Genomic DNA, 144,179 nt, shown 5'->3' on the forward strand with positions numbered 1-144,179 from the left:
TGGGATGGGCATCGGAGGGAGACAATCCCTCCAATAACCCAGTACCTTGCCATGAAGGGCTTGCACACATTGTACATATATCATGTGCCAGCTTGTGCACCTATCTATACGATGACTCAGTCGTATTACACATGTAATCCATACTTCCTCTGTCCAACAAACCAGTTTTTTTTTAAAAAAAGAAATATTCAGGATTCAGTGTCTCTGTACCGCTTCTGACATCTCAGCGCCAGAGATGCTGTCTCAGCAAGTAAGATAAGCAAGGAGAACTATCCTCTTTAAACCCTGCCTTTCAGGCAGATATCAAAGCAGAAACACAAGTCCAGATAATGCCACTGTAAAATTTCTAGGAAAGACACACCTTACTTTGGTTTTACCGATAACAGCTTTTGCCTCCAGCTCCCTTCCTCTACATGAGTGGCTTCATCAACCGCGTCTTTCTCCTAGCAGTGTCCGTAGGTAACCCATGAGATTTTGATGGCTAGGTATGGAAAGCTGATGGGCATTTTTTTTTTAAAAAAATCAGTTTAGCTTGATTTAAGTGGATGTCCAAGTTCATAAAAACTTAGTGGTGACCCTTCGGGGACAGTAATGTCCTAGCATCCATTCGACATGACCTGATAATTCCTTAGTGAGTCTGCACTGCATGGCATGGGTTATTACCTTTGAAGACACTTTAAAAGCTACAGTTAATATAATAGGGAGAAGCAGGAACTGGGACTGGCTGATACACTCCTTGGATGCCTTTGCTTTTTCACCTACACTTGACATCTCTTACACTATTTCATGCTATTAAATGCAGGGAGGGATATTAAGATAGTGGCCTGTTTATATTTCAATTACAGCCTTCCAATGTTGCTTATTATTTTATTGCTTATTTATTTCTTTAATTAAATTTATCAGAGCCACCGATTCCAGCCGCTGAAAAAACAAACACACCCTAAATTAAAAACACTGATACCATTAATGTACTTTTATAGGGCATTTTTTAAATAAATGATTTAAGATATCGTATAATTTTTCCCCCCCACGACTTAAGTTATTGATCATGGAGACTCTTTTTTCCTTCCCTATCAGGATCTTCAACCAAACTAAGCACAGCTATTATGGAAGGCACCAGAACCCTGTGTAACAATTGCGTTGATTGATTAAATCAAAATTAAATGCAGTTGTCCCTTTAGAACATTTCTCAGTTCCAGCACAACTAATTACAGGTTCACTTTGCTGATCAACACAGTTTTCCGAACTAATATAAGCAGAGATATTATCTGAATTTGTAATCAGATAACTACCTGAAAGTTACTTTATAGCTCCTTGATTTCAGAAAGACTTCCCAGGGCAAAAAAAAAAAAAAAGATAGAGGCGTAATAGTATGTGGGAAAGACTTTAAAGAGATGAGGAAAATTAATATATATATATATTTATATTTATTACATTTTTATACCGCCCTTCTCCCGAAGGACTCAGGGCGGTGTACAGGGCAATAAATATTAAAAACGAAGTACAAAAGTTAAAAAACAATTAAATATTATGCCCGATATAAACAGTAATTAAAACCATGTTAAAAACCCAACCCTTAACCCATCAAACCAGGCCGGATTGCTCAAATAAATAAGTTTTTAGATCCCGCCGGAAGGAGCAAAGGTCGGGGGGCCATCCGGAGCTCGACTGGCAAGCGGTTCCACAGGTCTGGCATGCCCACAGAGAACGCCCTCCCCCTAGGGGCCACCAATCAACATTCTTTGATTGGAGGCACCCTGAGGAGGCCCTCTCTGTGGCAGCGCACTGGACGGAGGGAAGTTGACGCCGGCCGCAGGTATTGCCGTAGGTAATCCGGACCCATGCCATGTAGGGCTTTGTAAGTCATTACCAACACCTTGAATCTCACCCGGAGGACAACCGGCAGCCAATGCAGCTCGCGGAGCAAAGGTGTAACATGGGAGTATCGGGAGACTCCCAACACAACTCGCGCGGCTGCATTCTGCACCAGTTGGAGCCTCCGAGTGGTCTTCAAGGGCAGCCCCATGTAGAGAGCATTACAGTAGTCCAGACGAGAGGTCACGAGCACATGAGTGACTGTACGCAAGGCATCCTGGTCCAGATAGGGCCGCAACTGACGCACCAGGCGAACCTGGGCAAAGGCCCCCCTAGTCACAGCTCCAATATGCTCTTCTAAAGAGAGCTGTGAGTCTAGGAGGACCCCCAAGTTGCGCGCCCTATCTACGGGGGGTAATAGCTTAATATTGTAAGCCACTCAGAGTTACACCATGGTAAGATAAGTGGCCAATCAATTTGATGAACAAATAAATAAAATAAAGAGATGCTGCCTAGGGAATGGTCAGATAAGAGAAAACACAGCCCAGAGCTGGATACTGGACAGAAGAGACCAGTGGTGGGATTCAGCTGGTTCGCACCACTTCGGCAGAACCGGTAGCTAATTTTTGTGTTGCCCAGGTCCAGAATGGACTTCCGGAAGTGGCATCCACACAGAGAACTGGTTGTTCACATATTTGAAACCCACCACTGAAAGAGACCCTACCTAGTTTTTTGGGGTGTAAAGGACGTACCATGGTAATTGCACTCTTAGATTTGCAAGATTCAAATCAAACAGAATAGAGCTGGAAGGGACCTTGGAGGTCCTAGTCCAATCCCTCCTGAAGCAAGAGACCCTAAGCAACTGTCTTGCTTTTAGAAACAGACCAATTGTGGTCACATGTTGAGAACTACCTAGCTGTATCTTTTTTGATTTATATGCTATTCCGGGTATGTATGGGAGTACATATATGTATATCTCTCAAGATTATCTTTCTTGTTGTTAATTTCAAAGTCATGTCCGACCCATCGTGACCCCATGGACAATGTTCCTCCAGGCCTTCCTGTCCTCTACCATCTTCTGGAGTCCATTTAAGCTCACGCCTACTGCTTCAGTGACTCCATCCAGCCACCTCATTCTCTGTCGTCCCCTTCTTCTCTTGCCCTCAACCTTTCCCAGCATTAAGCTCTTCTCCAATGAGTCCTTCCTTCTCATCAGGTGACCAAAGTATTTGAGTTTCAGCTTCAGGACCTGGCCTTCTAAAGAGCAGTCAGGGTTGATCTCCTCTAGGACTGACCGGTTTGATCGCCTTGCAGTCCAAGGGACTCGCAGGAGTCTTCTCCAGCACCATAGTTCAAAGGCCTCAATTCTTTGGCGCTCGGCCTTTCTCGTGATCCAATTTTCACAGCCATACATTGCAACTGGGAAGACCATTGCCTTGACTATACGCACTTTTGTTGGCAGGGTGATGTCTCTCAAGATTATCTTAAGCACATATATATCTGCCTATATGCGTGACTCTGCTTAATCCAACGAGATATGGGTTATGTTGTGGGCTATATTTGCTTGCCATGACTCGCGCTTAAAGAATCATTTCTGCTCTCTGAATGTCTGGCAGAGAGAGCTATACCAGAGACTAGGTGCTTGCAACTATACTGTCGAAACTGCGACAATTCTTCATACGCCTCATTGCGCCACTGCAAACCATTGCTTTCTTGGAGTGATTGCTGAATTCTTGCAAAACATCACAGAATAAATATTGGCTGTCTTGCCATTCATCGCTCCAATTATTTATCCAATACCACATACACAGTAGGAGCTTCGTATCTGAACTGCAAAAACTGGAAAATTACTAAACAGTCATTTCTGTTTGATCCTCTGGATTTTACAGTGCAGTTATGGTCACAGGTGCCAATTGAGAAAAAGAGGGAAGTGCAGGATGTAGGAATTATGGAACAGAGTTTGAGATCCAATGTGTCCAGCTATAATGGTATGTGGGAATGACCTTGGCAAACAGGTGGAAGGACCCCAGCCTAGACAACCATCCTGGCTGCCCACAGATGGAAAAGGGGTGTGGGAAGGGACCCTCCTTAGTTCACTGAAAAAGGACAAGTGCTATCACACTTGCAGGACTGTGTTCCTGCAACCTTACAATGGAAATACCATTAGAACTCATGGCTTGTGTGTTTTTTTTTCTGGACTGCCTTGTAGAAATAGCACAGGGCTAGTGGATTGAAAAACCAGCATTCTACTTCTAGACTTCCTTCAAAGTAATCCAGACTAGAAAACCCAAATCAAGAATACCAAATACTACCTTTATTGTAATCTAACTATTTATTTGTATCCCACCTTTATTATTTTTTATAAATAATTCAAGGCAGCAAACATACCTCCTTCTTCTTCTGATTTTTCCCACAACAAACTTGACAGGTGAGTTGGGCTCAGAGAGAGGGCCCAGGTTAATCCAGTTGGCTTTCATGCTTAAGGCAGGATTAGAATTCACAGTCTCCTGGTGATTGGGCCAAAATCACCCAGCTGGCTTTCATGCTTAAGGCGGGACTAGAATTCACAGTCTCCTGCTGATTGGTCCAAAATCACCCAGCTGGCTTTCATGCTTAAGGCGGGACTAGAATTCACACTCTCCTGCTGATTGGTCCAAAGTCACCCAGCCAGCTTTCATGCCTAAGGTGGGACTGGAACTGACAGTCTCCTGGTTTCTAGTCTGCATCTTAACGACTAGACCAAATTGGTTCTTAAAGATGCAATAAAGAATCTTCCAAATTTGAAAGTGTTTCTCCCACTCCCATCTTTACATTCCAAAGAACTAGGGAGGGTCAGTTCCGAGATACTTTTTCCACCACCATTCCTGCTCTAGGTTCAGATTTCTCTTATCACTCTTTTGTTAAGGCTGTAGCTCTTCCTCCTTCTTCCAAGGTTAGTCTCATTGTCCTTTACACTTCTCCTGTAACTTCATGTAAGGAAGTCTTGAGGTTTATCTTATGAGCTAAGCATTGCAGGAAGGGAGTGGTTAGCCTTATAACCAGTGGTGGGATTCAGCCAGTTTGCACCACTTCGGCAGAACCGGTAGCTATTTTTTTTGTTACCCAGGCCCAGAATGGACTTCTGGAAGCGGCATACACACAGAGAACCGGTTGTTCACATATCTGAATCCCACCACTGACGAAAACTACTTCCTACCAGCGTTAATCCTGAAAATGGTTGAAGGGTAAATATTACTCAGGTACAAAGGAAAAAAGTTAAAATGAGTAATACTAATGCTGGGCTGATACTTTACTGAAAAAAGGACAAGAGAAGGAACAGGCATTGGAAGTTTTATTGGCCTAAAAGCTAGAATAATTTGGGGAAATTGTGGTCCTTTACTTCCTATGTAGTATGATTATCAGCAATTTCTCCAAAAAATTGGTCTACCTGCATAGAGGCACAAAAAGATCTAATTTGGATAGGCAGGCTTTGAGGATGGATGAGAAAATTTGAGGACAAAAGTTCCTTGTTGTGGGTTTGAATATTCCCTTATTTTTCTAGTGCAAACACTGCTACCAATCTCTACCACCTTGCAGTGTTCAATCAAGTTCGCAGTATGAATTTGATATCACAATATGAATGTCTATGAAGATTCTCAGCTATCCAGGTCAGAGTTCTATCAATTGTCAATAACTATCCTTCCATCTCCCACAGCATCCAATACAACTGATGAAGCTTCCAGGATAGGAAGCGGAATGTCTTCTTTTTCCTCAAAAAAAGCAGTCCAGTTGCTTTTTCAAAATAAAAAAACTACTTTCGATATCACAGTATGAATTATGATAACTCGTAGGAGAAAAGTAAGTAGATCTGGTGGGGTGGTGTTGTGATTCAGGGTCAGCCTGTGGGTTCGACAGTTGGGTCGGACGACTCAGAGGAGGAGGAGAGGGGTGTTGAAGAGCTTGCTGATGATGGCTTTGGTGGAGACCCAGCTGTGTGAGCCTGACAGCGTGGATGAAGATGACCCACAGCTGGCCCTGTTCAAGGACGCCCGACGCAGGAGGCAGTCAATCAGGAGTAAACAGAGGAAGGCAATGGGGCACCTCAGAAGGAGGCAGAGAGAGGCCACGCCCTGAGCTGTATTTAAGGGGAATGTGTGGGAGGGCTGGTTTGCTGAAGGCAACCGCTTGGATAGTTCCTGTTTCATAGCTCCTGTTTCATGGTTGGTGTCTGTTTTATGTTAATAAATTTGGCAGGCTTTATTCCAGCCTCTTGCCGTTTGTAAAGGGGTTGTCCCTGCCTTTTCTGCAGGGCCGGTAGCAGGCTGGTACAGAACAGGTGGGGAGAGTTAAGCATGTCATCAGCTTAGTGTCATTATGTTGCCACAAATGGTCCAACCCCTTTTGAATTCCATTGACCCTTATCTGGCACCAACTTAATATTGAACATTAGTTGCCTAGATTCTGAGCAGTAAAACTTTGAACTGCAACTTAATGTTTGGCTCTGATCCTTTGTGCCTGGAAATTTTGTTGTTATTTGGTGAAGTTTTCTTCTCTATAGTGTGCAACTAAAGTGAGTGCAAATTCATCTGAAAATGCTTGAAAGTATCTTGACAGTTGATGGTGACAGTCTTTGTTTTTGGTAAAGCTACATTCCACATGGGGAATTTTTTTGGGGGGGCACATTTTTTTTGTTGCAATGATTTATGTAGCCATAAAAGTTGGGCCACTTAATGGGACCATTCCTTACTGTTCTCTGAAAGTGATAGATCAGGGATTCAGTACCAACCTGTTTTGATCTTAAGCATCTGCCCATTCATTGGTGGAGACAAAAATCCCGTTGGTCCAAAAGAAAAGGTTTGTCTGAACAAGAAAACAATTAATTCAACATCTATAGACCCAATATAGTTGCACCCTAACTCACAAGCTTGTTTGGTCTTCAATTTAATGCTAAACATTTATTCAGCATTTATTGCCACCCCAACTCATTCTCATTTGATTTGATGGAAACTAACTTATATACATTCTTCCCCCCCCCCCCAAAGGAACAGAAAGTTTCAGTGAAAGTCCCATGGTTGGAATGCATATTTCTTGGGCTTATCTTGGTAATGAGGTTGCAAGGGATACATGTGAATGTTCTGCCTTTCATTGTATATCTATAGGGGTCTGAATACTTTGGGGCTTTACTAAATTCCCAAAGACATAAATAAGGGAATGTCTCCCACTGGTCTTTTTTCAGATCAGCATGAAGAGAGAGCTAGAGTAGCATATGGAGGGAACTAGGAAGTGATAGAAAAAGATATTGATAAAGGAGAATATTTTAGCTCTGGACTGAAATGAGGGGTCCTTGGTTCTCTCTGAACTTAGTTGTTTTCTTGCAGGCATTTCTTTACCCAAACTGGGTAACATTATCAGTGGTAATAGGGAGTAAGGTTTAGTGATGTTACCTAATTTGGGTGATGAAACATCTGCAAGAAAACAATCAAGCTCAGAGAACACCAAGGATCTTTCCCAAGAAGATATTGCAGAAGACAACAATGCAGAAGATCAAAAAAGCATTTGCGATCAACTTGTCACCATAAAATAAGCTATAAATAAAGAAATCCAATCCAGTCCAAGGAAACTGTGAAGGAATTCATAAGCACTCTGAGACTGACGTAGCAGATCAGATTTAAACACTGGTGATTCATATTACTTCCAAGGGTTTTATGTTTGTATATAACAACAAACAATGAATCTGTGAATAAAGATCCTTGAGTCTATGGGAGTTTGAGGGTTAAATTCCAGAAATTATGATTGTCCTTTGCCTCCCCCGAGCAGTTTTACCCTCTTTGTCTTTCATAGGTCATCTACACAATTTATCTATATTTGTTCCTCCTTGCTGATCTGCAGAAGATTGTGCTGGATCGGTCTATTTATTTATTTATTTGTTTGTTTTTATATACCGCCCTTCTCCCGAGGGACTCGGGGCGGTGTACAGAGCAAGGTAAGTATACAGTTAACAATAGTAAAAAACAAATGAAACCCCAAGATCTATCAGGCCAGGCTGGCCTGCTGGAACAGGTAGGTTTTTAAGTCACGCCGGAAGGTGCGAAGGTCGGGGGCCATCCGGATTTCAGTAGGCAAGCAGTTCCAGAGGGTTGGCGCACCCACTGAGAATGCCCTCCCCCTGGGGGCCACCAGCCGGCATTCTCTGACCGGTGGCACCCTGAGGAGGCCTTCTCTGTGGGAGCGCACAGGACGGAGGGGTGTTGACGCTGGCAGTAGGTGCTCCCGTAGGTAATCCGGACCCATGCCATGTAGGGCTTTGTATGTCATCACTAGCACCTTGAATTTCACTCGGAAGGCAACTGGAAGCCAATGCAGCTCACGGAGGAGAGGTGTGATATGGGAGTATCGGGAAGCCCCCAAAAGTGTTCGTGCAGCTGCACTCTGCACCAGCTGAAGCTTCCGAGTGGCTCTCAAGGGCAGCCCCATGTAGAGAGCGTTGCAGTAGTCAAGGAGAGAGGTCACAAGTGCATGGGTGACTGTACGTAAGGCATCCAGGTCCAGATAGGGTCGTAGTTGGCGCACCAGGCGAACCCGAGTGAAGGCCCCCCTGGTCACAGCTCCTATGTGATCTTCCAAGGATAGCTGTGAATCTAGGAGGACACCAAGGTTGCGGGCCCTATCAACAGGGGATAATAACTCACCCCCGATGTTGAGGGATGGAATGCTCTGAGTATCCTGGCATGCCGGTATGTACAGCCATTCAGTCTTGTCCGGGTTGAGTTGAAGCCTGTTCCTCCCCATCCTAATGGGGACAAGGTCTAGTTGTGAGGATGCACATTGTTTTTTTCCAGAAGCTGTTCTTCATGTTTAGAACAGCACAGTCAACTGGTGAAAGAAGGAATCATATAATATCATGCCCACTTGCTGATCCATGTGGTTCTTTTATGATCTAGAACCTCCTAATCATGCTATTTGATGCTCATTCTGCCCATCTATCTTGATCTTCTATAATGGCTGGGGTATTCCTATGAAGCTTCCCAATCACAGCATTGATGATTATTCTCCTCTTCCTGCTTGGAGAAGCAGCACCATCCACCTCTGTGCTCCAGTGTGAAGTAACAAAAACAAGGGCAAAACCATGAATATGCAAAAACTTCCACATGTATGCAGAAGGACATGATGGCTCAGCAATTAAAGGCTCTGAGCTTGTCAGCTGGAAGGCTGGCAGCCCCAGTTCAAGACCTGACTGCAGTGCGATGGGGTGAGCTTCCATTACTTGCTCCAGCTCCTGAGAACCTAGCAGTTCAAAAACATGCAAATGTGAGTAGATAAATAGGTACCGCTTCAGTGGGAAGGTAATAGTGTTCTGTGAGCCTCGGCATATAGTCATGCTTGTCACATGACCACGGAAGGTTCTTTGGAGAATACTGGCTTCCTTGGCTAGGAAATGGGAGATCAGCATCATCCCATAGACTTGGATATGACTGGACAAAGGAAACCTTTACTTTTATCTATCATCTATCTATCTATCTATCTATCTATCTATCTATCTATCTATCTATCTATCTATCTATCTATCTATCTATCTATCATCTATCATCTATCTATCTATCTATCTATCTATCTATCTATCTATCTATCTCTATCTATCTATCTCTATCTCTCTCTGTTGTTGTTAGTTGCGAAGTCGTGTCCGACCCATCGCGACCCTATGGACAATGTTCCTCCAGGCTTTCCTGTCCTCTACCATCTTCTGGAGTCCATTTAAGCTCATGCCTACTGCTTCAGTGACTCCATCCAGCCACCTCATTCTCTGTCGTCCCCTTCTTCTCTTGCCCTCAATCTTTCCCAGCATTAGGCTCTTCTCCAGTGAGTCCTTCCTTCTCATTAGGTGGCCAAAGTATTTGAGTTTTAGCTTCAGGATCTGGCCTTCTAAAGAGCAGTCAGGGTTGATCTCCTCTAGGACTGACCGGTTTGATCGCCTTGGAGTCCAAGGGACTCGTAGGAGTCTTCTCCAGCACCATAGTTCAAAGGCCTCAATTCTTTGGCGCTCAGCCTTTTTTATGGTCCAACTTTCACTGCCATACATTGCAACTGGGAAGATCATAGCCTTGACTATACACACTTTTGTTGACAGGGTGATGTCTCTGCTTTTTAGTGTGCTGTCTAGATTTGCCATGGCTTTCCTCCCGAGGAGCAAGCGTCTTTTAATTTCTTGGCTACAGTCCCCGTCGGCGGTGATCTTGGAGCCCAGGAAAATAAAATCTGTCACTACCTCCATTTCTTCCCCATCTATTTGCCAGGAATTGAGAGGGCCGGATGCCATGATCTTGGTTTTCTTAATGTTTAGTTTCAACCCAACTTTTGCACTCTCCTTCTTCACTCGCAACAAGAGACTCTTCAGTTCTTCTTCACTTTCTGCCATTAGAGTAGTATCAGCTGCATATCTTAGGTTGTTGATATTTCTTCCATCAATCTTTATTCCAACTTTTGATTCATCTAGCCCTGCCTTTCTCATGATGTGCTCTGCATATAAGTTAAATAGGCAAGGTGACAGTATACATCCTTGCCGGACTCCTTTCCCAATTTTGAACCAATCAGTGGTTCCGTGTCCAGTTCCCACTGTTGCTTCTTGGCCCGCATATAGGTTTCTCAAGAGACAAATAAGATGGTCTGGTACACCCATATCTTTAAGGACTTGCCACAGTTTGTTATGATCCACACAATCAAAGGCTTTAGCATAGTCAATGAAGCAGAAGTAGATATTTTTCTGGAACTCTCTAGCTTTCTCCATGATCCATGATCCAGCGTATGTTGGCAATTTGATCTCTAGTTCCTCTGCCTCTTCGAAATCCTGCCTGTACTTCTGGTAGTTCTCTTTTTTTATTGAAAAGTTTTACAATACATTTTATTTTTAACAAAACACAACCCCTCCTGACCCCCTCCCCATTCCCCAACCCTCCCCAACCCCTCCCTCTCCTCCCCCTCCCCCCTCCCCGACTTCCCAGAACTAGATACAGGGTATAAAAATACAAACAATCATAATCTACCTTATGCAAACAACAATAAACTATTAAACCTATCGCACTTTAACTCTTATAACATAACTACAAGCAGTATAAATATCACATCAATACTATTTCAAATGCTAGATGAAACTTTTTAGTCCCATATTTATTCTGAATATAATCAATCCATTTTTTCCACTCCACAATATATCTCTGTTGCGAATGGTCTTTCAAGTACGCTGAGATCTTTGACATTTCCGCCAGGTTGGAAACTTTTAAAGTCCATTCTTCTATAGTCGGCAGTTTTTCCTTCTTCCAATATTGCCCTACTAAAAGTCTTGCTGCCTTAATTAAATTCAACATCAACTTAGTGTCCACAACAGTAATGTCAGTAATAATACCCAATAAAAACAATTGCGGACAAAACGATCTCTAATTTACTTTACCAAATTTTCATCAGTCATTGAAAAACCAATTTTCTGGTCTTCTTTCCACCTGGCCTGTAATTGTCCATACTGAAACCAAGTTTGTACAATCTTTTCTTCTCTTAAGATATTATACGGCTTCAAATGCCATACATTCCTTTCCGAACTTAAAATTTCCTTATATGTAGTCACATCATGTTTAAACCCAACACTTATATTTTCTATTGCGTGTTTCGATATTGCCCATATAGGTATCTTACAATTTAACTTATGTCTATACTTTTTCCAAACTCGCAACAGAGCATGTCTTAAAATATATACCTTGAACACATTATCCACCTTCTTATCATACAATAAATATGCATACCAACCAAATAACAAATCATAGCCTTCAAAATTTAATAATCTCACTTGCGTAAAATTAATCCAATCACTTATCGCTGACAAGGCAACAGCTCATAATATAGTTTAAGATTAGGCATTTTAAGACCACCTCTCTCACACATATCCTGCATAATCTTAAATTTAGCTCGTGGCCTCTTCCCTGCCCAAACAAATTTGTTAATACCCTTTTGCCATTCCTCCAAGTTTGAATCCTTTTTAAGAATAGGTATCATTTGACATAAAAATAAAAATTTCAGCAAGACATTCATTTTCACTACTGCAATTCTTCCCAATAAAGATAATTGTAGTTTTTTCCAGCTATCCAATTCTTTTTAAACTTTCCCCCATAACTTTTCATAATTATTTTTATATAACTTTACATTTGAGGGTGACAAATATATCCCCAAATATTTAACCCTTTTAACAATTTCAAATCCCGTTAGCTCTTCTAAAACAGCCTTTTATGATACTGTCATATTCTTAGACAACATTTTAGTTTTTTGTATGTTAACCTTAAATCCAGAAACTTTCCCATATTGCATTATTATCTCCTTCAGTTCTACAACTGAATCTTCAGGCTCGTCTCATTTGTCTCGAGACAGCACGCGTCATCCTCTGGTCTCTGGCCTCCTCCGATGATACTGAAATTTGATCCACTCCTGTAACTTTCTCCTCTATCTGTGTTGTTCCTTCAGCACCTTGTAAATTCTCACTGCGTCGTTGAGGCTCTCCCTCACCATTCTTCTTTGTAGATTCCAAAAGTGGTATGGGGACTGCTTTTAAAACATTACTATAAAAATCACGTGCCTGCAACACTGTAGTAAGACGATATCTCATACCTTCATGCATTACCACCATACCCACTGGTATCTCCCATCTGAACTTAATATCACGTCGTCTTAATTCTTGTGCCAAAAAGGCAAATTCCTTCCTTCTCCTTAGGATTCTTGGAGGGATCTCTTTTAAAATCAAAACTTCTTGCTCAGCAATTGCAAATTTAGTATTGTAAGAGACTTGAATAACCTCATTTCTAATTGCTCTCTTTGTAAAGTAAACCACCACATCTCTGGGTAATTTCCTTTGTCTTGCAATCCATGAATTAACACGGAAAATTTGTCTATATCTTCCATAATTGTATCTGCTGGTCGCCCCAGCACCCCTTCCAAAGCCTCAGAAACTATTTTCTTCAAATTTTCTTTAGGATCCTCTTTTAAGCCTCTAATTCTTACAGCGAACTCCATCTCATGATACTGTACCAAGGTCAAATCACTATCAATTTTCTCCACCACATATTCAGTCTCTGTCATTTTTGCATCTAATCTAATATTATTTTGGCTGAGATCTTCCACTCTCTCGTCCAAGCGCTCAATACATATAGCCATGCTTTGTCTGCCCTTATTTCTGTTAACTTCTCATCCAGGAGCTCTGTGAGCTTTTCATCCATAAGCTCAGCTAATTGTTGCGATTGCTTTTCCATAGCCTCTTGCAACACATTCTGCAAGTCTTTAACTGTAAAAGTTGGTGCAGGTGCAGGTGCAGGTGCAGGTGCAGAGGGAGGGGGCATTAAAGCTTGTAACGAAGACTGCTGCACTGGAGAAGCCCCCGCGCTTCTAGGAACTTTAGAGGATTTGGCAGCCATTTTCACCCACTATTGCATGCTATGCACTTTCACTTTCAAACTCCGCAAAGTCCATTGAGTTAAAGATCATAAATACACTTTCACCTGAATCTCCTGTGTTGCTCTGTCTGCATCCCGGTTCTCAAAGGTTCTCTCTTGCTGGCAGGGATGGTTGCTGACGCCCTGCTCTGCTCCAAAAAGCCCGGAGCAGAGGCGCCCCACAGTCCGGAGCAAGCCCAGGCTTTGGGGGGGCTCAATCCTTCAGCCGCCAAAACTTTTAGCTCTGGCGGCCCCGGAGAGCTCTACCCCTACCTGGGCGCTCACCCCCTCCTCTTCTCCCGAGGAGGGGGCTTCCGAGCCGCCAAAACAGCTGATCGGCGCTGTTTTCGGTGGCTCTACGGAGCCGGCGGGGCTGACAGCCAGAATGGCTGCCTGCGGCGACGCCTTACCACCCGGAACACTTCTGGTAGTTCTCGATCCACATATTGTTGAAGTCTAGCTTGTAGGATTTTAAGCATAACTTTACTAGCATGAGAAATGAGTGCAATGGTGCGATAGTTTGAACATTCTTTGGCACTGCCTTTCTTTGGAATTGGAATGTAAACTGATCTTTTCCAATCCTGTGGCCACTGTTGAGTTTTCCAAATTTGCTGGCAAATTGAGTGTAGCACTTTTACAGCATCGTCTTTTAAGATTTTGAATAGCTCAGCTGGAATACTGTCACCTCCACTAGCTTTGTTGTTGCTCAGCTTTTCTAAGGCCCACTTCACTTCACATTCTAGGATGTCTGGCTCGAGGTCAGTGACCACCACCTCATTGTAATTATCAGGGACATTAAGCTCATTCTTGTATAGTTCTTCTGTGTAATTTTGCCATCTCTTCTTAATCTCTTCTGCCTCTGTTAGGACCCTGCCATTTTGGTCCTTTATCATGCCCATTTTTGCATTGAACTTTCCTTTCATCTCTCCAATTTTCTTGAAAAGATCTCTGGTCCTCCCTATTCTATTGTTTTCTTCTATTTCTTTGCACTGTTCATTTAAGAAGGCATTCTTATCTCTTCTAGCTATTCTCTGGAATTCTGCATTCAATTGGGCGTATCTTTCTTTTTCTCCCTTGCCTTTCACTTCCCTCCTTGCCTTAGCTATTTGCAAAGCTTCCTCAGACAGCCATTTTGCTTTCTTGCATTTCTTTTTCTTTGGGAAAAATATCTATATCTATATCTATCTATATCTATATCTATATCTATCTATATCTATATCTATATCTATATCTATATCTATATCTATATCTATATCTATATCTATATCTATATCTATATCTAATCTATATCTATATCTATATCTATATCTATATCTATATCTATATCTATATCTATATCTATATCTATATCTATATCTATATCTATATCATCTATCTATCTATATCTATCTATCTCTCTATCTCTCTATCTCTCTATCTCTCTATCTCTAACTCTATCTCTATCTCTATCTCTATTTTATCTATCTCTATCTCTAAATCTCTATATCTCTCTATATCTCTATATCTATTTCTATATCTCTATATCTCTATCTATCTATCTTTTATATATCTTATATCTATCTATCTATCTATCTATCTATCTATCTATCTATCTATCTATCTATCATCTATCTATCTATCTATAAATCTGGTTTCTACTTATCACAAAACTGTAGACAACAAGGGGCACCAATTATTCTGAATCATGTTGTGATCTTCTAATAAGCATCTTCTCTGGTTCCACTTTAAACACCTTTACAATTAAAGTCTATATAGATACCTGGTGTTCTAAAGATCCTGCACTCTTTAAACATTGCTGGAGGAACTTTCTGATATCTCTCTGGGTTTGTCAGATGAAAGCATATGTTTCTGTTCCCCAACTCATTCTCACAGTATGACGTCTACTTACAACATCTGAGCGATGGAAATTGGCTGAATATCAACCATTGTTCCCTTGCTTTCATATCACTTTGTCTTTTCCCCCCCAGCCTAAATGATTTTACATAGCGGGTTCCCTGAAAGGGCAGAACACATAAAACAATAATTTTTGTGTGTATGGAACAGTAGATTAAAAAACATAAGATAAAAGCCTCCAAACCTTACTATATGAGTTGTGCTTTTCCTTTTCTTTTTGACTTCCTTTTGCAAACCATGATTGACAGTTATCTGATTGGAGTTCATCAGCTTAATATCAAAAGCCAATGGCTCATAAAATCAGAATGAAATTAAACACCCTTAGGTTTGGGTAAACACGCTGGGAAATTATTGCTATATATCAGAGGCTGATTATTATTCAAAGCCTAAAATGCGCTGCGTACACCTTCTTCAGATACACTCTCTTGGGCATTTTTTCTTCCTCTTTTGAGTCTTGTATTTTTTAGAGTTGGACAAAACAATTTAAAAGTTAAAGCGAGAGGAGCTTACGCAGAGGAAGATATCAAGGGAATTTATATTACAATGGGTTCTGAAGCACTCTCTGCATAAATGAACAAGGGGATCTTTCTAGTGCAGGAAAGGATTATGGAGGTTGTCTGGAACAGCTCAGTTAACAATATTCCTGCAAAAGCACACACTTGGTGTGTTGTGTACTGGGTTCGTTGCGCAGGAATGAAGACGAGGCGAGTGAGTTCAGCAAAGATCATGGTTTATTGCTTGCAGGATCTGAACTAAGGAACAGGGCTGCAGATGCAGCAATTTATACCCTGGCCTCTAGGCGGCAGCCAATAGGTTTGAAGCAACCCATTGCTGCTCTAGAGACAACCAATAGCGGCGCTGGAGACGAATTGTCTGAGGAGCTGGGAGCTGTTAGCCAGCTTCCCTGCTCAAACAGCCTTCCAGCATTTACCACGTGGTGTTCCCTTAACAAAGCAAGCCCAATACATTACATAGGCTGCTAAAATTATTGAGGCTGCAAATACTTGTGTTTAAGCAAGAAGGAACATACACAGACGCACAAATGCACACACACACAAACACAGAAGGGGGGGAGCAGGAACATACCCCTTTAGTGTCTCACTTCTTTCAGGACCTCTAAGATCCACAGAGTGATTGGTTGGTGACATGATGTCATTTTGGAATAGGTGAGATTTTCAGACCCATTTGAAGAGTATGGTGTGAAATAAAAGCTTTTAAGAGATAAAATGTTTTTTCCCATCCACCCAAATGGAAACGTGTGCTGCAGAAACCTGTGATTTGACATCAAATTCTAGCAATGTAATCTGGAGGTGTTCTTGTGTTGTTCAGTTGCTATGTTGTGAAGACTTTTAACAAGAAGCAATGGATTGAAACTAGTCAAGGAGAGAAGCAACCTAGAACTAAGGAGAAACTTCCTGACAGTTAGAACAATTAACCAGTGGAACAACCTGCCTCCAGAAGTGGTGAATGCTCCAACACTGGAAGTTTTTAAGAGGAGACTGGACAGCCATTTGCCTGAAATGGTATAGGGTTTCCTGCCTGAGCAGGGGGTTGGACTAGGTGACCTCCAAGGTCCCTTCCAACTTACTTACTATCATTATCATTATCATTATTATTATTATTATTATTATTATTATTATTATTATTATTATTATTATTATTATTATTCCCACGGATCCTAGCACGCCAGATCCCCCTGTCCTCCACTGTCCTTCACTATCTCCTGGAGTTTGCCCAAATTGATGCTCATTGTGTTGATGACACTACCTAACCATATGATCCTCTGCTCTCCCCTTCTCCTTTGGCCTTCCATCTTTCCCAACATCAGGACTTCTCCAAGGAGTCCTGTCTTCTCACTTGGCAGCCAAAGTATTTGAGCTTGAGCCTCAATATCTGTCCTTCCAAAGAGCGGTCAGGGTTGACCTCCTTTAGGATGGACTGATTGGATCTCCTTGCAGTCCAAGGAACTCTTCAAGGGTCTTCTCCAACACCACAATTCAAAAGCATCAATTCTTTGGTGCTTAGTCTTCCTTATGGTCCAACTTTCACAGCCATACATTACTACTGGGAAAACCATAGCTATGTCAGCAAAGTGATGTCTCTGCTTTTTTAGTAAGCTACTTTGTCATAGCTTTCCTCCAAAAGAACAAATGTCTTTTAATTTCATGGCTGCTGTCACCATCTGCAGTGATGTCTTGGAGCTCAAGAAAATAAAATCTATCTTCTTCCCCTTCTTATTCTATTTCTATTAGAGGTGCTCTTGAGATACACCCTCCCCCATAGATCTGGGATCTTGAATATGATCTAAAGCAGAGTTACCCAACCTTTCTGGGTTGGTGGCTCGGAGTGTGTGTGTGTGTGTGCGTGTGCGTGTGTGTGAAAGAGGAGATGGTTTCGTGGGAGGGGCATGTGCATGTGCACATGTATGTGCCCATGCATGAGTGCCTGCAAAGTTCGCAGTGACACTTATGCGAGTGGGGCTCTGAGTGCCCGCAACGAGGCTCGCATGAGAGGGGTCGTGCATGCGAGTGGGGATGTGCATGCACACCATCCAGCCACTCATGTGGCCCAGTGACGATTAGGCCATAATCCAGTAGTGGGCCACATCCCACAGGTTGGGGACCCCTGATCTAAAAAATGCACATTGCCAACTTGTTTGAAAGGAGGGAGGGCTAAAAAAACAACCTTCTTTCAGAACCTATAAAGTAACTCAAGTATCTACAAGTGTATGAGAATGAGAATGAGAACCCATGCTATACCGTATTATCAAGTATATAATGTCCTGTAATATCAAGTTTTGATTAAACCGAATTTTCCATGTAAAACCAATTTTGGCTGTTTCCAGCTGGTGGAGTTTAGTTACTGGAGCAGAGTGAACCTGATTGTGCCCCCAGGCTTGTACTAATTAGTGCTAGGCATCTAAACCCTCTGAGAAGCGTCACTTTTTCCATTTAATCATGTGTAATCCAAAACAAGCCCTATGACTCTCTGGAGAAAGTTTTATTTATCTCCTAGTTCAATGAACTGCTTCATAGCACATAGAAACAAGGAACATTCTGCACAGTTTAGACATAGTTTAATTTAGTTTAATTTTCAATATCTATATTTGTACATTCTATTATTTATGTCACTGTTCACCGCCCTGAGTCCTTAGGGAGAAGGGCGGTATACAAATCAAATAAATAAATAAATAAATAAATAATAATAATAGTTTGATCTGGGTCTGAAGTTTGATACTGATTTTTTCCCCACCCTGAATGTGTAGTGTTTGCATATCTGGACAATCCAAGAAGAGGAGGAAGAGAGAATAAAGAATAACAGAATAGCAATTTTATTTCTTTGTTTATTTATTTACTTTCTTACTGTATGGCATCTGCAAAGATCATGCAATCACTGATATACAAATTTAGTTTAAATAAAGTGTCAACATATGTATATGTATATGTATATGTATATGTATATGTATATGTATATGTATATGTATATGTATATGTATATGTATATGTATATGTATATGTATATGTATATGTATATGTATATGTATATGTATATGTATATATAGATGTGTGTATATATGTATATGTGTGTGTGTGTACATGTGTACAATACAATATAGGAGACAATATATTAATATATTAAATTAAGACAAAGCTATAAGAAAATTGCTCCTCGGGAGGAAAGCCATGAAAAATCTAGACAGCACACTAAAAAGCAGAGACATCACCCTGCCCACAAAAGTGCATATAGTCAAGGCTATGGTCTTCCTAGTTGCAATGTATGGCAGTGAAAGTTGGACCATAAGAAAGGCTGAGCGCCAAAGTATTGAGGCCTTTGAACTATGGTTCTGGAGAAGACTCCTGCGAGTCTCTTGGACTGCAAGGCGATCAAACCGGTCAGTCCTAGAGGAGATCAACCCTGACTGCTCTTTAGAAGGCCAGATCCTGAAGTTGAAACTCAAATACTTTGGCCACCTAATGAGAAGGAAGGACTCACTGGAGAAGAGCCTAATGCTGGGAAAGGTTGAGGGCAAGAGAAGAAGGGGACGACAGAGAATGAGGTGGCTGGATGGAGTCACTGAAGCAGTAGGTGTGAGCCTAAATGGACTCCAGAAGATGGTAGAGGACAGGAAGGCCTGGAGTAACATTGTCCATGGGGTCTCGATGGGTCAGACACGACTTTGCAACTAACAACAACAACATAATAAAATCACCATAACATGAAGTCATAAAACTGCAATGTTATAATTTGAGGTTTAAAGAAGCTAACTATCTAACTGTTTCTGGACTGGCTGAGGTGTGATCATCCCAGGTGCACATTCTTGAACCATGTATTCTGGTGCATTACAGTCTCATTGGGGTTCTCGGCCATTCCCCAATTAAAGGCTTTGCCTTAGTTCTGGCATGGCCCGTCCTGATTGTATTTAACAAATAACAGAATAGTAAATAACAGAGTTGGAAGAGATCTTTTCAAGTCCAATCTCCTGCTCAAGTAGGAGACCCTATATTACATTCCTGACAAATGGCTGTCCTGGGAAGCGGAAGAGGATGGGTGGGAATTAGGCATATGTTTACCAGAGCTGCAGATTTATAGCTTGAGGAAAAAGTAGGAAGACTGGAGCTGCAAGGAGTCCCACTTCAGCTGATACAAGAGGACACAAATCAAGAAAGTGGTAGAACAGGAGATGGCAACTTTTCTTAGGAGAATCAAACAAAGGAAGAAGTCCAATAGGCAAAAGTCACACCCAGAAGCATGAAACATAGAAGATGTTCTATGCTGGCTCTCAAGAGTAACTTTAAAATACTCTGCATGGCAATTGGACACCAGAAGCAGAGCCTTTGAGGTTTTGATGTCCACAATTTGGAATACACCTAGCAATCTACAGCTGGTTCTGTAACTATCACTGCTCACATTCACTTGAACCTGAAATATTTGTTAATGTTATCACTGTGGTCCAATGATTAAGATATTGGTCATGGACCAGGGTGATCCAGGCTCAAGTTCTCCTTGGTGTCTTTAGCCAATCTTTCTGTCAATTCTCAAGGCTCTTGTGTGATTAAAAATAAGAAAGACTTAATAAGTGATGCCATAAGTGTGTGTGTGTGTGTGTGTGTGTGTGTTTTTTGGGGGGGGGAAGGCTGTAAGGAAGAAAAAATAGACCTGCTTTTCTTCTGTGAATTAATGTTACCCCTCTCTTCTGATCCGCCCATCACAATAAGTATTCTGGGAGATCATGTGAAGTATTAATACCACTTTACAATGGCTTGGTAAGGCCACACTTGGTATACTGCTTCCAGTTTTGGTCACCATGATGTAAAAAAGATGTTGAGACTCTAGAAAGAGTGCAGAGAAGAACAACAAAGACGATTAGGGGACGGAGGCTAAAACATATAAGGAACGGTTGCTGGAATTGGGTATTGTCTAGTTTAATGAAGAGAAGGACGAGGGGTGACAGGATAGCGGTGTTCCAGTATCTCAGGGGCTGCCACAAAGAAGAGGGAGTCAAGCTATTCTCCAAAGCACCTGAAAGCAGGACAAGAAGCAACGGATGGAAACTAATCAAGGAGAGAAGCAACCTAGAACTAAGGAGAAACTTCCTGACAGTTAGAACAACTAACCAGTGGAACAACCTGCCTCCAGAAGTGGTGAATGCACTTTGATCACAATGTTGTTCTGAAAAGAGAAGCATTTTGGTGTAACAGTTAAGGTGCTGGCCTAGAAGCCAGGAAACTATGAGTTCTAATCCCACTTTATCCATAAAAGCTGACTGGGTGACTTTGGGCCAAACACACTCTCTCAGCCCAAGCCACCTCACAGGGTTGATGTTGTGGGAAAACAGGAGAAGGAAGAAGCGTTTATAAGGTAGTGAAGGCAGGATAAAAATCTAATAAAACAAATAAAATAAAAAAATGAGTTTTTATATCCAACGGTTTCTTAAATAGGTCCCTTTTAAGTATTGAAACAACTGTGCCTGGATTTGCTTTTGCTCTGGGTTTTTGTTTTTAGATTTTCAAAATCATGTCCAGTGTTTGTGTGCTTATAAGCTTCTTTGATTATAGTTCAGCAAAGCCAGACCCACTAAATAATCTAATAAATATAATGTTTGATCAATGTTTATTTTTTTTTTAAAAAAAGAAGGATGTTTAGAGTCAGATGGAATTAGTTTTCACTAAAGGTTAATAATATTTATAGAATTTTTCTTACATTGAGTGCTAAAAACCTCTGTGATTATTTAAGGAATTTGGCATGCAAAGCCCCATGCATATCTAGAATATTCCTTGAAAGCAAAAATGCTTCAACTGAGAAAACATATTCTGAGATACTTGGGCTCCATTCTCTGTCTTTAAAACGTCTTTCTTTTCCTTCCCATTTATGGTTGCAATTATTATTCACATTTTAGTTAGCATCTTTTAATCACCTTCTGTAGCTCCTATGCTTGTGCCAAAGTGGTATTTCTGGGTTCTTCTAAACTGCAAATTAACCTGAGAACGCATTTCAAACAGAAATGATGGCATAGAAATTAAGTAAATAAAAATAAGCTCTCTTTCTGATCAGAAATGATTAATTAACAGACCAAATCAAAGCAGCTTCTATGTCTGCTTCCTGTAAGAGAAGTGGGTGGGTGGAAAACTATATTTTATTCAAGTGTGAAGAAATCTTGGCTCACAGCTTCACTGAAAAGAGACAATAAAAGTCCAGATTTATTTTTTTTTCTTTTATTTTTTTTTCCATAGCAGGAGATGATCATTTTGGAAAGTTCATTCTTTACTTTTAGTCAAGCAAAGGTCTTAACCAACTTCTTCAAATGATGAATTAACTAGAAAAGTCGATCCATTTATTTTCCTAGAAATTTATTTATTTATTATTGGGACTTATATGCCGCCCTATCTCCCGAAGGACTCAGGCCGGCTAACAACAATAACATACAATAAATACAGAAGTTAAGATAAAATTAAAATTAAAGGCCTCTGTACAATAAATTAAAATTAAAATTAAAATAAATTAAAAAATAGAGTTAAAAATTAAAAACATAATTAAAATCCCTGTCAGTCCAGGTCAGCCAGGTGGAAAAGGAGTGTTTTGAGGCCGTGGCGAAAGCACTGGAGATCTGGGGCCATCCGAAGCTCATGGGGGAGCTGTTTCCACAGGGCTGGCGCTCCCACAGAGAAGGCCCTCCCCCTGGGGGTCACCAGCTGACATTGTCTAGCCGACGGTACCCTGAGGAGGCCTTCTCTGTGTGAGCGTACTGGGCGATGGGAATTCATTCCCAGCAGCAGATGGTCCTGCAAGTATCCCGGGCCTAAGCCATGTAGGGCTTTAAAGGTAAGTACCAGCACGTTAAATCTCACCCGGAGGGCAACCGGTAACCAATGCAGCTCACGCAGGAGGGGTGTAATATGGGAGTATCGGGGTGATCCCATCACTACCCGTGCAGCCGCACTCTGCACCAGCTGAAGCCTCCGGGTGGTCTTTAAGGGCAGCCCCATGTAGAGAGCATTGCAGTAATCTATACGGGAGGTAACGAGTGCATGGGTGACTGTGCATAGAGCATCTTGGTCCAGAAAGGGGCGCAACTGGCGTACCAGGCGAATCTGGGCAAATGCCCCCCTAGCCACGACTCCAATATGATCTTCAAAACTGAGTCGTGAATCCAGGAGGACGCCTAGATTGATTTTAGAACAGAATAGAATGATAGAACTGGAAGGGATCTCAGTGGTCTTCTAGTCCAATCCCCTGCTCAAGCAGGAGACCTTAAATTTGTCAGACAAATTGTAGAGATGGAGGTCAAGGATATGAAGGGACCGTGTGCAGAAAACTGAGGACAGCGAGGTCTAACTACTTTGCTACACTCATTGCGTCCGCAGATAACCGCCCAGCCGCCCTGTTTAGGGTAACTCGCTCCCTCCTTAATCAAGAGGTGAGGGAGGATCCCTTACAGGATCATGCCAAAGAGTTTTGCCAACATCTGTCGGACAAAATCACTCAGATTCGGACCGGTTTGGACTCCAACTGGGCAGAGTCTGACGATCAGGACATGGGTGGTCTTGTCGATGTTATCTGGGAGGAGTTCGACCCTGTGACCCCAAAGGAATTGGACAGAATTATGAGGAAGCTGAGCTCCACCACTTGTTTATTAGACCCGTGCCCTTCTTGGCTGGTTTACTCGGCTTGAGAGGGAACACGAAGCTGGCTCCAGGCGGTGATATCTGCCTCCTTAAGTGAAGGTTGTTTCCCCTCCGCATTGAAAGAAGCGGTGGTGAGACCCCTCCTTAAGAAACCTACCTTGGACCCAGCTATATTAAACAACTTTCGTCCGGTCTCCAACCTTCGCTTCCTTGCCAAGGTTGTTGAGAGTGTGGTGGCGCATCAGCTCCCTTCGGTTCTGGAAGAAACTGACTATCTGGACCCGTACCAATCGGGTTTCAGGCCCGGACACAGCACAAAGACGGCATTGGTCGCTCTGGTAAATGATCTCTGGAGAGCTCAGGACAGAGGTTGTTCCTCTGTCCTAGTCCTACTAGATCTCTCAGCGGCTTTCGATACCATCGACCATGGTATCTTGCTGCAGCGTCTCAGAGGATTGGGAGTGGGAGGCATGGTTCTTCAGTGGTTCTCCTCCTATCTCATGGGACGTTCTCAGTCGGTATTAACAGGGGGGCAAAGGTCGAGCTCGAGACCTCTGACTTGTGGAGTTCCTCAGGGGTCGGTCCTCTCGCCTCTCCTGTTCAACATCTACATGAAACCGCTGGGAGAGATCATTCGTGGTTTTGGAGTTGGGTATCATCAATACGCTGATGATACCCAGCTTTTTATTTCGACCCCAAACCACCCCAGTGATGCCCTCGATGTGATGTCCCATTGCCTGGAAGCAGTTCGGGTCTGGATGGGGAAGAACAGGCTTCAACTCAACCCTGACAAGACTGAGTGGCTTTACGTACCGGCATCTCGGCATATTCAGAACATCCCATCTCTTTCTATAGGGGGTAAGTTATTACCCCCCGTAGATAGGGCCCGTAACTTGGGAGTCCTCCTAGACTCACAGCTTTCTTTGGAAGACCACATAATAGCTGTGACTAGGGGAGCCTTTGCCCAGGTTCACCTGGTGCGCCAATTACGGCCCTATCTGGACCGGGATGCCCTGCGTACAGTCACTCATGCGCTCGTGACCTCTCGTTTAGATTACTGCAATGCTCTATACATGGGGCTGCCCTTGAGGACCACTCGGAGGCTCCAACTGGTGCAGAATGCAGCTGCGAGAGTTGTATTGGGAGCTTCCCGATACTCCCATGTTACACCTCTACTCCGTGAGCTGCATTGGCTCCCAGTTATCCTCCGTGTGAGATTCAAGGTGCTTGTAATGGTTTTCAAAGCCCTACATGGCATGGGTCCGGAGTACCTTGGGAATCACCTGCTGCCGGCATCAACTCCCCTCCGCCTGGTACGGTCCCACAGAGAGGGCCTCCTAAAGGTGCCACCGTTCGGAGAATGCCGCTTGGTGGCTCCCAGGGGGAGAGCGTTCTCTGTAGGCGTCCCTGACCTATGGAACCATTTACCGGTTGAGCTCCGGATGGCTCCCGACCTTCGCTCCTTCCGACGCGATCTAAAAACATTTCTATGTAAGCAATCCAGTCTGGTCTGACGGGTTTAATTTTAATTGTGGTTTTAAATTATCTTCTACATTTGGGCAGTAGGGCTTAATTTATTTTCAATTTTCTGTATTTGTACATTTTGACATTTATGTCACTGTTCACCGCCCTGAGTCCTTAGGGAGAAGGGCGGTATACAAATCAAATAAATAAATAAATAAATAAATAAAACTGCCTGCCTTAGTATCTTGTTTACCGCATGTCTATGAGCTCACTCCAATTAGCACCGCCAAGGACTGCCAGGAACCATCAAGATATGTGAGACTCTACCCTGGCTGGGATGTTCTTAAAGACTGGCAAGGGAGTACACCAATAAACAATGCTTTTGCTGTGTGCTCTTTCCTGCTTGTTAAAACTGTATAAATACAATAAACTCTGCATAGGCAGACAGACATTTTGGGACACCTTGCGATGACTGGTCTCTGAATCACACAACAAATGACTGTCCAGTCTCTTCTTAAAAACCTCCAGTGATGGAGTATCCCCAACTTCTGAAAGGCAAGCCATTCTACTGATTAATTGTTTTCCCTCTAAGGAAATTTCTCCTTATTTCTAGATTGGGTCTCTCCTTGGTTAGAATAAGTTGACCCGCTCTTCTTTGTAGTAGACTCTCAAATATTGGAAAACTGCTATCGTGTCACCACAGTCCTTCTTTTCATTAAATTAGACTACTAGGGGTAGGCAACCTTGGCTCTTTTGCGACTCGTGGACTTCAACTCCCAGAATTCCTGAGCCAGCATGGCTCGGCTTGGAAACCTCTCCCTTTCCCCTCAGCATGGCTGCCTCAGGAATTCTGGGAGTTGAAGTCCACGAGTCATAAAAGAGCCAAGGTTGCCTACCCCTGGACTAGACATACCAGATTCCTGCAACCATTCTTCATATGTTTTAGCTTACAGACCCCTAATCATCTATGTTGCTCTTCTCTACACTCTTTCTAAGGTCTTGTTTCACCCATGCCCTCCAGGTTTATTATTATTAATTTGTTTAAAATGTGAGTATATTTTCAAAAAAGTTATGAATGAACAGATTACTAAACTTGTATAGTTTTAACACTCAGTGTAACATTAGCGAAGAAGAAGAAGAAGAAGAAGAAGAAGAAGAAGAAGAAGAAGAAGAAGAAGAAGAAGAAGAAGAAGAAGAAGAAGAAGAAGAAGAAGAAGAAGAAGAAGAAGAAGCAGTTTTCATGATCCCAAAAGTATAAATTTTTAGTGGAATGTCAAAATTTCCACTGTATTATTACAGTATTTATACAACTTAAAAAAGAAGAAAAATATTTTTTTTGAAGTAATATAATAAATATTTAATTTCTGACCTCTCCCTTCATTGTGGTCCAACTGATTTGCAATACCTCTTGTCATAAGATTTAAAAATCATATTCTAAATGTTTGTGTGACATATAATATATACAGAAACCATTCTTGCTTAACTTTAGTTAAACTTCGGCTATGTACATACACTGTTAGTTTTGCCATTGCTGCATATTTTTCAAATTTAAGTTCCCAATCAGATATTGTCAGTATTATGTCTTTATTCCAATGAAGTGCATCCTCCAGAATTATTCAGACCAATTGATTTCAGCTAGTTTTCAATTGCAGGGACAAATAAAAATCACATTATTTTATTTATTGCTGTTGCCTTATGAATGTGCAATGTTAAGAAATCCCTCATTAAGACTGGCACACACTGAGATGGAAACCAAGGATGTGCAACTTTAATTGGCTGGGTTTCCCCTGAAACAAATGAATAAAATCTTCCTTAACTGACAATTCTGTATTATTGTGAGCCAAAGCCATCAACTTAATGTTTTTGCCATTCTCAGTCGACAGGGCCCTGTACGTGTCTTGTTCAATGCTGCCGTTTAAATCTGCATTTCTGAAAATTATAAATTGAAATGTAAATCAGCTCTGATTTTTCTTAGCAAGGTTCGTAGAAGCTCTTAAAAATTCCTTCAAGCAGTTTTAGGTTGCCTGAAAAATACGTTGAGGGAAAGTTTGAAGAAATATCTGCTGGTGGCCAAAGAGAGTTAATTAGATATAGCTAGTCCTCAACTTACAACTGTAATTGAGCCTGGCAATTATGGTCATGAGTCATGATGATCGTAAAGTGGGTTATCACCTGAGCATCCTCATTTTACAAACTTTTTTTTGCAGTGGTTGTTAAGTGAACACCAGAGTTATTAAGTGAACCCATTGTTTGCTATAGGTGGTTTTGCCAGAAACTGGAGATAAACGCTGGTTTGGGGGGAAAATGTTGTAAACTGGGACACTACAAATGGCTGCAAATGCAGTCACAGTTGCAGTCACGTGACTGGGGGAGACTGTGATAACATGGGCTCCAGATCATTTCATCAGGTGATAATAATAAATGATGATGATAGTAATAGTAATAATAGTAATAGTAATAGTAATAGCAATAGCAATAGCAATAGCAATAACAACAACAACAACAACAACAACAACAACAATAATAATAATAATAATAATAAGATGATGATGATGATGATATGATGCAGAAGAAGAAGAAGATGAAGAAGAAGAAGAAGAAGAAGAAGAAGAAGAAGAAGAAGAAGAAGAAGAAGAAGAAGAAGAAGAAGAAGAAGAAGAAGAAGAAGAAGAAGAAGAAGAAGAAGAAGAAGAAGAAGTTGGAAGGGATCTTGGAGGTCATCTAGTCCAACCCCCTGCTCAGGCAGGAAGCCCTATAGCATTTCAGACAAATGGCTGCCTAGTCTCTTCTTAAAAACTTCCAGTGTTGGAGCATTCACAAGCATTGGAGGCAAGTTGTTCCACTTGTTAATTGTTCTAAATGTCAGGAAGTTTCTCCTTACTTCTAGGTTGCTTCTCTCCTTGATTAGTTTCCATCTGTTGCTTCTTGTCCTGCCTTCGGCAGATTTGGAGAATAGCTTGACTCCCTCTTCTTTGTGGCAGCCCCTGAGATATTGGAACACTGCTATCCTGTCACCCCTCGCCCTTCTCTTCATTAAACTAAAGGTAAAAGGTAAAGGTTCCCCCGCACTTGCGTGCTAGTCGTTTCCAACTCTAGGGGCCGGTGCTCATCTCCGTTTCAAAGCCGAAGAGCCAGCGCTTGTCCGAGGAAGTCTCTGTGGTCATGTGGCCGGCATGACTAGACGCCAAAGGCGCACGGAACGCTGTTACCTTCCCACCGTAGTAGTCCCTATTTTTCTACTTGCATTTTTATGTGCTTTTGAACTGCTAGGTTGGCAGAAGCTGGGACGAGTAACAGGTGCTCACTCTGTTACGTGGCACTTGGGATTCAACCCACCAAACTGCCGACCATCTGATCGACAAGCTCAGTGTCCTAACCCACTACACATACCCAATTCCAGCAACTGTTCCTTATATGTTTTAGCCAATGTTGAGCAGATACATCCATACATATAGCCCTTCTGCACATGTGGTGAAGTGAACTGATGTTCCCTAAAGCTTAGGCCTTTTAATAAAATTGGTTATTTGGTGCCTTCAGGGCTCTTTTGGCTGCACAGGGAATACTGGTCTCATGCATGGGTTGAGCAGAGTCAGGGGTCACCATCCCATAACTTTAATTTCAAGAGATGCTGTCAGACCTGCCACTACTTAAACCACTAAACAGAAATGATCCTTGGCTCCATTTGTTGAGAAAGATGTAGTTTGTTAGATTCTCAGTTCTGCAAAGCCAGAACTGAGAATCACACACCAAAATCCCTGAGTTTTACTTTTCCCTCCCTTAACTATCTCCCATTGCCCACTCCAGTATCACCAATCAGGTCCAGGCAAGATGGAAGAAAGAAGATTTACCTACAGTAGAACAATGGATACTTAAAATAATGGGAGTAGCTGAAATGGCAAAAGTTTCAGCATATTTGAAAGACCAGTCACAAGAAAAATATATTTTGGAATGGAAAAGATGGATTGATTATATTCAAAACAAATATGGGACTAGAAAGTTTCAAACAGCATATGAATAATTTTTAATAATTATAGAAGTGTTATTATAATTATTTTAGTTTTGTTATAAGGGAGTTAAAGGGTGGAAGGTTTGTTAACGTTGTAATAGATATTTAGCATATGTTTGCTTAAGATTGCTATATGTAATACCCTGTATTCTGCTTTGGGAAGTCCGGGGGGTGGGGAGGGAAGGGGGGGTTGGTGGGGAGGGGGGGCGGTTTCATTAAAACTTTGTAAAACTTTTCAATTTAAAAAAAAAGATGTTTTTCATAACCATCAGTCCAAGTGCAGTTTGGTATGTGGCTCCTTCCGTCTTCCAGCTGGGTGTCCTTGAGGCAGTGTCCCGAGTGTCCCAGATGCAGCACTTACTTTAATTTCCCCAAGCATTCCCCCCTTCCCCCCTTCATCCCCCCTCCCCGCAGTTCATGCCAATCTGTCACTGCATCGCAGTGAAGCACAAGCAAAAATAAGGTGGCCGCTGACAGATGTTGGAGAAAGAGGAGTAAATGTTGATGGCTTATTGCAGTTCTTAAAGGGAAAAGAGAGATAGAGCACTAGTCTCGATGTACATTTCAATCCTTGCATTTCCAAAAAAAAAAAGATTACAGAGTAGAGGGCGTGGGTCAGCTCCTTAGAAAACTAAATCAAGGAAAGATCCAATCTAGAAATAAGGAGAAATTTCCTGATTGTTAGAGCAATCAATCAGTGGAACAGCTTGGCTTCAGAAGTCGTGGGTGCTCCACCGCTGAAGGTTTTGAAGAAGAGATTGGACAACCATTTGTCTGAGAGGGTATCCTGCAGCAGGAGGTTGGACTAGATGGCCTCCAAAATCCCTTCCAGCTCTCTTAGTCCGTTATTATTACTAGCCAATAGAATTTTATCTAGATATTCTAGGACAGTATTATTACTGTTATTACTTTTCTCTAAACAAATACTAAAGATTCTAAAGATTTTTTTTATTTTATTTTCAGGAGTGTACCATAGAGGTCAGTGGTTAAATTTACTCTCCACACCTACTGCAACCTGTTGATATAATTTTCATTTTTTTAAAACTTATTTTAAAATTAGCTCCATAGGAGGAGAAAACAAGAAAAAAAAACAGACCGTAAAAAAGAAACTTTAAAGAGACCTCAGTTCTCCCAGACCAATCACTTTCCAAATGACTTGAAAGGTTTCCAAAGTGAACTTCATGCTGTTTCTTCTCAAGGTTAAGACCTACAACAGATGATTGATTTTATGAACTTCCAGAAGTGTCCTTCTGATTCCATTATTTATCAAGCCTTAGTCTCCTGTTCATTAATGAGTAGCACAGAAAGAGGAGATCTGATGGTTTTAAATGAGGTTGTAGTTGCACGGCCTGATTTTAGCTGATTTATCGGTTCACATCTAGTTTATTAGTTTATTAATATTTAGTTTATTAATATTTCTATACCGCCCTTCTCCCGAAGGACTCAGGGCGGTGCACAGGGCAAGAATAAAATACAAAATTACAAATATTAAAAGAAGATTAAATAAATGCCCATTAAAACAATTAATTAGTTTAGTTTAGTTTAATTAATTAATTAATCTAGTCACTGCTAAATTATTTCTGTAAGAATGGGGAAGGATCTGTTGTCCAGAATGGCTATTGTTGTTGTTTTTTTAACCTCTTTTCCCATCTGCATTCTCCAGATGTGAAGAGATTGCAGTTCTCAGAATATTGAGCCAACAGCATGAAACATCCTGATTTTCCTTTGGGGGAAAGTGTACTGCAATCCCCCACTTACAGTACCAGTAGTCCTCAGTTTACAACAGTTCATTTAGTGACCATTTGAAGTTACAATGGCACTGAAAAAAGTAACTTATGACCAGTTTTCACACTTACGACCATTGCAGCATCCCCAAAATCATGTCATTAAAATTCAGATGCAACTAACTCATATTTATGACGGTTGCAGTGTCCCAGTGATCACCTTTTGTGACCTTCCGATAAGCAAAGTCAGTGGGGAAACCAGCTTCACTTAACACTTAACTAACTTAACAACTGCAGTGATGTGTTTAACAACTGTGGCAAGAAAGGTTGTAAAGTAGAGCAGAGCTCATTTAACAATTGTCTCGCTTTGCAACATCAATTCTGGGCTTAATTGTGGGTCGTAAATTGAGGACTACCCAAAAAGTGTGGTTCAGTTCTGTGATGTGAAAGAGTTAACAGTGGAATCAGAGATATAAGCCACCAGCCATTGGTGTATTATTCTTCAAGTTGTGGAAAGTAAAATCTTCATCAGGGTCCAGTCCAAGCCAGGAATAAACAAAATGAAGACTGCTTTAGAAAGAAGGTTGTAGTTTATTGAAGAGGAGAGCCAGACAGAAAGATGGCTCTGGCAAAGCTGACCACATGTAGTAGGGAGTGGTGGGCTTTTATACCTTCTTGAGCTTTGTTTGGAGTTGTTCCTGTGGCATGAATTTTGACCTGAGTCTGAATGTGCCTTTCTGGTATTCTGATGGTGGTGGGGTAATCCTATTATGTACCAAAGGTCATATCCTGCTTCCCTGGGGCTGTGGTTGATGACTGTTGGATTTTTGGTGTGAGTGATTGTTAATTCTAGGGATCTTTGTCTTTCTAATCCAAGCTTGCTGACTCTAATCCTTCTGACAAGATTATCACATCTGCATTTCTGCAGACCTGGTTTCTGTTTGGGGCAGAAAGACTGGGGGGTGGGGGGTGGGGTTGGTTGGTTTCTGTCTTTAAGATCCTTTGCAGAAATATATCCTGCCTTTTTAATATTTCCCAAAATATTTATTTCTCTGGATTCTTCCCACAAAGTTATATCAGCTTAGATTTGCTCAGGAAACTCTGGTGGCATAAAGGTTTACCATTGATACAGTCATGTTTGGGATACCTTACAAAGCCCTTTCTTTCTTTCTTTCTTTCTTTCTTTCTTTCTTTCTTTCTTTCTTTCTTTCTTTCTTTCTTTCTTTCTTTCTTTCTTTCTTTCTTTCTTTCTCTCCCTTCCTTCCTTCCTTTCTTTCTTTCTTTCTTTCTTTCTTTCTTTCTTTCTTTCTTTCTTTCTTTCTTTCTTTCTTTCTTTCTTTCTTTCTTTCTTAGATCAGCGTGTTTCAATTTGGTGTGTTTGTATGTTCACCTAATAGCCAGAGGTCACCTTTGATCCTGAGCAGATTTCTTATTAGACACTACTTCTCCATTCCCAGAATTCTGTGCAGCACAGCAAACCAAGATGGATGGAAAATAAAGAGGCTTTGTGGCAGTTGTGTTTCTTTCTTTAATTGATTGATGATGCCAACTATTTCTGGTAAATCAGTTGGCTTACCTGGATCAAAATAAGCATCCCAGGCTGTTTTTCCCCAAAGGCCTTACCTGTCTCTCTAAGGGTTGCTGCTGAACTGAACATATCATTCAACAAAAGCAAAAAGTGTTATGTAATGGGAAAACAAGTCTACTAAGCATGTTAATTCAATCAAAATTTGTTCTCATCCTGGCTTCCTTTTTGTCTTAGCCCTCTCCGTTTTGGGGAAGTGCATTTTTTACAACAGGGAGGTGAGCAAAGGTGACTAAAAAAAAACAAAAAACAAAACTAAGGTACTATAAACCAAGATGGCAGGAATATCCAGCACTCCAGAAGGCAGGCTTAAGATACAGAAGGATCTTGACAGACTTGAACATTGGGTGCTATCTAACAACATGAAATTCAGTGGTGAAAAAAGTAAGGTTCTACATTTAGGCAAAAGCCCCCAAATGCACAGGTATAATATAGGTTGCACCTTGCTCAATAGTAGTAATGTGAGAGGAATCTCGGAGTCCTAGTGGACAATCACTTAAATATGAGCCAGCCGTGTGCTGCAGCTGCCAAAAAAGCCAACACAGTCCTAGGCTGCATTAACAGAGGGACAGAATCAAGATCACATGAAATATTAATGCCACTTTACAATGGCTTGGTAAGGCCACACCTGGAATACTGCATCCAGTTTTGGTCACCACCAGGGCTTTTTTCCTCATAGAATGCTCAGAACGGAGTTCCGGCACCTTTTTTGGATGGAACCTTGTAGGGTAGGCAAGGTGGGTTGTATGACATGTGTGAGTTCCGGCACCTTTTTCTTTTACAAAAAAAGCACTGGTGACCACGATGTAATAAAGATGTCGAGACTCTAGAAAGAGTACAGAGAAGAGCAACAAAGATGATTAGGGGACTGGAGGCTAAAACATAAAAGGAACGGTTGCTGGAATTGGGTATGTGTAGTTTAATGAAGAGAAGGATGAGGGGGGACATGATAGCAGTGTTCCAATATCTCAGGGGCTGCCACTAAGAAGAGGGAGTCAAGCTATTCTCCAAAGCGCCTGAAGGCAGGACAAGAAGCAACGGATGGAAACTAGTCAAGGAGAGAAGCAACCTAGAACTAAGGAGAAACTTCCTGACAGTTAGAACAATTAACCAGTGGAACGACTTGGTTTGTTTTTGTTTGTTTGCTTGTTTTATTATTAAACACATTTATATGGCTGCTCAACTCCCACACAGCAGCTTTAATGTTAAAAATCCACAACATAAAAACTCATATCCCACCCCAATGGAAGCAACAATGCAATCAAATCAACCACTTCATCATCTCTGTCTCCATTCGTGGTGTCCAGACCTGCTGACAAAACCCATTTCTTCAGGGTCTTTCATTAAAAATAACAGACTTACTATGTTGAAAGAAAAAGAAGAAACAGCCTACTCTCAGGCTTGGGACTTGTTTTTTCAATGGCTGGAGAAAAGAATAAAGGATTAGGAATTAAGTTTGTATTAGTGAACGATAAACTCAGACAACACGTGGTTGAATAAGTAGTATTGAATTGTATGGAAAATAATTAATTAAAAATTTACATATATAAAAAAATAAAAATAGCAAGGTGGGCACCAACTCTACCTCAGGGCAGAATGATGTAAGAGAAGGGGCTATCACCAAGAAGTCCCTTTCTCATGGTCCTTACTAGATGGAACGCACAGCACACTCCACCTTCCCATCCTGCTGGGTCAAATAGATGTAATGGAGGGAGCGAAAGTCCTTCAAACAGCCTGGTCCCAAACCAAGTAGGTCAAGATGGCAGCTGCAACAGTATCATCGAAACTCTGCCCACATTAATTCAAGGTGCTGGTGATGACCTATAAAGCCCTAAATGGCTTGGGTCCGGGATATTTGAGGGAACACCTGCTGCCGGCATCAAGCTCCCTTCGTCCAGTGCGCTCCCACAGGGAGAGCCTTCTCAGGGTACCGCCAGCAAAAGATTGCCAGCAGGTAACACCCAGGGGGAGGGCCTTCTCTGTGGGTGTGCCTGCCCTTTGGAACCAGCTGCCCGTAGAGCTCAGGACTGCCCCTGACCTTCGTTCATTCTGCCGGGACCTGAAGACCTGGCTCTTTGAGCTTTCCGGCCAGGACTGAGAATTTTAATTGTAATTTTATTTTAATTGGGTTTTAATTGGAGTTTAACAGGGGTTTTATTTTATTCAAGGACTAAATTTAATTATTTTAATTGTTCTTAACTTTTGTAATTTGTATTGTTATTTTAAGTTCCTTGTGAGTTCTACGGGAGAAGGGCGGTATATAAGTCCAATAAACATAAACATAAACACACATAAACATCTCGCCTGTGTGGAAAATGGACTTTTGCAACCACGCTCTCTGGACGTCCCTCACCACCCTCCGAACAACTCCTCAAAATTGAGTCCCTTAACAGAACATTAGTCAATAATTCTGCGTTGGAAAACTATTCTGGGTAATTTCCAGTTTAATCTGCACCCAGCACATTCTCCAGTCCTAGCCTCCATCTCTATGGGCCATCAGTCCCACATATTATTATTATGGACTTTTTCCTAACATCCTGCAGGATTGTTATTTCATATCTTGGTCGCTAAGAACAAGTTCGAGCTTTCATGGGCAAATAACAGGGGCCCTGGTGTTATGTATTGGGCTCAATGGTAATACCACATGGGTTGCTGGAGCAGCTAACAGCTCTCCAGCAACCCAGACTACAAGTCTCCAATGCTGCTAATGGCTGTCCCTAGGTGGCAATGGTTGCTTCAAACCTATTGGCTGCCGCCTAGGGGCTAGACTATACATTGTGGCTGGTTACAGCTCAATTCTCTGTTAAGATCTTGCAAGCAATAAACCATGAGTTTTCCTATACTCACTTGCCTCATATTCATTCCTGCGCCAAAGAACCCGCTACACAACACCTGGGATATTTAAAAAGTGTCTATTAAGGTTTATTTTTTTATAATAATAATAATAATAATAATAATAATAATAATAATAATAATAATAATAATAATAATAATAATAATAATAATAATAATAATAATAATACATTGAAGGAAATTGGATGAAATAACAGCAGGTGGCAGCAGCCGGCTAATCTAGTCTAGGCCTGAAAATAAAAGGAACTCTCCTGGTTCTCTCCCGGAACTCTCTCTGGGCAGGAGAATTTCTGGACTGCGAAGTCGGAATAAGATTACCCAGAAAAAAAGAAATGGGTTGAGCTCAACTCAATGGAGCCTTTATTGTACTTAATTATAACTTTCTGAGAAGCATCCATTCAATAAACATTCAGAAACATCCTATGCACAATTACAGTATGTTTTTGAGGAAAAAATATCTCCCCACTAATCTTAAGGATTATCCTGTTTTATTTTTCTTTTTAAGAAATGCAAAATTGATAGAGCAACATGTAAAAACCTGCAAAAATGGATTGGCCAGAAACGTATTTGCAAAATCCCTTTTCAAATTCTTATCACTGCAATCCGAGGGAATGCAGAAACACATTCAAGCTCATAATGGTTCCAGTGCTTTGCGGGTATTGAAAAAAAAAATCTATTCACAATTTTTCTCCAGAGATTAGTTTGGATAGATTACTGGTATGATGGATGGTCAGAAGAGCATCATCGTTGACTTCTTGAGCTTTAGCCATGCAATTAATTGGTGTAGGAAGCTGATGTAGGAGAGGGAGAGACAAGAGTCTGGAGGAGGAGTCAAGAGAGGAATCAGCCTAGAGCACAGGTCCCCATCCTTTTGAGCATCAGGGACCAGTTCCGTGGAGAGAGGTTTTTCTGTGGACTGGAGGGGGCATGGTTTCATGTACTGCCTGCATCCTGCAGATGGGGCTTTCCTTGTTTGTGCGTGTTGTGGCTTGTCGGCCACCGGAGGACTCCGCAACTAACTCAGAGGAGGAAGCACAGGAGTGGGTGTCGGGCCCAGTGTCAGGACCAGCTGAAAGCTCCGATGGGGACAAAGGAATGGAGCTGCCGCAGCCAGGGACAGAGGTGGCACCTGGGCCCTCCGCCAGCCCCAGATAGAAAAGCTGAGACCTCCATGCCTTGAGGCAAGTGATTCAGGAGAGGAGGATCACATGGGGCCAGTGATCGATGCGCAGGCACGGCAGAGATTGAGAAGAGAACAGTGAGAGGCTATGGGCCAGTCTTCAGGGCGAGTTACCGCTACTAACAGAGCCCCACCCTCAGCTGTGGATAAAAGGCAGGGGCGGAGACGAATAGGTGTGGCACACAACTATTTGTCTCCCTGCCGCTCAGCCACTTCTATTTGGAAGTCCTGACTCTTGTTTGGAAACTTGCCGGAGTTTTCCTCGGATCCTGTGGCGCCGGGAGTCAGAGCACCTTTTGAGTGCGTGTGTGTGTCTTATGCTGCAAGCGTGGTGAGAGACTGAGATTAACTCTGGATTTTGGGAGAGCCCTGCAGGGGAAAAGGGAGCGAGCTCCATTGTTTGGAGGCAACTAAAGACTTGAACTGTCGACTGTGTGAAAGGAATATTGGAGATTTATTAGTGCGTCTGTTGTGTTCAGGGACTCAAGTCAGAACAGCAAGGCCTGGTTTCTGGCATGCTGTGGTTGGGTGTTGGTCCACGGACCGGGGGTTAGGGACCCCTGGCCTAGAGTCATTATGTTACCACAACTGGTCCCAGCCCAACCCCTCTTGAATTACTCTTATATAACACCAATTTAGGTTAGTTGATTAGGTTCTTGTGTACAGGTAGTCCTCAACTTACAACAGTTCATTTAGTGACCATTTGAAGTTACAACAACACTGAAAAACTGGCTTATCACTGTTTTTTACACTTACAACCGTTGCAACATCCCCAAAATTCAGACGCTTGGCAACTGGTTCATATTTATGACGGTTGCAGAGTCCTAGGGTCATGTGATCCTCTTTTGTGACCTTCTGACCAGCAAAGTCAATGGGGAAGCCAGATTCACTTAACAACCATATTATTAACTTAACAACTTCAGTGATTCACTTAGCAACTGTGGCAAGAAAGGTTGTAAAATGGGTGAAAACTCACTCTCATTTAGCAATAGAATTTTTAGGCTCAATTTAGGACTATCTGTATAGACATGAGCAGTAAATTAGCTTAACTGGAACCTAATATGTAATCCTGATTCTTTGTGCCAGACAAATACACTTGCTGAGTAGAAAAAGATTCTAAAACATTGACAATGGAGCATGCCATTCATATGTGCCATAAACTACTGTAGTGTTTTTTTTTAAGTGTAGACTGCAATAAACATAATAAAGTTATTGGACCCAATATGATTGCAGCATGGCCTTAATTTTATTATGCTTCTAATAGGAATAATAAGGACAGCAACAAAAATAACTTTTGGTTTATTTGTATGCAGATGACCCTGGACTTCCTTTTGCAAATGATAATAGCTTCATAATTAATAGCCCTTAAAAGAAACATATTTTAAAATGAAGTTTGGAAAAAAGACGGTGTTGGTGGTGATGGTTAATCCTATCCCTGGTAAAAAGATGTTTGGGGGAGTTTGCAATGTGAAATGTTGCTATTTAAAATCAAATGTTCTAACTTTATTTCATTCCTTACCTACACCTTCGTCCATACTGAACTATTTTGTCGGTCCAAATTCTTTTTTGAGACCTTATTTTTCCAGATCCCGTTTTTGGGGGCTTCCTTGAGCGCGCAGAGTTCTCCCTGTTGTGTCTGACTAGGACCGTTTTGTTAGCAAAGTCAATTTGAGCTTAGGCAAGCAGATTGGAAAATCCATAAAGGCGTTTTATTCTGCATCCAGAGAGGAAGGGGCTGGAGTGGAATACTTCTGCTATTTTGCATGTTTAAATTTCATTCAATTAATACCACTTGGATGTCACGCTTATGAACCTGGCAGCTGTCAAAATACATCTCAGGAACATGTTAAACCTATTCTAAAATATCTTTAGAATCTGTTTCCCTCCCTTATGAAACACTCCAACGTGCTAAAAAGAAAAGAGAATATACATCTTAGTAGCTGAACCAATCACAATAGCTGAAAATCGCCTATCAATTTTTCATTTCTTTTTTTTTTTAAAAAAATGGGGGGAAGGTATTATATGGTTTTAAATATATAAGTAACCTCATTAACAGAAACCTCAGATGGGCTTTCACCACTAGAGGGGGCTGATAGGGTAAGGAGACCTCACCCCTGTCCTGCCTATTAGCAGTTCCAAGTCGGCTCCACACCTTTTTGCGCCACTCAAGTGACCTTGAGGACACAGATAAACCTCCAAGTGGCCTCAACAATTCTCTAAGGCAGACATGTCAAACACAAGGCCCGGGGGCCAGATCCGGCCAGCGAAGTGGTTTCATGCGGCCCGCGAAGCCATCCTGGCAACAGGGAGGGAACGGCTCCCACTGCCTTGGCCCTGGCCCAGAGACCCTCCTCCTGCCAGAGACCCTCAGATCTGTCCCACTCCTGCCCAGGCCCCCATAGGCACCCTCAATGCAAACGATGTAGAGCTGGCCACGCCCACCCAGTAGGCCATATGTACTCTAGCCACGCCCACCCAGTAGGCCACGCCCACCCAGGCCACACCCACCCGGCCCCCTGAGGGCAACCGCAATGCTGATGCGGCCCTCAATGAAATTGAGTTTGACACCCCTGCTCTAAGGTAAAGGTAAAGGTTCCCCCGCACAAGCGTGCTAGTCGTTTCCAACTCTAGGGGCCGGTGCTCATCTCCGTTTCAAAGCCAGCACTTGTCCAAGGACGTCTCTGTGGTCATGTGGCGGGCATGACTAGATGCTAAAGGCGCACGGAATGCTGTTACCTTCCCACCGTAGTGGTCCCTATTTTTCTACTTGCATTTTTACGTGCTTTCGAACTGCTAGGTTGGCAGAAGCTGGGACGAGTAACAGGCGCTCACTCTGTTACGCGGCACTCGGGATTCGACCCACCAAACTGCCGACCTTCTGATTGACAAGCTCAGCATCCTAACCCACTGAGCCACCGCGTCCCTTCAACAATTCTCTAAAAGAATGCAAATGACCAGCTGTCTGCAAGGAGTATAAATCCTTCCATTCCCCTCCATCCAGTCAGAGCGGAAGAAGCTTCTTGGATGAGAAGTGAAATATCTTCAAAGAAAAAACAAGAAAGTCCAATTGCCTCTTGAAAAAGCACCTTTGGGACAACCATGACCTGGGTGACTGAGAATCTCCACAGACATTTGGACAGGGAGTTAAACCCGCCAGTCTAGCCATCTCTCAAAACTCATCCATCACACACTGGTAGACAATTTTGCCCCATGTAGTTACATTTGGAGGGAAAGGGGGGGAAAAGTTGAGGAAATGCACTAATAACGCTTCTTAATGGGCCTTGCACATGGTGTTGAGGACTACAGCATTTACTAGCATTGTACCAGAGGCAGGATAGGGATTACAGAATAACAGAGTTGGAAGGGACCTTGGAGGTCATCTAGTCCAACCCCCTGCTCAAGAAGGAGACCCTATACCATTTCAGAAAAGTGGCTGTCCAGTCTTTTTTTTAAAAAAACCTCCAGGGACGGAGCACCCACAATTTCCGAAGGCAAGCTGCTCCACTGGTTTATTGTGTTCATTATCAGGAAATTTCTCCCGAGTTCTAGGTTGCTTCTCTCCCAGGTTAATTTCCATCCATTACTTCTTGTCCTGCCTTCAGGTGCTTTGGAGAGTAGTTTGATCCCAGTGGTGGGATTCAAATATACGAACAACTGGTTCTCTGTGTGGATGCTGCTTATGGAAATCCGTTCTGGGCCTGGGCAACAAAAAAATAGCTACCGGTTCTGCCGAACTGCTGCGAACTGGCTGAATCCCACCACTGGTTGACCCCCCTCTTTTTTGTGGCAGACCCTCAAATATTGGAAGACTGCTATCATCTCTCCCCTAGTCCTTCTTTTCACTAGACTAGACATACCCAATTCCTGCAGTTCATCAGTGCAATTCACCAATGGGAGCAGCATATTATATGCTTTTGTAGGTTTCTGCCAGAAGACAGTAGTTCAGCTTGGCTATGAGGCATGTGTGAAAGAAAAGTGCAAGTAGTTCTTGCTTAACAACCGATCACTTATAAACTGTTGAAAGTTATGCAGTTTCCCCTCCAAGGTACTTACAACCTGATTTCAAAATTTCAGTGGCTGCACAAGCTGCCCATAGCCATATAATTGCATTCGGGATGCTTGGCAACCAGCATGCACTTATGACCATTTGAAGCATCCTGCAATCACGTGACCGTGATTTTTGACATTTTTTGCCAATTTCCAGGGTTTTCTTCCCATTTCCAACAAAAATAGCCATTAAGTATAATGGATTCGTTTATTGACCACCACATTTGCATAATGATGACAGTGTTCAATTAATGACCACCACAAAATGGTTGTAAAACTAGGTGGGATCATTCAGTGCCATCTTAATGACCGCCGTGACTTATGATTGCAGTTCTGGGCTCAGCTATGGCCCTAAATAGAGGACTACCTGTAAGTTACAGAAGTTGAGAAGTCCAATGCGAGATTATCACCTTAAATCAGCCTTCAGACCTGATGGTCTACTTTGCTTTGAAGATATTATCTCTCAGAAATGGCTATATGACTGATGAATTTTCCCGTGGCAATTAATCAATGATGGCATTGTGAGTTTTAGGGAAAGGGTTAAAAAAATGGTTAAAACACTAGATAATTATTTTAGAAGTCCAGCAGCATAAAAAGATGGCCATCTGAAGCTTTTAAATATATTTGTAATATATAAAGTTGGCTGGCTAGTAAGTTGGTGGAAATATATATTTTAAATATATATATTTATTTTGAAGGGGCAGCTCAAGGAAGCCGCAGTGTCTGAGTCACCAATTCCAGCAAGAGTGTTAAAACTTTAAAGTCTTGCTTAGCATTCACTGTGTAGCTAACTGGAAGGTCAGCGCATACTTTACAAAGGTTACACCACAAATATGCCACCTTAGTCTCATAGTCTGAACTGGGGTGTTCAATAATGCAATAGGATTGCAGTAATAATTCAGTTTTATGTCTTTTCAAATCCCAGCAGAACCCAAATATTCCTCCCTCCCCAAACAAGGTGGTTTTTTTTTCTTCATTCTTTTCAACTCAGTAGAAGGTTGAAAAGAAATTATGCAAACGGCATTGTCATTCTGTCCATCAGCACACAAACTTTATGAAAAGTGAATAGAATGGGACCAAATTTGGTGTGCATTGAGAAACCAACAGTGTATTCCCCCCCACGCCCCCCCAAAATGGGTTAGACCTAGCTAAGACCCGGGAGAAAACATGCCATATGTGGCTCTGGAGAGTTCTGACATAACTTCAAATGGTTGCTAACTGACCAGTCATTAAGCGAGGACACCCTGTAAGGGAGATTTCTCTTCCCCCCCCCCGATTGTGAGGACTATTAAGCAGTGGAAGTGCCTGTTTCCTGGAATTGTGAGTGTTCCAACGTGGAGATTGGGCAGCCATTTGTCTGGGACGGTTCCTGAGAATTTCTGCCCTGGACACAGGATGGGATCAGACGATCTCCAATGTTCTTTCCAATCTTATGATTCTATAATACCACGCTTGGAATGCGCATATGTTTCCTGCATAGTTTGTTCATTTTATCAACTGTATGTACCCATGGGGCTGCCCTTGAGGACCACTTGGAGGCTTCAACTGGTGTAGAATGCAGCCGCGCGAGTTGTTATGGGAGTTTCCCGATACTCCCGTGTAACACCTCTTCTCCGTGAGCTGCATTGGCTTCCGGTTGCCCTCCGGGTGAGATTCAAGGTGCTGGTAATGACCTATAAAGCCCTAAATGGCTTGGGTCCGGATTATCTAAAGGAACACCTGCTGCCGGCATCAATTTCCCATCATCCTGTGCGCTCCCACAGGGAGGGCCTTTTCAGGGTACCGCCAGTTAAGGAATGCCGGCGGGTTATTCCCAGGGGAAGGGCGTTCTCTGTGGGCGCGCTGGCCCTATGGAACCAACTTCCCACGGAACTCAGGACTGCCCCCGACCTTCGCTCATTTCGCCGGGACTTGAAAACTTGGCTCTTCGAGCTGTTTGGCCCAGACTGAGGGGTTTTAATTTAATTTAATTTAATTGGGTTTTAGTTTTAATTTCAGGGACTGGAATTTAATTAATAGTTTTTAACTGATTTTAATTTTTGTATGCTATGTTTTCTAATTTTCCCTGTAAACCGCCCTGAGTCCTACGGGAATAGGGCGGTATATAAATTTAAATAATAAATAATAAATAAAATAAATAAATTTAGTATTCCAAAGTTCTTACAGATTTGGGCAATTAACCAGTAATGATGATCTAAGCCAGGGTTTCTAAGCTATCTTAGAAGTATTTTACGTAAAAAGGTTGCTTCGTTCCTTCAATCAATTATTTTTTTAAAAAACCTACAGTTTTATTAATAATACAACAGCCAGAGTTTGACGTATCTTTTTCATTTTGCCTATTTATGAAACTTCTCTAACAGTTCCTGTTGCTCCAGGAAGCCATCAAATTTTCTGTGATATTAGGAGCCATGACATCCAGTTTAATTAATTCAAACTTGAATATCAAAGAAAAGTCAAGGGTTGCTCAGAATTATTAAGACAAAGGGTGAAGAATAACTCTGGGTCTCCACAAGGAAACACCAAGAATTGTAATGCATGATCTGTTAGACTGAGAAAGGGATCTGAAGAAGATCTGTGATTCAGTACAGCTACTGAACCTAAATCTATCAAGTCCTACCTAGGAGATAGGTAATGGGGAATTTCTTGGAATATTTATGTGTAAACTGTTCTGCCTTCTAGAAACAGGATAAAATAGGATTAATTAATCCTTAAGTAATGAAGTTACTTAACGTTTCTGATATTCATGTATGCATACAAAACTGTTACAAATCTAAGAGTTTACATAAGATCTTTTTTTTCATTTTAATCCATATGAGGTTAAAGGTGATTTAACTATAGAAGCTGTGCTTTAACAAGAGAGAGGAAAACATTAATTAAACTGAAGCTAATCCTGCCTGCTGTTAAATGTTCTTATGAAGACTTAATCACCCTCAAATATTGTGTAAGTGTGCCCTCAAACAGTGTGTGAACATCAATCTGTTATAAGAGATATTAGAGCCGTGTTAAAGAAAATCGGATGGCTAAAGACAAAATGCTTACATCTTCATTACCAAAACAACAATAAAAGTGAACTTTGAGTAAAAAAAATGTTCCAAGACTCCTAAATCTGCAACACTTTGATAAAGTCCATCAGAAATTTCAAATACCCTTTCTTATAGAATTTGGGGGGGGGGGGTGCATCAGAGACTAGAATTCAGATTTGTTTTATGGACCAGTCATTATATGGGTTCTGTGTAACAAATTCTGTAAATATTAGTTCAATGAGACTGAAAAACAGTGTCATTATATGGTTTGTCCTCAGACTGAAAAGGATCCAGTTAGGTCTGTGGTGGCGAACCTATGGCACGGGTGCCATAGGTGGCACTCAGAGCCCTCTCTGTGGGCACGTGTGCCATCGCCCCAGTCCTAGGCCATCAGCTGGGTTTTATAAAACCTTTTTGCTTTAGGCCTCTGCCTCCGTGTGCAAAAAAAAGGTTCAATCAATCAATCAATTTCAACTTCTCGTGGGGAAAAAAAAGTTCTCGCAAAGTTGGAATTGATTGCTTGAACTTTTTAGTCCCACCCGGTCTGCCATTACCACTGTAGCCACGCCCACCCAATGGGCCGTGCCCACAAAATTGGCCACACCCACCCAAAGGGCCACGCCCACCCGGCACCCGATGATACATGTGGGTTTTGGGTTGCAGTTTGGGCACTTGGTCTCTAAAAGGTTCGCCATCACTGAGTTAGGTAAACAATCCACTGTTTTTCTTAACAGTAAAGAGAGGATCTTTCCCACCAAATCTGGTAATTACAGTAGAGAATGGTAAAAAAAAAAAAAGCCTAGAAGATCTCATTTGGAATGCATACCAAAGACAAAGGCCCTTCTGGCAATTGTGGCCAGGAGGAGGGCTTTTACCCAACTGCAGGTTGTGCACCAGTTACACCCTTTCCTGGACCAACAATCCCTACTCATGGGTACTCATCCCTTAGTCACTTCCCATCTTGATTATTGCCATGCAATCTGGAAGCTCCAGTTGCTTCAAAATGCAGCAGTCTGCATGGTTTTGTGCAGACCTCGGTGTGCATATGTAACACCTCTCCTGGGGGAGCTGTATTGGTTGCCAATTTGCTTCCGGGTGCAATTCAAAGTGCTGGTTGTCACCTTTAAAGCCCTTGATGGCTTGGGACCAGGTTATCTGAGGGATTGTCTCTTGCTGGTCACATCCAGAGCAGGGAGGCAAGGAATGTTGTGGATCCCATCACCTAAGGAGGTATATCACGGAGAAGGGCCTTCTCTGTGGTGGCTCCCTCCCTTTGGAATATCATCTCTTCAGAAATTAGATTGGCCCCTACTTTGACACTCTTTTGTTAAGACCCTGAAGACTTGGTTTTGCCAGCAGGCCTGAGGAACACAGAGTGGGATGGATCCCATCAAATGGCTCATTTGACTTTGTGTTGGAGCCTTAGCTGGATGGGTGGGAGGTATTGGTTTTTTTTATTTATTTTTTTATTATTTTCTATACTGTGTTTTTATTGCTTGTAAGCTGCCTAGAGTTGCTGTAAGTAGGCAGCTATATAAATTTTCTAAATAAGATGAGATATAGAATAAGATGCGGTGGCTCAGTGGGTTAGGACGCTGAGCTTGTCGATCAGAAGGTCGGCAGTTTGGTGGGTCGAATCCCGAGTGCTGCGTAACAGAGTGAGCACCTGTTACTCGTCCCAGCTTCTGCCAACCTAGCAGTTCGAAAGCACGTAAAAATGCAAGTAGAAAAATAGGGACCTCTACAGTGGGAAGGTAACAGCATTCCGTGCCCCTTTGGTGTCTAGTCATGCTGGCCACATGACCACGGAAACGTCCTCGGACAAGCACTGGTTCTTCGGCTTTGAAACAGAGATGAGCACCGGCCCCTAGAGTTGGAAACGACTAGCACACACTAGGTAAGGTAGGGTAGGGTAGGGTAGGATAAGATAGGAAAGATGAGATGAGGCGAGGCGAGGTGAGGCAAGGCCAGATAAGATAAGATAAGACAGGACAGGACAGGACAGGACAGGACAAGACAAGAGAAGACAAGACAAGATTTATTGTCATTTTTTTACTGTAGGCACAATGGCACACATCAAAAATGAAATTTAGTTGCCTGCTCTCAAAGTGAAGATGGATGGATGCATGGATGGAGGAAAGAAGGGAGGTAAGGTAAGGTAAGGTAAGGTAAGGTAAGGTAAGGTAAGGTAAGATAAGATAAGATAAGATAAGATAAGATAAGATAAGATAAGATAAGATAAGATAAGATAAGATAAGATAAGATAAGATAAGATAAGATAAGATAAGATAAGATAAGATAAGATAAGATAAAACATCTGGACATTCGTAGGATGAGTCAAAATGTTAAAATGAAGGGAATAAGCAAATAATTGAAGGCCTTTTTTATATACTACAATACATGGATTCAGCTATCGTCTGGCCTTTTATGCCCCACTCTGTAGATTCTTCTGACTAAGTATATTAGATATCAATTGAAAAATTAACTTCATTTCCTGAACTTTTTTTTCCAATCCTCCTTTTCATCTTCACAATACTTTGAAAGAGAAGGCTATGAGATTTGTGGTTGGGGGAAAAAAAATCATTTTCACTTCAGGAAGTTGCCCGAAGGCCCGACAACTGTCAAACCACCTTCTGAGGTCCAAGGAAACATTAAGATTTAAATTAAAATTAAGAAGACCCCTGGAGTTTTTCTTGGTTGAGAAGTCAGTCAGTGAGTCAAATACTAATTCAGAATAAGAGCATTGCAGTGGATGGATTTCAGGAGCTACTGCAGAGCTGAGTGGCAGGCTTTCTTTAATTTAATGTTAAAAGTGTAATTAAAAGTAATGATGTTCCCCTAGTTTCTTTTGTGCTTATAACTAGACCAGCGTTTCTCAACCTTGGCAACTTCAAGTTGTGTGGACCTCATTAGCTGGCTGGGGAATTCTGGGAGCTGAGTTCCAGATGTCTTACAGTTGCCATCGTCCAAAAATATTGGTCTAAAGCAAGACACAAAATTATGTTTTTGATGGAATTTGCTGCCAGTCTTAAAGAGCTGTTCAACTAAGATTTGGCTTATCTTGTCAAAAAGACTGAAATTCTTTGGTTGCTGTTAATCTGAAAGCTTTCTTTAGAATGGCTTGAATTCATTCCCGCAGTAATTCCAAGTAGAAAAGATGGCATTCAGATAAATGGCAAATTACATGAATGACTCTTTTAAGATGAAAAGCAGAGAGGGGAACACAGATTGCTACTTTGCAGAAGTGAGTGAAATCCTCTTCCTCTAGAAGCGAATATTTGTAGCTCAGGGTTGAACTGTCCTCTTCCTGTTATCTCAACTAATCCAATACCTGCAATTTAGCTTTACTTCCTGAGTAAATTTCATGAACCAGTAGGATGTGATTTGATGTCTTGGTTATGTCAGAAATGTCTCAAGTTCTTTGAACTTAAGTTTTGCAAACCCTGATAGCTAAAAAGTTCAAGAGAAATGGGTGATTGCTGTTGCAAACAAAGACTTAATCACTTGTTTACCTGAAACCAAGAAAGCCAGACTTATAAGCAGCTTTGATCTTCTTCATTCTTCCAGGATTGACAGAGAAAGATAAGGTTGCCTGGTCAGCATTAGCATGCTTTCCATACAAAACCACCTACCGGATTTTGACTTATCTGTCTCTACAGCCTTTCACAGCATAATGGAGTCCATCCAGATACGATTCATATCTGGAATTTTGAATACAATCCTGGGGAAATGGCTGAGGACATGACAAAATAATCCAACATTTCATGGAAGAACTGGGTCTTCAGACTCCAATTGCTTCTATAGAAGAAAGGAGTTGATTGATACAAAAGGAAAACTTGATTTGGACATTTCAGATTCTAGATTAGGAAATGTTAACTTCTGGAACCTGTACATATTTTCTGCAATTTACTTACATCGTTATTATTGCGGTTGTTGCTCCTGCTGTTGTTGCCATCATTCAGAAGAATACACTATTTAGTTAAGTTGTGCTGTCATTTTAAAGCCACTACCTGCATACCGCTTCTGAGAAGCTTGAGAGCTAAAAGCTCAATCAAAACAATAGTGGTTGTGGTTAAGGTATCAGGCTAGAAACCAGGAGCCTGGAAGTTCTAGTGCTGCCTTAGGCATGAAAGCTGCCTGGGTGACTATAGCTCAGGGGTCCCCAATCCCCAGTTTGTGGACCGGTACTGGGCCGCAGCATGGCAGCAACCAGTCTGCACAAATGAGCAAAGCCCATCCGTGGGATACAGGCAGAACACAAAACCACGCCCTCTCTGGTCCGTGGAAAAACCTTTCTCCACAGAACCGGTCCCTGGTGCCCAAAAGGTTGGGGACCTCTGCTATAGCTCAGTGACCAGGAGAGTGTGAGTACTAGTCTAACCTTAGGCATGAAAGCGGGCTGGGTGACTATGGCCCAATCACCAGGAGACTGTGAGTTCTAGTGCTGCCTTAGGCAGGAAAGCCAGCTGGTAACTTTTGGTCCAATCACCAGCATACTGAGAGACAGAGTTCTTGCCCCACCTTAGGTGATTTGGGACTAGTTCAGGGGTGGGCAACCTTGGCTCTTTTATGACTTGTGGACTTCAACTCCCAGAATTCCTGAGCCAGCCGCGCTGAGGGAAAAGGGAGAGGTTTCCAAGCTGAGCCATGCTGGCTCAGGAATTCTGGGAGTTGAAGTCCACGAGTCATAAAAGAGCCAAGGTTGCCTACCCCTGGCCTAGGCCTAGGCCGCTTTATGACTCGTGGACTTCAACTCCCAGAATTCCTAAGCCAGCCACGCTGAGGGAAAAGGGAGAGTTTTCCAAGCTGAGCCATGCTGGCTCAGGAATTCTGGGAGTTGAAGTCCACGAGTCATACAAGAGCCAAGGTTGCCTATTCCTGAACTAGTTATTCTCTCTCGGCCCAGCCCACCTTATAGGGTTGTTATTGTGAGAAAAAGAGAAGAAGAAAAGAGCACCAGGTACGTTCACTGCTTTGAGTTATTTATAAAAAAACAATAAAGGTGTAAAAATAAATAAGTAAAAGCTGCTAGTTTAAGGGATAAGAAAACCAGATCCAATACTTCATCTCTTTTCAACTTTTCTCAAGAGTGTTGTAATCTTTTTCCTAGCCCTCTCTCATAAAAACAAATTAGAGTTTTGAAAAAAAAACAACTGAGCAGAGTAAGTTTCCATTAATTTCAAGGGGACTGGGCAGGACATATACAGATATTGTCTTTTCCTGTTCTACACTCTATCCAGAAGACAGTGAGGAATGAGGCTCAGTTACAAGAGATGCTAAAAGTACTTGGTTCACCGGTCTTCATACTATTCCCTTTTTAATTAGTACCAGACAGTAAGTTTAATACGGATGGTGGGGGAAGGGAGGCAGACTAGAAACATTTATCTACTTGCATTTTTTAAAAAAAAAATCATGATCACTGGAAGGAAAAGGAAGCAAGGTTAATTCTTTTTTTTCCCTTTCCCACGAAAGCAATCTGATTTTTCAAAAACTATACATTTCTCTCGACAAGATCATCAGTTTAAAGCTACCGTGTAAGGCTTGCCTTTAATAACATCCTTTATTTGGTTAGGAGCCCAGCCCATCCTTCTCAATGATAACGCTCTCTACATGGGGCTGCCCTTGGGGACCACTCGGAGGCTTCAGCTGGTGCAGAATGCAGCCGCGTGGGTTGTGATGGGGGTTTCCCGATACTCCCATGTAACACCTCTGCTCCGTGAGCTGCATTGGCTTCCGGTTGCCCTCCGGGTGAGATTCAAGGTGCTGGTGATGACCTATAAAGCCCTAAATGGCTTGTGTCCGGGATATCTGAGGGAACACCTGCTGCCGGCATCAAGCTCCCTTCGTCCTGTGCGCTCCCACAGGGAGGGTCTTCTCAGGGTACCGCCGGTAAAAGATTGCCGGCAGACAATACCCAGGGGGAGGGCCTTCTCTGTGGGTGCGCCTGCCTTTTGGAACCAGCTGTCTGTAGAGCTTAGGACTGCCCCTGACCTTCGATCATTCCACCGGGACCTGAAGACCTGGCTCTTCGAGCTTTCTGGCCTGGACTGAGAATATTAATTGGGATTTTAATTGTATTTTAATTGGGGTTTTATTTCAAGGTCAATATAATCTTTTTAATTGATTTTAAGTTTTGTAATTTGTTGTATTGTTTTTAAAAACCTTGTGAACCGCCCTGAGTCCTACGGGAGAAGGGCGGTATATAAATCTAATAAATAAATAAATAAATAATGGTGAGCTTAAAGGCTTGATCTTGAAGGAAGCCAGTTTGATCAGGCTAGAAAACAGGAGACGGTGAGTTCTAGTCCTGCCTTAGGCACAAAAGCTAGCTGGGTGATTTGGGACCAATTGCTCTTCATCAGTCCAACCCACCTCACAGGGTTGTTGCTGGAAGGGAAGGGGAAATATGAGGAGAAAGGAGTATTATGTATGCTTGTTGCCTTGGATTACTTATTAGATTGTTATTCTTTCTTGTTTTATAAGTCAATAATAATTTTTACTTATAATAATAATGGCATCTGTTAGTGGCAATTTCCTATGACAAGAAAGAAACTGGCAAAGCAGGAGGTTTATTGCAGAGAGCAACTATCTTGCCAGCAAAATCAGTTCAAGATATTCTTCCGCTTAGGTCAAAAGCTGAGATGGGGTTTCCCCTTTCCAAGAAGAGAAAACAATTGTAAATTGGCAATTGGTAACAAGACAGTAACACCCAAATTTTTAGCAGAGATGGTGTGGGGCCCACAGCTATATCCTCCATCACCCTGTCCCCATTTCCCCTGTTCTAGCATTTTCCATTGGTGATCAAGTAACTCTGCCTAACAGTAGACTTTGCCTTGCTCCCCAGCTGCCATCATTAAAAACCATCTTTAGGGTAATGGTTAAGAGACTGGATTAGAAATCAGAAGATAAGTTCTAATCCTGCCTTAGGCAGGAAAATCAGCTGGGAGACTTACGCCCAATCCTTCTTTCTTGTTAGATAGGATAGCATTGCATATCCTACCAAATAAGATAGCATAGCATTTAGCATTTGAGGCTTATTTATTGCCCCATTATGGTTCACAACCCTCTCTTAAGAGGTTTAGAAAGTCAGCATCTTGCCCCCAACAATCTGGGTCCTCATTTTACCAACCTCGGAAAAATGGAAGGCTGGGTCAACCTTGAGTCCCCTCAGGATTGAACTCCAGGCTGTGGGCAGAGTTTGCCTGCAATACTGCAGTTCAACTACTACACCATCAGGGCTTTTTGCATGCAATACTACCGCACTTTAACCACTGCGCCACCAGGAGGATGGTTACGGAGAAAGTAAGAGGCAAGAGCTTCAGGTATGCTATTTTGAGATATAGAAAATAAAGGTGGGCTGTAAATCAAATAATTATACTAGGAATCCACATGCAGCTGCCCATCTATCAAGTAGATGCTTTGGTATGTCATAATGGGTAAATGACATACTTGACCCAGTTTTCACACTGAATGAAGAATGGAGGAGAAAGAAGGCATAGAGATGCATGTACACCACTCAACCAAAAGAGGATTACTGGAAATTTTATGATTTAAAGAGAAAAAAGCACTCTTTCTCATATATATTTTTTTAAAAAAAATACATTACTTTTGTTTTGTAGTCATCATCACTACAAAGCAGTTGCCATGGGGATAACACTGGGTTGGGAAGAATGGAATGCTAAAGTTCTGACGTGCAGGTAAAGAAAACATTTTTTTTAAGGAAAAAGGGGTAGCGTTGATTGTATTCCTTCCCCCCCCCCTCCATCTGTTGAGAGCTTGGACGTTGGCTTTTAAAAACTACTGCAAGTTTCTTTTGCTTCCTATATTTTAAGTGTGTGTGTTTGTGTGTGTGTGTGTTTGCTGCAGAGTTACGAAATGTGATTGTCCCAAGAGCACCCTCTGCACTATTCCAGCAAAAGAGGGCTACTGGAGATTTTATGATTTAAAGAGGGGAAAAACACACATTCTTTTCAATGTTTTGTTTTGTTTAAAACAATTGTTTTGTACTTTTATAGGAGGCCCTAATATGAACATGTCTATGGACATGATAGAAATATTCCAGTATTTGAGATGCTGCCACAAAGAGGAGGGGGTCAATTTATTTTCCAAAGGACCAAAAGTCAAGACAAGAAACAGTGGGTGGAAACTAATCAAGGAGAGAAGCCACCTGGAATTAAGGAGAAACTTCCTAACAGTGAGGACAATTAACCAGTGGAATGGCTTGCCTTCAGACATTGTGGGTTCTTCATCACTGGAGGCTTTTAAGAAGAGACTGGACAACCACCTGTCTGAGGCGGTATAGGTTCTCCTGCTTGAGCAGAGGGTTGGACTAGAAGACCTCCAAGGTCCCTTCCAGCTTTATTCTGACTCTCAATCATCCAGGTCATGGTTGTCCCAAAGGTGTTTTTTTTCCCCAAAAGGCAACTGGACTTTCTTGGTTTTTGTCCTTAAAAACTTTTCGCTTCTCATCCAAGAACTGAAGAAGCTTCTTGGATAAGAAATGAAATGTTTTTAAGAAAAAACAACAACCAAGAAAGTCCAATTTGGACTTTTGGAAAAGCACTTTTGGGATTTAATACGAATAAATTCTTGATAATATGCTTTGTGAAATAAAATGCCCAGTAATTTTCTTTCATAGTAAAAGGTTCCCCCGCACATGCGTGCTAGTCGTTTCCGACTCTAGGGGCCGGTGCTCATCTCCGTTTCAAAGCCGAAGAGCCAGCGCTTGTCCGAGGACGTCTCCGTGGTCATGTGGCCGGCATGACTAGACGCCAAAGGCGCACGGAACGCTGTTACCTTCCCGCCGGAGCGGTCCCTATTTTTCTACTTGCATTTTTACGTGCTTTCGAACTGCTAGGTTGGCAGAAGCTGGGACGAGTAACAGGCGCTCACTCTGTTACGCGGCACTCGGGATTCGACCCGCCAAACTGCCGACCTTCTGATCGACAAGCTCAGCGTCTTAACCCACTGAGCCACCGCGTCCCTTCCTTTCTTTCATAGGTGTTGTTTTAATTTGAAATAACATAGAGACTTATTTTGTATTGAGCACTTCTCCTTTACTTTTATTGTGGGTTCCTTTTATTATATGAAATAAAGTTATTTATCTATAAACTTTGAACTGGGATTGGTTGAACTGTGCCATAAAATATGTCTGGTATTTTAAAACGTAAGTTGGCCCTCCCAGCTTTCCATATTGCAGACTGCAGCTGTTGAGCTGTCGTGATAACACACCCTCCTTGACACAGACGTACGTACTGCTGCTTCCATAAGAGAAGAAAGCCTCAGAGAGCAGACACATAGAAGACACCATAAATCTTTTATTTTTTAATAACTAAGACATACCCTTCAGTTTGAAGGAAGTGATACGGTCAGGAAACGTAAAATTTCCCCCCTTGGAAAGAACTGATGGTTCATAACCTACGGTGGAAAGATGACTTGTTGATGATTTGAAACTGTATGGAATAGGATACAATTTGTTCCATAAGTGCCAAAGATGGATTCTTCACTCAGTACACTTAGACGTACAGACCCCTCTACAACTCCTAAATTCAGAATTATCTCTATTTAGTCATCACTAATCCTGGATCAATATTTAGGCAGCAAGTCATGTCCAGAAAGAATGGATAAACAGCCAGGATTTTCCAATGACATCCACATTATACAGGTAGTCCTCAACTTTACGACCACAATTGAGCCCAAAATTTTCTTTTGCAAAGCGAATCATTTGTGGAGTGAGTTTTCCCTCATGTTACAACCTTTCTTGCCACAGTTGTTAAGTGAATCACTGCAGCTGGTAAGTTAGTAACACGGTTGTTAGGTGAATCTAGCTTCTCCATGGATTTTGCTTGTCAGGAGGTCATAAAATATGATCACAGGACCCTGGGAAGATGCAACCTTCATAAACATGAGTCAGTTGCCAAGGGGCTAAATTTTGATCACGTGACCATGGAGACGCTGGAACAGTTCTAAGCATGATAAATAGTCATGTCACTTTTTTTCCAGTGCCATTAAGTTCAAATGGTTACTAAATGAGCTATTTTAAGTTGAGGGTTACCTATAATCCAGAAGAAAGGGAAGTCTTACTCAGAATTTACACATCAGGTCCCTGAGACATCTGAAGCAATGGAAGAAGCCAAAATGCCCTTGAGAACTCTGGTAGTGGTTTCAACTAGGACCGATAAACTTCTCTGGGCATCACAAGAAGCAACAGATGGAAACTAATCAAGGAGAGAAGCAACCTAGAACTAAGGAGGAATTTCTTGAGAGTTAGAATAATTAATCAGTGGAATGGGTTGCCTCCAAAAGTTGTGGTTGCTCCAACCCTGGAGGCTTTTAAGAAGAGAGTGGACAGCCATTTGGCTGGAATAGTATGGGGTTTCCTGCCTGAACAGGGGGTTGGACTAGAAGACCTCCAAGGTCCCTTCCAACTCTATTATTCTGTCAAACACTTAATTTACAGAGGGGCTCTTGACTAATGGAGTGAAGAGAACCATCACCATCACAAAAAGTTCATAGCTACTGCTAATACAGACTGTAAGCAACATCATAGGAACTTCTCAAATAATATTATAAAGTTTTGCAGGTGTTACCTTGCAGTGTTCATTTGCAAGATGATGGCTATGGATTAAAACACATTAAAACAACACATTTCCATGGTGGAAATTGGCAGACCTTGCACTAAAACAATGAATTGTAAGCAGAATGGGAGAGCAGGACAGCAGACTGCACTGCACCCATTAATTTGCTCTGTTTGAATTTGTTACAAGGCTCTTGCTGTTAGAAATCGTTAATTGTCTGAGAACACAGGTGACAAAGCAGCAGACAAACAATTTTCTATCACTCTCGGGAAAACTCTTGTGCAAAAGAGACCAGGATGTGCTGGTTTGAACATTCAAAAAGACAAAGCACAACAATTTATTTATTGTGTGCATGATCATAATTATTTTACTGCGAAAGGTAAAATCTTGAATTAGGCTCCTGGCGACAACATGCATACATCCATGGTTGTCTGGGGTGAAGCAAAAATCTTTGTCCTCTTCCAAGGTGCTTTTTTGCCTGAAGGACTTCTGATGGTCTTCTGATGGTCTTCTGTCTAGATCAGGGGTCTCCAGCCTTGGCAACTTTAGGATTTGTGGACTTCAACTCCCAGAATTCCCCAGCCAGCCATGAAGTTGCCAAGGTTGGAGACCCATAATCTAGGTCACTGACTCTACTTCACTTTGCCAGAGGTAAGCTAAGTTTGGTAGACAGCACCACCTCTCTTTGATCATGTTTAGAGTTACAAGATTTCTGATGTACATCTTTTTTATACATGAACGCTGACACATGCACTTTACCAGGTCACCCTGGCCATGTTGCTTCTGGGTTGAGTGACCATCTCAGTGATGTGCGTGCAAGTAGTCCTTGACTTACGATGAGTCACTTAATGATTATTTGAAGTTACAACAGATCTCTCCAGAGCTATTTTGAAACTGCACCCTGCTTCAAAATGCATGTGACTACATTTTGGGTGCTTGGCACTTGGGCTCAGCTATGTGCTGTTTGCAGTGCCCCACAATCACAGGACTGTGCTTTGCAGCTTTTTTGCCAGTTTCCAGTGTTTACATCCAATTTCCAGCAAAAATGTCCATTGGATAAAATGGATTCGCTTAATAATCGCAGTGTTTGCTTAAGGATTGGAGTGTTCCTTTAACAACTGCTGCAAAAAATGCCAAAAAAATCAGGTCCAGTCAAGCGATGCCTTGACATAACACCATAATGACTTACAACCATAATTCCAGGTTCAATTATGATTGCATGTAGAAGACTACCTATAAATATGTATTTATAACGCCCTGCAAAGATGATCCAATTTGCTCCTACAGTTGATATGAGAACAGCAAAGATCTCACCTGTGCTTTTTTCCTCTGTTCACATAGGTTGGAAAAAATAAAAGAAAAACCACAATAAAACAGAATAATTTATATAATCGAAAGACTGTTTACCTGGTCAAGGTCAGGTTACCAGTGTAAATCCTTCTGGATTCAGAAAACTAGTATTTTGAAGGGTTTCTTTGGAGTACATATGTTGTCTTGGGGATAATCTATATTCAAAGCAAATCAAGGGGTAAATTTATTCCTGCAAAGAATTAAACTGGCTAGTGAACAAAAATCAGGATTTATACATCATGGTAAATCCTGGCTTGTTGACTTAAGATAATTAGCAAGGCTGCATCATACAATGTGGTTTATTGACCACAATGGCTGGGTTTAGACCAGACATGTCAAACTTGAAACGTCATGTGATGTCACACAACATATCAGAGCTTTTTCCCCATTGCCGGCAATGGGGTGGGGGCGGTTTCCTCATGACGCATCCGGCCTGTGGGCCGGCAGTTTGACACCCCTGGTTTAGACAATACACTAGATATCAAACCCATAATTTGGCTTAATTTGATGTCTGGACCTAGCCTTATATATATACAGTAAGTAGAGTATAAGGAAGAGTTTGTATGATTAAGTACGAAGCGCATGAAAATATACCAATATTGAAAAATTCAAAACTCATCTGCCTACCCCCTCACTCTTCCAGTCTTGCTTTCTCCTGAAGATATTCCTTACACCTAAGGACCTTCATCTGGCTACCTTTTGAACTTTTCTATCTACTGTCTAGCTGCCCATCTACTCAAAAAATACAACCACTCTTTGCAACATAATAATGTACAATATCTTGGGAGTCAAATGGAAAGCACGACCAGTTTAAGAGCAGTGCTTTTTTGTAAAAAAAAAAAAAAGGTACCGGAACTCACATGTCATACAACCCATCTTGCCTACCCTACAAGGTTCCATCCAAAAAAGGTGTCGGAACTCCATTCTGGGCATTCTATGACAAAAAAAAGCCCTGCTTAAGAGTATAATTAGGACAGTGGAGACTAAGACATATGAAGGAACTGGGAATGTCTAGTCTAAGAAAGAGAAGGACTAGGGGTGACATGATAGCAGTCTTGTAATATCTCAGGGGCTGCCACAAAGAAGAGTGAGTCAAGCTATTCCCCAAAGCACCTGAAGGCAGGACAAGAAATAATGGATGGAAATTTATCCAGGAGAAATCCAACCTAGGAGAAACTGCCAGACAGTGAGAACAATTAATCAATGGAACAGCTTGCCTCCAAAAGTTGTGAGTACTCCATCACTTACAAAGCCATTTGTAAGCAATCAACCAATTGAATAGCTTGCCTTAAGAAGTTGTGGGTGCTCCATCACTGGAGGCTTTCAAAGAGACTGGACAACCATTTGTCTGAAATGGTATAGGATCTGCTGGAGCAGGGGGTTGGACTAGAAGACCTTTGAGGTCCCTTCCAACTGTGTTATTCTATGTTCTATGTTCCATTTATCTGAAGTGGTATAGGTTCTCCATGCTTGAGCAGAGAATTGGACTAGAAGATCTCAAAGGTCCCTTCCAACCGTGTCATTCTGTTATTATTAAATGGCACAAAGACATTGTCTTCACCAACAGCTTTACCACTTATTCCTTTAAGCCAGCTATTTTTTTTAAGAAAAGAAAATCAATTGCTGAAACACAACCCTTTTATAAACTATTCTGAAAAAGTTGAGTTTACCTTTGGCCTACATGAAAATGTAAATTTTCAAACCATCAATGAGTCATTTTTTTAAATGCTACGTAAAGCCATGTGAAAAGGAGAGAAAAGTGAGGTCAATCTCAACTTGATAATTTAAAGTCAAAAGCCCAAACAGACCCATATATCGCAATCTTTTCCAACAAAACGTGTACCAGTTTTGTTAGACTTTAGTCTCTGTGAACCTCGGTCACACTGCTTTTTTGAGATGATGAGAAATAAGTCCTTTTTTAAAAATTAAAACTGCAAAAATAATTGCATTTTTTTTAAAAAAACCAAATAAATCCCACAGCTCACTTGAGCAACACCTCGATATGGATGATTTTGTGGCTTTCCAACTGTTGCTGAAGAATTTTCAGCATTAGCTGTGCAGACTAGGACTTCAAGGAACTGCAGATCAGCAATAGCTGACAAGCTTATTTCTTGATTCTTATTCTAGGTTTAGAAAATTAGAAATAGGTTAATGCTGCAGCCTTGCTCCACCCCTTAGGAACAATAGGGCTGACAAACCTAGAAAGGCTCATGTAAAATTGGGGTATAATAAATGTAGTAATTATGCTGGTGGGCGACTGTAATAAAGATTTGATTGATAGTATCAAACATTTATCATATCGATTTGTATCTCTCAATTAGTAGAATGCTAATATACAAGATTCCATTTTTTGTAACAGAATGTATAATATGTCGAGTGTGCATTTACATTATAGTTTTTGCAATCGTGTAAGGAAGGCCATTATAGTAATTCCTGTGTTCCAGATCAAGGTGAAGGCTGAATGGAAAGTGGCTTGCTTAAACTCAGCTTGCAAGTTATTAGACCATCATTTAACCTCACATCTATTCTCACATAACCACAAGCAAGACATCCGCAAATGGGGATTTAAACCTTTAGTTTCAAATCCACTACACCTAGCTTAACTGAGATACACATATATGTTCTCTACTTACAACCACAATTGGGGCTAAAATTTCCATTGTTAAGCAAGGCAATTGTTAAATGTGTTGCACCTGATTTAACAACCTTTTTTTTTTACCGGAAGTTGTTCAGTGAATCATTAAACAAATCCAGCTTTACCCCTTGACTTTGTCAGAAGCCCCCTGGGAACGTTTATTTATTTATTCTATCCCACCTTTATTTATTTGGCATACAGCTCCACCTTTATTTTCAGAACAATAATCAAGGCAGCAAACACACCTTCTTCCTATTTTCTCCACAACAACCCTGTAATGCAAATTGTGCTGAGAGAGGGTGACTGGCCCAAAGTCACCAAGCTGGTATTCACGGCTAAGGTGCGACTTGAACTCGTGTCTCCCGCTTTCCAGCCTGGTACCTTAACCGTTGTTCCAAACCGACAGTCACAGGATCCTGGAATTTTGCAACCATCAAAAATGCATGCCGATTGCCAAGCACTCAAATTCTGATCACATGACTAGGACTCTACGACCATCACAAGTGCAAGGATTGGTTGCAAGTCTTCAGTGCCACTGTCACTTTGAATAGCCAATAAATGAATGGTTACGAGAACTATCTGTAAACTACTTAGGCCAGGGGTGTCAAACTCAATTTCATTGAGGGCCACATCAGCAGTGGTTGCCCTCGGGGAGGGGGAGGTGGATATGGCCAGGGTGGGCGCGGCCTACTGGGTGGGCACAGCTGGAGTGTGTATGGCCTACTGGGGGGGCATGGCCAGCTCTACATCATTGGCATCAAGGGTGCCTACGGGGGCCTGGACAGGAGTGGGACAGATCTGGGGGCCCTGGCAGAAGGAGGGTCTCTGGGCCAGGGCCAAGGCAGCGGGGACCGTTCCCTCACTGTTTCCTGTATGGCTTCGGGGGCCACATGAAACCACTTCGCGGGCCGGATCTGGCCCCCGGGCCTTGTGTTTGACATGTCTGACTTAGGCTCTTCAATCATTCCTCTTCAACCTATGTAAGGTTTAGGGTTACTGCTCCATCATCTCAATCCTTGGTGATGCTAAGACTGGTGGAGATTTGTAGCCCGAAGTGTCTGAAAAGGGGCAAGTTAGGGAAGATATTTGCCCTGACTTACATATGTTCAAGTGACCCATGACGGTGACATGATTGCAGTGTTTATTATTCCCAAGTTAAAGCACAGAAATATTAACTGCCCTTCTGGGAAATTAACAGAATTTTCCCATGAATGTCTGGATACTCTTGATTCTGTGAAAGCAGCAATGTCTTCCTGGCATTTGTCTTTGCCAAATGATTGTCGCCTTTTGGGATTCTTTGCAAGAATCCATGAGAATTATCCAAGTATAAGAAGTTTTCATAATCAAAAGTATGTAATTATCAGCTCTACTATTCCAATTTGGGGACGAAGAGCTCAAATGAGAGCTCAAAGATGAATTGTAAATGGCACGTCCAAGCATTGCAATCAAACTATCTCAAGATGGTCAACTCCCATGGGATTTAGGCAGTAGATACCCATTCTTTTATGAGAGCAGCAGTCTTAAGGTCTACCCCATGCTATGAAATCATGAGATACTATTTGTCTTTCTACTGCACTTAAAACTTAGCTCAGCAGAAGGAAAACCAAAGTTTGTGTATGTGTACATAAACTATTCCCTCCATCCAATTAGCAGAATATCCAGGCTAAAAACATAAACCTCCATCAAGGAGTTCCAAGAACTGAGAGAGCTCTTGTTGCATACAGCACATATCTCTAGAGTAAGGGTCTTCAAACTTGGCCCTTTTATGACTTGTGGACTTCAACTCCCAGAATTCCTCAGCCAGAATTCTGGAAGTCCACAAGTCTTAAAGTTGCCAAGTTTGGAGAGCCCTGGCACACAGTGATGCTGTATGGCAAGCTTCTCTATCAACCCAACATCAAGGAAAGGAGGAATAAGAAGAGGTAACGCATGCCTGTGATGCTTGTTGAGCTCTTGATCTGTGTCCAACCTGGAGGAGGAGGTCACAATTTGCGAACTTTTATTTTTAAATAAGGTTTTTCCCATAGAAACACTAATCACAGTTTGATGGTAGGAAAAATGCTGTAGTAGTCACCTGCATAGTGTTTTTAAAAAGTGCTCCTTTGTTCAACAAGTTGAGGGTGGAATTACATCTTTTGACCTTCACATAATTTTGCAAGCAAGAATGTAAACAGAAAGCTTTTACAAAGATAAGATAATGTCTGATGTCTGACAACATCAACATATCCATGGGAACTACTTAAAAATAAAAAAAACCTCAGAATGTTTGAATTATCTGTGTAACTATACTTCAAGAAATAAATTTGATTTGAATTTGACCAGCTGTCCAGCAGTGAACAAATATTCAGATAAAGTAGATCTTGCCTTTACGAAGAAAAATGGTAAACTGGTTCTTTCCCCTTTAACTATCACTAATATTCTAGACAGAGAAAAATATTTTCAGTTACTTTACAATTTAGTACCAAGCAGATACATAGATTTGCAACATTTGACATCTATCATTTCTTGTACACTTTATTTATGATCTAGAAAATACTTTTAGATTACCAATGACAAAAATAAAAAAAATTGATTTGGAGGATATATTTCTCTGTGAAAATAATACAACTTTCAAAAAAATGTAAATATTTTCATGATGGAATTCCTTTCAAAAATACTTGTAAGAAAATATCATTTTACAACCACTATTACATAGCGAAATAAGTTCTGTTCTCTACAAAATTCAGAATCATTAATAACTAAATATCAACTCTGAAGCTAGGATACAGTTGCTGGATTTAACAGGAAGAACATCATCTTGGCTTCTTTAATAGCAGTAAACATTTACTATTTTTAATGAGTTCTCCATGCTGATCAGTCCTAATGTGGAAGTAAAGTCCTGCTTACTGTGTATATTCTGTGAAATATGTGCAGAATTTTTCCATTGCAAATTTTCCGCTTACAGTGACAGCTGTAGGTTTGATGAGCATCCATCAGAAGTAACACCAGATGCCCTCACCAGCACTGCTTAAGGACCTGTTCTGCTTGTCAATAGCCAAGTTAGGTATGCTGAGATTTTGTGCTTAAAAACATACAATATTGCATATGAGCTTGACAATCATGGTATGCAGAGCGCATACCTCAGAATACATCACGTTCCTAAAAAGACACCGTTTCCAACACGACAGGTAGCTCCTGAAGACCTTTATCAACTTTGCTTATCGCAACTTCTGAACTCTCAGAAGCAAATGGGGGAAGCAAATTAGGGCTGGATTATCTCACTTTCTGCTTGACTAGCTTCCTTCTTCCTTAATGCAAATAATCACAGAGTGCATTAGCAGAATAAACCAAAGTTCTTGAAGTTAAGCTGGTCCTTGTTCGGTATGCGAGAAATTTATGGGCTGACAATGGCGGGCTATACCTTCAGCAGAATGAAGTACTGTAGCAAATTCCCTGGATTGCACCACTTTAACCTAGAGATGAGGAATTGGGGAAATAAACCTGGTTTGGGTGTCCCAATATATAGGAAACCAAAAAGATAAACTAAGCAGCACAGGCAGAAGGAATCACATTACTGCATCCCCCCCCCCCTTGCTGGGCATTTTTCAAAACATAGGATTTTTTTTTTGAATGGTGGGACATTTTGATACCAAAACAAGCCTTTAGTGTTGGTGATTACTAACTTCTGGCGGAATGTTACAAAAAAGGACACCGGAGAATGCTTCTTTACAAGATCAAGGACCACGGTCTAAGCTCATTTCAGATGATCAGTGATTTGTCTCAACTGATTTGTGGCTCTGTCTAGCCACCACTGGGACAAACAAAGCACAAAGTGAAAAGGAGCAAGGCTTTATCGCTGTCTTTCCCTCACTTATCAACCCATGATCCATAGGTTGCTTACTCTAGAGGAATAACCAACCACCAGAACATCAACTCACTCCTTGCCACCCCTCAGGTGGTAATAGATGAGTTGATTTTGGATGCCTGCGATTGAAAAGCATCCCTTATGGTTTTGCAATCAAGAGGTAGCAGAGAATATTGTCTCTTTAAGTGGTGGTTAATAATTGCTAAGCGTCTTTTAAAATGCTGCTTAGTTACACCAAACACCTTTGCTGCCCAATATGCAACTTTACTACTTAAAACAAATCAGAGGCTTTTATGAAAAATCAGCCATTAGCAAGGAAGTTAACAGTCTGTTGACCATAACACACAATTCTTTCTTCTTCTATTTGCTGATAGGAATGAAGATAATAAATTCCTAGCTATCCTGAAGCACAGCTCCTAGTTAATACGTGCTGAAGAGTTTTTTTATTTATAGAATTGGGAACTACACAGCTGCAGTTTCATGTTAGTAGGAATAATGCCCAAGCAGAATTTTTTACCAGTTTTCGCTTTATAACTGTGTCTTGCCAACAAGGTAAATTTTTGAATCTCCTCCATTTCTACAAGGGGAACACCTACTTTTTCTTCTTTCCTTGCGTTAATAATATCCCTAGAGAAGCAAAAGTCCACCAAGAAAAAAAAATGCATCAACAGAAATCAGCTTGAGGAGCTGAAGACAGAAATTTCCTAACCTGAAAATGAACAACGCATATCATCTCTTTCCTCTTTTCCTATGATTAATTGACTTACTGACAGAATGAAACCAAAAAAATATACTGAAAAAACGCACAGACGATGCCGGGCTTCTGAAATAAATGATCTTATACATAAATAAAAAAAAACAGGCTGAAAGAAAAAAATATATCTTCCAAATGCAATATGAGCCTAGTCCTCAGGCTTTTAACAGTAAAACTAAGGCAACCCAGGAATAAAATGCCTAGGAATAAAATGCCTTTTCAAGACAGTAGCCTGTCTCTTGTGTCACCTTTTCCAACAATACACAATGTGCTCAAACAGTACTTGGATTTGTAGCAAATTAATCCTACTGTAACCACTGGTGCTAAGAAGGTTTAGCTGCCTTCCCACTAAACTTCAATAACTTATAAAAAGACTGTCTGGTCATGGCTTAACCCAACTTCACTGTAATTAAAGGAAAGAGTTTCTTGGTAGTGTTCCTAAATGAAAAACTGCAGTCCTTATTCCAGGGTAATTCTACTTCTTTGTAATCCCATTTCTGTGCAGTTTACGTCCCTCCACACCACACAGAAAAGGCCCTTCAGCCGCAGCCAAGAAACGCCACTACAGCTTTACAACTTTGCCAGATCTTTCAGCGCAAGCAAGCCAAAAACCCTGTGGCCCCCAAATGCACAATAATTTAGCCACTAAATTCTCATGAGAGAGATCTGGGGAACAGGAAGAATGGAACGCCATAACCAGCGGAACGAAAGGGAGAGATTCTGGAAATGCCAAAACAGAGGAGGTGGTTAAAAAAAAAAGGGGGGGGGGAGAAATGACCTTGCTATAACATTGAATTCTGTAGTTCACTGAGGCTGGACCTCGTCCAGTTTAAAACAAGCAGGAGCGAAGCAGGAGGAACAGGGGTGCCATTTGGGAAGAGAGACTTATGCATAAACAGCGAACGAGGAAGATCTTTCCTGAGATTTAACCCTCAACATATAAACTTGCTGGCTTCAAGCAAGCACCAAAGGAGTTAAGTGCTGAAGGACTGATGCTTAATCAGCTTTGCCCCTTTCCTTCACATGGGATTGGAGTGGACCTGCACTGGAAGAGCCCAAAGGGCTTACAACAGCTCAATTTCGCAGGATTCAGTTTTAATCCATCACCAAGGTTAAGCAGCCTGACTGTGCTACTCAGCAGCAGTCCGGGCACCTGGCGTGCCATTAGCACCTTCTTCGTTGTCAGCCTCGGCTGATTGCAGATGGCTGGACAATTCTTGGATGACAGCCACCTTTCCGATTTGATCGTTCCTTCTTTTCTCCATAATGAGATCTTCCAGGCTCTGAAACTCCAGCGTGTGGCTGCGTTTATCTCCCAGTTGGATCTGCAACCGGTAAGGCTGCTTCCCTATGCGCAGTTCACCCCCAATTTTGAACTCGCGCTTGCCGTAGCGGCACCAGGCGGCAAAACATTCAGAGTTCCTCCAGCTGAGATCCTGGTCTTTGCGACCCACTTGGTCCAGGGCGTTTCGCACCACGCTACCAGGGTTTAACGGTTTATAGCGGTACAACTGGTTGGCAATGCGCCCCCGTCGGCCCTGGCTGGCATCCGTGAGAAAACCGTTCACCACTTCGAGTCTGTGCAGATGGACCACTTGGAAGTCTCCCACATACACGACCCAGTGAGGATACTGGGCCTGGCCCACAAATTCTATCAGATCACCAGGTTTGCACTTGTTCAATAGGTTTTCTGGGGTGTAAGTGGTCAAATGGCTCCCACCACCATCACCCCCATCGCCCCCACCCCCCACCTCACCAGACGGTGTGTGGTCACCAGAAAAGCTTTTCTGATAAATGCACTCGTCACGGTAATAAATGGAGCATTCCACTTCGTGAAGCTTTGGGTCATAGGGCTGTGACGTAGGGTGCTCTCCGCCAAGCTCTGCTGGGTCCTGCTGAGGCTCTACATCGTCGTCGTCATTGGAAAAGATGTAAGAAACTCCAATTCTGGGACCCTCATCTCTGTCCATGCCGGCTGGGTCAGTCGTGGGAACCTCTTTGTAGCTTAAGTGGGTCAGTTTCTCTACTTGATTCCCCATGCCTGCTGAAAGAGAACCAAAGAGGCATTAGTACAGGTATAAACTAATGAGGAATAAATCAAGAAGATCTCCCTAAGCCCATCTGCTGGCAATCTTCTTGGCAGGCTTCCATCCATGGCTTACGGTTACCTTCCTACAGTTTTCCGAACCTAGCTTTTGGATATGGCTTGTAGTCTGGGTGGTCTCTCGGCACTTAAATTTGGAGGTGGGTAATTCTACAGTCAGCAAGATTCTTCCCGTTTCTGTCTGCTGAAGGTGCAGTGCAGAGTAAGCAATGCCAAAGAGTGTTTTGCAGCTCACTTGGGACTAGCCTTCCTTCGTGTTTTTCTTAAAGGCAAATTCATATCGTTGAACCACTTCTCAGTGACAGAGCTGAACCAATGTTCTTCCACCTCTCTCCTCAAAGCCTCTGTCCGCTTGCTTCAGCCCCACCGCACATGTGTGTCCCAGGGATGCAACCCTGAAGTACCTCGAAAAAGGATCAGTAAGGATCATGCTAGAATAATATATCACTTTTTTATTTTTTTTATTTTAATCCCATTTATATCCTGCCCTTCTCCGAAGACTCAGGGCGGCTTACAATCTAAGCACAAATTAAATGTGCTTAGCAGTAGCCTTCATTCTATGTATATGCCTGCTTATTAGGGCTTTCACACACACACACACCCCAAGCGGCATTAGTACAAAGTCAGCTTATTGCCCCCCACAATCTGGGTCCTCATTTTACCTACCTCGGAAGGATGGAAGGCTGAGTCAACCTTGAGCCTGGTGGGACTCGAACCTGCACTAATTGCAGGCAGCTGGTGTTACTTAAGGAGGCATTAGCCCACTGCGCCACCGAGGCTCTTTTTCTTAATAAAAAGAAGCTGGAGGGGGCAGTATTGAATAGATGAAGAATCTTAATTTTCTTTAACAGGTCCTTTTTTTTCAAAGTTGCTGGGCGTGGGGGGAGAAACTTTAAAATGGGGAAACACCTACAAGCCAAAAAGTCCCACAACCCCTTCCTACATCCTCACAACCCTCTTTATACTGAAGGGCAAGGCAGTATTGTTCGGGCAACACAGACCACATCTGAGCCCACAATTTCTGTTGCTAAGCCAGACAGTTGTTAAGTGGGTTTTTGCCCCATTTTATGAACTTTCTTGCTGCAGTTGTTAAGGGAATCACTGCAGTTGCTAAGTGAGGAACACGGTTGTTAAGTGACTCTGCCTTCCCCGTTAAACCTTTCTTGTCAGAAGGTCGCAAAAAGGGGATCACACGACACAGGGACACTGCAACCGTCATACATGTGAGTCAGTTGCCGAGCGACTGAAGTTTGACCACGTGACTGTGGGAATGCTGCAATTGGTCATTAAGTACGAAAAAAAAACAACAGTCACGGGTCACTTTTTCAGTGCCACTGTAATTTCAAATGGTCGCTCAGTGAATTCTTGTAAGTTTAGGACTACCTCTACTGCAGAATAAAAAGTTATGAGGGCCCCTGCCACCACTGCTGTTAATCTAAATTACTAGGCTGTCCAAATCACTTGAAAGAGATGATTTAGAATATGCAGAAGCTGTACAAAACATCTCCCACCCCCCAATAATTATAGCATCTGGGGTTTTGGCCCCTTCCCCCTTCAAACTTCCATAGCTGCTTTAGAATTTGTTCCTGGCTGTCTTTACAAGTGAAGTCAAATGTGTGGACAGACAGACAGGCACCCACAGCTAAGAGCAGCTTCTGAAGCAACTGCAAAAACCTGGAAAAAAGACAACACACACACACACACAGATTCACAAAACCCCCAGCATTTCTCAACACACAAAAGCACATTCTGATGAGAATGGGGATGGGAGAGCTGCTTCTACCATCCCGCATAGGGAAATTGGAATTCATCTCACTGCAATCCAAACCTTAGGAAGTGTGTTTGGGTTGGGAATGCTTGCCTGGATTTTTATAATGCTGGCCTGGGGCTCTGGAGTTGTTTGTCCACATTGTAGACTTCATTGTTGGAAGAAGGAAAAAAAAAGATATGATGAAATTCGATACTTGTTTAGGAACGTGTCCTCTTGAATGCGAAGCACATCTCCTTTCATATCAGCTTTATAATACAACCACAGGGGTCTTCATTAGCTTCCTCAAGACTCCTATGCCCCATCTGATTTTTTTCTAACTGGTTGTGTGACTATAACATGGATAAAGTGAATGGGGAGTCCCATGCCCTACATGGTACCTATGCAGCCCATAAAATGCTCTCAAAATTCCAGATGTGCTTGTAAATCCACAAGGATAGATGACTCTCTTCTCTGTAATTTTTATCACCTCTCTATAAGTGAGACCAATACAGAACAGAACAGAATAAAAATAGAACAGAATATAGAATAGAATGCAGAATAGAATAGAAAATAGAATATAATGCAGAATAGAATATAGAGAATAGAATATGCAAAAGAGAATAGAAAACAGAATAGAATAGAATGCAGAATAGAATAGAAAACAGAATAGAATGAAGAATAGAATAGAATGCAGAATAGAATGAAGAATAGAATAGAATGCAGAATAGAATAGAATAGGAATAGAATAGTTGGAAGGGACCTTGAAGGTCTTCTAGTCCAACCTCTTGCTCAAACAGGAAATCCTATAAAAGTAGTCCTTGACTTACAACAGTTTTAGTGACTGTTCAAAGTTACAACAGCACTGGAAAAAAGTGATTTATGACTGTTTTTCGCACTTATGACCGTTGCAGCATCCCCATAGTCACATAATCAAAATTTCAACAGTTTCGTGCTCGCTTTGGCAGCACATATACTAAAATTGGAACGATACAGAGAAGATTAGCATGGCCCCTGCGCAAGGATGACACGCAAATTCGTGAAGTGTTCCATATTTTTAAATGGCAAAGATTTCAGCGTATTTGAAAGACCAATCGCAACAGAGATACATTGTGGAATGGAGGAGATGGATTGAATATATTCAGAATAAATATGGGACTAAAAAGTTTCATTTAGCATTTGAATAAGTACTGGATCTATATGATGTATAACTAGGTAGTAGGTATTTTATTAATATTTTGATGATGGAGAGTTAAAGTGCGACAGAATTTAATGTTTTATTGTTGTTAGCATATTTTAGATTATGCTTGTTTGTATTTTTATACCCTGTATTCAGCTCTGGGAAGTCGGGGAGGGGGGAGGGGAGGGGAAAGAGGGGTTGGGGAGAGGGGAGGAGGGTTTTTTTTGTATTTAAAAATGTATTGTAAAACTTTTCAATAAAAAAATAAAAAAATAAAATTTCAACGCTTGGCAACTGGCTTGTATTTATGACGGTCGCAGTGTCCCCGGGGTCATGTGATCCCTTTTTGCGACCTTCACACAAGCAAAGTCAATGGGGAGGCCAGATTCACTTAAGAACAGTGTTACTAACTTAATAAGTGCAGTGATTCACTTAACAAAGGTGGCAAGAAAGGTCGTAAAACGGGGCAAAACTCACTTAACCAATGTCTTGCCTATAAACAGAAACATTGGGCTCAGTTGTGGTCATAAGTCGAAGACGACCTGTAATATATTCATGCCTGAAATGAGGCCAATAAACAGTGGTTTAAAGCCACCTAGAGGATTCTCAGCCAAGGTAAAGACTTGGGCCAAGGGTATTTTTGGATCATAGTTCTGTCTCCTTCGTGCTGCATAAGGAATGAGGAGAGAAGTATTCCCCGAGAACTCTCCTTAGCTACAAATTCATTAGGTGGCAGATATTTTCATGTGCAACCTTAGGATGCAAGGAGCTGCCTTAGTTTAAATCAGAACATCTTGGGCCATCTTAAAGAGGGATACTTCCTTCTGAATAGGAACAAGTTCAAGCCTTTTCTAGTTTTGCTACTTAAAGGTAAAGGTAAAGGTTCCCCCACGCGTGCGTGCTAGTCGTTTCCAACTTTAGGGGCTGGTGTTCATCTCCGTTTCAAAGCCGAAGAGCCAGCGCTTGTCCGAGGACGTCTCTGTGGTCATGTGGCCGGCATGACTAGACGCCAAAGGCGCACGGAACACTGTTACCTTCCCACCGTAGTGGTCCCTATTTTTCTACTTGCATTTTGACGTGCTTTCGAACTGCTAGGTTGGCAGAAGCTGGGACGGGTAACAGGCGCTCACTCTGTTACGTGGCATTTGGGATTCGACCCGCCAAACTGCCGACCTTCTGATCGACAAGCTCAGCGTCCTAACCCACTGAGCCACCGCGTCCCTACTTAGGATTCAGTAATCCCTGACAATTAAAAACAGGAACCCATCTGATAAAGGAGAATATTTGTAGCTCCAGGACGAAAGCGGGTGGTGGTCCTTGGTGCTCTCTGAGCTTGGCTGTTTGTTTGTTTTTTGCAGATGTTTCATTCAGACGAAAGAGATGGTGTTAGACTTCCGGAGAAAAAAAGGAGGAACCTGCCCCACTTTACATCGGGGAGGACTGTGTAGAGAGTTTCCTCCTTTAAATTTCTGGGAGTCTACCTCTGTGAAGATCTGACCTGGAAAGTTAACACAACCCAGGCGGCTAGAAAGGCCCAACAGTGGCTTCACTTTCTTAGGATCTTGCAGAAGAACAGGGTAGAACAACAGCTAATGACCCTCGTTTACCGGTCTACCATAGAGAGCGTCCTCTCGTATGGTATCGTGGTTTGGTATGCTGGTCTGACAGCCGCGGACAGGAAAGTATTACAGAGGGTAGTGAGCACAGCACAAGACATTGTGGGCTGTTCCCTGACACCACTGGATGACATCGCCAGGGCTCGTTGCCTTGGAAGAGTGAGGAAGATTCTCAGGGATGACTCACACCCTGGACGGTATCTCTTTACTCTACTACCATCCGGTAGGAGATACAGGAGTATAGCCAGCCATGCCAACAGGCTGAAAAATAGCTTCTATCCGTGGGCTGTTAGGCTTTTAAATGGGACATAATCTTATGCAGAATTGACTTGGGAGGCCGGTGTGTGGTGTAGTTGGTTCACATGGTGTGGTGGGATGGAGGGTTTGTTGTCACTGTGTGTTGGGGGGAGAGAGCACCGGGGGGGGGGGGGGAGGCTCAGCTAATCTCAATGTACACATGTTGTACTTTGACAATAAAGGTTTATATTATTACCCAAAATAGGTAACACCATCAGTGTAGCCATCAGTGTAGCCATCTATCCAAAGCTAGAAAGCTGTACGTGGTTAAGATGCCAGCTTTCCTACTTATATTAGTTCTGAACATTAACCAGAAGTCAGCGAGGAAAGCGTTTCATCCTGCTGATGTCTCAATCAAGAACCTCCTTGTAAAATTGATATTTGCAGGCAGCCAGTGGGGAATGTCTTCTGAACAGGAGTGCTATCTTTATCAGATGCACTTTTCTCAGCACCTCAAGCAAGGAAAAACAAAAACAAAAACTAGGCTCAACCTTTTACTTGCAAACAGCTGCCATCCTCCCATTGATCACCTCCAGCAGGAGAGATTCTCTGCTTTCCTTTTAGAAAACAGGAAAGGAAAAAAAAAAGCTAAATGTCATGAAGTCTCTGTCTGTTCCCTGGCCATTCTCTGGACATGGTATAAAGGTACCCAGGAGCTCTGCCAGTGTAGATTGCCACAGGGACGAGCAAAGGGAGGGAGAATGTACACACATCACCTTGGGAGACACAGACAGCGGCGGTGGGGGTGGATGGGGCGGGGGAGGAGTATTTGTCAGGCAAATAGCAGGAAAGTCTTTGGGGTAAGATGCACGTGGCACACTGGGAGAGGGAGGGACAGAGGCGGAAACAGCAACAGACTTTCCCACCTGTTGATGACAATGAAGCTGCAACAGGCACAACAAGGAAGCTGCAGTAGCTAGAACTAGGCAATATAGGACAAAGCCAGAGAGAGAGAGAGAGTCATTTTCCATGCAGGAGATGAATGCAAGTAAAAAGTTTGCTGACACCTAGAAGGAAGCCTCTCCTCCGCCTTTCTCAATAGTTTCACTTTGCCCAAGGGTGGAGGCGTATTTTAAAGACTTTGCAGTGATTGGCGAAGGCAGCCTAAACTTTATGGGAGATGAGAGAGGAAGGAATAGAGGTGTGATATGTCCCCACTTCCTGAGACTAGCAGGTGCAAAAGCCAGCCCCCCCCCCTCGCCCGCACATGTTTAAACAAGTCTTTTGAGTGGCTGAGCAAGTCACAACAGAAGGCCGGCTCTACATAAATGTAGAAATATATTCTACAAAGGGAAACAGTGGTACTTAGCGTAACATATCCTTCAGCTGAGTAGAAAAGTTATAGTAAGTCCTACAGGACTTGGATGGTTTAGGAAGTGGGGGAATAGTGTGAAGCTTTCAATCACCGTCTGGCTGAAAGACAAGAGGTGACCAGCTGTCTGCAACGAAGAGGATCAAGGCAGAGGAAGTTTATAGTTGCTCGCCTTTTGGGGAGTAAATCCTACAGGGCAGCAGAGATCATACTTTTGAGGAAACAGGGTTAGAAGATTGTTAACCAGTTTCCCACCTAGTACAAATATGTACCATTAAAATGGAAGGCCAGAACCATTTTCTTCTTTAGCAAGAGCATTAAAAGAAGCCATTCTAGCATCCTGTTTCTCCCAACTGCCAGCCACTCCTTTCTGCAAGATGCAGAAACAGGTCAAGACAGTTAAAATAATATGAAGGTGAGAAAACCCGTAATAAAAAATGACATTTCTATTTAGCCTTATCAGAGCACTTCCTGCTAATCACCTGTGCTTCCAGCGTGCCAGGTTACTACAACCCTGTGCAGTAGGCCCTTATTAAAGGTTAGGTAAAGGTAAAGGTTCCCCCGCACATGCGTGCTAGTCGTTTCCGATTCTAGGGGCCGGTGCTCATCTCTGTTTCAAAGCCGAAGAGCCAGCGTTTGTCCAAGGACGTCTCCGTGGTCATGTGGCCGGCATGACTAGACGCCAAAGGCGCACGGAAGGCTGTTACCTTCCCACCGTAGTGGTTCCTATTTTTCTACTTGCATTTTTACGTGCTTTCAAACTGCTAGGTTGGCAGAAGCTGGGACGAGTAACAGGCGCTCACTCTGTTACGCAGCACTCGGGATTCGACCCGCCAAACTGCCGACCTTCTGATCGACAAGCTCAGCGTCCTAACCCACTGAGCCACCGCGTCCCTTAAAGGTTCGTCAACGTTAATCTAGGACAGAGGCCAGGAATAAAGTCAAAGGTCCCAGGATCTTCGGAACTCTTGCTAAAGGCCAAAGAAACATTGCAGAATAAAACCTGCCAAGTTTGACTGGAAAGACTCACGGTAAGCTTTATAAGAGCCGGTTTAGTGGTTTATAGGAGCTAGTTTAGTGGCACCAGGCTAGAAATCAGGAGGTCCTGAGTTCCAGTCCTACCTTACCTGTCTGCCTTTGGACCAATCCCTGTCTCTCAGCCCAGCCCAGCCCATCTCACAGGGTGGTTATGGTGAAAAGAGGAGGAGAAGGAATGCTGGAAACGTTCACCACCTTACACCGTTTATAGCCCAATAAACAGGATATAAATAAACTAACACATCAATAAGCCCAACACCTGCTCTGAGCCAAAAGGGAAAATTAAGCGGCACATCTGAAGGGGCTTTTTAACAACTGTTGGAAAGAATGGAAGCTCTGCTCCAAAGCTAAACCAGCTTTGCCTAACCTCCCTTCTTTTGAAAAGGGGGGGAGGGAGGACGCTTTATTTACACACACACACACACACACACACACACACACACACACACACACACGCAAACACACGATTCCTCGGCCTTTCAATGACTCCTTGCCGCTGGAAACTTTCTATAACGGCCCCCCTCCCCCCCCCCGGTTTTCTCCATCAGCTTCTTCCCTCCGCACCTGGGATCAAAGTATGCGCGGAGGGGGGGGGAGAAGGAAGGGCTCCTGGCAAGAACCAGGTGAGCCCCACTCACCTGGCCGGCCGCCACCTCAGAACAAACAAACCGTCGACCAGCCCAGGTGCGCCGGGTTGCTGCCGTCACCTGATCCACTCTCCCCATACCTGCCCCCGCCTCTCCTCCTCCTCCTCCTCCTCCGTCCTGAGCGGCTGCTTGATGATGGAGGCGACGGCGCTGGAAACTTACCAGGCGGCGTCGGGGGGGGGGGGTTGCTGCTGGGGTTGCGGCCGGGAGGAGAGACCCGGACTCCGGGCAGCGGCGTAGACGTAAGAGCCGAAGGGAGCCGGTTGCTCCTCTTCCCGTTTCCACCCCCCGTCGGGTGCTTCTTTTAGCGGCCGATCGCCGGCAGCCTCGAGGTGCCGCTCGCCTCCTTCATGGTCCTTGCGGCTGGGGGCTCCTGGGAACCGCTCGTCCCGACCCCGCCGCCGGCCTGAGCAACAAGCCGGGGAAACCCGGGCTGGGGTGAAGGAGGCGCGCCGGCGAGAGGCACCCACCCACCCCGGGCCGGTTTGCCAGCCGTCCCGCTCGCCCCTTGGCCAGAGGCGCCGGGCGCCGCTCTGCTCTCGCCTTCTTCCCGGGCGGCGGCGGCGGCGGCGGCGGCGTGCCACGCGCTCCAGCGGCAGAGCCCGGCGGCGCCAGCCGCTTCCTCCGCCGCCTGCCCCGCGCTCGACGCAGCACCGCTCGCCGCCAGCGGAGGGAGCTTTCCTTCGGGGGCGGCAGGGGAGGAGTTAAATTCCTCCTTTCCCCCCCCCCCGCGCGCTCTTTTTAGGGGCGGGGCGTTCGAGCCGAGCCGGTTGGCTGTCCAACCGGCGGGGGGCGGGAGCGGCCAACTTTTCTTTCTTTCTTTCTTTTTTTTTAATGCCTTTTTTTTAAAATGGGGAGGGGGGGAAGAGGCAGCTCGCTTTTAAATGGGGAGGGGGGGGGAAAGAGGCAGCTCGTTTCTCGCCAGGCCTTTAAAAGCAGAGCTCTTCTGGCTAAGGATCGGCTCCCTTCCTTTCCCCCCCCCCCACTTCCTCCCTCGGTTGGAAACCGTAACTGTGTGAACGACGGAAGCTGGGTTTTTTGGGTTTGTTTTGCTTGCTTTCGGTGTTGGGGAGCCAAGGTAGCAGGTTTTTTTTTATTTATTTATTTTAATCTCATTTATATCCCACCCTAACCCTAACCCTAACCCTTCTCCGAAGACTCAGGGCGGCTTACAACTTAAGCACAAACCAATGTGCTTAGCAATAGCCTTCATTCTATGTATGTGCCTGCTTATTTTAACTTTTGTATTTTTGTATTTTTTATATATTTGCCCTGTTCACCACCCTGAGTCCTCCGGAAGAAGGGCGGTATACAAATAAAATACTACTACTACTACTACTACTACTACTACTACTAATAATAATAATAATAATATAGTAATTATTATTATTATTATTATTATTATTATTATTATTATTATTATTATTGTTGTTGTTGTTGTTATTGTTGTTATTATTAGGGCTTCCCCCCCCCCCCCTAAGCAGCATTATTACAAAGTCAGCTTATTGCCCCCAACAATCTGGGTCCTCATGGACGTGGGCGGCGGCGGGGGAGTTCTGCCGATGTCGAGTTGGATAGATGCGAGCCGGGCAGTTTGCCTCTTTCCTCAGCTGGTTGCCAAGCCTGGTTTTCGGGGGCTAAGCTGGAATTCGGAGCTGGGGCTCAAGGCTGGTCCGCAGAAGGCCATTCTGCTGGCTGGCTTTGTAGGAACGGCTTCCACTAACTAGGGGTGGGTGGGAAACGGATCCTGTCTCTGTTTGGGCTGGAGCTGTACGATCAACAGACTAAACTTGGTCTAGCGTTTAAAGCAGGAGGAGACGGAGCAGGGGGTGGGGAGTTCTAGTTCTCTCTCCCCACCCACCCCCCTTTAGGCATGAAAACTGGCTTGGGTGACTTTGGAGCAATCACCGGGAGGCTGTGAGTTCTAGTCCTGCTTCAGGCGTGAAAACTGGATGGGTGACTTTGGAGCAATCACTGGGAGGCTGTGAGTTCTAGTCTTTGCCTGAGGCATGGAAATTGACTGGGTGACTTTAGAGCAATCACCAGGAGGCTGTGAGTTCTAGTCCTGCCTGAGGCATGCAAATGAACTGGATGACTTTGTGTCAAAGTTCTGGTCCCACCTTAGGCATAAAAAACGGGCTAAGTGGCTTTGGGCCAGTCATTTGCTGTTTTGTTTTTTTTATTATTATTTTTTTATTCCATTTATATCCCGCCCTTCTCCAAAGACTCAGGGCGGCTTACAAGCTTAGCAGTAGCCTTCATTCTATGTATATGCCTGCTTATTAGGGCTTTCACACACACCCCAAGTGGCATTATTACAAAGTCAGCTTATTGCCCCCAACAATCTGGGTCCTCATTTTACCTACGTCGGAAGGATGGAAGGCTCACGGTTGTTTGTGGGGACACGGGAGGAGGAAGGAGTATTAGCTATGTTCACCATCTTGAGTTATTTATACAAAATAATATAGGTGCATTACAAATAAACCTGGGATAAGCAACTTTTGGTGCTGGAGAAGACCCTTGAGAATCCCTTGGACTGAAAGAAGATCCAATCAGTCAATCCTAAAGGAAGTCAACCCTGACTGCTTTTTGGAAGGACACAGACTGGAATTGAAGCTCAAATACTTTGGCTACCTAATGACAACAGAGGACTCATTGGAGAAGACCCTGATTGTTGGGAAAGATTGAAGGCAAAAGGGAGAAGGGGATGGCAGAGGAGAAGATGGTTATAGTGTCATACATAAATTCAAACTCCAGGAGACAGCAGGGCTGGGGGGGGGCTGGTGTGCTATGGTCCATGGTGTCACAAAGAGTTGGCCATGACCTAGCACAGGGGTAGGCAACCTTGGCTCTCTTATGACTCGTGGACGTCAACTCCCAGAATTCCTGAGCCAGCACAGTTGGCTCAGGAATTCTGGGAGTTGAAGTCCAGGAGTCATAAAAGAGCCAAGGTTGCCTACCCGTGACCTAGCAACTGAACATCAACAAGAAGACAACTTTGTCTCCCTGGCTGACTTACTAAGTGTTTTGGGATTCATTTCTTTTTTTAAGTTAAGACTTGTCTCAAATGCCATTGATTGGTTTGCTGGTTGCTCTTTTAAGTTTTTTTTTTTTAAAAAAAAGATATGCCAGTGCTGTAGGCCCATATAGGGGCAACCATGCCATCTGTTTTAGAAGAATTAACTTTGTGGTTCTAAATGTGTGGAATACGGAAACGTGACTGGTGATGTTTACACACCTGGGGGGGATCCTTAAGCATCTACAGATTTGTTTGGTTCTTAAAGATGCAAGAGTTTGCTATCTAGGAGATTCAAAAAAAAGGAGAAGATGATGGGAAAACTATGTCAGTCTTTGAACTCGACTCCACATCATTCAATCCACGTTTCTAGAGACAGGTGTTGAAAAGTGAGGATCCTCCAAAACTACTGCTTCTGGTATCTTCTTTGCTGCCTGCCAGAATTCTGTCCCTTTAGATTTTCTTTAAAAAGATCTTTTAAAAATAATACTTTTCCAGGGAAGGAATTGAAAGGCTGTCATGCTGCAAATCTTGACATCTTTATATCTCTCCCAGGGGCATTCTTAGGAAGTAAAAAAAAGTGTGCCATTTGTCATTTATTTATTTATGTGTGTCAGCTTGATAACATGTCTTTTGCACAGGAGATCATGGAGCTTTTACATAGCACTGCATCCCCTGGTTTCCAATCCCATAGCAACAACCTTGTGGAAGTTGGGGATGAATGAGACACACACACACACACACACACACAGACTGGACCAGTGTCACCCACGCAGCTTCCATGACTGAAGATGGACTTGAACCCAGGTCTCCCTAATGCCTACAGTTCAATGTCTTCAGCACTATGCTCTATTGAATTTCTGAAGTTTGGAGCAGTAGAAACCATCCCCTGCCAGCATGTCTTCTAAGTAGCCAGTGTACAGGTAGTCCTTGACTTACAACCATTCGTTTAGCAACCATTCAAAATTACATCAGCCCTGAAAAAAGTGACTTACAACTGCTTACACTTGCCACCATTGCAGCCTCCCCATGGTTATGTGATCAAAATTTGGCCACTCAGCAACCGGCATGTATTTTATGATGGTTGCCTGTGATTGTCACTTGTGATCTTCCCAGCTGTCTTCCAACAAGCAGTGTCAATGGGGGGAGCCAGATTCGCATGAAGACACGATTCATTTCAGAACTGCAGCGATTCGCTGGACAAATGTGGCAAAAGTCATAAAGTTGGGCACAACCCACTCGGTAAGCGTCTTGCTTAGCAACAGATATTCTGGTTCCAATTGTGGTCATAAGTGGAGAACTACCTGAAGTACAGTCGACCTGTAGTAAGAATATGGGTGACGTTCGTGGTATCCTAAGCAGAACATAAGTCTCTGCCGGGCTCGGGACAGGGGTTGTTCCTCTGTCCTAGTCCTATTAGACCTCTCAGCAGCTTTTGATACCATCGACCATGGTATCCTACTGCGGTGTCTCAGGGGGTTGGGACTGGGGGGCACTGTTTTACAGTGGTTCTCCTACCTCCTGGGCCGTTCGCAGTCGGTGTTGATGGGAGTGCAGAGGTCCGCCCCGAGGCCTCTCTGTGGAGTTCCTCAGGGGTCGGTCCTCTCTCCCCTCTTGTTCAACATCTATATGAAGCTGCTGGGTGAGCTCATTCGTGGTTTCGGGGTGGGGTATCATCAGCATACTGATGATACCCAGCTTTTTCTTTCCACCCCGAACCAACCCAGTGATGCCCTCGATGTGATGTCCCGTTGCCTGGAAGCGGTCTGGGTTTGGATGGGGAGAAACAGGCTTCATCTCAATCCTGCCAAGACTGAGTGGCTGTGCATACCGGCATCTCTGACTAACCAATCTTTTCCATCGTTAACTATGGGGGGTGAGGTGTTACCCCGTTGATAGGGCCCGCAACTTGGGCGTCCTCCTGGATTCACGGCTCAGTTTGGAAGATCATATAGGAGCCGTGGCCAGGGGGGCTTTTTCCCAGGTTTGCCTGGTGCACCAGTTGCGGCCCTATCTGGACCGAGATGCCCTACGCACAGTCACTCATGCGCTCGTGACCTCCCGGCTAGACTACTGCAATGCTCTCTACATGGGGCTGCCCCTGAGGACCACTCGGAGGCTTCAGCTGGTGCAGAATGGAGCCGCGCAAGTTGTGATGGGAGTCTCCCGATACTCCCATGTAACACCTCTTCTCCACGAGCTGCATTGGCTTCCAGTTGCCCTCTGGGTGAAATTCAAGGTGCTGGTGATGACCTATAAAGCCCTAAATGGCATGGGCCCGGATTATCTGAGGGAGCACCTGCTGCCAGCGTCAATTTCCCATCGTCCTGTGCGCTCCCACAGGGAGGGCCTCCTCAGGGTACCCCCAGTCAAGGATTGCTGGCGGGCGATCCCCAGGGGGAGGACGTTCTCTGTGGGCGTGCCTGCCCTATGGAATCAATTGCCAATGGAACTCCAGACTGCCCCTGACCTTCGTTCATTTCGCCGGGACCTAAAAACCTGGCTCTTTGAGCTATCTGGCCTGGATTTTAATTTTGGGGGCTAGACTTAATTTAATGTTATTTTAATTTTGTATCGTATTGTTTTTAAATTTTGCCTTGTAAACCGCCCTGAGTCCTTCGGGAGTAGGGCGGTATATAAACTGAATTAATAATAATAAATAAACATCCAGATTCGGTCACAGTTTTGTTCCATACAGTATTAACTTTGTGAACTCTCAAGCTGCCTCTTTCCGGCTATGTATTCAAGGTGGGCAGTGATTAATATTTATATGTATTTATATGTTGGGATAAGGGACGCGGTGGCTCAGTGGGTTAGGACGCTGAGCTTGTCGATCAGAAGATCAGCAGTTTGGCGGGTCGAATCCCGAGTGCCGTGTAACAGAGTGAGCGCCTGTTACTCGTCCCAGCTTCTGCCAACCTAGCAGTTCGAAAGCACGTAAAAATGCAAGTAGAAAAATAGGGACCACTCCGGTGGGAAGGTAACAGCGTTCCGTGCGCCTTTGGCGTCTAGTCATGCCGGCCACATGACCACGGAGACGTCCTCGGACAAGCGCTGGCTCTTCGGCTTTGAAACGGAGATGAGCACCGGCCCCTAGAGTCGGAAACGACTAGCACGCAAGTGCGGGGGAACCTTTACCTTTATATGTTGGGATGTAGATACATGCATATGTTGTATATAGCATGTTTATATGTATGTTATGTAATGTTTACACTTTTGAGAGCAGGCAACAATTTCATTTTTAATGTGTGCCCGTGTGCCCAAAGTAAAACATGACAATAAAGGTTATCTTGTCCTGTCCTGTCCTATCCTATCCTATCAAATGTGTCCATGACTTCAAAGTGTTTGCAAGACAGCCTGGCTTTAGGATCTCAGCCTTAGTGATAATACCTTCCCCATGTCTTACCTTATGAAAACAGTCATAAGAATGTTAGATCACACCCGCCTTGCCTTGAATCCAGGAGGATCACTAGGTCACTTAATGAAGCCTGGTATTCCACCAAAGGAGCAATTAACAAGCATATTGATCTAGATCCAGCATATGAATATGTAAGAAACCAGACTGTTCAAACTACCAATCAACAAGAGAACCAATCAGCTGCTCAGAATTCAAATATAGCTCCAAACGAACAGCCAATCACATGACCAACTGACCATACTGGCACACAAGACATTTATAAGCTAAGGAGAATAGGACAAGAAAATCCGGATGGCGATGTTACCTAATCGGGTAGTGAAAGGTTCAGAAACTAAATTGAAACAAGCTTGGAGAGCAAAGGACTGCCAAAAAAAGTGGTCCCTAGGTCCTCCAGAAATTGTGGCTCTCCTACAAGCACCAAAAAGAACTATACCAGTCAAACTGTGTTCACAATAACAAACCACAATGGTCTTCCCCACATCTTTAGCAATGTGCTTTTTCCCTCTCCTGGAGATAGGTGGTGAATATGTGTCATAGAAAAGATTCCTCCATGGCCGTTTTCTTTCTACACTGCCAAAATGAGTCAAGATAAGTCCTCGACTTACAACCATTTGTTTAGTAACCGGTCAAAGTTAAAAACGGGATTGAAGAAAGGGACTTACAACTGGCCTTTGCACTTAACAACCAGCATCCCCATGGTCGTGATGAAAATTGGAATGAATTGTGGTAAGTTGAGGACTTACACCTGCACTTGTGGCAGAATAGCAGGAGGCCAAGTCAGATCAAACAGATCAACAGTTCTTTCAATGAGGCTTCTCAAAAGAAAGAAGCACACTCAGATTTCCATTGACAAACAACTTAGCAGCCTTGGATTTAAAAATAAGGTGTATTAAGTATCTATGGAGATTCTCAGTCAACCAGGTCATGGTTGTTCCAAAAGTTGTGTTTTTTTTTAAAAAAAGGCAACTGGACTTTCTTTATTTTCTTTGAAGTTGTTACAGTTTTCATCCAAGAAGCTGCTTCAGTTCTTCAGAACTGAAGAAGCTTCTTGGATAACAAGCAAAACGTCTTCAAGGAAAACAAAGTCCAGTTGCCTTTTTTAAAAAAAATAATAATTAAGAAAGCACCTTTGGGATAAGGTCTATAAGGCCTGTTTGAAGGGGTGTGTGTGTTGGAACTCCGAGATCCCTTCCAACTCTTATTATTCTGTTTTGCTCTATGTGATACTCCTGATTACAGAACCAGGCCCTTGAAGTGGAAGAGGCTGCATTCAGCTCAGAGCTACACTCAGCACAGATTCTGGGATCTTAATAATAAAATTGGAAGGGACCTTGGAGGTCATCTAGTCCAACTCCCTACTCAGGCAGGAAACCCTATACCATTTCAGACAAATGGCTGTCCAGTCTCTTCTTAAAAACTTCCAGTGTTGGAGCATTCACAACTTCTGGAGGCAGGTTGTTCCACTGATTAATTGTTCTAACTGTCAGGAAGTTTCTCCTTAGTTCTAGGTTGCTTCTCTCCTTGATTAGTTTCCATCCGTTGCTTCTTGTCCTGCCTTCAGGTGCTCTGGAGAATACCGGTAGCTTGACTCCCTCTCACAGTTGCTACTATTGAGCAAGGTACCACCTATATTACATCTGTGCATTTGGTTTTTCTTGCCTAAATGTAGAACCTTACATTTTTCACCATTGAATTTCATTTTGTTAGATAGCGCCCAGTGTTCTATCTGCAATAGAAATGCAGCTTCTGAAGTAAGCTTGGTAATTTTCCTGTACTCTCACATTCCTGTGTAGGGGTGAGATGTACAGCTGAGATTAAAACATTTGATCTGACTTCCTGCATGTTTAATTCCTGGAAAAGGGCAGACAAGCTCCTCCTTCCTGCAACATAAAATGTTTCCTTGCAAGGTTTTCATGCATTCTTCAATAGATTTTGTGCCAGATCACCTGGATCTGACTTCTGCCTCCTCGGTGGCAAGTTAGTCCCAAGGTGGTCTTATGGTGAGAAAAAGTCATAAGAACAAATGGAAAACAAGTCATCTCAGCACCAAGGAGGGTGGATTGATGAATAACAGAATAACAGATTTCGAAAGGGACCTTGGAAGTCTTCTAGTCTATTTCAGAGAAATGGTCCAATCTCTTCATAACCACCATCTCCACCCTAGTGATGGAACATCTTAATAAAATGAGACTTTAGCAAAATAGCCTGATGTCCAAGTTTGTAGAATTTATTGAATTATAACAATTAAGCAAAGAATTTGAATTTGCTAAACCAGGAAAAAATCCAAATGAAGGCAGTGGACTCAATCTTTAACCTGACTTGATTATGCACGTTAGGTGAACATGGCCAGCAGTGCCTCATATGCCCTATTTTCTTTCTTTCTTTCTTTCTTTCTTTCTTTCTTTCTTTCTTTCTTTCTTTCTTTCTTTCTTCCTTCCTTCCTTCCTTCCTTCCTTCCTTCCTTCCTTCCTTCCTTCCTTCCTTCCTTCCTTCCTTCCTTCCTTCCTTCCTTCCTTCCTTTGGTTTGTCACCCATCTGGCCATAAGGTGACTCTGGGTGGCTTGCAACATTAAAAGAATAAAACCGTACAAAAGTAAATATTTATAATAACAATAAAATATGCAAATTATAATTAAAAGATGGAGAGGGATGGAGCAAGTGCACTGGGGGGGGAAGGTGAGGTGGGATTTTCTGTTGGTCCATCAATCACCTCCATCAATCACTCTCTCCTTGGGGCCCCAAGCCAGCTGGCAGAACCAAGTCTTTAGCCCAGGGGTATCCAACCTTGGCTCTTGTGGACTTCAACTCCTAGAATTCCTGAGCCAACCATGCTGAGGGGAAAGGGAGAGGTTTCCAAGCTGAGCCATGCTGGCTCAGGAATTCTGGGAGTTGAAGTCCACAAGTCGTAAAAGAGCCAAGGTTGCCTACCCCTGCTTTAGCCCTTACAGAAGTTCTAGAGGGTGGGAGTGGATCTTACTCTGGGGAGGACAACGTTCCAAAGCACAGGAGTCATAGCAGAGAAGCTTCTTCAGGACCCCACCAGCCTAAAATTCCTTGACCAATGGAGTCCACAGCATGACTTTTCTACTGGCTACCTTATCCATCCTTCTTTCTACTCAAAGCCCAGCAAATATAGACCTTCAGCTTGCAAGTGGGACTGTGGGGGGGGGAATGGAATTTTCTTTGCCTTGTAGTGCTGAACTACAATTCCCAAGAGCGCCTGCCTGCAAGAGAAAGGATGCTGGGCATTGTACTTAAGTGATGCAACGTCCTACTTAATGGCCACTTCTGGACTAACTTCTATCCAACTTTACTCTGGCTTGTTCCACTTTCTTAAAAAAATGTGGTTACAGGTAGTCCTTGACCTATGACCGGTTGCTTAGCAACCCTTTGAAGTTCCAATGGACCCACCTTGGGGATACTCAACACCCAGATTCAAAGTTCCAATGATTGCCCCCCCCCACTTCCCCCTACAGTTATGTCTCTGCAGTTCGGGCACTTGGCAACCAGGCTGCATTTATGGCTATTTGCAGTGCCCTATAGTGATGTGACTGTGATTGATGAGGGTTTTGCCAAAACTAGAGTGTAGTTATTGGTTTTCAGCAAAACTGGCCCATAGCGAACCACAAGTTCGCTTAATGACCACAACATTTGCTTAACAACTGGCAGCTGCTTTATGATCTTGACATTCCATAACAACTACGATAAGATAAGATTAAGATAAGATAAGATAAGATAAGATAAGATAAGATAAGATAAGATAAGATAAGATAAGATAAGATAACCTTTATTGTCATTTTTTTTACTGTGGGCACAACGGCACACATCAAAAATGAAATTTAGTTGCCTGCTCTCAAAGTGGAACACATACATGACACACACCTGACCATACTATATACAACTTATGTATAGACCCACACCCCTACATATACATAACAATAGAATATTAAATACTGTCCAGCTTGAATATATAATGGAAGGAGGAAGCTTGAGAGTTCACAGGTCAATGCTGTATGGAATGAAACTATGGTTGAATCTGGGATGTTCTGCTACGGATACCACAAAGCCCCCTCCTCCCAGAAGGTAACAAGGAAAACAGTTCATGAAGAGGAGGTGTAGTGTCCCAGACAATCTTACGGACCCTGCTCAAGCAACGCTTCTGTGCCATGTCCTGGATGGGAGGGAGGGAACTGCCAATGATATTTTCGGCCATCCTCACCACTCTCTGCACCGCCTTCCTGTCTGGAGCAGGGATGCTTCCAAACCAGACTGTGATGCTGTATGACAGGATGCTCTCGATCGTCCCTCTGTAGACAGTGGTCAGGACAGGGGAAGGAAGATGAGCTTTTCTCATGCGACGCAGAAAATGCAGGCGCTGCTGTGCCCGCTTTACCAGTTTCTCACTGTTGAGCAACCAAGCCAGCCTACTTGTTAGCTGCACACCCAGGAATTTGATGCTGGTAACCATCTCCACAGGTGAATCATTTATGCACAGAGAAGTGTGGCCGTGCCCGCCTTTTCTGAAATTGACAACGATCTCTTTGGTTTTTTCCGGTATTTAAAACTAGGCTGTCTTCATTAGACAAATAGACACACACATAGACAAAAAAAGTTTGTGAAATCAGGTTGGTCATGTGACTGACCTTCTCTACAATCAGCCATGAGTTGTAACCTTGGTGGGCAGGTTCCCTTACGAACAGTGGTGGGATTCAAATATGTGAACAACCAGTTCGCTGTGTGGATGCCGCTTCCAGAAGTCCATTCTGGGCCTGGGCAAGAAAAAATTAGCTACCGGTTCTGCTGAACTGGTATGAACTGGCTGAATCCCAGCACTGCTTACGATCATAATTCAAGGTCTACCTGTGTTTATTTTGATTGGAATTCCAAAGTTCGTTGCTCTTGGCAATTAGCCCTGAGCTTTAGTGGAAAATTTGTTTTAAACGCCTCTCACGCCTCAGTGTAAATTTAAAATGAATTTACAATAAGCTTTCAAACTTCCCTCAGCTTTGGTTCTCGTGAGCCCCTGTAAATCCCCTAACTCCTGCCACGTGCACATACATGGATAAATAAAGCTTCTGAAAGTGCACTTTCTCTGGTAGTAGAATTGCAGCTCTTAAAACCTTGGCTTCCTTGAATTTGTATCCAATGCAGGCTAATTGTCAGCTCAGTGTAGTATAATAATAGTAGGAACACGAGTAATAATACATGATTGTGGGCTGCATTTGCCCATAGCATGCTTGACTAGATCAGGTAAAGACCATGTAGCTGCATTTGCACAATATATGGAGCTGGGCTAGGCTTTTTATTTGGTTGCCATGTCTTCCAGAAGCTCTGGCTTTTTGACTGCTTTTTGATTCAGCTGCTTCACGAACCTAGAATATGGATTACAGGTAGTTCTCAATTTCCAATCATTCATTTAGTGACTGTTCGAAGTCGCAACAGCACTAAAAAATGTGACGGGATCGTTTTTCACACTTACAGCCATTGGAGCATCCCCAGGGTCACCTGATCCAAATTCAGGTGCTTAGCAACTGATTCATGTTTACGACGGTTGCAGTGTCCCAGGGTATGTGTGTGTGTGTCACGGGATCCCCTTTTGCGACCTTCTGACAAGCAAAGTCAATGGAAAAGCCACATTCACTTAACAACCGTGTTACTAATTTAACAGCCCTAGTGATTCACTCAACAACCATGGCAAGAAAGGTCACAAAATGGGGGCAAAACTCACTTAACTGTCTTGCTTAGCAACAGAAATCTTGGGCTCAGTTGTGGTCATAAGTCAAGGACCACCTATAATTTGGTAACCAGTTCAGCCTCTTCTGAGTCCAGTCACTCAAGTGTGTTCCTTAGCTGAGCATCTTGTGAGGTAGTTCCCCAGCCTTTGAAGGAGAGATTTAAGCGGCATCCTGTGTGTGAATGTGTCGGGGAGGGTCAAAATGTCAAAATGACAGTGTCATGGTTCCGATCGATGAGATCAGTAAAAGCAGAACTCCAAGGCAATAGGTTTCCTTAAAGAACATATTGATTGGCTACAAAATATCGGCACAGTCAAAAGTGAAACCAAGTCTAGAGTTCCCTCCCAAGCGTTACAATGTTACAAAGTTGAGCTTCCCACCCCAGCACTGTGTCATTATCCATGTTTCCCAATAGAATACTTTGGCGGGCTTTCTAATGGAAAGCTCAGCCCGCCAAAAGTCAGGCAGCAATGACCTTGGTTCCCACAGGACAATTTATTGTTTAGTCCAGGGGTAGGCAACCTTGGCTCTTTTATGACTTTTGGACTTCAACTCCCAGAATTCCTGAGCCAGCTATGCTGAGGGGAAAGGGAGAGGTTTCCAAGCTGAGCCGTGCTGGCTCAGGAATTCTGGGAGTTGAAGTCCATGAGTCATAAAAGAGCCAAGGTTGCCTACCCTTGGTTTAGTCTAACCTTTAAACCACTCATCCCCCCTCCCCTCCCAGTGCTGTGGCAACCGAAAACAAAGCAAAAATGGCTTCAGCCAGGATCGTTGCAGTGTTGACAGACAGTTGTGCAGCTAGTCCTTGACTTACAACCATTCATTTAGTGATCATTCAAAGTTACAAAGGGACTGAAAAAAGGTGACTTAGAATTGGTCCTTGCAGTTACCACCATCGCAGCGTTCCCATGATCACATGATCAAAATTCGGGCACTTGGGAACCAGCATGCTATTCTCCAAAGCGCCTGAAGGCAGGACAAGAAGCAACGGATGGAAACTAACCAAAGAGAGAAGCAACGTAGAACTAAGGAGAAACTTCCTGACAGTTAGAACAATTAACCAGTGGAACAACCTGCCTCCAGAAGCTGTGAATGCTCCAACACTGGAAGTTTTTAAGAAGAGACTAGACAGCCTTTTGACTGGGACAGTATAAGGTCTCCTGCCTTTAGCAGGGGGTTGGACTAGAAGACCTCCAAGGTTCCCTTCAGCCCTATGACTTTATGTGAATATATTTACAATGGGTGCAGCATCCCAAGGTCCTATTGTATGATCACTTTTTGTGACCTTCCAAGCCAGCTTCTGACAATCAAAGTCAACAGGGGAATGTGGTTTCACTTAATGAGCACATGGTCCTCTTAATAATTGCACTGATTCACTTAATAACATGGCAAAACAGCTCATAAAATTGGGTGTGGCTCTTTGAACAACAGCCTTGCTTAGCCATGGAAATTCTGACCCCCGTTGGGATCATAACCTGAGGACTATCTACCTGTAGCCATTCGAAGAAAATCCCACCCCTTTTTAATATGCATCCAAGGGCATGTTAGCTTTTTGAGCAACTCTAACATACAACAACAACAACAAAAGAGTTGGAAGGGACTTTGGAGGTCATCTAGTCCAACCCCCTGCTCAGGCAGGAAACCCTATACCATTTCAGACTAATGGCTGTCCAGTCTCTTCTTAAAAACTTCCACTGTTGGAGCATTCACTGCTTCTGGAGGCAGGTTGTTCCACTGGTTAATTGTTCTAACTGTCAGGAAGTTTCTCCTTAGTTCTAGGTTGCTTCTCTCTTTGACTAGTTTACATCCATTGCTTCTTGTCCTGCCTTCGGCTGCTTTGGAGAATAGCTTGACTCCCTCTTCTTTCTGGCAACCCCTGAGATATTGGAACACTGCTATCATGTCACCCCTCACCCTTCTCTTCATTAAACTACACATACCCAATTCCAGCAACCGTTCCCTATATGTTTTAGCCTCCAGTCCCCTAATCATCTTGGTTGTTCTTCTCTGCACTCTTTCTAGAGTCTCGACATCTTTTTTACATCGTGGTGACCAAAACTGGATGCAGTATTCCAAGTGTGGCCTTACCAAGGCATTGTAAAGTGGTATTAATACTTCACGTGATCTTGATTCTATCCCTCTGTTAATGCAGCACTATATATATATCTTGTTGCTCTGGATATCAAGCCTGTTGCATTCAATATGACTTCCTTCTCAATGAACTTGGAGCAGGCTCCTTGTAAGCATGAAGTGTGTCTAAGAAGAGGAGATATTTCTGGCATAAGTGAAGTTCCAGCTTTCCAGTCTGCATTTGGGATTTAAGGACTTAGGCTGGCTATGCCTTTGGACTCTTAATGGTTACTCTCTCTGGCTTCCTTGCTTGTTTCATTCATTTAACACATGGCAACTACAGAGGTCATGCAAACACTGATATAAAAATGTAGTTTAAATAAAGCATGAACCATAATAAAAAAACACCATAATATAAAGGCATTGAATTGCAATGGGATAGATGCCGTAATTCGATATCTAAGGAAGCTAACCATCTAACTGCTTCTGGTGTGTCTGTGGCAAGAGCATCCCAGGTGCCTTGAAATTTCTTGTGGGGACATTCTTGAACAATGTTATAGTTTGTTCTGGTGCACCGCAATCACATTGCGGGCTTTCAGCCATTCCCCACTTAAAGATTTTTCCCTTTGATTCCTGTTCCTTGCTTGTTATTGTGGCTTTTAAGTTGCATACGTTAAGTGCATCCCTTAAATTTTAATTTTGTTTTGAGGGAATGAAACTTGCCATGAGATCCTCCAGAGAGTGGGTAAAATGTAAACGTTTCAAATGAAATAAATTTTAAAAGGCATGGGCTGATGGAGATGTATTTAAAATGAGGATTTCCTCCCAGGAGCACCGCAGTCTATGGTAAAGAAAATCTCATTGACTGGATGAATTTCTCAGTGGGTTTCTTCACCAATTATTTCCAGATTCTGGTCCGGACAGACTAGCATCCCTTCTTTCCCCCTTCCCTTTTCATTCTTTCCTGCAGCAATTCATTCCCAGAAAAAAGGTTTCTTATTATTGCATCTCTAGGAATGTTACTGATTTAGCTGAATCTTCATTCTTTCAAGTGAGGCTGAGTGAAGTGGGAAGAAAGCCAGTGTTTTTAACTGTCTGAACCGACTCAGTCAGAAATAAGTGCCATTGACTTCAGTGGGTGTTACTCTCAGATAATTATATCTTGATTGCTGTCAGATCCATTTTAATAAATTGTTATTATGGTAGTCGGTCTTACGTCTGTGCGCTTAAATATATTCCAATGAGCGGCTGTATTTCATTTGCAGTCTTGAAATGAGATTTTGGAATCCTTCCAGATATGGTAGGTGAAAAGCAGTGGTGCAGATTCCTACGTTTGAGAAGTGAAAATGCAGACCAATTTTATTTTATTTAAAATTCTTCTAAGTCTTAAACTTAATATAGGAAGTCCTGGATTTACAAGCACAACTGAGCCCAAAATTTATGTTGCTAAATGAGATAGTTGTTAAGTGAATTTTGTCTCATTTTACCACATTTCTTGCTGCAGTTATTAGGTGAATCACTGCAATCGTTAAATTAGTAAACACGGTTGTTAAAATGACTTTGCCGGTCAGAAGGTCACAAAAGGAGATGAAATGATCCCGAGACATTGCAACCGTCATAAGTATAAGTCAGTTTCCAAGAGTCCAATTTTTGATCATGGGGATGCTGTATCAGTTGTAAGTGTGAAAAATAGTCAGATGTCACATTTTCCGGTGCCGTGGTAACTTTGAATGGTCACTAAAACAAAAGGTTGTAAGTTGAGGACTATCTGTACATATTTTTTAAAAAAATTGAAACTTTCCACAGTGTTGCAGAGAAAGAAAGAAAGAAAGAAAGAAAGAAAGAAAGATAGATAGATAGATACATAGACAGACAGACAGACAGACAGATAGATAGACAGACAGACAGACAGAGCGAGACAAACAGACAGACAGACAGACAGACAAATTATGGCCTCACCCACTTTGCCGCTCATCAGCTGGTGACTTAGCTACGTTGCTCCATCTTAGGGACAGGATGGAATAAGCCTAAGAACCTTAAGAGTGAGAGAAGCAGGTACGAAAATAGATCAAAAGCAAGGTAAAGAACAAGGAAGCTTTCCTAGAATGATAGGATCCCAGAATAAATAGACTGCAGGGTTATAGAGAGCTATGGAAATGTGTGCTTTTCAGTACTGCTGACTGTTGGGATCTTTATTTTTCCCTTCTTTTCTTTTCCACATTGTGCATATTGAAAAAGAAATACAAAAAATGGAGCATCTGGGATGAGGATGAGGTTTTCTGTTTTGCTGTACAGGTAAGTCCTCAGTCTATGACCAGAATTTTCCCATTGCTAAGCGAAGCAGTTAAGTGAGCCACGCCTGATTTTGCAACTCCTCCCCCCTCTATGATTCTTAAGTGAATCACCACATTTGTTAAGTGAATCATATGGCCAGCAAAATCATGCAGGATAATTTTGTAGTATAGCATTGATTTTCAGGGCTGGTGCCATGAAGCTAACTCTGCCCACTACTGTTGTTGGCTTCAGTCAATTTAATGAGACAGTGAACTTCCTTCTTGACTCATAGCTCTTAGATAAACTAGGGCAGGGGCTTTTCAACCTTTTCACCCATTGTACCACTTTTAGGATATGGCAGCATCCAAGTACCACCAGTCGCCTAGCAAGGTGTCAAAAACCTGATGACCAAAAAAAAAAGGGAAAAAGTGATGAAGTACAGGTAGTCCTCGACTTACAACAGTTTGCTTAGTGACTGAAGTTACAATGGCACTGAAAAAAGTGCCCCCCAAGCCACAGCTGAGCAAGACACCTGCCTGCCCGCCCGGCGGCACTCTTCCTCCTGTCCGAGGTTTTCATTGTTGTGAGCATTTCTGTTGAGGATTGGCAGCGGGGGTGGGGTGGGGTGTGTTTGGTTTTTATTCCCCCCGTCTGCTGGAGCCTGGCGCTGATCCTGGCACTTCCACTGAGCCCTGACAGCCCTGCAGCTCCAGCCGTCTCTTGCTCAGGCTTGTGCGGTGCTGCCACTGGTTCAGCTCATTCCCCTCCCCCGCTACCACTTTTCTAGGATGGTCGCGTACCACCGGCCAGGTGCCAAAGTACCACAGGTGGTACCCATACCAATGGTTGAAAAGCCCTGAACTAGGGGATAAATGTAATGTACAAATCCACTGAATGTCTGCTACTTGCAATCCAGAATCGTTTTGAGCTCTTGGAGATGGTTGTCCAAAATATGCCACAGCTGGTCATCGGATAGAAACTGCAGTGAAATACATAATGCAACATGGCTAAACACAATTGGCTATTTCGGGAAGGAAAATTTCTGTTTCTAGGAGTCATTGTATTTTGCTTGAAACGCTCAGAGCTGGAGATTATACAGGTTAGCACTATCAATACTATTATAACAGGTTTCTCAACAGCAGGCACTCTGTGTGGCTGTATGCATGTGTGTGTGTATGTCAAAAAAAAAATCAGAATGGCTGCTGCAATGTGCAGTTGAAGAAAGATCCCTGCAAATGTCCTCTCAATGTTTATTTATTTATTATTTAATTACCAGGGTTTTTCTAAATGCCACTCAAACCCAAAGGACTAAGCAACTTCTAGGCTATCTTAGAGTAAAAAAAAACATTAAAGGCAAATGAAATAATATGATGAAAAAATATATATAATCCCTTGGCACTCAGGAAACCTTCAAAACTTTCATAACTGTTCCATCCTCAAGGCTCCTTAGAAAAGCCACATTTTAATGGCCTTCCTAAATACCAGCAAAATGAGGGGACAATCTAATTTTGGAGGGTGAGTGTTAGAATTTCTGTTTTATATAAAGCACCACAGAGAAAACAAAAGAGTACAGTCACCATGTACTTTACTGCTCAACTATTTAACTGTAACTGGAAACAGGAAACTCTACTTCAGGGGTGTCAAACTCAATTATGGCCAGGGTGGGTGTGGCCTACTGGGTGGGCATGGCTAGAGTGCATATGGCCTACTGGGTGGGCATGGCCAGCTCTACATCGTTCACATCAAGGGTGCCTATGGGGGCCTGGGCAGGAGTGGGACAGATCTGAGGGTCTCTGGCAGAAGGAGGGTCTCTGGACCAGGGCCAAGGCAGTGGGGGCCGTTCCCTCACTGTTTCCAGGATGGCTTCATGGAACACATGAAACCACTTTGTGGGCCTGATCCAGCCCCCGGGCCTTGTGTTTGACATGTCTGCTCTACTTAGAACAAAAGAGCATAGAGTACATGCCATAGATCCAAACTTGTAAATACTGCAACTACTGGCTGAATACTACTGTAGTTGTTGCATAGAAATACATTCTAACAATGAATGCCAACAGTGAGGTATGATATTCTTCAGAAGGAGGTGGCAGTTGAGAAGATGATAATCAGGGTGAAAAGGGACTCGAATAAAGCACTCTAACAGATCTCACTGGATGGGGAGAAGCCATCAAGAGAAGGTGGTTCCATAGATAGTCAGAACTTTCCTCCCTCCCTCTCTCCCTCCCTCCCTCTCATTCTGTGAGAATATGGAATTTCCTTAATGAGCTTTATTTTCTCTTTTGGACCTAAAGCATCTGCCTCTAGATAGTCTTCAAGAACTTGGCTCTAGCACCCACATGTATTCTGCTAAATGCAGACCCCAGTCAATGATGTGGAGAGTTCCAACCATAAGTATCTTAACTTTTTTCTTATGTGGGAAGTCACCCCCCCCCAAGAGAAGGAAATATTAAAAAGCCAGAATATTATATTTCCTCAAACTTTGGAAAGCATAGGGGTTAGGCCAGAGCGCAGGACCTTTTGTTAGGAAAAAGGGAGAGGCTGTGTGGAAATGGAATCGAATGAGTGAATGAGTGGGGATTTGTACTTGGGCAACTGCCAAAGTCTGTGAGCAAAGTTCCTCTCTTCTATGAGGGACCCTCAGACTTCTGCGAAAAGGAAGTCAGAGTCCGCTCAGATCCCTTTGTGGTCTGAAACTGGGACAAGGGGCTAGGGCAGCTTTAAAAGTCACCTTGCCAAGGGGCTAGGGCGGCTTCAAAAGTCACCTTGCCAAGGGCCAAGGACTGAAAGATTGCCTTGCCAGAACAGAGGACTGCAGGAAAGAGTCACTCTGGGGATGCAGGAGAGTAAAGAAAAAGGCTCACTGCAGGTAAATGGGTCAGAGTCTTGCCTAAAAATATGGGAAGCTCTAATTCCAAGTTTCTGCCGATGTCTCCTTTAGGGTGACTGCTAAATGCCTGGGATCTAAAAAAGGCGGGAATGAAAAAGAAGCTTGCACGCCAATTTTGTAAAGAGTGGTCTTTGCTCAGGGCTTTGCTGGGACACCAATTTGGCTAAATAAAGGTACATAAAAGGAAAAGGAAAATAAAATATAGGAGTAGTGATTTCTCTCTCTTTCTATGCAACCAGGTGATTTGTTTAAGATTTCTGCCTTCCCTAATTTGAGTTTAACCGAGATTTATGGTGGGAATGACCAGGATGTGTAAAACTAAGAGTTTTGTTTCCTATGCTGTTCTCTTTCCCTTGTCTCTCTGTGTGTATATGTGTGTGTGTATCAAGGTCTTTGTGTGTCCTTGAGGTAAATGTTAACTGTTGGGTGTCTCTAATCCCTAGAGAGAAGAAATTTAAAATTCTGCTAGAAATTCTGCTTAAAATAAGCCACCAAAAGGAAAATACTCACTCTTATTTTGTCTGGCCAACAAAATAGAGTGAAGAAAATTGAGTTCCCTTTTGCCTTCCCTTGTTAGGGAATGTTTTAAGCTCATTTAGAAGGGAAATTTGATTCATTTGCTTGCTTTATTTGTGCATTTTCTGTATGTGTTGTAAGTGGGTTTTATCTGTCTAACCTTCTCCTGAAACGTGAGGTGTGTCTACCCACAGGAGCTTCACGAGCTTAGTTTGCTTGTGAAGGGAAATAACCTTCTTCTTCTTATGTTACTTTTCTTATCCCACTAATCAGTAAAACTACTATGGAACTAATCCTGGAACATATCAGCATTTTTCAATCTCTAAAATAATGTGGTCTGTTTTAAAATAAATGTTAAAGGTAGATTCTCTATGCCCTCATAAATTGTACACACACACAAACCAAAATAAAAAATAAAAAATACTAGGCTCATAAAATTACTTGGAGCTTTCTGCAGTCTCAAGCTGCAAGTCCTTAAGTCCTCTTTAACATGTTGCAAATGTTCAGTTTCAGAAGTGAGACCTTCCTTTTTTTTTGGTGGTTCTCTTACCAGAATCCAACCTCTCTTTTGTCCTCATCTGTGATGTCCCCATTTTGTTGTGACTGGTCTTATCTGTTTCTTTACCGACTGCAGCATTAATGCCTTTTCAAACTCTGTTTGCAAGCTACCCCTCCTCCCATCCCACTTCTTCATTTCTTATCCTCTGTTCTCCATGCCTTTGTCTGATCAGTACTGCCTCTCCTGGGAGAGTCACTCACAAAGCGGGGAGGGGACCTTGTTCTCATGTCTTTCAGCCCTGCATAGGTGACCCCCACAACCTTTGGAAGAAGAGCATACTGACCCAGACCCTGCTTCCAGAGAAGACCCTCCATTCGCTTGAGCCATGGAATTGGGTTTGAATCCAGCCATCCACTAGAAAGCCACCGTGCAACCAGAGTGGAACAGATCTTCCCAAGTCCTACCATCCCCTCAAATGCCTGTGACAGCTGCAGTGGAAGGAAGGAGCCCTGGAGCCATTGGCCCTCACCTGAAGCCTCAGAAGACAACTGGAAAGACTATGGGGGGAGGGCAGAAACTCATTGTAAGGTTTTCTTTCTTGCCTCATTTGTATTGTAATAAGCCATTTGAATGTATTTATGGAGGGACGGCATTTGGGAATGGTTGGCACAGCAAGTATTGAACACCTTGGACTTTTGTCTGGTGGGAGGGAAAATTTGTCCAGGATGCTTGTATTCTCTGTCTCATAGAAGTAGCTGCATGCATGTGTGCACACACGCACACCATTCAAAATCACACAGAAGCTATGCCCTTCACCTACCTTCAGTAAAGCTCCTTAGGCTGGTTCTTGCCCTGTGTCATTAAAGCTTTGCATGCACAACTTCCTGCAAATTCCAAGGGGGAGGGAATCAGGCCCCCTCAGGCAATTATGCTGTCACTGAGGAGGTAGGAGGAAAGAGATCTTCAAAACCCAAGCCATGAATATATTGCACTGGTGGACTCAGAGTGGGAATCTTAGGGCTCACTGTGTTCAATTTAATAGCCTGGCTTGCACACTGGCTAACTTCAGTTAGGCATCACAAACTCTGGAATGCACTAAACTAAGAGCTAAGGCAGGTTCTGGAAGTAAGCAACCCTTGAAAATGGGCAGTCAGTGGTTATGTACTGAGACAAAATATGGCTGTGAAGAATTTTGGAGGCATGTGCAGACCTGACTTGAAAGCTCAAAGTGGCATCAAATATCTAAAATAATTGGCATAGAATATTGGACACTATAAATTTATTTTCCACCTAACAGAACTTTTGCCCTGACTTTTAGACCTTCATGGTTGAGAAGCTCCTCTTTTGGGAGCCACTGCAGGGATCTTTTTCTGCTGCCTCTATTAGTGCCTTCCCCTTCCTGCATTAACAGTTAACAGTTTAAAAGCTTGTTTCCCCACATCCTGGAGCCCCCATAGAAACGCCCATCAAGTCTCCCTGACCAGATCAATTTTAAAACTTGTGCCAGTAAAAGTGTGTCATCCACACTTATATGGCACAAAGGGGAGATTGTGGGAAGTCAGCCCCCCCCCCCGAGAAGGAAATATTAAAAAGGCAGAATATTATATTTCCTCAAAGGATCTTAAAAAGGCAGAAAAGCATGTCCAGATTTTCTTAATAGCCCCAAGTCTCCCTCCCCCAAGCAGAAACCAGCTCTGTAGAAAAGCAGATATCATAAATCATTCAGGAAGGCTGGAGTCAAGAAGCTGGAGCTGATGGGATTAAAGGACAAAGATCCCTAGAATCAACAACCCCTCACCCCCAAAAAATCCAGCACAGGACATAGCCATCAGCCACAGCCCCAGGGAAGCAGCATATGACCTTTAGGACATAACTGTTCTGTACCAGCCTGCTACCGGCCCTGCAGAAAAGGCAACCCCTTTACAAACGGCAATAGGCTGGAAGTACGTCTGCCAAATTTATTACTACAAAAAACAAACAAGACACGAACCAAGATACAGGAGCTTTGAAACACTATCTGAGCGGTTGCTTTCAGCAAACCAGCCCTCCCCACACATTCCCTTTATAAAGAGTTCAGGGCGTGGCCTCTCTCTGCCTCCTTCCGAGAAGCCCCACAGCCTTCCTCTGTTTACTCCTACTTGACTGCCTCCTGCGTCGGGCGTCCTTGAACAGGGCCAGCTGTGGGTCATCTTCATCCACACTGTCAGGCTCACACAGCTGGGTCTCCATGGTGACCAAGTGGGAGGGGCCTGCCTGAGGGCTATCATCAGCAAGATCTTCAACCCCCTCAGCAAGGTCTTCAACACCCCCCTCCTCCTCTGAGTCGTCCGACCCAACTGCCGAACCCACAGGCTGACCCTGAATCACAACAATAATAGGATTAACCCACCATCAGAATATCAGAAAGGCACACTCAGACTCAGGTCAAAATACATGACACAGGAAATACAAAGCCTCAAACAGGAACAACTCCAAACACAAAAGCCCAGGAAGGTATAAAAACCCACCACTCCCAGCAACAGGTGGTCAGTTTTCCCAGAGCCATGCTTCTATCTGACTCTGCCCTTCAATAAACCCCAACCTTCTTTCTAAAGCAGTCTCCATTTTGTTTATTCCCGGCTTGGACTGGGCCCTGATGAAGATTTTTCTTTCAACACTTACAAAAGCAACCTGCCCAAATTGAATGCATACAATGTTTTAAACCTGAAATAGTTAAACTTAAAAATGTTTGCATACCTCCCATTGTTCAATATAAAGTTACCAGCTCTCATTTGATAGGCTGAGGCTCATACACCTTCAGCTACGCAGGCAACTGCCAACTTCAAGGTGAAACAGAACCCAGGTTCACAGGTAAGAAATCTTTCCCATCATCCATTGCATCTGCTGACTGAAGGTGAGGCATGATGTACTGTAGGCAAGGAACAAGTTCTACCATCATGCCAAAAACTTGCCCTTCAACTTTCTATTCTTGCATTTATCAACCTCAGCAATTCTAAGATGTGTGGACTTCAACGCTCAGAATTCCCTAAAGAGCGTTTGACTAAGGAATTCTGAGAATCAAAGTCCACACATCTTAAAGTTGCTGAGGTTGAGACACCCTGTTCTATAAATTGGTTGGAGCTGTATTTGAATAAAATATGAATCTTCCAATGAGAACTAAATGGCAGGCTTCACAGAAACACTAGAAAGAACCTATTACTTTAAAGAGCTTCAGGAAAACAATCCTATAGGAGGATTCGTACAACATGCAAGACGATTATGTGGTTTATGTGGTTAATGTGTATGAAACCTACCACTGCAGTGTGTAAATCATGGTAATGGCTTAATATGTTGCATGAGCCAACCCATTCTGCTGTATTCCATGAAAGAGAGTTGAAGGAACCACCGTTTCGTGGAATGTTTCTTAAACAATGTTAAGCCGAATGCCAATATTCCTCAAACAACTTTGAGGTTTTTTAAAATCCAATATAAGAATAATTGAAGTATCCATTTACTTTCATAGGCTAAGCAAAGGTATCCATGAGTGAAAAGTGAGATCCTTCCTCAGATGTCACACTGAAATTTCTGAAAAACCAGCCAACAAAGAAAATGTAGTTGGAAGTATAGAGCAGGCATGAGTTTTGAATTAAACAGTCATTGAAAGTTTTGTTATTTTTATCCACAATTTACCTTTGTGAAAGGAAGAAAATCTTTGGGATTTGCCACAAGTCCAAATATTAAGGTAGGCTGACTCTTAAAAGCTCTTCTGAACAAATCTCACTGCAGACATTGATGAAATAGGCTATCGATGCAACATCACACATCCCACTAAGAGAGGCATAAATAAAAATATTACAGCGATCGGCATTTTTAAGCAATACAACAATGCTGGAATTTTGTGGTCTTGAAAAGTTTAAGGGACATTAGTGTGATGAGTAAATGCAGTCGCTATGAGGGCAGGGCAGGTTCGTGTGGTGCACGTTGCTTTAGATACAAATCAAATTAGGCAACCTTTGATTTGATCCAACTCCTCTGAGCAGTTTTTCAAATTGTCAAATCAGGCCTGAACCACATTTTATGGTTCGTGCACATTGCTACTGTGTTTCTACACACTGACCTGGTTCTTGGCACACCCTACTTTGTTTGATTCAAAACTCCATAGTATCCAACCCTCCTATTCTTCCTGACAGTATCCAGGATCAAGGATAGAGGCTATCTTCTAGGCCAGGGGTAGGCAACCTTGGCTCTTTTATGACTCGTGGACTTCAACTCCCAGAATTCCTGAGCCAGCATGGCTAAGCATGGAAACCTCTCCCTTTCCCCTCAGCATGGCTGGCTCAGGAATTCTGGGAGTTGAAGTCCACGAGTCATAAAAGAGCCAAGGTTGCCTACCCCTGGCCTAGGAAAACCAGCTTGACAACATCTTGATCCAATACCTTGAACCCAAAATCTCACCCATTGACGAAGTACTCCTGAAAAAACTTTGGTTTATATTCCTTTTTTTTTAAAGGGCACATTAATATCTCCCTCTTTCTTTTCTCATGAAAATAAACTGTTGAGGCCTAGAGATCCAATCACATCTAGTATTGCAAAATAGGAACCAGTTTTTCGTAAGTGGATGTCAGCAGGAGAAACTCAGGAAGAGGAATTAAATAAAGAGAGTGATAAGAATACAGGGAGTCCTCGACTTGCAATCATCCGTTTAGTGACCATTTGAAGTTACAACAGCACTAAAAAGTGATTTATGGCCGTTTTTCACGCCTATGACTATTGCAAGATGCCCATAGTCATGTGAGCAACATTTGGATGCTTGGCAACTGGTTCATATTTATGACAGTTGCACTGTCCCATTGTCATGTGATCCCCTTTTGCGACCTTTGGATGAGCAAAGTCAATGGGGAAGCCAGATTCACTTAGGAATCCTATTACTAACTTAACAACTGAAGTGATTCACTTAACAACTGTGGCAGGAAAGGTCGTAAAATGGGGCAAAACTCACTTAACAACTGCCTCGCTTAGCAACAGAAATGTGGGGCTCAATTGTTGTCATAAGGCAGGGGTCTTCAAACTTGGCAACATTAAGACTTGTGGACTTCAACTCCCAGAATTCCTCAGCCAGCCAGGGAATTCTGGGAGTTGAAGTCCACAAGTCTTAAAGTTGCCAGGTTTGAAGACCCCTGTCATAAGGCCTTACTACCTGTAAGGTCCTGACTTTCTGACAGAAGCTCCAGCCATTTTATATTTGTTGGTGAATGACAAAACGGGTGGGGACTTCACTCATGTAGGCGTGACTGCCATCTTGAGTTTTTTAAACTCATCCTTTCCCCCAAATGTCCCCTTTTTTAAGCAGATACTTTTTTATTAATTTTCAAACATAACATAAAAGAAAAGCAAACATTTTAGCATACACAAACAGAAAGGAAAGAAAAAGACAATAATACATAAAAAGAACATACAAATAACTCCCCAAATCTAATTATAACAATGTCCTGCGTTTATCTTATTTTGTAAATCTTCCAAAAAAAGACATCTAAATTTTCAGTGCTGATCAAATCCGTTGAAGAGATTTTTTTTCCAAGGAGAAAGATAATGTGCCACTTTCTGATTAATCAAACATAATTTTCTCAAAAATTGCCGACTCACGCAGCTCTGAAATCTAATCCTTTATATCTGCAATTGCGGTATTTTTCCATCTTCAAAGGATTATTTTTTTCACTGTTAGAAGAGCACGGAAAAGTCATCTTTGTTCTGCACATGTTAAATTCCAAGTAGTGAGGATATAACTCGGTGCAATGCATGTGTCTTTAAGAACCAACATTTTCTTAGTAATTCTGTCAACCTGATTCCAAAAAGGGTGTAAGGAAGAGTGTGCTCTGTAATGGTATGTGGGAACGGATCTCGGGAGACAGAAGGAAAAATTTGAATAATAGTCAGTGCTTTTTTTTGTAAAAGAAAAAGGTGCCGGAACTCACACATGTCATACAACCTGCCTTGCCTACCCTACAAGGTTCCATCCAAAAAAGGTGCCAGAACTCCGTTCTGAGCGTTCTATGACAAAAAAAGCCCTGATAATAGTCATGCTAAAGTTATCTCAGCCCAAGGAAGGAAAAGGGATGTGGGAGTTTCCCAGAAGACACCCTCCAGTTAGCCCATTTAGAAATGGCTTTGGATTGAGAGGCAAACTTATAGCAACCCGGCCAGGCGAGGGGCAGCTACGATGAATGCAAAAATTAATTCGGGGGCAACACGTGCACCCATCAAACTTGCAAAAGAAAAGGCCAGGAAGTGCCTGAACTATATCCTGATGCAAGGGATTTCAGAATTGATAAAAGAAAAAAAATTGAAGAGGAGGGTGACCAAACAAGAGAACGAAAGTATTGGTGGAGCAGTGGGCTAATGCCTCCTTAAGTAACACCAGCTGCCTGCAATTAGTGCAGGTTCGCATCCCACCAGGCTCAAGGTTGACTCAGCCTTCCATCCTTCCGAGGTAGGTAAAATGAGGACCCAGATTGTTGGGGGCAATTAAGCTGACTTTGTAATAATGCCGCTTGGGGTGTGTGTGAAAGCCCTAATAAGCAGGCATATACATAGAATGAAGGCTACTGCTAAGCTTGTAAGCCACCCTGAGTCTTCGGAGAAGGGCGGGATATAAATGGAATTAAAATAAAAAATAAATAAATAAAAATATTAAATTAGGAAGACTTTGAGTTCAGAATGACCTTGCAGTTCAGTGTGGACAACAACTGTTACATTCCTTCCTCCTTGAAGGAGCCCATGACCTGGGAAATATATAAAGGTTAAAGAGAAGCGAAATGTCTTGAAAGAAAAACAAAGACAGTCCAGTTGCCTTTAGAAAAAGCACCTTTGGGACAACTGTGACCTGGATGACTGAGAATCTCCATAGACCTTATGAGCCAATTTTCTTTTGGAATCTTTTCCTCTGCCTCTCTGAGCTAGATCCAGCCCAATTTTGAACTCAATTTCTCTTTGATTGGCTTCTCCCTCCCCACCAAAGTTGTCCCCATTCTGTCCAGTTTCTGGAGAGTTACTCCAGTGCGGGATAGAGGGAAAGAGGCCTGACCTCCTTTTCCTAAAACTAATGTGGTATTGGGTTAGAAAGAGTAACAAGAAATGACAAAGCATATCAGCTTCCATGAAGGCAGCCAGGATCCTGATAAAGTCGGTTGCTCCAGATGTGCCTAGGCCAGACGTCTTCAAACTTGGCCCTTTTATGACTTGTGGACTTCAACTCCCAGAATTCCTCAGCCAGGCATGTGGGCTGAGGAATTCTGGGAGTTGAAGTCCACAAGTCATAAAAGGCCCAAGTTGGAAGACCCCTGGCCTAGAGTTTCTTCATCCTGAGCCAGTCAGCTGCTGTTGCTTCGCCAGATAAGCTGTTTATCCCAAAGACTGATGCCAAATGAGCAGACTGCAGAGTAGTGGGTTAAGGAAATTGTAGCTGAAGAAGGTAATGTGTGGCGTACAATTTACTGTTCTGCCAAAAGGTGAGCAGATGGAAGAAACCACAAAGAGCTGCCTTGGTGATGCTCTGGTGATGCCAGACTGGGACAGCTTGAATATGACCCTAGCACTGAAGATTTTACCTAGTTCGTTTAATGAAATGTCTGCAAGAAAGCCACCAAGCTCAGCGAGCACTAAGGACTCCTCATTTCAACCCTGAGCTACAAATATTCTCCTTTATGGGTGCAGCCTGAATATATTGTGAAGGCTGGAAGAGACCTGGAAGCATGTGAAATAGGATATTTAGAAGCAAGAGAAGCAATAACTCAGAATTGCCAGCATTCATTTCATGACGTTCAAAGTTACAACATCACTGGAAAAAGTGACTTACGACCAATTCTCACACTTATGACCATTGCAGCACTCCATTGCAGTCACCTGATCAAACTTTTGGTGCTTGGCAACTGGCATATATTTCCGATGGTTACAGCGTCCCCGTGTCCTGGGAATGTCATTTGCAACCTTCTCGGGGAGCTTTTGACAAACAAAGTCAAGGGGGGAAGCCAGATTTCCTTAACGTTTGCATGATTCACTTAAAAAAACCTCAGTGATTCATTTAACAACCGTGGCAAAAAAGGTCATAAAGCGGGGCCTGATTCACTTAACACTTGTCTTGCTTAGCAGTGGAAATTTTGGGCTCAGTTGTGATCGTAAGTCAAGGATGACCACTAAAATATGTTGTCAGAAAATGTAAGGAAGTAATTCCAAATAGAGCATGGGTGACAAACTCGCCATGTCATGTGACATGTCACTATGTATCACAACTTTTTTCACATTACCAGAGATAATAAAATTTACTTAATAATAATATAACAAAATGAAATTCAATGGTGAAAAAAGTGAAGTTCTACCCTTAAGCAAAAACCCCCCAAATGTACAGGTAGATCATAGGTGGCACCTTGCTCAATAGTAGTAACTGTGAGAGGGATCTCCGAGTCCTAGTGAACAATCAATTAAATATGAGCCAGCAGTGTGTTGCAGCTGCCAAAAAACCCAACACAATGCTAGGCTGCATTAACAGAGGGATAGAATCAAGATCACGTGAAGTATTAATACCACTTTACAATGCCTTGGTAAGGCCACACTTGGAATACTGCATCCAGTTTTGGTCACCACGATGTAAAAAAGATGTTGAGACTCTAGAAAGAGTACAGAGAAGAGCAACAAAGATGATTAGGGGACTGGAGGCTAAAACATATAAGGAACAGTTACTGGAATTGGGTATGTCTAGTTTAATGAAGAGAAGGACAAGGGGTGACATGATAGCAGTGTTCCAATATCTCAGGGGCTGCCACAAAGAAGAGGGAGTCAAGCTATTCTCCAAAGCACTTGAAGGCAGGACAAGAAGCAACAGATGGAAACTAGTCAAAGAGAGAAGCAACTTAGAACTAAGAAGAAACTTCCTGACAGTTAGAACAATTAACCAGTGGAACAACCTGCCTCCAGAAGTGGTGAATGCTCCAACCCTGGAAGTATTTAAAAAGAGACTGGACTGCCATTTGTCTGAAATGGTATAGGGTTTCCTGCCTGAGCAGGGGGTTGGACTAGATGATCTAAAAGGTCCCTTCCAACATTATTATGATTATGATTATGATTATGATTATGATTATGATTATGATTATGATTATGATTATGATTATGATTATGATTATGATTATGATTATGATTATTATTATTATGATTATTATTATTATTATTATCATCATTATTATCAGGGCTTTTTTTCTCATAGAACGCTCAGAACAGCGTTCTGGCATTTTTTTGTTTGCAAAAAAAAAAAAAAAAGCTCCGTCTGAAAGCTTATTGCAGGGCTAGGCAATCTTGGCCCTTTTTTATGACTCATGGACTTCAACTCCCAGAAATCTTGAGCCAGCCATGCTGAGGGGAAAGGGAGAGGTTTTCAAGCTGAGTCATGCTGGCTCAGGAATTCTGGGAGTTGAAGTCCTTGAGTCATAAAAGAGCCTGCCCTACAGGAGTACATTAAAGTTATTTACAGGGTTACTTCTTTGGGAACTAAACTTTTAGAATCTAAAACAGCTAATTAAGAAAAGCCAACAGGAAAGAACCTCACATTTTTCATCTGCTTCAGTCTTTTGGAAGGTAAAATTAGATAACAAAATAATTATTTCCTCTGTTAACATCTCTGTAATGACATCAAACATTTTTCTCAATGTAATATGTCTAATTTAGCTGATGCTAGAAAAAAAATATCTTTTGTACAGACTCTTGAAAACTATTTTGAATCTATAACCATCTATTACAACTAAACCACTTTAAATTAAACAATTCTTAAGAATCAAATGTTCTTAATTTGGACTTTACTTTTACTGTTTGGACTGTTGTGTGTTTTGAAAAATAGATTATTTAGAATCTAGTTATTTATTTTATTTTTTATTTTAATTCCATTTATATCCCGCCCTTCTCCAAAGACTCAGGGCGGCTTACAAGCTTAGCAGTTATGTTGCACTTCAGTCTTTAAATAATTAATCTAGTATATACATAACAATATATGATGTTTTCCATGGTGAGGTTAACATCAATAACAACATTTATTAAAAAGACTAAAATAATTTCTGGTGGTATTATCTGTACATTAAAATTTTGTTTAGTCACAATCTTTCACTTTTCACATTCCGGAAAAGCAGTGGTCATGTATCCTAGCAAAAGATGTTACATATGTGCATAAGTGTAGTCAGTAGCATATGCCATTTTAAAAATATCAAACATGCAAAGAAAGAAAAATAAGTCCAAAAAATCTGTATTACATCCAGAAATGACAACTTTGCAACCAATATTTTTCATCCATAACTATGGCACCCTAAGGATACCTGCATACATGCAAATGCTTCTCTGGGATCAGTAACACAGAAGGGGTTGCTTTTTCCTTCCAGTAACAGATTGCTGGGAAATACCAAACATGGGCTTGAGAATTCCAATGTTTGTTACAAAATTTTCTGGATGTGGTTGGAAAGAGGCCTAGAAATGCCAGCACAAATACATCACACTTGCTGAAGGTGCACACGCAACTAATTATAATCTTCAATTATATGTGATATGCTATCAAGTAAAATGTATAGATATAGCCAGCAGACATTTAGGGAACCTTTATTTTTCATACACTGTTCAAATTTTGTTTTAATGCCATGGTGATACACAATCAAATGTAATCAGTCTTTTTTTTTAATCCCAAAGCATCTGTTCGTTAAATACAGTGTAACAAAGTTTTGGATGATGGAATTATTTTTTATCTAAGGATAACTAATGATAAGAGCTCTTAAATCTGTTATTTTGTTTTATTTTTGCACAAAAAATGTATAATTTGCATTTGCATTCATTTACAAATGGAATATGTTGTTAAAATGTATTGGTGTTGAAATAATTAGTGCACACATATACCTAAAACCAGTTTCTTGCATTTGGCAATTGTACTAAAAAAAAAATCTCGTTGTCAACCAATATAATTCATTTAATTTTAAATCAAGTGAAAAATTGATTTAAATTATTTTATTAAAACAAATTAATGGCAATTCTTTTATAAGAAGTTGCCTCAAACAAAATGAGTTTGACATGCCTGCTCTAGATAGTTGAATGCTCCAAAATAAATTCTAGACCAGGCCTGTACATGCAGCCTACCAAGTACCCTTGGACAGAGCACAGACTTTTTTTTAAGTAATAAAATCACCACCATTGCCCTGAAAGTCATGTTGCCTAGTGCCTCCATGGCTTACCATGACCACAAGCTCCAACACTGTAGATGCTCCTCTAGTCACCAAATCATTGATTAGCCCACCAGCATTCCTTTGCAGACCACAAAGATTTTTAATTTATCAGTGTGGGCCTTTCCCTTCTACAAGTTGCACAGACCTCTTCTAGATTTTCCTCTTGCCTTTCTGAGTTAACTCCTTGGTCTGTCATTGAGCAAGAATTGACTTTGTAGGGAAGCATATTATCATTTGATGTATATTTAACATATGTTCTACCTTTATTTACCGATTATATAATATTTGTATGCAATTTGTATGCACCTGGCAAAGTTTGGGGCAACTTACAATATTTTTAAAATCATAAGATTAAAACATAAAAGCAGGGCTTTTTTTCTTGTAGAATGCTCAGAATGGCATTCCGGCACCCTTTTTGGCACAAAAAGAAAAAAGCTTTTGCACAAGCTATGCTACTCCCTCTATTGGCTTTCAAAAGCCTATTGGCTTTTGAAAGCCAATAGGAATTGCTGCTGAGTGTGCCAAAAGACCTGGCTGGCAAATGTTGCACTGGCAAGTTGTCTGCAGTGAAGGCGATTTGGCAGGAACTTTGCATCCCTCCCTGCTGCCCAAGTACACCATCTCACCTAGGTAAGAGAGGACAAGGAGTGGGAGGTGGGTTCTGCAGAGTCCATGTGCACTCCTTTCTTGTGCTCCTCTGTGTCAGCCAGGCTGGTGACCTACCTGGTGCTGGACCTGTGCCACCGTTGCCTCGCCCTGCGTGCCTAAGTGACCGCCCTGCATCGCCTGGCCCGCACCGCCTCCGCCGCCTGCCCCGCACAGCCCCGCCATATATTGCGGGCCCCGCTGCTCTCACAGCACCAGCCACGCTAGCTCCAGACGCGGGGGCAGCCCACCACCACCACCCCTCGCACCCATGACTGCAGCAATGCTCCCCCCGCCCCCCTGCCTCCTGCGGCCACCAAGATGAGAGTTCCGGCACCTTTTTTTTTTTTTTAGAAAAAAAGCACTGATTATTATCATTATAGAAGTTCTTCCTTTCTGGATCGGGGATCCTCATTTTCAAACGTAAAAGACAATGACCAATTATAGACGTGGTCCTCCTGCTATCTCAGTTGTTACTTAGAAAAATAACCCACCTCTCTGCAATGAACTAATTCCTGTGAGGTTTCATATTCTTCTGCTTCTGTGTTTAGTATAATGTCTGTTTGCTATTAAACATCTTTTCTCTGAAGGTTCGTGATCCCAATAGAAGTTTTGCTAATAAGGGAGGATATTATTTTTTAAAAAAAACCCATGATATTCTCCAGTGCATGTGAGTCAATGTGAATGGAAATATTGGCTGTTTTCACTGCCCAACCCTAATCAAATACAGACCATGGCTTGTGTATAATTGCAGATGCTGGCTTTATGAATATCTAGCTACCGAGCCAAAACTGTTTGTGTCAGGTGGAAGGCAAAAACTATAATTAAAACCAACTCAACTGCAATGCATGGTCTGTTTCCTTCTACATCAGCTAGTTGTATCTTCTTGGGTTATTACCAGCATTTCATTTCAATAGCTGTAATCCACAGCCATTAAGTATTAATATGAAAATACATGATGCATTTAGATATAAATATAGGGGAAATATAGGGTGAATACATTGCTAGACTTCTGCTGGTGACTGATCATCTCTACTCTGAGAACAAATTTTGGGACAGTATCGTAGAAGCAGAAATCTGCCCAGCTGCTACAGTATATGTTTCTCTACTCTTTCTCTACTCCAGTTATCCCCTTCCCGGAATTGTTTGGAAATAAAATCCTAAGTTGATTAAAGAGAAACAAAACTGTAAAGACAAAACCGTGGAAAGTCAACATGTCAAAAATGCAAGTTATAAATCCAAGCTGTTAAAATCATAGCGGAAAGGGAAGCAGACCAAATTTGATTGAAAAAATAAATCCAAGGAGTCTTTTTTTAAAAAAGCCAGAAAGAAAAACAAGAATTAAAACCATGGGTAAATCACAGAAAATTGAATAAAGGATATTGCATAAAGGTAAAAGTAAAGGTTCCCCCACACATGCGTGCTAGTCGTTTCCGACTCTAGGGGCCGGTGCTCATCTCCGTTTCAAAGCCGAAGAGCCAGCGCTTGTCCGAGGACGTCCCCGTGGTCATGTGGCCGGCATGACTAGACACCAAAGGCGCACGGAACACTGTTACCTTCTCACCGGAGTGGTCCCTATTTTTCTACTTGCATTTTTACGTGCTTTCGAACTGCTAGGTTGGCAGAAGCTGGGACGAGTAACAGGCGCTCACTCTGTTACACAGCACTCGGGATTCGACCCGCCAAACTGCCGACCATCTAATCGACAAGCTCAGCGTCCTAACCCACTGAGCCATCATGTCCCTTTTAGGATATTGCATAGTCTCATCTAAATAAAGGAGTGGCACAGTGGTTCAGCGGTTAAGATGCTGGGCTTGTTGGCTGGAAAGCCGGCAGCCCTGGTTTGAGACCAGAGCACCACACGATGGAGTGAGCTCCTGTACTTGCCACAGCTCCTGCCAACCAGGTCAAAACAAACTAGTCCCAACCATTTCAAAAGGATGCAAATGCAAGTAAATAAATACCACTTTGGTGGGAAGGTAACAGTGCTCCATGATGTCATGCTGGCCACATGAAATGGAGATGAGCAGTGTCCCTAGAGTTGGCAATGACTAGCAGAGTAATAAATAAAATAAAATAATAAAATAATGTAAAATAAAATAAAGTAAAATAAAATAAAATAGATAAAGTCACACTTGAAGTCAGTGCATCGGCTGGTGATATTATAACAGATGTGTCCTCATAGTTTTGTTGGCAACATTATGGAACTTGTTTGCTGTTACTTTCTCCTGGCAAATTTTTCTAAATTCCCAATCTAGGCTACAGCCTGCAATTTCTTGGTTGGTGTCCCATCCAGATACTAATTAGGTCAAATGTTACTCAGCTTCTTGAGATCAGTCCAAGATCGAAGAAAGCAGAACAGCCAAGATATAAAAGATGTGCAAAAGGAACTGGTGTTTAGACTAGGTGGCCGTTCCCCAAAAGAATAGGAACTCCAAGGAGATCTCCTTTCTGGTAACATCTTGTTTAGATTTTTGAATAAGATAACAAACAGGATGAACTGAACAGTAGACCATAAATCACATCAGGAAAGTACCGCTTCAGTAAGAGACAGTTAGGTGTAGTGGTGAAGGCACCAAGGTAGAAACAGGAGACTGTAAGTTCTAGTCCAGGGGTAGGCAACCTTGGCTCTTTTATGACTCATGGACTTCAACGAAGTCCACGAGTCATAAAAGAGCCAAGGTTGCTTACCCTTGTTCTAGTCCCACCTTAGACAGAAAAACCAGGTGTGAGATTTTGGGCCAATCACCAGGAGATTGAGAGTTCTAGCTCCACCTTAGGCATGAAGCCAGACGAGTTACCTTGGGCCAGCCACTCTCTCTTAGTCTAGGAAGAAGATGAGAGCAAACCACTTTCCAAAAGCCTTGCCAAAAAAAATCTGCAGGGACTAGTCTAGTTATCTGCCAGCAGTTAATACCAACTTTAAGGCACCATCCTCCAAAAAACGTTCCAACAATTCACCAGAGGATATCCCTCAGTAGCAGTATCTTTTTCAGTTTTGAGTTATTCCAAGTGAGCAAGGTCAAAGTTATTAGCCTTAATCTTTGCAGGATGCTTCACACACGGTTTACTCTTTAAATCCTGTTTTGGAATATAGCACTTGAGATGGTGCACAAAACCCGATATGATCTTTGCAATGATGGACGTTTCATACTCCTCTGTGGATGAAAATAGTCAAGCTTGCCATGACTTCATGCTGTCCTTGGAATTCCATCCAACCAAAATTAGCACAATTTTAAGAAAGAGAAAGATGGATGGATGGAAGGAAGGAAGGAAGGAAGGAAGGAAGGAAGGAAGGAGATAGATAGATAGATAGATAGATAGATAGATAGATAGATAGATAGATAGATAGATAGATGATAGATTAGATTAGATTAGATTAGATTGGATTGGATTGGATTGGATTGGATTGGATTAGATTAGATTAGATTAGATTAGATTAGATTAGATTAGATTAGGATATATATTTTCCCAGATCTAAAAAAGCAAGTCATAGCTTGCCAACTGGCCTGGGAATGGTTGTCAGGTTGCACCCACAATCTACCTGCTAAAGCCTCAATGTCCTCAGAAGGCTTTCACTGCCTTTGGGCATGCACCCATGATAGTCATCAAGTCCTACTTACTAAAGCCATAATCAGCTTAATTGGACAAAATGAGCACTTCCAATTGGATTCAGAAATAAATTTATATCCCAATGGTAATAACTACAGTATATGTCAGGGGTAGCCAACCTCGGCTCTTATATGACTCATGGACTTCAACTCCCAGAATTCTGGGAGTTGAAGTCCATGAGTCATAAAAGAGCCGAGGTTGCCTGCCCCTGAGATATCTCATGTGTCTATGAATTTTATTATCTGCCTTTTTCTTTTGGATTGCTTTACAGCAGGAGTTTCCCACCTTAGCAACTTTAAGACTTGTGAACATCAATTCTCAGAATTCCCCAGCTACCTTTGCTGGCTAGGGAATTCTGGGAGTTGAAGTCAACAAGTCTTAAAATTGCCAAGTAGGACACCCCTGCTTTACAGACTTTGGGAGGAAGTGCTGTATTGGAAAGCCAAAGGAAAGAAGTAAAGCACACTGAATTCTGGGAGCTTCAGGCCCATTGTAATTTTTGGACCCAGATCCCTATCTGTGATAACTAGGCTGCGATTGTAGCCTGGAATTTTAAGTATTCCTGGGCAAGCAAATTTATAATAAAGAAAAATAATTGACACTGCAGTATGAAATCTTGGTTCATGCAGGGATAATATTCAGGAGAATGCAATTATAGGCAATGTCCTATTTTCTGAAGAGAAGGGACAATTTGGGTCATTTTTACCTCTGGTGATGTTTGTTTTGGTTTAAACGATGATGGTAGGCAAGACGTGTGAAATTGCTAAGGAGGAAAAGATAAAAGGGGAACATGTCTCTGTGCAAGAAACGCTGCTGTGTTTACCCACTGTCTTCCATTTTTCTTTAACAAAATCACAGCACATGTTTACCATGGGAGGCCTTTGAGTTGGAAGTGCGGGGGACTGCCCATTTGGAAGCTGGAATGGCAGAACAGAATATCCGAGTTGGAAGGAACCTTGGAGGTCTTCTAATTTAACCTCATGCACAGGAAGGAAACCCTATATACAATTTCAGACAAATGGCTGTCCAGTCTCTTCTTAAAAACTTCCAGTGTTGGGGCATTCACAACTTCTGGAGGCAGGTTGTTCCACTGGTTAATTGTTCTAACTGTCAGGAAATTTCTCCTTAGTTCTAGGTTGCTTCTCTCCTTGATTATTTTCCATCCATTGCTTCTCGTCCTGCCTTCAGATGCTTTGGAGAATAGCTTGACTCCCTCTTCTTTGTGGTAGCCCCTGAGATATTGGAACACTGCTATCATGTCACCCCTCATCTTTCTCTTCATTAAACTAGACATACCCAATTCCAGCAACCGTTCCTTATATGTTTTAGCCTCCAGTCCCCCAATCATCTTTGTTGCTCTTCTCTGCACTCTTTCTAGAGTCTCAGCATCTTTTTTACATCATGGTGGACCAAAATTGGATACCGTATTCCAAGGGTGGTCAAGAGCCTTGGTGGAGCAGTGGGCTAATGCCTCCTTAAGTAACACCAGCTGCCTGCAATTAGTGCAGATTCGCATCCCACCAGGCTCAAGGTTGACTCAGCCTTCCATCCTTCCGAGGTAGGTAAAATGAGGACCCAGATTGTTGGGGGCAATTAAGCTGACTTTGTAATACTGCTGCTTGGGGTTTGTGTGTGAAAGCCCTAATAAGCAGGCATATACATAGAATGAAGGCTACTGCTAAGCTTGTAAGCCGCCCTGAGTCTTCGGAGAAGGGCGGGATACAAATGGAATTTTTAAAAAAAATAAAAAAAATATTTCACATGACATAGCTGGAAAAGACTGATGGATACATATTTATGACCATTTCTTTAGGTTTATTGTTAAACAAAAGTTCTCCATTGAGAACATGAGTCTCAGAATGACTGGGATCTGTCAGGATCCTAGCACGTGCAATTCTCTGACATTTAGCACAGTGGCCAGATTCCTTTGTTGCTATTAATGTTGTTAATCCTTGTGTGAATCACATAGTCAGTACATCTTGGCCTGAACCCATATTTAAATCATCCAGCAGGCTTTCATGCTTAAGGTAGGATTAGAATTCACAATGTCCTGGTGATTGGCCCAAAGTCACTCAGTTGGCTTTATGCCTAAAGTGGGATTAGAACTCATGACCTCCCACCTTCTAGCCCGGTTCTTTAGCCACTAGACCACATCAGACAAAATTAAGAATTCTATTTTTTTTTACTTTTCTCTACTTTAGTCTCCAAGATCCCAAAACAAGGTCTTTAGGCTCCATGTGACACTAAGTGTGGGCTTTGTCCATCCCTGCTGTGTTAGAAAGTACCGTATTTTCCAGCGCATAAGACGACTGGGTGTATAAGACAACCCCCCTACATTTCCTGTTAAATTATAGGGTTTGGGCTATACTCACCGTATAAGACTACCCCTCTTCCAACGCACACCAAATAAAAATTAAAAAACATCAGATTTGATTTTAATATGGTAATTTTAATTCAAATGCTTATGACATGCAGGTGCTTAGTAGGAAAACTGTCACTTATAAACATAAGGCTGTTTGTCATCAAACATGTAAACATAAAACAGTGCAAGTGGATTAAACTATAATAATAACAATAATAACAATAATAACAATAATAACAATAATAACAATAATAATAATAATAATAATAATAATAATAACAATAATAACAATAATAATAATAATAATAATAATAATAATAATAATAATAATAATAATAATAATAATAATAATAATATGAAGAAGAAGAAGAAGAAGAAGAAGAAGAAGAAGAAGAAGAAGAAGAAGAAGAAGAAGAAGAAGAAGAAGTTGGAAGGGATCTTGGAGGTCATCTAGTCCAACCCCCTGCTCAGTCAGGAGACCCTATACCATTTCAGGCAAATGGCTGTCCAGTCTCCTCTTAAAAACTTCCAGTGTTGGAGCATTCACCACTTATGGAGGCAGGTTGTTCCACTGGTTAATTGTTCTAACTGTCAGGAAGTTTCTCCTTAGTTCTAGGTTGCTTCTCTCCTTGACTAGTTTCCATCCATTGCTTCTTGTCCTGCTTTCAGGTGCTTTGGAGAATAGCTTGGCTCCCTCTGCTTTGTGGCAGCCCCTGAGATATTGGGTCACTGCTATCATGTCACCCCTCACCCTTCTCTTCGTTAAGCTACACATACCCAATTCCAGCAACCGTTCCCTATTTTCCTAATTCACTTTTTCACTTTTCCTAATTCACTCTAAAGCTTTCCCTGCGCAGAGCCTTACGTAAAACCAGCTGCCTGCAATTAGTGCAGGTTCGCATCCCACCAGGCTCAAGGTTGACTCAGCTTTCCATCCTTCCAAGGTAGGTAAAATGAGGACCCAGATTGTTGGGGGAAATAAGCTGACTTTGTAATAATGCTGCTGGGGGGGGGGGGGTGAAAGCCCTAATAAACAGGCATATACACAGAATGAAGGCTATTGCTAAGCACATTGATTTGTGCTTTAAATTGTAAGCCACCCTGAGTCTTTGGAGAAGGGCAGGATATAAATGGGATTTTTTTAAAAAAAAGACCAAATGGGAGATCCGCTCCAGGTTTTCCAGCCAGCCCGCCCAGTTCCTGAGTCAAATGTGTCCTTAGAGCTAAGCCGCTGCTCTGGCTGCTGCCTTCCCCACCTGCCTTTCAAGTTGGGATATACTACAGCTGCTCTTCAACTTTAGAAAGACGCCCAGACCCCAGCCTGTAAAAAATCACAGACTGCAGCTTCTTCTCCAATTGGTCCCGCTTTCCCTGCGCAGACTAAATGGGAGATCCGCTCCAGGTTTTCCAGCCAGCCCTGTCCCTAAATTTTCAGCACCCGGTGTATAAGACGACCCCTGACTTTTTTTTTTTTTATTAAAAAGTTTTAACATACAATTTTTCCTTTAAAAATCCCCCCTCCCCCTCCTTTCTCCCTCCCCCCTACCTCTCCCCCCTCCCCCCCTCCCCCCCCGACTTCCCAGAGCTAAATACAAGGTATATAAAAAAAACAATCATAAACAACCATATACTAACATCCATAAACTCTAAAATCCATCACTCTCTAGCTTATATAGGATAATATATATATATATTAAATATATATAGAAAAACAAAAATAGAAAAAGAAGAAAAGAAAGAAGACTTATTCAAATGCTACATGAAACTTCTTAACCCTATACTTGTTCTGGATAAACTCAATCCATTTTCTCCATTCCATAATATAGCGTTCTTGCGAATGATCTTTCAAATAGGCCGAAATCTTCGCCATCTCAGCCAGGTCGGAAACCTTTAAAGTCCACTCTTCTATGGTCGGCAGTTCCTCTTTCTTCCAGTACTGACCTATCAAAAGTCTTGCTGCCGTAATTAAATTCAACATCAACTTAGTGTCCACAACTGTAGCATCTGCAATTATTCCCAACAAAAAAAGTTGCGGACAAAACTTTATCCTCTGTTTAAAAATCTTCTGCATGTTCCACCAGACTTTTATCCAAAAGGCCTTAACCTTTTTACAAGTCCACCATATGTGAAAATATGTTGCGTCTTCATCACCGCACCTCCAACATTTAGGCTGATAATTCGGATACATACTTGCAAGCTTTTTAGGATCTAAATGCCATCTATAAAACATTTTGTAAAAATTCTCTCTTAGATTTTGAGCTTGTGTAAATTTTACATTCCTCACCCAAATCTTTTCCCATGTGTCCATTGTAATAACTTCCTGGATGTTTTGGGCCCATTTTATCATACAATCCTTAACAAGTTCTGTTTCTGAATCAATCTCTATCAACGCAAGATATATCCGTTTAATATGTGCTGGTCCCTGATTTCTGATTTGCTTTATCAAGTTTTCATCAGTCATTGTAAATCCATTTTTCTGGTCTTCTTTCCACCTGGCCCGTAACTGAGTATATTGAAACCAATTTTGAACAACCTTCTCTTCTCGCAAGAGGCTATATGATTTCAAACACCAAACATTTCTTTCCAAGCTTAGGATCTCCTTGTACGTAGTCACATCATGTTTAAAGCCAGCATGTATATTTTCTATTGCGTGTTTTGGAATTGCCCACAATGGTATCTTGCAGTCTAACTTATGTCTATACTTCTTCCAAACTCTCAACAATGCCTGTCTTAAAATATGCACTCTAAACACATTGTCTACCTTCTTGTCATACAACAAATATGCATGCCAGCCAAACAACAAATCGTGGCCCTCAAGATTTAATAATCTCTCTTGTGACAAATTAATCCAATCACTTATTCCTACTAATGCAGCAGCTTCATAATATAGTTTAAAATTAGGCATTTTGAGACCACCTCTCTCACGAGTATCCTGCATAATCTTAAGTTTAACTCGTGGCCTTTTCCCTGCCCAAACAAATTTATTGATACCTCGCTGCCATTCCTCCAGATTAGAATCTTTCTTAAGAATCGGTATCATTTGAAATAAAAATAAAAATTTAGGCAGGACATTCATTTTCACTGCTGCAATCCGTCCCAACAAAGACAATTGCAATTTTCCCCAACTCTCCAATTCTTTTTGAATTTTCCCCCACAATTTTTCATAATTATTTTTATATAACTTTGTATTAGAGGGCGACAAAAGCACCCCCAAATATTTAACCCTTTTAACAATCTCAAATCCAGTTAATCCTTCTAAGAGAGCCTTTTGCGAAACTGTCATATTTTTGGCCAAAATTTTAGTTTTCTGTATATTAACTTTAAATCCAGAAACCTTCCCATATTGTGTTATTATCTCCATGAGGTCCACAACAGAGTTCTCTGGCTGGGTCACTGTAACAACCAGATCATCTGCAAATGCTCTCAATCTATAATCCTGATCTCTAATTTGTATCCCCTTAATTTTTTCCGAATTCCGTATTTTAACCAATAATATCTCTAATGTTAACACAAATAACAAGGGCGATAACGGACACCCTTGCCTTGTGCCCTTCTCAATATTACATACTTCTGTCAGACTATTATTAACTATGATTCGGGCAGTTTGTTTTTGATATAATGCCCTAATCGGTTGTAGAAAATTTTCCCCAAAATCCATTTTATCTAAAACTTTCATCAAAAATTGCCAATTCAATTGATCAAAAGCTTTTTCAGCATCTAGAAAAATTAGCGCCGCAGGGATCTGGTTGTTCCTTTCCAAAAACTCTAACACATCAACTATATGCCTCACATTATTTTTCATTTGCCTACCACTAATAAACCCCGTTTGGTCCCCATGAATCACCTGTTGCAGAACCCTCATCAATCTATTAGCCAAAACCTTAGCAAATATCTTGTAATCTGTATTTAAAAGCGATATTGGTCTGTAATTTTTAACTTGAGTAGCATCTTGGTCTTCCTTCGGAATCAAAGAAATAAAAGCTGTTCTCCAAGACGGTGGCACCTTTCCCCCCCCTCTGGATTGTCTGGAACAGTTCCTTTAACGGTTTCATCATCTCTAGTTGTAAATTTTTGTAGTAAGCCGCAGACAAACCATCCGTGCCTGGTGCTTTATCCACCTTCAATTCCTTAATTGCTGTAAAAATTTCTTCTTCTGTAATTAATTGATTAATCTCCTCTTTTTGTACTTGCGTAAGAACCGGGATGCTAGCATTCTCCAAATATATATCAATGTCTTTTTCATTAATCTTCTCCTTAGCATATAATTTAGAATAAAAATCCACAAAAGCACCCTTGATAAGGTCCTGTTGAAACACAACCCTTCCTTTATACTCAATTTTGTCTATATTAGAAGCCCTTTGTTTTTTCCTCAATCTATAAGCTAACCATCTACCTGGTTTGTTAGCGTTGCAAAAAGTATTATGCCTGGCAAACCGCAAATTGGTTGCCACTTGGTCAGCCATTAATTTATCAAATTGTCCTCTTAACAGTTTAATAGCCTCCTTAGTCTTCACATCCTCTGAATTCAAAATCAAAGCCTTTTCTTTTTCCTTTATTTCATTCTCCAGATCTTTCCTCCTAGCTTCCACAGCACGTCTATGTTTATTATTCATATATATCAACACCCCTCTCATGTAGGCCTTGCTAGCATCCCAAACCATATCCATAGAGGTACCCTTATTCATATTAATTTCGAAAAAATCCTTCATCCGCTGTTTGCATTCTTCCACATTTCTCTGATTTCTAAACAAATTCTCATTTACGCGCCACGAGCGCCTGTCTCTATTCTCCTTATCAATCTCTAGCCAAACTGGACTATGATCAGAGATAGTTCTTGCACAAATCTTCACCTTTTTAGTCCTTAAAAAAAATCATTAGTCAACAAAATAAAACCAATCCTAGAAAAAGATTGATGTCTGTCAGAATAAAAAGTATAATCCTTCTCCTGCAAATGTCTCTCGCGCCAAATATCTCGCAGTTCCAAGTCATCCTTCATTTCAAAAAAGGATTTAGGCAGTCTAGCATGACTTGGGACGCGCTTAAAAGCTCCAGCCCTGTCCATCTGTACATCCAAAACACCATTCCAGTCCCCCATAAAAATAAAAGATTTATAATCCAACTGGGTAAGCTTTGTATGAAGTAAACTAAAAAAGTCAGCCTGTTGTTGATTAGGAGCATATAATCCAACTAAAAGCGTCTTTTTACCTTCTAGCAGCAGCTCTATCGTAACGTATCTTCCATGCTTATCTGCTTCAATTAAGTCTGCTGTTAAGGCACTTTTAACATAAACAACCACTCCATTTTTCTTATTCATTGCAGAAGCAACAAATTGCGTACCCAACCTTGAGTTCGATAAATACTTTTGATCCACAACCCTAATATGCGTTTCTTGCAAACATATAACATCTATCTTGAATTGTTTTAAATATTGAAAAACTTTCTTCCTCTTCTGTGGTGAATTTAGTCCATTAACGTTCCAGGTTAAAAATTTAGTTGCCATGCATATCCTCCCAAAGCTCTTGGAGCACTGCTTTGATAGGACTATCTTCTTTCGGCCGTGCTCCTCCCACTGCTTGGCTATAAGTACGTTGTGGAAGTACCAAAGACTTTTGCTGGTCTTGTTCTTTTATTTTTTTTGATCCTTTTAAAGCAGCACGCGTTACCCTTTGCTCTCTAGGATCATCCAAAGAAGTTATGGCTTGATCTCCTCCAGCACCATTTTCCTCTGCTTCAGCCTCTTGATGTTCTCCTTCTCCAGATCCCTTTGCAGCTTCCAGAAGTGTTAATGGGGTTGCTTTTAAAACGTTATTGTAAAAATCACGCGCTTGCTTCACAGTAACCAGCCGGTACCTTTTACCTTCATGCATCACCATCAACCCAACTGGAATCTCCCATCTGAACCTTATATCTCGTTGCTTGAGCTCTTGCACAAGAAATGTAAAATCCTTCCTTCTCCTTAAAATCTTTGGAGGAATTTCTTTTAGAACCAAGACTTCTTGATCAGCAATCACAACTTTAGCATCATAGGCAGCTTGTATAACTTCATCTCTAATTTCCCTTTTTGCAAAGTAAACCACCACATCTCTAGGCAACTTTCTCTGTCTAGCAATCCATGAATTCACACGAAACACTTTATCCATACCTCCTCTTATTTCAGATGCTGGCTGATTCAATACCACTTCGAGAGCCTCAGAAACCAGCTGCTTTAAATCTTCCTTAATATTCTCTTTCAAGCCTCTGATTCTAACAGCAAACTGCATCTGGTAATATTGAGCAAGACTCAATTCTGTTTCCATTTTGTCTCTTAAATCTTCATTCTCCAATACTTTTGCTTCTAATATGGCATTCTTTTGAGTCAAATCTTCCACTTTTTCATCCAAATCTTCCACACATTCCGCCACTTTATGCACTGAAGACAAAATGTCTACCTTCATCACACTGAACTTCTGTTCCATCCTCTCTTCCATTCTCTCCTCCAATTTCTCCAATTTCTCCTCCATCTGTGCAAATTTATCACCCATTGATTCCAAAATTACCTGGGCATGTTTTTCAAGAGCATCTCGTAAGTCCTTCGGTGTCAATACATCAGGAGGATGCAACGCCTGCAATGATGATTGTTGCACCGGAGAAGTTCCACCGCTCCGAAGAGTTTTAGGGGGAGGTTTAGCCGCCATCTTTTACTTTCAATTGTGACGCACTTTCACTTTAGATTTAAAAAGTCCATCAAGCTCGAGAGTAAAATAAAATAATCCTCTTCACCTTTTCCTCTTGTACCGCTCTGCCTGCTCTTATTAATCCATAGTCCTTCCTTCAGGCAGGGGTGGTCGCAGATGCCTGGCTCTGCTCCAAGAAATCCGGAGCAGAGACGCTGACCAGCTGGGAGCAACCCAGGCTACGGGGGAGTTCAATCCTTCAGCCGCCCAAGCTCCAAGCTCAGGCGGCCCCGGAGAACTCGACCCCTACCTGGGGCCTCACCCCCTCCTCTTCTCCTGAGGAGGGGGCTTCAAATTCGCCCGAACAGCTGATCGGCGCTGTTTCGGGCAAAAATCGCTCAGCTGAGCCGCGGGCAGCCCGGGAAGGCTGTCTCCGGCGCCGCGCAGCCACCGGAAGTCCGACGACCCCTGACTTTTGAGAAGATTTTCATGGGTTAAAAAAGTAGTCTTATACGCCGGAAACTACGGGTAACAGTTTTAAATTGTTATTTTTACTGCATTTTCTTTTGAATGTGGCAGTTTAGGACAGAAAGAAAAAAGCTGATGATAAAATAGACTTCCAGTTGGCCTTTTGCTCTGTAGCCATTCCACAATACTCACTGTTTCTCCATTTTGGCAACTTGAAGATGCTGGCTGGGAGAATTCTGGGAGATGAAGTCCATACATCTTCCTGTTGCCAAAGTTGGGAAACACTGACTTAGATAATTTGAGTGTCAACACTATCACTGTGCAACTTGAGACACTGTAAATTGGAAGAATTTAGACTTAAATCTCTGCTATCCCATCTCCATGTGTATCCAGACAAGCCAATTTTGGCCAGACAGCTTCTCTCCTGCAAAGATTCTGTGTCAAAGAGGTGAATAAGGCAAAATGGTAATGGAAGGGAAATATATATTAGCAGTTTTTCATGGCATCTATGAAAAGAGGCTTTTGTAGCATACTCATCTCAGCTGGAAGCTGATCGCAGGCTGAAGCCTGCTGAGTGCTCAGTTATATTAGTCTTGCACAGGAAAACCAAAGCTGAAATGTAATTTATTTCCTTGCTGGTGTTATATCCTGTATTGCATTTGGTTGAGAAATGCACAGGCTGTATTTTTTTTTTAAAAAAAGATAAACTATTTCTGCATCACATTTATAGTCAGTATTAAAAGATGAGGATGCAGAAAAACAAAATCATACTGGTTTACAAGCTCTTGTTTCTTTTCTTTTATTTATTCAATTTCCATAGATGCCCATCTCAGCCCTCTGCCTCACTTGTCCTATGCATTACAGGCAGTCCTTGACTTATAAACTTAAATGGAATTTGCACGTTGCACATTGTGATGATTGTAAAGGAGGTCATCACACGACCGACCAGACTTTATGAGCTTTTTTCACAGTGATTGTTAAGTGAATCATTATGGTCATTAAGTAAATCTGTGATTATTAGGCAAACGCCACAGTTGTTAGCAATAGCTGTAGCACTTAGACTTGTATATCGCTTCACAGCCCTCTAAGTGGTTTACAGAGTCAGCCTATTGCCCCAACAATCTGGATCCTCATTTTACCCACCTTGGAAGGATGGAAGGCTAAGTTAACCTTGAGCTGGTCAGGATCAAACTGCTGGCAGTTGGCAGAATTAGCTTGCAACTGTTGTGATTCCTCACCAGTCAGTGGATCTGGCAGCTGAGTGTGAGGAATCAGATGAGGAGGAGGGGCCTGGAGTGACATTAGAGTCAGAGGAAGGCTCTGAGGAGCTCCAAGACTTACAGTCTGACAAGGAGCCTGGCCCCTCTACTCACACTCAGGCTGAGACACAGCTGTGCTGGGAGCCTCAGTTGTACAATGATGAAGAACAGTTGGGACAAATCCAGGATGCACGAAAGAGGAGCGAGTAGGACAGAGGAATGCAATGGGGTGGCTCCAAAGGCAAAGGAGAAGGCATTAGGAAGCCATGCCTTGGCTGAATTATAATAGGGAAGGTGTGGGAGGTGCTGGTTGCCAAAGGCAACCGTTCGTGTTAAGGATTGAGTTTCTGTGAACTGTGTTGTTTGCTTTGGACATTGACTCAGGTCTGTGAATAATAAAAAGGGTTGGTTTTTCTAGTGGTTCCTGCCTGCTTGTTGAAAGAGGGGTTTCTCCTTGTGAGAATAACAAGGACTCACATAGGCTGGGACAGAAGAGCAATACTGCATTCTAACTACTGCGCCACCACGGCCCCTTAAGAGAATCCATTGTTCACTACTGGGCGTTTTTGTCCAAAATTGGACGTAAAGGCTATTTTTGCCCAAAAGCATTGTAAATTGCAGAAAAGTGACCACGGGACCCTGCAAACATCCATAAATGTGGATTGCTTGCCAAATGCCTGAAATTCAATCTCCTGACTGTGTGTGTTTGTGTGTGAGCCATTGAAACTTCAAAACCAGGTCATGAGTACTTTTTGGGGAGAAGGGGTGCCCATGTATAGCTGGGGAATTTCAGAAGTTGAAGTCCATATATCTTAAACTAGCCCAGGTTGAAAAACACCGATGTGAAGTAATTAATATTTGTCATGGTGCTGTCCCCAATGCATTTTTTTTAGAAAAAAATAAAAAAAATCAAATCATTCAAATTCAGGAGTAGGAAATTGGACAGAAGAAAAGAAAAGGAAAAAAACAGGCAGTGAATTGTGAAGTTGCATAATTGTTTGCATAATGATTACCTGTAATAACAATAGTTCACAATTCCCCCCCCCCCCCCAGAATTGGTAGCCTAAGTTCTGTCACTTCTGCAGTTAGAGGAAATGGCTCACAATCTCAGGGTCACTTTTATAGGACTTGCTTGCTGCTATATAAAGCTTTTCAAATTGTTAATCTAAACATCTGACTTCCCTGAGATTTCCAAGGATTTAAATAAAAGAACAGAAGGGGGGGGGGAGGATATGATATTCTCTATCTCCAGTCTATAACGCAGTCCTTTTGCACCACTCAGGTGACCTTGATGACACAGATAAACCTCCAAGTGGCCTCAATGACTCTCTAAAAGGATGCAAATGACCAGCTGCCTGCAAGGAGTATAAATCCTTCCATTCCTCATCCTCCAGTCAAGGCTGAAGAAGCTTCTTGCATGAGAAGCGAAATGTCTTCAAAGAAAAAACAAGAAAGTCCAGTTGCCTCGTGAAAAAGCATCTTTGGGTCAACTATGGCCTGGATGACTGAGAATCTCCGTAGACATTAAGCAAAAGAAGACTTTTTTCCTAGCTGAGAAATATCATACATGGGGACTGCAGTCCAAAAGTCCCTGGGCATCTGGGATAGAAGCTAAACCTGATTTCATTTATATTTATAAAAAAAGAACATTAAATTAAGGAGAGAAAGTTGAATGAAAAAGAGAGCCAGTTTTGGTGTCATGGTTAAAGGCATCCGGCTGGAAACTCAGAGACTGAGTTCTAATCCCACCTGAGGCTCAAAGCCAGCTGGGTAATCTTGAGCCAGTCACACTCAACCAGCCCTTGGAAGGAGACAAACCACTTCTCCAAAACCTTGCCAACAAAACTGGAGAGATTTGTCCAGGCAGCCTCCAAGAATTGCACATGATTAAATAAAAGAAAATAAAGCCACATGCAGCTAATGGTGACTATTCCCTAGTTGTGAAGACTGTGCTTATCTGTGACAGGAACAATTAAAATCTGGTAACGGTCTTTGGAAGTTTGTGAGACGCCACAAAGATTGGGATCTCTGTCTCTAACAACCGGATGGTTTAATCAAGCGAAGCATCTGCTCTACTACTTAGCTATGGTCCTTCTCTAGGCATTTAGGTCTTGGCAGACCTGGATCTGACTTGGACGAAGAAGTCAAAGATCAGACTTAACTCAAAGAAGAAGAAAGACTGTCAGTTTTCTTGATAGGAACATTTTCAGCAGAGAACATCAGGGTTCATTTTGAAATACAGTACTGAATGTTATCGGTAGAGAAACAAAAGAATTATGGAATCAACTTAGAGACAGGACTTGGGTTTGGCTAGCCCAGGAATAGGCAACCTTGGCTCTTTTAGGACTCATGGATTTCAACTCCCAGAATTCCTGAGTCAGCCATGCTGAGGGGAAAGGGAGAGGTTTCCATGCTGAGCCATGCTGGCTCAGGAATTCTGGGAGTTGAAGTCCACGAATCACAAAAGAGCCAAGTTTGCCTACCCCTGTCCTAGGCCATTGCACTTCTGGTAATAGTACTTTAGCTTTAGGAGCTATCTGGCCTTGGGGCTCAGTGATGTTATAGGAAGGGATATATATATGAGGAGGAAGAATGGGGGGGAGGAAGCAGACAAAGATGATGAAGGAGGAGGAGGAGGAGGAGGAAGAGCTGTTACATTATGTCATGCTTTAATTTATCTGGATGAATAAAATCTCATATATCCATGTGTATGTGTAAACTAATTATGGAAATTCGCAGGGTGATCATCTCTATCCAACTTACCTAACAGAAGTGCCTATACAAGAATAAACAAAGGATAAACCCCATTTAAACCATTGATCCTTGGGGGAAATGTGGGATCTAAATTATGCAAGGCAATGAAATTTCATACCTTGCTCTACATTAGATTAGCCCATTATACATCCACCCATTGTTCAAAAAAGGCTGACAAAAGTACAAATCAGCCTTTAATTGTCACCTAATAGATAAAGGCGCCAACTTAGAATCGCCATGAACAAAATGGAGATAAAATACGTCTCAGCACTTTCCCAATTTGTTATCCCGCAGTGAATTGAAGACGCAGGAGATGCTGCATTGGTTTTCTTTCTGAATATGAAAAAGGTAAGTTTTTATGGCATTTATTTATTTCATCATGGCTCAGTGGGTTAGGACGCTGAGCTTGTCGATCAGATGGTCGGCAGTTTGGCGGGTTGAATCCCGAGTGCCACATAACAGAGTGAGCGCCTGTTACTCATCCCAGCTTCTGCCAACCTAGCAGTTCGAAAGCACATAAAAATGCAAGTAGAAAAATAGGGACCACAACGGTGGGAAGGTAACAGCGTTCCATGCGCCTTTGGCATCTAGTCATGCTGGCCACATGACCACAGAGACGTCCGCGGACAAGCGCTGGCTCTTCGGCTTTGAAACGGAGATGAACACCGGCCCCTAGAGTTGGAAATGACTAGCACGCATGTGCGGGGGAACCTTTACCTTTACCTTTTATGCATAGCAACAAATGGAGAGTAAGAGTCTCCTTACTAATGCCTAATTGCAGAGCAATTTCAAGATTCTTTCTTCTCATTTTACTCTAATCCAGCTTTGCACTACTAGCCCGACACCTTTAAAGAGAATGTTGCCCTTTGTAAAGTAGGACACAAGGACAGCCTTCTTCTGTCTGCTGTCATCCAGTTTGGTAGAAATATCTTTTGACAGTGCAGTCAACTGAAAATTTCAATACAGTACGACATTGCAGTTCAGCCCTCATTTTGTTCTTGAGCCGTTGGAGATTGCAGCATGGAAAGAGAAACCAAAATGTAAAGCAAGAGATTCAACATGGATCAGATAGCCGAATAAATAAGGCAGGCGAAGAGGGAAGGCGATGGCACTTTGTTCATACTTTATTCATTCCAAAGCAACAGGAAGCCCGCTGAAATCCAATTGCAACCCAAGACTAATAACAAACTATAACTGATCAAGAGAAGGATGTCAGAGCAGATGACAGGACTGGCTAAGCTGAAGGCTTTGGAAACTGGACACATTGATTCTTAGTCGGAACATTGTTAAAAGGGAGGCACATGATGAGCCTCGTAGGGCAACGTCATCATGCCAATGCCACAACTTCAATCAATCAGAACAGAGCTGGAAGGGACCGTGGAGGTCTTCTAGTCCAACCCCCTTCTCAAGCAGGAGACCCTACACCATTTCAGACAAGTGACTATCCAAGTCTCTTCTTAAAAACCTCCAGTGATGAAAGACCCACAACTTCTGAAGGCAACATGTTCCACTGGTTAATTGTTCCCACAGTTAGGAAATTTCTCCTTGGTTCCAGGTTGCTTCTCTCCTTGATTAGTTTCCATCCACTGTTTCTTGTCTTGGCTTCTGGTGCTTTGGAAAATAAATTGACCTCCTCCTCCTTGTGGCAGTCTCTCAAATACTGGAATACTGCTATCACGTCACCCCTAGTCCTTCTTTTCTCTAGACTAGCCAAACCCAAATCCTGCAACCATTCTTCCTATGTTTTAGTCTCCAGTTGCTCTTCTTTGTCCTTTTCCCAAAGTCTCAACATCTTTTTGGTAATGTGGTGACCAAAACTGGATGCAGTATTCCAGGTATTGTCTTATTAAGGATATATAAAGTGGTACTTGTGTCAGATTCTGGGAGGTCAGTTTTTCACAGGGCTGTTGACTTATTATTATTATTATTTATTAAATTTATATGCCTCCCTTCTCCCTAAGGACTCAGGGCGGCTCACAACAATAAAAAATTAAAAAACATAGAATACAAAAATTAAAAAAGAATTAAACTATAAATAAAGAAATAAGGGACAATTTAAGCCGCTAAAAACCAAATTTAAAAATCCATGATCAGTCCAGGCCCGCTTGTTGGAACAACCATGTGTTCAAGTCGCGGTGGAAGGATCGAAGGTCAGGGGCTGTCTGCAGCTCCGGAGGCAGTTCATTCCAAAGGGTCGGCACACCCACAGAGAAGGCTCTCCCCCTGGGGGTCACCAGCCAGCATTGCCTGGCTGACGGCACCCTGAGGAGGCCGACTCTGTGGGAGCGAACCGGGCAATAGGAGGTTGACAGGTGGTCTCGGAAGTACCCTGGGCCTAAGCCATGTAGGGCTTTAAAGGTAATTACCAGCACCTTGAATCACACCCGGAGGGCAACCGGAAGCCAATGCAGCTCACGCAGGAGTGGTGTAACATGGGAGTATTGAGATACTCCCTTAAGCACGCACGCGGCCGCATTTTGCACCAGTTGAAGCCTCCGGGTGCACCTCAAGGGCAGGCCCATGTAAAGAGCATTGCAGTAATCCAGGCAAGAAGTGACAAGGGCATGGGTGAGCGTGCATAGGGCATCTCGGTCCAAAAAGGGGCGCAACTGGCACACCAGGTGAACCTGTGCAAAGGCCCCCCTGGTCACAGCAGTTTAGATGATCCTCCAAATTAAGCCGTGAATCCAGGAGGACACCCAAGTTGCGGGCCCTTTCTGAGGAGGGCAATAGCTCCCCCCCATCAAAAGAGATGGAACATGTTAGGTTTTGGTGATGGTTTTTAAGTCCTTACATGGCATGGGTCCGGAATACCTCGGGGACCACCTGCTGCCGGCGTCGACTCCCCTCCGCCCTGTGCGCTCCCACAGAGAGGGCCTCCTCAGGGTGCCTCCGGTCAGAGAATGTCGGCTGGCAGCCCCCAGGGGGAGGGCCTTCTCTGTGGGCGCCCCGGCTTTATGGAACCAACTGCCAGTGGAGCTCCGGATGGCACCGGATCTCCGCTCCTTCCGGCGCGGGTTAAAGACCCATTTATTCGTACAAGCTGGCCTGGCCTGATGGGGAAATGTCTGGGTTTTTATGGGTTTTTATATTTGACTGTTTTAATTGGGCAATTTATTTAATCTTCTTTTAAACTTTTGTATCGTTATTTATATGCCCTGTTCACCGCCCTGAGTCCTTCGGGAGAAGGGCGGTATAAAAATCCAATAAATGAAATGAAATGAAATGAAATGAAATGAAATGAAATGAAATACGAGATGCCAGTATCCACAGCCACTCGGTCTTGGAGGGGTTCAGCCTGAGCCTGTTCCTTCCCATCCAGACCCGCACTGCCTCCAGGCACCGGGACATCACGTCAAGGGCATCACTGGGTTGGCTCGGGGTGGAGATAAACAACTGGGTATCATCGGCATGTTGGTGATACCTCACCTCAAAGCCATGGATGATCTCACTCAGCGGCTTCATATAGATGTTAAAAAGGAGGGGGGAGAGAACCCACCCCTGAGGTACCCCACAAGAAAGGGGCCTTGGGGTAGATCTCTGCCCCCTGACCACTACGAACTGCAAACGGCCCAAGAGGTAGGAGGAGAACCACCGTAAAACAGTGCCTCCCACTCCCAAGCCCTTGAGCCGTCGCAGCAGGATACCATGGTCGATGTTATCAAAAGCTGCTGAGAGGTCAAGTAGGACCAGGACAGAGGAGCAACCCCTGTCCCGGGCCTGCCAGAGATCATCTACCAGTGTGACCAATGCCATTTCTGAAGTAGCCGAAGGACCACTCGGGACGACAGGCTAGTTACTAAAAGGTTTATTTAGAGCAAAAGCAAACATAGAATAACTTGCCCGGCTTTTATAGCCGGCAGCTGTCAGCGAGGGCCAATCAGGAGCGTTCATTTTGGCGCCGCGTCAATCCGGACCAATCCGCATCGTCTTCTCTTGACAGCTCAGGCTTCCGCATGGTCCGGTGTTTTGACAGCCGCGAGCTGTCAGTGGTTGCGCCTGCGCTGTGCGGGGAACTTTGACAGCTGTCAAAGTTCCCGCGTGTTCTCCTGTCAGAATGTTTTCCCTAGTTGAAACAACCTGTTAAATGATGTATATTAACTGTTTATATATATAATACACCCCTTACCCCTCCCCTGGAGCGTTCCCTCCCCCTTGGTTGCCGGAACCTGCCCATTGGTAGTCCTTTAGGTAGGCGGGGGCTCTTCGGTTCCTGTTGGAACAGCGAGGAAGTGGGGGATTGTCTGGTTCTGGTAGTTCGTTTTCTTGCTGTTCTTCTTCTTGGTTTGGAATAGGTAGTATTTCTGGGGGGGGGGTCGTAGCTCGAGTTCCACTGGTTGGTGTTCTGAGTTGTGTGGTGGTTGTCTGGGTCTGAGTTGGTCGATATGGCGGCGTACGTTGCCGTGAGTTTGGGTGGCTATCAGGTATGAAATGGGTCCCGTTTGTTTTAGTACTGTCCCCTGGACCCACTTGTTTTTATCCGTATATGACCGTGCCCATATCAATTGCCCTGGTTTGAGTGTGCGGTTTGGGTAGGGGTGCTCTTTTTCTTCTGGGTATGTGTCAGGATGCAGTCTGTCGAGCCGCGTTATTAGCCTCCTCCCCCATCTCAGTTCCGCCGGTGATTTGCCCGTTGTTGTGCATGGAGTTGCATGTTGTGACATGAGGAACTGGCTGAGACGCCGCTGCCAGTTCCCTTTTGCGAATTTTTTCAAAGCTTCTTTTGTGGACCGCACCATAATTTCAGCCATCCCGTTCGACGATGGGTGGAACGGCGCAGACGTGACCAGCCTAATACAATTCTTCATAGCGAACATCTGAAATTCACGAGAGGTGAATTGAGGTCCATTGTCTGAAACTATGGTGTCTGGAAGGCCATGTGTGGCGAATATTTTCCTTAAGGCTTGTATAGTGGCTCCTGACGTTGTTTTTCTAAGGGGAGTGACTTCTAGCCATTTAGAATAGCTGTCTACTACAATTAGGAAACTTTGCCCCTGGATAGGTCCTGCGAAATCTAAATGTATACGTGACCATGGGTTCCTCGTAGTTTCCCATTTGTGAATTGGCGCTTGGGGTGGCTCGTTTCGGGTCTCTTGACAGGTGTAGCACCCTCCCACATATCTTTCTATCTCTTTATCTATGCCAGGCCACCAGACATAACTTCTGGCCATAGCTTTCATCTTGACAATGCCTGGATGTCCTTCATGTAAAATGTGTAATGTTTGGTTTATGTTCTTCTCTGGTATTATGACCCGATTTCCCCACAGCAGGCATCCCCTATGAGTAGATATTTCATTTTTCCTGCTAAAATATGGCTGGAATTGGGGGTGTGGGTTTTGTGCTGGCCACCCTGTTGTGGCCCATTTGAGGATTCTGCTAAGTATTTTGTCTTTAGCTGAATTGTTGGCTATAATGTTTGCAGACAGGGGGCAATCTGGAAGTTGAGAGATTGCTAGAATCAGTCCAGCTGGGGCTGGGTCTGAGTCCTTGCTTTGAATGGGCAGTCTGCTGAGGCAGTCTGCGTGTCCTAATTCCTTCCCCGGTTTATGTATTAACTGATAGGAATAGGCCGATAAGAATGTGGACCACCGTAGTATTCTCGGTGAGAGAATCTGTGGTGTAGTTTTATTCCACGTGAATATGCCCAGAAGGGGTTTGTGATCGGTAAATATAGTAAAGGGCCTCCCATAAAGGTAGTCATGAAATTTTTTAACCCCTGCGACTATTGCTAGGGCTTCTCTGTCTATTTGTGCATAATTCCTTTCTGCTTTAGACAGAGTGCGTGAATAAAAGGCTATGGGTCTTTGTGTACCATCCTTGAATAAATGACTTAACACTGCCCCAATTCCATAGGGAGAGGCATCGCAAGCGATGCATATTGGTGTGTCTTCTCTGAAAAGGGTGATTGTTGAGCTGTGACAAATAATCTTTTTTAATGATTGGAAACTATTCTCATATATTTTGGTCCAGGACCAAACAGTTCCCTTGTCCAGGAGCCTATGCAGAGGCTCAGCGATAGTGGCTTTATGGGGAAGGAATGCATGGTAAAAGTTTAATAATCCTAAAAATGCTTGGAGCTCTTGTTTATTCCTCGGGCTTGGTGCTGTTTGAATAGCCCTTAGTTTTTCTGTGGTGGGGTGGATGCCTTGGCCGTCTATTTTGTACCCTAGGAATTCTGTGGATGTGACTCCAATAGAGCACTTTTCCCGCTTAAGTTTGAGGCCGGCTTCTCTGAGCCGGCTTAGCACAGCTGACAGCCTGTCAGCTAAGTTTGCTTCGTTTTCTCCGGCGATGAGAACATCGTCGAAATAGGGGCAGACCCCGGGTATTCCTTTCAGGGTTTTCTCCATGATACCCTGAAAAATACCCGGGGCAGCCGATATGCCGAATTGGAGCCTTTTCACTTTAAAGGCACCGCGGTGGGTGACAATTGTCTGGGCTTCCGCGGTGTCATTAGTGACAGGCAGTTGCAAATACGCCTGCGTGAGATCAAGTTTGGCGAAAATGGCGCCAGAGCGGATGGAAGCGAATACGTCCCTTACCGCTGGCACCGGGTAAGCGTGGGGGCTGAGAGCTAGGTTCAGGGTCGCTTTATAGTCCGCACATAATCTCACTTCCCCGTTAGGTTTAATAGGGGTGACTATAGGGGTCTCCCAGCTTCCCCCTTCCGTTGGTTCGAGCACCCCGAGACCTATGAGGCGATCGAGTTCGTTTTCTATTTTTTCTTTAAGGGCAAAGGGTACTCTCCTAGCTCTTATCTTTATGGGTTGGATTGCTGGGTTTAACTGTAAGGAGATGGGGGGACCGGTGTATTTCCCTAACGTGCCATCGAAGACGTCTGCATACTTGTTGCAAACGGCTTCTAGGCTGGGTGATTGAATTGTATTTACCCCCGTTATGGCGATTCCTAGCGGGTCGAACCAGTTTAACCCTATCAAGTTGGTGCGGTTTCCTGGCGTAACTAGAACTTCTAAGGGACCCTTGAACCCTTTGTACTGCCCTCCCTTCCAGAGGAATGGGGGTTTTCTGGAAGTCTGCTAGGTGGACCTGGGTTTGCCTCAGAGGAATTTTTTCCTTGCCTTGTTGACAGATCTCCTGATACGTTTTTAGCGAAATTAAGGAGACTGCTGACCCTGAATCCACTTCCATGAGGCAGGGCACCCCCTGAATTCTTACCCAGATCTTAACCTTTGAGCTTAGGCTGTTTACCCTGTCAATTGTTTCTACCAAGGGCCCTAGCGGTTTTTCTCTGCTGGCCTGGGTAGCTGGCCTACCTGGGGAGTTTGCCTCCAAATCATTGATGTTGTCACGGCCTTTGCTGCGGCACACTGGTTTGATGTGGCCGGTCTTCCCGCAATTGTGGCACTTAGCGTTTCTAAACCGGCAGCTCCCTCGGGCATGGTTGCCCCCGCAGCTGGCGCAGGCGGCCCGTTGCTCGTAACGCGGCGGTGGCGGAGGGGGGTTCCTGGACCTGCGGCGGTCCGAAGTGTCGCCTCTCCTTGGTTGCCTGCGTTCCATTTTGCGCTGCAGGGCTTCTCCGTCGGTGAAATCCACCGACTCTTCGCTGTCGCTGAGGGTGGCGCTTTCTTGGAAGACGGTCGCTGGGCTCTCTGGGGTCGTGGTAGTCGGCTTCTTCTTGTGGTTGTGCTCGTAGGCCATGATTTCTCTGGTCAGCTCTGCCAGGATCATGTCGGGCTTGGATGTCAGCTTCTTCTGCAGCCTCTCATCCCTCAACCCGATTACCACCTGGTCTCTGATGCGGTCCTCCAGGTCGGGGAAACAGCAGTTCCGCGCAGCGTGTCTGACCCCAGCGATGAATTCGTTGGCGGGCTCGTCTGGACGCTGTTTCTTCTGGGCGAATTGGACCCGCCAGTACAGTTCTGAGCGAGCCGGCATATAGTACTTGTTCAGCTGGTCCACCAGGTCCGCGTAGGAGACCTCTGTGATGGGCACCGGGCTGAACAGGCCCATGGCAGCATCGTACACTGGAGGTCCGCTGATGTATAGTAGGGCGGCGGCCTTTGCTCTGTCGTCAGTGATTTTACTGACGAGGAGGAATCCCTCGACCTGTCCTAGGTGTGATTGCCATCTCTCGGGATGGCGGGTATCGAATTCCCTCACACGCCCGAAGTTTGCCATGTCGTCCGGTCCTGGGTCGCTCCTATGGAAGTTAAAACTTCCAGTGACAGCTCTTGCTGGGAACTCTCTTCCTCGGCCGTGACTTCAGCTCAGGAACTCTCTTCCTCGGCTGTGACTTACCTCCGGAGCGATCCCACCTTCGTCGCCAGTGAAGTAGCCGAAGGACCACTCGGGACGACAGGCTAGTTACTAAAAGGTTTATTTAGAGCAAAAGCAAACATAGAATAACTTGCCCGGCTTTTATAGCCGGCAGCTGTCAGCGAGGGCCAATCAGGAGCGTTCATTTTGGCGCCGCGTCAATCCGGACCAATTCGCGTCGTCTTCTCTTGACAGCTCAGGCTTCCGCATGGTCCGGTGTTTTGACAGCCACGAGCTGTCAGTGGTTGCGCCTGCGCTGTGCGGGGAACTTTGACAGCTGTCAAAGTTCCCGCGTGTTCTCCTGTCAGAATGTTTTCCCTAGTTGAAACAACCTGTTAAATGATGTATATTAACTGTTTATATATATAATACAATTTCCGTGCTGTAACCGGGTCTGAAACCGGACTTAAGTGTGTGTGTGTTGGTCTGTATGTGTTGTCTTTTAGTATCACTTAGGTTTGGTGAGGACACAGCTGTCTCTAAGTCCCAAAGGTGCTTTTCCAAAAGCAAATGGACTTTCTTATTTTTTCCTTGAAGATGTTTCGCTTCTCATCCAAGAAGCTTCTGCAGTTCAATTTTCAAGGGGGAAAAAACACACAAGAAAATCCAGTTGCCTTTTGGAAAAGCACCTTTGGAATAACTATGACCTGGATGATTGAAAATCTCCACAGACAACTGTCCCTAAGGTTTTGTAGGAATGTGCACCTCTGGAAGATGAAGCTGTTCACCTCTATACTAGCCTGTGGGATATAGCAGGGCCTTTCAACCAGTGGTACGGGTACCACCTGTGGTACATTGGCACCTGGCAGGTGGCACACAACCATCCTAGAAAAGTGGTAGCGGGGGAGGGGAATGAGCTGAACCGGTGGCAGCACCGCACAAGCCCTAGCGAGAGACGGCTGGAGCTGCAGGGCTGTCAGGGCTCAGCAGAAGCACCAGGATTAGTGCCAGGCTCCAGCTGGAGCTCGGCGCTGATCCTAGCGCATATGCTGAGCCCAGAAGAAGCACCGATCAGCTGGAATGTTGGAGCATCTCCAGGGTCTTGTGATTTACATTCAGATGCTTGGCAACTGATTCATATTTATGATGGTCACAGTATCCCAGGGTCATGGGAAGTGACCAAAACCTGCTGCAACCACCCAGCAGAGGGGGCAGGAATAAAAACCAAACAACCCCCCCACCCCACCCCCATTGCCAATCCTCAACAGAAACGCTCACAACAATGAAAACCTCGGACAGGAGGAAGAGCGCCGCCGGGCAGGCAGGCAGGTGTCTTGCTCGGCTGTGGCTTGAGGGACACTTTTTTCAGTGCCATTGTAACTTCAAACAGTCACTAAGTGAACTGTTGTAAGTCGAGGACTACCTGTACTTCATCACTTTTTTCCTTTTTTTGGTCATCAAGTTTTTGACACCTTGCTAGGCGACTGGTGGTACTCGGATGCTGCCATATCCTAAAAGTGGTGCAATGGGTGAAAGGTTTGAAAAGCCCTGGGATATAGGACATGAATGAACATTGGGTTTATTCATTTAAAACATTTAAATAGCCATCCATCTTCTAACCAACTCTGGGTGGCTCCCAATCAAAAGTTAAAACAACGTATAAAACCGTATTAATACTCTAAAAGCCAGGTCTTCAAAGCCTTAGGGAAGGCTAGGAGAGTAGAGGCCTGCTGAATTTCAGAGGAAGAACATTCCCTGGGAGAGGGGCTACCATGGGAAAGACATGCTTTTCTAGCTCCCATCAGATGGAAATATTGAGGGGGTGGGATTAGGAGCCTATGTGACCTGGTAGCACAGGTAAATGCCCTCAGAGAAAGACAGTCCCACAGACAACCCGGGCCTGAGCCATATAGGGCTTTAAAGGTGATGACCATCACCTTGAATTACACTTGGAAAGAAACTGGAAGTCAGTGCAGCTCATCCAAATAGAGGTGTTACATCGGCATTACTGTGCACACTGCTGTGTTCTGGACCAGTTGATGTTTCTGGGTGGTCCTCAAGAGCAGCCTTATGGATAACGGTAATCCAAATGCGAGGTGACCAAAGTAACCAAGGCATAAATGACTATGAGCCAAGGTCCAGGAAAGGGCACAATTGGCACACTAGATAAATCTGTGCAGAGACACCCCCCTCTAGACACAGTTGCCACCTGCTCCTCCAGCAGGATCTATGAGTACAGGAGGACCCCCAAATTGTGGACCAGCTCAGCCCAGGGGGGGAATGCCACCCTGTCCAGAGTCAGAGATGAAGTATTGTCTAGTCTCGGGTGGTCAAAACCCCATAACCACTCTGTTCTGCCACAACTATGTCAGATGCCGGGAGGCTGTTTACCTGATTACATCGTTGTGGGGGTATATGTGTGTTGTGTTTTGGCATCACTAAGGTTTGGTGAGGACACAAGTGTCCCTAAGCGTTTGAAGCATATAAAGCTGTTCACCGCTGTAGGACGTAGATGAACGTGGGGCTTCTCTTCTTGGGTTGAGGAGACACCTGTGGGGGCATAGTATTCATGGACTCCAAATTGGTCTTGTGCTTAATTCTTGGCTTGTGGAACCCAAGACAACTTGTTTGTTTGTTGCTGGATTCATTTGCAGGAGAAACCTCAAAGAAACCTGCAAGAGGAATGAAGTAAAATTCCGTTCCATCGTTTGGGTAAGTGAGCGAGAGAGAGAGAGAGATTAATTTTAAGATCTCAGATGGCTAAGAGAAACCTTTGGGGAACAATCTCTAGAAACATACAGGCCTGATTTGAATTTTCCTATTGCACTCTTACCCACTTCAACAACAAAACAGTCATTGCTTGCATGCTGCATTTTCCAAAATTGCACCAGGCATTCATTTGGAAATTCTTAGTGTTACTTTCAAGCCTGTTATTGTTTTGATTTCCAGTTAAGTCTTTCATCAAAACTGAATGTTTCTTCTGTCCTGGGATGAGAAGGAGTCTGCCCTTGTCATCCATCAAAATTTGTGGTTCAGACACAACTCCTGTAGGATATGTCCATCGTTTTCATGGAAGCAACATGGAAGTGTTCTGGCATTGTCCTTTCCCAGGATATTTATTTAACATCCCGGTCAATTCTGTAGTAGCCATTATCAAGTGATAAATGTAACACTATATATACTTTTTCATGCACACACATAAATACACATAGTTCAAACCTGCTTAGCATTTTGCTGAGGAAGTTGTAAACCAACCCCATCATTTTATTCCTGTCAAGAAAACCATGTAGAAAATTTTATGCGAGTTAAGATTCAGGCTGTTTTACTAATTATTGTATTGGCTTATAAAGATAGTCCTCAACTTACGACCACAATTGAGCCCAGAATTTATGTTGCTAAGTGAGATATATGTTAAGTGAGTTTTGCCCCATTTTATGACTTTTCACGCCACATTTGTTAACTGAATCACTGCAGTTGTAATGTTAGTAACATGGTTGTTAAGTGAATCCGGCTATCCCATTGACTTTGCTTGTCAGAAGGTCGCAAAAGATGACCACATGACCCAGGACACTGCAACCGTCATAAATATGAGTCAGATGCCAAAAGTCTGAATTTTGATCATGTGACCATGGAGATACTGCACAAGTTGTAAGTGTGAAAAATGGTCATAAATCACTTTTTTCAGTCCTGTTATAACTTCAAATGGTCACTAAATGAACTGTTGTAAGTTGAGGACTACCTATATTCTAATTTAATTGTTTATCTTTTGTTTTAGGTTTTAGCTGCTTTGAGGTTCCTAGGGGTAGAATGGCAGGATAATGCAAATGATAAACAACCTGAAAAAAGTCAAATATTTTATTAGCATCTGGTGGGCTACAGATTCCCTACTTTTATGCTAAAAGATTAAAACACAGTGTTATTGAACACTGTCCTAAGATGGAACTCAGCTTTCTTATTAGAAATGACAACTGTGATTTTTGCCCACAGTCTCTCCATGGCACTAGTCTCAATACAGCCCATGTTGTATATAAACTATTGTTTAATTGTTTTCTCATTAGTGGTGGTGAAATAGCTGGAAAATCACGTATCCGTTTTGGCAAAACATTTTGTAGATATTGAGAAAATGCTATTTATTCTCCACTGCTGAGCGTGGACCGTGTAGCCCAATCAGAGTCACAAAAATGCTCTTTCAAACTCTGCTACGATTCCATCGAAAACCCTCTTGCCATGTGATGGTTATAAGCTCTTGGCAGGTAGTTCCTTTTAAAAAGGTTTTCTTAGCACTTCAGGCGCCCTCCCACCAGCAAAGAATGGTTAATGATAAATTGTGATTGTGCAGAAAGAGGGGGAAGCGAGTCACTAGGAGTAGAGCTGGCTTTAGCCTGCACTCAAGAATCAGAGGGAGACCTGTCTGTTGGGTTTGCCCTAATCCTCAGTGTACACAGTCTCATTTGTCCAACTGCTACCTCTTCTGAAAGAAAAACTCTGAGACAAAGCACTGAAGAAGGCCAGCTCTATATTTTATACAACATTAAAACAGGGGCCTAATGGCTCAGCAGTTAAAGATGCTGAGCTTGTCAGCTGGAAAGCTAACAGCCTGGGTTCGAGACCCCAGCACTGCAGAACAGGGTGAGCTCCTGTTATTTGTCCCAGTTCCTGCCCACCTAGCAGTTTGAAAGCATGCAAATGCAAATGGTGGGAAGGTAACAGTATTCGGTGCACCTTGATGGTGCTGGCCATGCTGGTGCACACATGGCCACGGAAATATTTCTAGATGATGCTGGCTCCCTCAGCTAAGAAATAGAGATAAGCACTGCCCCATGGAATCAGACCCAGCTGGGCAGGGAAGACCTTTACATTTAAAACAGGAAGAGCAATAAAACAAGTGAACAACAAGATGCCTCCTAAACATTGTTGGGGGAAGCCACTGTAGAGGCAGGCACTCTGATAGAAAAGCCATGCTTGATAGATGGGACCCAGGACATCCTCATCCTGTCTGATTGTGCATGATGGACAGAAATTATCACAGATGATCTATCATATAACCAGGTTCTGTGCCATGAACAGATTTATGCAAGGTAATCAGAACCATGAATTGCATCCAGAAACCTACTAATGAGTAATACAGTTTGGGGAATAATGGTGTTCCATGGGCATATCAAGTCATGCTCAATACTGCCCATGCCTGCTGGACCAACCGTAGCTTCTGGACGGTCATCAAGAGCAACTCAATGTAAAACACATTCAGTAACTGTGAGGTCTCTGGTGCTTTCTGAGCTTGGTAATTTTATTACAGACGTTTCATTATCCAATTAGGTAATATCATCAGTGCTAGTAAGGAATGGGATTCAGTCTCTGTTTATATACTAGTTGTTTGGTCAGTGTTGGTGGGAATATTTATTTATTTATTTATTTATTTTAATTCCATTTATATCCCGCCCTTCTCCGAAGACTCAGGGCAGCTTACAAGCTTAGCAGTAGCCTTCATTCTATGTATATGCCTGCTTGTTAGGGCTTTCACACACACCCCAAGCGGCATTATTACAAAGTCAGCTTAATTGCCCCCAACAATCTGGGTCCTCATTTTACCTACCTGGGAAGGATGGAAGGCTGAGTCAACCTTGAGCCTGGTGGGATGCGAACCTGCACTAATTGCAGGCAGCTGGTGTTACTTAAGGAGGCATTAGCCCACTGCTCCACCAAGGCTCTTTTATATTCTTGATTAGGCTGTTGTTTACTGTTAGCTTGTTTGTGTAAGTTAGTAGTTCCTATAGTTTCCAGATGGTCTTCAAGGACAGCCCCACATAGTGTACATTGAAGTAAAGTAATCTAACTGAGAAGTGACCAGAGCATGAGTGACCATCAGCAAGCCCTCCCTCACCTTTAGGAACACCTCCCATGATGAAGACTTTTGGAGGATTAATCAGTTTGTATCCTATTGGTTAGTCCTCAAAACAGATGCTGTCTAGTTATAGAGACAAGTGACAGGAAAATGACAGGGCCATTTGGAACGGTGGTAATGCCAGAAAAAAAGTCTTGGACACAAATATTGGCTGTCAAGTTATGCTTGTCTCATCTAACTGATGTCAACCCAAAGCCTGCAGCGTCCAGGGAAAGAAAGCATGAGTAACTGCAGAGATTATTTGTAGTTTCCTTTCTGCTTCATTGACAGAGTCAAAAGAGAAGAGCTGATCCAATGGCTGGAGAGAATGCGAATCAGATTATTATTATTTCCCCCACCCCCCAGAGAATTGAAGATAGTGTGATAGAGCGATTTATGGCCTGTGGTGTCTAAATTCATGCTTCAAAGACATCCCCGCTCACACTGTCAAATAGGTCATGCGAGTTTGTTTTCTCTCACAAAAAAGGCAGCATGTGAGCACTATGGGTGACAAGGACATTGTTATAGCTTCTTTAACTCCTTCACAAACTGTCAAGTCACTTTCCAGTCTGGAGAGGTGAAGGAAAGTTGAGAAGCAAGAACATCCTAATTTTGCTTCCTGCGGTGCTCCCTCCGAGTTTTTAGATGCTCTTTTTCAGGCAGTTGTATAAGTCAAACAATAGTTGTCTTATATTTCATTGTGGTGGCCATTTTAAATGAGTATCCTTGGTGAAGACACTTCAAACTGGTCCCATAATCTCCTAATTTTGTTGTGTTCATTCCAGACTTCCACATGGAATTTGGTCCTTTCTTTTTCCAGGGACACAAATAGGTCAGCGTCTGTTTGTTGAGAATGTTTTATAATGCTTTTACACTGAAACATCTACTGTATGTGTATTTTACTGTGCCAAAATAAAATATGCATATTTTGTCGCACCTTTCTCAAAACTTGTTTTCTTTGTTTCCATTATATCTTTTTTTCCCCGGCAGTTTTTTCTGATTTCTCTGATTTTTTTTCTTCTTTGGTGCCTTCAAGTCAATGTTGTTTGCCATTGTTATTACTCTCTGGGGCTGAGAGTGACTGTCAGAGAGAGAGACTGGTTGAGCCAGGAAGAGGAGTCAAACAGGGAATTAGTCTGACATCATTACAGAGACAGAAGAGGGCAACATCCAACTTTTATGCTTAAAGCAGGAGCCCCTCAATTACTACCTTTACCACTAAACCAAACTGTCTCTTTTAAAAAATGGATTTGCGGATGTTAGTTCCTCAAATATATGCATTAGCGTACCAATATTTCTCCTACTCTATCCATTTTCATGGAAAATTTAAACCCTTAGTTCTTTCCCCAAACTTTTGTTTAGAGTCCATAGGTTGGCCTCTTTTAGTTGAGATTAGTTGGAAGAGTATTTAATTCATTCTCTTGGAGCAACTGTTGCTCTTTTTATATAATGTTATTTCCCTTCTTTCTTAAAAAAATTGTTTTGGGGAGAGAGAGAGAGAGAGAGAGAGAGAGAGAGAGAGAGAGAGAGAGAGAGAGAGAATAGGATAGGATAGGATAGGATAGGACAGGACAGGATAGGATAGGATAGGATAGGATAGGATAAGGATAGGACAGGACAGGACAGGACAGGACAGGACAGGACAGGACAGGACAGGACAGGACAGGACAGGATAGGATAGGATAGGATAGGATAGGATAGGATAGGATAGGATAGATGTAGACCAGGGTGGCTAAGGAATTCTGGGACTTGAAGTCCACAAGTCATAAAAGGGCCAAGTTTGAAGACCTCTGATGTAGACAGAGAGATAAATGATCAAGATATATGATATTTATTTATTTATTTATTTATTTATTTATTTATTTATTTATTTATTTATTTATTTATTAATTAAATTTTTATACCGCCCTTCTCCCGAAGGACTCAGGGCAGTGTACAGGGCAATAAATATAAAAACCAAGTACAAAAGTTAAAAAACAATTAAATATTATGCCCAATATAAACAGTAATTAAAACCATGTTAAAACCCCGACCCTAACCCATCAAACCAGGCCGGATTGCTCAAATAAATAAGTTTTTAGATCCCGCTGGAAGGAGCGAAGGTCGGGAGCCATCCTGAGCTCGACCGGTAAGCGGTTCCAGATAGATAGATAGATAGATGATAGATAGATAGATAGATAGATAGATAGATAGACAGACAGACAGACAGACAGACAGACAGACGATAGAGATAAATATTAGATAGATTAGAGAGAGAGAGATGATAGTGTGATATGGATTAATAGATGGATAGACAGGCAGGCAGATAAACAAATAACACTATAGGCAGCTGCACTGTAAACTTTGGAGTATGTGACTTTCACACTGCCCTTCTTCAAAGCGGCAACATTGGAGAAGTACACAGTGTCCTCCTTCAGTTCATTCTCCATGTTAATGAAGTTGTCCTACTCACTTTCAGTTTTTATAATAAAAAGTAACCTTTTTTTAATGAATTCACTCGGTGGTTCCCATCACCCTGAGATCTCATCTGTCAGTCCCAGGTGCAGAGTCCTCTTTCAGGATTTTAGCTGCTGAGTGGGGACATCCCAAAATACTGTGGCACTTCTGCAATCTTTTGGCTACTGGAACATCTGTACAAGGCCTCAGAGAGATGTGAAATAATAGTGCTTGGTTGGGGTTTTTTGGGGGAGGGGGAGGGGGAGGAAAGAAAGACTCACAAAGCAGCTTCAAGGGAGTGTTTCATTTGAAGGCTTCGTGGAATAGACCTCTGAAGTTGTCTCAAACGCTTTGCCCTCTTGACATTGTCTGAGGTTGTATTTCCTTGATCTGTTCTTAATGCACAGTTAATAACCTCTGAGGAGCTTTCTCACTGATGGGAGCACCATGTACAACATAATTGTTCTACTTGGGGCACTGAGATCTATTCTTAAGAGCATCATGATTATTCCACTTGGCAATAATGTTTGCAATATGTTCCGATCTAATAAACTGGCATACAAAGGAGACAGAAGGAAAAGAGGGGGGATCACATGATGTGTGCTGATGGTCACAGTTACAATTGCCTTCGATAAATAAAGAAGAGAACTTTGCACGTTGCCATTTTATTCACAGTTGACAATGAGATACGTACCACAAGTTAATTTGGTGATCCAGGCATTCAAAGGCTAAACATTTTCCCTGGTCATCATCTTCTTCTTCTTCTTCTTCTTCTTCTTCTTCTTCTTCTTCTTCTTCTTCTTCTTCTTCTTCTTCTTCTTCTTCTTCTTCTTCTTCTTCTTCTTCTTCTTCTAATAATAATAATAATAATAATAATAATAATAATAATAATAATAATAATAATAATAAGTTGGAAGGGACCTTCGAGGTCATCTAGTCCAACCCCCTGCTCAGGCAGGAAACCCTATACCATTTCAGGCAAATGGCTGTCCAGTCTCTTCTTAAAAACTTCCAGTGTTGGAGCATTCGCCACCTCTGGAGGCAGGTTGTTCCACTGGTTAATTGTTCTAACTGTCAGGAAGTTTCTCCATAGTTCTAGGTTGCTTCTCTCCTTGACTAGTTTCCATCCATTGCTTCTTGTCCTGCTTTCAGGTGCTTTGGAGAATAGCTTGACTCCCTCTTTTTTGTGGCAACCCCTGAGATATTGGAACACTGCTATCATGTCACCCCTTGGCCTCTTCATTAAACTGTTGTTGTTAGCTGCAAAGTCGTGTCCGACCCATCGTGACCCCGTGGACAATGTTCCTCCAGGCCTTCCTGTCCTCTACCATCTTCTGGAGTCCATTTAAGCTCATGCCTACTGCTTCAGTGACTCCATCCAGCCACCTCATTCTCTGTCGTCCCCTTCTTCTATTGCCCTCAATCTTTCCCACCATTAGGCTCATCTCCAGTGAGTCCTTCCTTCTCATTAGTTGGCCAAAGTATTTGAGTTTCAACTTCAGGATCTGGCCTTCTAAAGAGCAGTCAGGGTTTATCTCCTCTAGGACCAACCTGTTTGATCACCTTGCAGTCCAAGGGACTCCCAGGAGTCTTCTCCAGCACCATAGTTCAAAGGCCTCAATTCTTTGGTGCTCAGTCTTTCTTATAGTCCAAATTTCACTGCCATACATTGCAACTGGGAAGACCATAGCCTTGACTATACGCACTTTTGTTGACAGGGTGATGTCTCTGGTTTTTAGTGTGCTGTCTAGATTTGCCATGGCTTTCCTCCCCAGGAGGAAGCGTCTTTTAATTTCTTGGCTACAGTCCCCATCTGCGGTGATCTTGGAGCTCAGGAAAATAAAATCTGTCACTACCTCCATTTCTTCCCCATCTATTTATTTATTTTTATTTTTATTTTTATTTTTATTTTAATTCCATTTATATCCCGCCCTTCTCCGAAGACTCAGGGCGGCTTACAAGCTTAGCAGTAGCCTTCATTCTATGTATATGCCTGCTTATTAGGGCTTTCACACACACCCCCCCAAGCGGCATTATTACAAAGTCAGCTTAATTGCCCCCAACAATCTGGGTCCTCATTTTACCTACCTCGGAAGGATGGAAGGCTGAGTCAACCTTGAGCCTGGTGGGATGCGAACCTGCACTAATTGCAGGCAGCTGGTGTTACTTAAGGAGGCATTAGCCTACTGCTCCACCAAGGCTCTATTTGCCAGGATTTGAGAGGGCCGGATGCCATGATCTTGGTTTTCTTAATGTTAAGTTTCAAGCCAACTTTTGCACTCTCCTTCTTCACCCGCAACAAGAGGCTCTTTAGTTCTTCTTCACTTTCTGCCATTAGAGTGGTATCATCTGCATATCTTAGGTTGTTGATATTTCTTCCGGCAATCTTAATTCCAGCTTTTGATTCATCTAGCCCTGCCTTTCTCATGATGTGCTCTGCATATAAGTTAAATAGGCAGGACGACAGTATACAGCCTTGCTGGACTCCTTTCCCAATTTTGAACCAATCAGTGGTTCCGTGTCCAGTTCTCACTGTTGCTTCTTGACCCCCTAGCTTTCTCCATGATCCAGCATATGTTGGCAATTTGATCTCTGGTTCCTCTGCCTCTTTGAAATCCTGCCTGTACTTCTGGTAGTTCTCAATCCACATACTGCTGGAGTCTAGCTTGTAGGATTTTAAGAGTAACTTTACTAGCATGTGAAATGACTGCAATGGTGCGATAGTTTGAACATTCTTTGGCACTGCCTTTCTTTGGAATTGGAATGTAAAGTGATCTTTTCCAATCCTGTGGCCTGTGTTGAGTTTTCCAAATTTGCTGGCAAATTGAGTGTAGCACTTTTACTGCATCGACTTTTGAGATTTTGAATAGCTCAGCTGGAATACTGTCACCTCCACTAGCTTTGTTGTTGTTCAGCTTTTCTAAGGCCCGCTTCACATTCTAGGATGTATGGCTCGAGGTCAGTGACCACTTTATCATGGTTATCAAGGACGTTAAGCTCGTTCTTGTATAGTTCTTCTGTATAGTTTTGCCCCCTCTTCTTAATCTCTTCTGCCTGTGTTAGGTCCCTGCCATTTTGGTCCTTTATCATGCCCATTTTTGCATGAAATGTTCCCTTCATCTCTCCAATTTTCTTGAAGAGAACTCTGGTCCTCCCTATTCTATTGTTTTCTTCTATTTCCTTGCATTGTTCATTTAAGAAGGCATTCTTATCTCTTCTAGCTATTCTCTGGAATTCTGCATTCAATTGGGCGTATCTTTCTTTTTCTCCCTTGCCTTTTGCTTCCCTCCTTTCCTCAGCTATTTGCAAAGCTTCCTCAGACAGCCATTTTGCTTTCTTGCATTTCTTTTTCTTTGGGATGGTTTTAGTTGCTACTTCTTGTACAATGTTGCGAACCTCTGTCCATAGTTCTTCAGGCACTCTGTCTATCAGATCTAATTCCTTAAATCTATTTGTCACCTCTACTGTATATTCATCAGGGATATGATTTAATTCATACCTGAGTGGCCTAGTGCTTTTCCCTACTTTCTTCAGTTTAAGCCTAAACTTTGCAACGAGAAGCTCATGGTCTGAGCCACAGTCAGCTCCTGGTCTTGTTTTTACTGACTGTATAGAGCTTCTCCATCTTTGGCTGCAGAGCACATAGTCAATCTGATTTTTGTGTTGACTGTCTGGTGATGTCCATGTGTAGAGCCGTCTCTTGGGTTGTTGGAAAAGAGTGTTTGCTATGACCATCGTATTCTCTTGACAAAATTCTATCAGGCTGTGCCCTGCTTCATTTTGTACTCCAAGGCCAAACTTGCCTGTTATTCCGGTTAGCTTTTGGCTTCCTACTTTAGCATTCCAATCCCCCATGATGATAAGGACATCATTTTTTGGTGTTAGTTCTATTCATAGAACCGGTCAATTTCATCCTCTTCAGCATTGGTGGTTGGGGCCTAGACTTGGACTACTGTGATATTGAATGGTTTGCCTTGGATTTGAACTGAGATCATTCTGTCATTTTGAGGATTGTATCCCAGTATTGCTTTTCCTACTCTTTTATTGACTATGAAGGCTACTCCATTTCTTCTGAGGGATTCTTGCCCGCAGTAGTATACCTGATGGTCATCTGAATTAAATTCACCCATTCCTGTCCATTTTAGTTCGCTGATATCTAAGATGTTGATGTTCAGTCTTGTCATCTCTTGTTTGACCATGTCCAGCTTGCCTTGATTCATGGATCTTACATTCCAGGTTCCTATGGAGAAAAAATCTTTACAGCATCAGACTTTTCTTTCACCACCAGACACATCCACAGCTGAGCGTCCTTTCGGCTTTGGCCCAGTCCATTTCCTTCTCCAGTGGATCACATTTTGTCAGAACTCTCTGCTATGACCTGTCCGTCTTGGGTGGCCCTGCACAGCATAGCTCATAGCTTCATTGAATTACGCAAGCCCGTTCACCACGACAAGGCAGTAATCCATGAAGGGGTTCATTAAACTAGACATACCCAATTCCAGCAAGGATTCATTTAATGTCAAGAGATGTAGAGTATAGGTAGATGTATGTGGGTGTATGTGTATGTGAATGACCATTACCGAACTATGTAACATCATCAGTGAACTGAAATTTTTGCAAGAAAACAACCAAGCTCAGGGAGAAACAGGACCCACAATGTTAACAGGACAAAAATGTGTCTCACCTCAGGGAAAAGGACATTTGTTTGCTCCAACTCCTTTCCAAAGACAGTTTGTGGACATCTTCATGGTGCTTGCCGTATTCTAGTTTTCTTACTTGGATTTGGATGGTCCCCACAGATAGAACAAGTGTCAACGCTACTAACATCGAATGTTATTGCTTGACAAAAGATGAAGAAGTAGCTATTTCATATGTTAAACTTGTGTATTGCTTTAAGACTTGTGTATTGCTTTAGTTTAAAGTTGGGAGGAGGGAAGAGTAGGAATGCACTTTCAATGCCATTTGTCTCTCTAAAGAAGATTAGGCTTTGGCGGTTCTTCTAACGGAAGGGAAGCTGATTCTTTAAATTAATTGGAGAATATGATTAATGACAAAATTAGAAAGGTGGAGAATTGTGTTTTAATATATTGTGCAAGGGGCGGAGATTTCAGATTCCAGCTTCTTCCGAGCAAGCATTTGCCAGTGTATTAGGCTAATAAAGGACTTTTAAGGTAAACAATGCCTCAGAGTCACTTGAAAAGCCCATACATTGGAAACTTGGCAACAAGACTTCCAGGAAGGGGCAGTCTTTGAACAGGCCTTCACAGGGAAGATGATCTTCTCCCAAATAAAATACGATCATCAATTTATCAGAGACTGAGTTGAGGAATGTGTAATTCTTGGCAACCTTGCCTGGAGACGTGATCATTAACAGTCAACACTCACTTGATGGTATGACAACCATTTGTCTGAAATGGTGTAGGATTTCCATCCTGAGCAGAGGGTTGGGCTAGATGACCTCCAAGGTCCCTTCTAACTCTTTTACTCTGTGATTCTGTTATTTTCAATCAACCTCCCTCCTCTTCCTAGTTTCTTCTTCACCTTTTAGAATATAACAGAATAACATAGTTGGAAGGGACCTTGGAGGTCTTCTAGTCCAACCCCCTGCTCAAGCAGGAGACCATGTACCATTCTGGACAAATGCCTGCCCATTCTCTTCTTAGAATTCTCCACTGATGGAGCAACCACAACTTCTGGAGACAAGCTGTTCCACTGGTTAATTGTTCTCATTGTCAGAACATTGTCCTTAGTTGCTTCTCTCCTTAACTAGTCTCCATCCATTGCTTCTTGTCCTGCCCTCTGGTGTTTTGGAGAATAGGTTGACCCCCTCTTTTTTGTGGCGGCCCCTCCAATATTCGGAATTTGCTATCATGTCATCCCTAGTCCTTCTTTTCGTTAAACTAGAAATACCCAGTTCCTTTCACATATGTTTTATCCTTCATCCCCCTAATCATATTTACTGCTCTTTTCTACACTCTTCCTAGAGCCTCAGCCTGTTTTTTA

The 144,179-nt window shown here is 42.7% G+C and overlaps 1 protein-coding gene and 1 long non-coding RNA gene across 3 annotated transcripts; one reads left to right on the forward strand and one right to left on the reverse strand.

The window, feature by feature from the left end:
- Window positions 1–59,629: 59,629 nt before the first annotated feature.
- LRATD2 (LRAT domain containing 2) lies at window positions 59,630–73,634 on the reverse strand. Of its 2 annotated transcripts, none has more exons than XM_081323521.1 (2): window positions 72,418–73,634; window positions 59,630–64,355 (listed from the first exon to the last, which is right to left on the reverse strand). In XM_081323521.1, exon 2 carries the CDS (start codon window positions 64,351–64,353, stop codon window positions 63,445–63,447), a length of 909 nt encoding a protein of 302 aa, XP_081179647.1. In that variant the 5' UTR covers window positions 64,354–64,355; window positions 72,418–73,634; the 3' UTR covers window positions 59,630–63,444. The 2 variants fall into 2 exon arrangements, with proteins under 2 accessions (XP_081179647.1, XP_081179646.1); XM_081323520.1 differs by having other exon boundaries at window positions 59,630–64,358.
- Window positions 72,387–120,709, forward strand: LOC308665473. The gene is made up of 3 exons (XR_014025906.1): window positions 72,387–72,497; window positions 96,173–96,391; window positions 120,171–120,709. It is a non-coding gene; the product is annotated as an uncharacterized lncRNA (long non-coding RNA).
- Window positions 120,710–144,179: the final 23,470 nt, after the last annotated feature.

The sequence above is a fragment of the Vipera berus genome (assembly GCF_964194415.1).
Source record: "Vipera berus genome assembly, chromosome: 3".
Classification (NCBI taxonomy): Eukaryota; Metazoa; Chordata; class Lepidosauria; order Squamata; family Viperidae; genus Vipera; species Vipera berus.

Excerpts from the sequence above, each read along its gene's own strand:
- LRATD2 (XM_081323521.1), bottom strand. The coding sequence starts at position 64,353 with ATGGGGAATCAAGTAGAGAAACTGACCCACTTAAGCTACAAAGAGGTT.